This window comes from Amblyomma americanum, chromosome 10 (assembly GCF_052857255.1).
Source record: "Amblyomma americanum isolate KBUSLIRL-KWMA chromosome 10, ASM5285725v1, whole genome shotgun sequence".
NCBI classification, from domain to species: Eukaryota; Metazoa; Arthropoda; class Arachnida; order Ixodida; family Ixodidae; genus Amblyomma; species Amblyomma americanum.
The window spans coordinates 52,518,308-52,662,486 of record NC_135506.1 but is presented as its reverse complement, the minus strand read 5'-3'; the positions used below and the strand labels follow the sequence as shown (position 1 = coordinate 52,662,486).

The following is a 144,179-nucleotide window of genomic DNA, read 5'->3' as shown; positions in this document are numbered from 1 at the left end:
CACAGCGCGGGGGTCAACCCCCTCAAAAGCATTGTTTATATCTTTGTTTCCCCAGCCCTACGAATTCGCGAATATTTCAGAAAGCCGCTTTGGTTTACGAGAATGTACTGCTTGCTGTAAATATCCTGCACAGGTTGGGACGATTAATTGTTTCCAGCCATATCGCTAAACTGCGCCATCATGCTAAATATTGTGTCCATATATTGTTTCTGAATTAGTAGAATGAAGCCGCGGAAGTCCCGAAAGGAAAATGTGTTAGTACGTGGCTACGACTGATTAATTAACCGTGCGTGACACAGTAGTCAGAATCAGCAACGCGATACTTACTGTGATATGGTTCGTTTCACAGCTTACACATATAGAGCTGGGACTGCAGTGTACAAATCGATTCGCGTTTAACGAGATTCAGTAACCCAGGTACCGTCCACCTTCCCCAAGTTCATGCGAAGGCTTCGCTGGTTCGTCCACCGAATTAATTACCTTGAGCGACGAGCGGCGCCGTGAAGCTGTCGCTGCCGAAAGGGTTGCTCGCCACGCAGGTGTAGTTTCCGACGTCTTCGGGACGCATATTGGCAATGCGCAGCGTTGCGCCGCCACTGAACTGTGCGAACACGGACACGCGATCACTCCTCACCACTTCTTCGCCGTCCTTCAACCAAAGCATGCGAAGAGGGCCCGGCGCCGCATTTCTGACCACGCAGCTGACCAGTATCTGTTCGCCCAGGGTGACTTCCGGCGGAAATGAAAATTCCCTGAGCTTTGGCAACGCTGGAGAGGAGAGCGCGCCGAAAGGGGAAAAGAAAACGGGCATAAAACGTAATGAGCTATAGACCGGTAATGGAGAGATAAGTGGGGAAAAGAAGAAGATTACGTCGCGCTTACCATCTTGTTTCGCCGTCGACTGGTGTGGTAGGATGAGTGCCAATGGCAACAAAAGCGCCAAGTTCATCATCTCGCGGAGTACACTGTGATCGCGCAGGTAGTTCCAGCAGATGCTCGCCCTGGCTCTCATCGTAGTGCCAACCTGCCCAGGGCGGAATTCGAGACCGAACTGACCCGCGCAAGGCGGAAATATGGGGAAGACACGAAACTGAGCCGATAGTTGGACAACTAGCGACACCTATCGACAGGTTTGAGAACCGCAGTCCCTTCTTGGCACTCTCGGCGGTCACCGTATTAAGCTGCCCGCCGTTGCGAGGTTGTTTCAAATCAGCAGCAGTGCAACGTGCTGTGCGATGCCGCACTATGCTTCACAAATCGGTTAAGGAATCGAGAGATACTGCAGGAGTTACTGCCCTAGTGTAGTTACCAATTTAACTTTCGCGATTGTAGCTAATTGCGTACAACTCGCGGTAAAAGAAAAGACAACGTCTCTAAGATGAGCAAGTTGTTCCTGCCCTCATTATGTATTTAATGCAAATTAAATCTGCCAGCCGGAATCCACTCCTACTTAAGACATTCACTTCATCGAGCATATGTTCTCTATAGTCCAACAATCCGTCTACTGTAGTTTGTCCTTCATGCTTTGGAATGCTTATTTCAAGCGCGGAACATATGAGCGTTAAACTCTCGTGGGAGAGGAAGCATCAAAGGGACTGCTACGACTGCTTCGCGAAATTTAATCATCATCATCAGCCTGACTACGCCCACTGCAGGGCAAATTTAAGGCCTCTCTCATGTGTCTCGAAGTCATGCAGAGAACGACGGATGAAAGCCAGTGCATCCTACGGACGGATAATATAATAATGACGCAAAAATCAAGATCTCCAAGGGAGCACCCGCGCCTCCATCTTGAAAAAGTCAGCACTACACCGAAAGTACTTCAGGTAGTTTGTAATCTCGCATGGAAAAAGACCAAAGTCACACACAATACGCGCCATTTCTACGGCACGGAAGGCACTGAACGCAGTTTTCTAGAGTGAGCGTGTCGATCAATCAGCACGCTTCACACCGGTCATTATTTGGTACGCGTATCTTTCAGTGTTCCAAGAGTAAACGCGGACTATAGTTTCGTTTTTTAAGCGGCATCGTGCAGAAGGTCTGGTGTCACTTTTTCTGTAAACTTTTTTTATGCGTGGAAAACCAATGCTGCTATCATCAAAGCGGAACAAAAATGTTGCTGTTGCAAAGGTACTGTACCGTACCAGTCGCTCATAATCGAACAGTTCGTTGACAAAACAAAAAGTGGCCCGATGCAATCATTCCGGAAGAATATTGAGACCTGGTACTTTGCCGAGGTACTGGCACTAAGACGCAGTCTATGCCAAAATTCTTCGCGAGGCAAAGGTTCTCCAGGCAGCACGCATAAAAGGCAGATTTCAATGCGCTACTTCACATCAGGCAAAAAAAAAAAACACGCTTGCATTTGAAGCCTGCCGTAGTGAGCAACCTACGTGCGTTCACTTATTGAGAAGGTACACTGAATGAAATTCAAGTACTGTCAGAAAAAAAAAGAAAACTTCTCCATTCACTATTTGACCTCTTATCCAGCAACAGCGCCTTTTTTTTTTCATTTATGCATGTAGAAATTGGCCAGAAAATGGCGACGCTGACGCCCTGAGCTGGGCATAGCGTGGCTAATGCCGTGACGTGTAATATTCGCATGCCATTGCTTGACTGCTTTAGGTTTTTGAATCCTTGCACTTGACATCCGTACGACTGTTTCCCGCGGAATTTTTTAAAAATAAAACTTGTACCATTTTTATGGGCGTGTGATTTGAATGATTATTCTTGTTATCAGGAAGTCATGGCGTCAGCTTTGTCAAGTTGTTTAGGTTTCTCTTTTCCGCGTGGTGATACTATGTCGTCACAATTCCGTCACCGAGTCTTAGGAAAGCGCAATAAATACAAATGACCTAGTCATAAAAATGCGCCATAGCTTGCCTAATTGCGTAAGATGCATTGAAAATTGACTAAATGTACTCCACTTGAAGCAAACTCGCAGGAGTAGATCTCGAAAGATGTTAACAGGTATGGCCGGAGGTTCGCGAAGCCAAAGCAAAGGAGTAGATGTTGAAAGAGGGTAGCGACGGTGTTTTTCGTCACTCATCAATCGGCAAGCATTTGGCAATGCACGCAAAAAAAAACACACAAAAACAAACAAACGGATGTTTGTCACTTTGCCGAACAAAGATGCACCTTCCTGTCTTAAACGAAATCATTGCAGATGCCGACTGCTCAGAGTACAGTTAAACGAATCAAGCTGAAGGGCTCACCGGAGACGGTCAGGTCTACTGTAACTCTCTCTGACGTTGCTCCGTAACTTGCAACGCAGGTGTAGTTGCCCACGTCCTCCGGGCGGACGTCTCTGATGCTCAGAGTGACGCTGCTCTCAGACGAACTCAGGAGTGACACCCGACGATTGGCGGCCAGGTCTTCACCGTCTTGTCTCGTCCATGTCATCCGGAGTCCCTCACTGTGCCATTTAGCCCGGGGCACGAAGCAACTGGCGATCGCATCGTCGCCCAATGCCAGGTTCGGCGGGAACCCGAGGCTCTTGGGTTTCGGTGGGTGAGCTGTTCCAACAGAGGCTGCAGCCAAACCCAAAGTAAGCTCAAGACTGTCGTATACGATTTGTGGTAACGCTGAATATTACGTACCTTCCGATGACGCTGCCGGAGGCGGTAGAATCCAGCAAATCAAAATACTCGTCATCCAGGACAAGAAAGGATTAGCCAATACATTCTTTGACGACGGCATTTCCTTAATCGGATCACACACGCGACGGTTCAGTGGCAAATGTCTGATGTGGGCTTCCGTTCGACAGTCTCGGTGCAAGAGCCGCAGGTCCGAGAGAGGAGGGTGGATTGAATCTTCCGAGGCCGATGGCAGGTGTACGCCGCTGCGGACAAGTAGCGCCATACCGTGGCAGATTGCCGTACCAGTGCTTGGGCGGAAAATTCGCGCCGAGCTCAAATGGATTCATGGACGGCTGTCGAGTGAGTCGCGTAGCCTACTTCCTTCACATAAGTACTCATCCAGAGGTGGCTGAATCATACTATTTAGTAGTTAGAGCTGTGCACATCAATAGTTTGCGAAATCAGAACGGCTCGTATAGGTTTGCCCCTGTATATTAACTTCGATCGGCCAAGAATATTGCGAGGGCATTTCGTCGCCTGTAGACCCCCAGTCGTTGTTCACGCTGTTCTTTTTCGGTGACCGTCTGTAGGCACGATGTGCGTGAGTCTTTTGCGCCCTCCTCCGGCGTCATTTCATTTCTTACATTGCCCCCGCCCACGCGTTGGGTTGCGAAAGGTGCCTCGTTCGCACGGAATGGCGATGTCGTCACTCATACGTCACTCATTGGTCGTGTGGATCGTTCTTATTCGTTACATTAACTGAGTTGAATGGCTTCTTGTCATGTGGCATGGGTCCGTGCGGCCCATTAAACTCCACACATATGTCCTTTCAGTTCATTCTCAGTTCTGGCAGCGTGAAAAAAAGCCGAACGCCGCGATGGCGCCCTTCACAGTCTTCACATCATGAGTGAGGGATGAAACCGAAATAGAGACGCAATCGCAGGTGGCACAAAACAGGCGCAAGAGGCCACAACAGGAGTTGCGCCTTCCACTGCATCAGCGTGCCGCTTCAGTGCACTTGCGGACGGACTTGCCAAGTACAGTCGTAGGCAGTGTGAGCGGGAACAAAGAATGAGCGTCATAATTATGTGTGACAAGCACCGTTTTCTGTTTTCTAACTAGTTTCTCTCTTCGCGTGTAATATTCCAAATTCATTGTCAGGTTTAGCGGACAAATAAATTTAAACTTAACAAATTTGTGCAAAGAGTTTGCTCGCTCACATACTGTTCACAACTGTACAGTCGTCGAAGGCAACTGACGAAGGAATCGTCAGGTGATGCCCTTGCTCTCTTCAAACTATTGCCTATTTCTTACTTAAATCCTTAGCGATACGCGTCGGTGATGCGTTTTCACTTCTGCTACGGATCTTTTTCGTACTGTATACGTCTGCGTTTGGCGGTCTTATATTTATTGGCGTAGAACTTTGTCATCCTACAACACAGTGCGAAACCACAGGGGCATGAAGAGGACACACAGTGTGTGTCATAATAATTGCAGCCATGTAATTTGTGTCAACACTGTTATACCGGTTACCACGACCAAAGCAGGCGCAGGACAATCTAGACCACTGACGTGCGTTTTTGAAACTCTCCTACGCAAGTACAAGTTCGCGAAGAGCAAGGAAATGTGTTTCCACCTTTCCCATGGTCACCGAACCCTTAGGAAATTAACGGATGCGAGAGATTTGTTCATACTGGTTTACGAAAGGCAGTGGTCTGGGCCATACCTGAGACTGCGAGGTGTGCAGAGAAGCGATAATTTCCGGCCGAGTTTCGGGCCATGCAGCTGTAGTTGCCGTTGTCCTCAGCGGATACCTCCACGATGGTGAGCGTTGACACCGGACCTCCCTTGGGGGACGTCACAGTGAGGCCCGCCGTCGGCACAATGGGACGACCGTCTTTCAGCCACGATAGTTCAAACGGACCGGCGCTGCCCTTCTTGACTACGCAAATGACAGCCACCGTATCGCCGGGTGAGAGGTTGGCGGGAAATTTGAACTCTTTTATCTCCGGAGGGTCTGGAAGGACAATCGTCGGCGATTATCAGAGATTAAGCGAAAACCGCGTACGATAATGCATTCCAAGGGTGTAACCTTTGCCGTAACTTCAATCCTAACGAATGTTAAAGCACCCCACCACCCAGCTTTTTGATGACTCAAACAATCAATTTCAATGTGCGGCTGGTCTGCTTTCCACAGCCACATAGTTAGCGTGCAGTTAGAGTGGGGTTAGTTTTTTTTTAACGAGAGATGTTTGCTCAAGGTAGAATAAATTCGTTTTGAGGAAGCCTGCCTAGCTATCTGCACGGATGGCGTCATTGGCGTCCGCTTAGACGGCAAATTTAGAATGCAGGAAAAAAAAAGTATCCGTACCTGGAGAGCGACTGTGACCCTTTGTTGACGCAGCGATGAGATAAGAGACGACAAAACACGTCAGAACTGCACAGCGGATCATCTTGATAGGCCGTTACCAATCACAGGACTTGCGTCTCCGAGCCTGGACTTCTCACAGGCAACGAAACGGGCGAGGGCGGACTCAGTTTAACGCAACACGAAAACGAAACGGTTTGTGGACAAGCGGCGCCAGCTGTCGGCGACTGAATAAGGCACAATTGGCGGGAAGTACAAAAACCAGCAGCGACGAGGTCGGTGAGGAAATATGCGAATAGTTCCCTTCTTGCGGCGTTGTCTACAGCATCCGCTAAATAGGCGCCGTCGCCATGAATGAGCCATGTTTGGAGGAGCACAATATCCGCGGGAATATCCACTGGTGTAGTGATGCGATAGCACAGAAGACCTGAAGCCGTGTTACCACAGGGCTCTTTGAGCTCAGTCAACGCTGACATATTTACCAAGATTATAAGTGTATAAAAGAACGGCATAAGAGATCAATATATATTTAGTAACAGCACGCCTACAGAGCAATGACACATAGGCCATCGCTTTGGAGAACTACGATGCGAGGGAGTTCACGACATAGCCTCGTGCCTGCCTGCAGCGAGGAATTAGGTACTAAATCAGTTGTCGAGAAAACACAGTGCATGACACAGGGAGGCGTACGCGGTCGCTGTCCGAAGTGTTGTCAACTGCGCAGCTGTGGCTGCTCACGTCTTCTGGCTGAAGACTAGCGACTCCCCAGCGTATAGCGCTCGGGGTGCCCAGAGGACACGGAAACCCGGCGATTGCGTTCCCTAGTACCACCATACCTTTGCCGCGTCATTACAACCCCACTCTGCCTACCTGATAACAAGGGAGGACGATTTCGTCGCCCAAGCCGATTTGTGGCGGGAAGATACTCCGGAAGTACTGGCAGGACTTAAAAACATTGCGCCATGTAAGAGGGATCTGTGGGTTGATAGATTATCAAGGTTCCACTGAACTTTCGGCGTTCGGCTTGCTGACGAGTTTATAGGTTTGATCGCGGCGGCCACAGTACAATGGTGGCGTAGTGTATGTCGCTGAGGTACTGAGATTTCGGTGCGCCTTAAAGGACTTTAGGTAATCGAATTCAACCCGGTTCCCTCGTATACGGTGTGTATCACAAACATGCTTGAGTATAGAAAGTCCAATTAACGACCCGACCATTTTAATAAGCCCTTGGCGGGAGACCGAAGCTTGTCGGCTTCGCAGAGAATACAGCAGATGGTGACGCTGTAGCAAAGAACAGCCAATATCAGGTATATGGAATCGCAATCATGACGGAGTTCATGCACTAGCATAACTTGTGAAGCTGCTGAAGGCGACGCAGTGGAGGTACCAAAGAATCGCGGCGCGCGTTGACGGTGGCTGCAAGACCACTTACTGGCGGACGCTAACTGTGCAACCGCGCGAGTCTATGGCGCGTGCGGTAACAGTGATGTAAAACGCTCTTATGCGACATACGTGTCGAATAATGCAACGAAATCGTGCCTTCGCAGCAAACACCGGCATTCGAGCTCATTAAGTAAGCGCAACGCGATTTTCCCACGAAAACCGATGTGGCAGTGTTGTGAATATACATAGCGTGGAAAAAAATGGCTAAATGATCCCTTGGGCGACTGAAAGAAAACTAGAGGGGGGTGCAAGAAATCTTTTTCCATAAGAAGTGAACCCCGCAATGTTTCACGTATTGTTCGCGCTGTTCTATTAGCGCCAGCATACCTTTCACAGCGAGGTAGGCAGATAATTCGTCGCTCCCAGCTGCATTCCGAGCGACGCAGGTGTAGTTTCCGCTGTCTTCGGCCGCTATACCCACAATACTGAGCGCAGACAGCGGTCCGCCCTTGTGGGAAGCCACCGTTAGACTCGCCGTGGGTTGGACAGGCAGGCCATCCTTCCGCCAAGACAGTTCGAAGGGACCCGAGCTTCCTTTTTCCACCACACAGTTCACGGCGACCGTGTCTCCGGGGGAAACGTTGGCGGGAAATTTGAAATCCTTGATCCTCGGCAACACTGGAAGCATCCATCGTCACTGTTGTTGGAGAGCTTTGCAACGGCAGAGGGCTCGCACTAGTCGTGGATTCGTTATCATTATCAGTCGCTGTGGAATAGAGGCCTCTCCAATATCCGATACGCTCTGCTCTTCGGCAGCAACGGCCGGTTTATGCGAGCACAATTCTTAATCTCATCTCCTCACCTGAGCGTCAGCCGCCTCCAACTGTATCTCCCTTTCTTTGGTGCCCATTCTGTTACCCTAACAGACCACCGTCTATATGTTCACCGCATTAAGTACTCTCACCAGTTCCATACCTTTGATATCAGGTGGGCATGCTATCATTACCTCGCGCCTGTTCTCTAGCCCGTACCGGTGTCTCCCCGCACCCTTTAAAGTTGCACTCACAATATTCCTCTCCATTGCTTGTTTAGCTGGCCTTAGTCTTGTTTCAAGTTATTAATTAGCCTTAAGCTTTCGGCCTCATAACTGAATTGCATATTACCATGTAATAAACGAGGGGATCGCACATAAGACCACGTCCCGAACAAGATACCTATGAACTGCAAAATTTATAAAATAAATTGTGACCCGCTGCCTTCCTTGCTGGAATCTGGACATTGTGAAAATACTACCTGGACATTGCGAAAATGCTTTAACAGAAGTAGACTGAACGCTGAAGGCACATGACATGCGCGCTAGATACCTGCTATATAACTAATTCCTTCTAGCATTCTCGCTAACTAAGTTTCACGTTGCACTATCGGAAAATAAATCGCGCCGTTCCTTTTTGCGGCATAAAGACGCTTCGACTAATCCTTTAAATTTGCCAATATTGCGGCGAATCTACTACATGCCTGAACAGAATGATCGCTGTCGAACAAATAAAATGACAAGTATACCTGCAGGGTGCACAGACGACTTCACCGACGCAACGATGAGGAAACTGAAGACCACTGTGCAGTGGATCATGATGAAAATCGCTCGAGACAGTTTCTTTTTTTCCCCGGAAGAAGCAGCGCGGTGCCTAGTTGAACAACGGGGACGGCAAATGCGTCGCCTGGATGTCGGGAAACACAGCAGCTGAACGACTCCAAACAATGGACAACTAGCGCCGCCTGGTGGCCTTAGGCAAAACGATGGAAGCGGGGGCGCGAAAACTGAAAACAGGCGGCTCCATTGAGCGCCTCATACCTGTATTGTCGGTAATGGCCACACAAAGTTCCGGAATTGCCAGTGAGGGCCAAGTTATTCACGTGAGACATCATGTGTTCTGGGCTTCAAAACAGTCATTGTTGTCGGCAGCTTTGAATAGTTTCCCGGTCCAATCCCAGCGAGACGTAATGTCCCTTCAAAAAACATATTGCATCGAGATCGATGGAAAGTAGCCAATCAGCATGGGTTTCCCATTGACAAATATGCGTATTCCAAGCCCGCTTTCGTACCAAAGGTTGCGACCATTCTTCGTATTTTACCCCGCATCATCGACCCACAGAGACGCGCCAGGCTCACTTCATAAGCGGGCGCGTGTTGGCACGGTTCGTGTTAAAAACCAGCGCGAAGTATCAAATGGCTGCTTATTTTCTTGTCAGAGACTAAAATGGTTTTCATCTTCTACAACGATACCTTAGTTCTTTAAAACGAGTCGTTGTGGCTCAATGTGAGAGCTTTCAAGGCAAATAGCGCTTCAATCGCTATGTCATTTAGTTCGCCCTGATACCGCTTTGTTGAAAAGAGATTGCGCCAGCCTGCCTCCAATCAAAATTGTATGACCAAAGAATCTGTGTGCTCTCAGGTGCTGCAAGACTGAATTATAAACTATATCTAAAAATCACATTATATACTCTTAAGCTTTTTGTGCAGTTGTTTTTCTTTTCTTCCGAATTTGAAGCACTTGCCATTTTAGAAATACGCATAGAATATGCGGTAGTTCCAGGCGGACAGAAGTTACCTCGCACGACCAGCGGCGCCGTGAAGCTGTCTGTGCCAAAGGAGTTGCTCGCCACGCAGGTGTAGTTTCCGACGTCTTCGGGACGCAGGCGTGCAATCAGCAGCGCTGCGGTACCTTTGAACTGCGTGGACACGGAGACACGGTCGCTGTTGACGATTTCCATGCCGTCTTTGAGCCACGCCATACGATGCGGGCCCGTCGCGGTATTTCTGAGCACGCAGCTGGCCAATATCTGCTCGCCCAGGGTGACTTCCGGCGGAAATGAAAACTCCCTGAGTTTCGGTAGCGCTGCGGGAGAACGGTTATAAGAAACTGACGCTGGCATCGAACTTCGCTTATCGGTGGTAAGTGAGCCGGGAAAGGAAAAAAGAAAAAAAAGATGTCGGCTTACCATCGTCTCTCGCTGTAGATTCCTCAGGTAAAAGGAGCGCCAAAGGTAACAGCCAGGCGAGATTCCTAACCGCAGAGAGCACGTTCATACGGGCGCGGGATCTCCCTCCAGTACGCATCGCAACCCCCATCGTTCTGCTCTCGATTTGCAGAGCCTCCTCCGGGTGCAAAAGCCGGGCCAGTGCTGTGGCATGTTGCAAGTTGCGCGTCCGCGCCATAAGTGTCGCCACGGTCGGAACGATTGCAGCGATCCTGGTATCTGGCAGCAAACGCGGCTGGAGTCAATGACACAACGCGTCTGCGCCGCCAGTGCCGCCGCGGGCAACGCTGCAGCGCAGTGGCAGCAGACGACAGCGACCGGCGCAAGCATAGCGAGCAAAGTTTTGAGCAATTTATGTTTTTACCGCCAACTCCCAGGCACCGCCACCGTCGCATTTCAAAATCGTCCCCATTGGCTCTACGGGAATGTCACACCCTTGGCCGGGCCGCGAGGAAAATCAGCCGAGAGCCGGACAACTAGCGCCACCTGGAGAGGCGATTCGGAAGCAGAGCCATGGTGGCGTCCTCTATTAACCTTTATCAATAGTTTGGAGGGTAACTTCTCTTGTTAGACGACGCGACGACGGACAGAGACATTGTAGGTTGCATAGTGAAACGTTTCGCCAATAAAAATGGTTGAAAGCAATGACAAATTTAGTTTTGTTCGTGAATGAATGTTGGACGCCCATTCTCATCTGGTTCGGGAGTACAAAAAGAAGGGACGACATCAAAAAGGAAATAGCCGGGGTGAACACAATATTGCTCTCTCCATCGAGCCTGAATGTGTTGTCCCGTATGTCGAACCGCTGTACTTGACAGTCAAACGTGGTAGGAAGAATAATCAGTGAGGGAGTGAACTTCAGATGGAGCAACGGTCGCAGTTCAGAGTTTCTCATTTGAAGACATACACCAACACTTGTAAACTGTGGAGAATGTCACTCCAGCTATTTGCACTGATAGCGGATAGCCCTGAAAAGTCGCGGATGTGTCAGTTCTAACCATGTAGGAGTGCTTAGCAAGACACTCGCTGTCACTATTATCTTTTTATTATTATTATTATTTATAGATCATTCCCTTGTTCGCACAGTAGTATATGCCCAGCTTTCTAGGACATTATCAGCTAACGCCATCTGTGGGCCGCCATTAGCGGACATCGCGTAGCTTAAGGAGGATTTGTTTGCTTGTAATTGTTAGAAAAATAGAGTGCGTTGAAATGCTACGTGAACGCGTTGATTGTGATGGCGTCCTCTTCCTACTCGCTACCTAAAAACAGATCCTACGCTGACGCAATTAGTTCCGACGGCCGTAAAAAATAAGCGGGGGTCTGCAGAACATTCGAAATTCCCGCATTTATTTCGCATGTTCAGTGTCACGCAGCACGCCTCAGTAGCCGCGCTAACTAAAAGCGTTTCTGTAGATATTCTGACCGAGGTTAGAACACTTTTGTTTCCTGTTGCAAACTCTTTCACAGCGCTCGCCGTCATATACACGCTTCATATACTGGCCGACAGGCGCTTGCAACAGTTCTGTGTTCACATAGTCATGTACTGCAAGTCCTTTTTTCTTTTTTTACAACTATTTGCTTTACACGTAAGTTATGAAAAGGAGGCCGTTGCGCTACTACATCGCTAGGGGACACTTGTTACTCAGCGCGGGTTCTCTGAAAGAAAAGTTTGAAACGTGGCGTGCCTTCGCCAGATTTCAATAGATATGAGTCATCTAGATGTTGCGTGAGGTAAAAATGTGTACAGAACAGAAAACAAGCATGCTAATACCACGTCCGCGGCTGTGTGAGTATATGTGCGCGGGCTCCGCAGTGAGCAACTGTGCAGAGGGCACCGTCACATGTTTCCGCGCGAACCGAGCGTGTTCATCAAAAACAAAATCAGATGGATGTGCATATTTGGAAACGCAAAATTTTCGCACACAATGGCACTATTCAGTCGCGAATTTGTGCCGTGGTGAGCGAGCCCCTTTGCCATCAGAGTTGCCAAAGTCATAACTGGCAATCTCTTCGCGCCTTCTGCTTATTCTCTCTCTCCACAGCTTTAGCAGTCCAGCTAATTTTACTCAAGAACATTAAACAAGCTTTGCATCTACGAGACAAATACGTTATGCACAAGGTCCCTATAGTAGGATACAGCTAAAAAAAAAAAACATCAGTTGTCAACACTGTGCCACGGTCCGCGGCGTCTTGTATTACTCCGCTAGCCAATCACAACAGTAAACGAAATCAGCTCTTTAATGTTTGACTTTACTAAACGAGCCAGCTATCAAAATTTTAGAACTTATAATTTTTTTCTTGTTATTTGCTTTTTGTTTAGGTAACAAGAAAAGATTTAACAACGGACTACTTTTTTTGTCGTGGAGGAATTCTGTGCACCGGTCCTGAATGTGGGCGGAGCTTCACTGCAGACTTAAGTTGTGTCCGACTATAGCTTACAGCACCTCATCTATATTCCAGTCTACTTCTCCATATTCTCCCTGTGATTATAGAGACGAACGTCAAAACACAACTTGAACGCCTCACCGGACATGACCAGAGGTACTGTGACGCTCTCCGAAGTTGCAGCGTAAGATGCAACGCAGGTGTAGTTGCCGACATCCGCTGGTCGAATGTCTCTTATGCCCAAAGTGACGCTGCTCTCGGAGGCCCTCATGAGGGACACTCGGCGATTAGCGGAGAGGTCCTGGCCATCCCCTCTCGTCCACGTCATTTGAAGACCCTCGCCAATCCAGCTGGCTCTCGGGACGAAGCAGCTTGCGATGGCATCATCGCCCAGTGCCAGGTTTGGCGGGAAACCGAGACTCTTGGGCTTCGGCGGACGAACCATTGCCGCGGATGCTGCGGGTGGCGCGGTAGGGTTGAAGAGTGCGGTAGAGGAGTATAAAGGTAGCGCTGAAACCCACGTACCTCCGGATGCCGCCGCCAAAGATGAAGTGATCAGCAACTGGGTCATCAAAGTGCCCAACTTCAACGCGAATACCACGCACACGGATGCATTCTTTGAAAGCGGCCCCATGGTTTGAAATGGGTACGACACGATGTGGTTGAAACTGGAAACGTCACAGATGGACGCCTGTTAGGCGGCCCTTTGAATCTGACAAGTGAACAGTGAAGAGAGGAGGAGAGCTTCGATGTTAATAGCGCGCTGTCAGACAGATAACGCCGTAGCGTGGCCTTCTGCGGAACTACAGCGTAGCGAAACGAATCGCGCGGAATTCAATCAGCCCCCCAGCTTTCCGCATGAGCAGACCGCGCTCTCGAAGTAAGCGCCTGTCTAGAAGAGCACACGTATTTTTCGCGGCTCTCGGAGCTTGCCAAGGGGCCGGATTTCGGCATTCATTTGAGCATATATGGCACGAGAGTTCAAATAATGTTGACCCTGAAAATCGTTATTAACGAGCACGTGTGCTGTGCAATGTCAGTGCAGGTTAAAGATCCCCAGGTGATCGAAATTATTCCTGAGCCTTCCACTGCAGCCGCCTGTTTTTTCTTTCACTCCCTCCTTTATCCCTTCCCTTACGGCGCGCTTCAGGTGTCCGCCGAGATGCGAGACAGATACTGCGCCATTTCCTTCCCCAAAAAAACAATTTTCAACCAGCAGACCATGACATATCGATACTACAGAAATGTGCAACACAAGCCACACTTTATGCAGCTGTCCGCTAATACAGAATCTTTTTTTTTTGTGCGCAATATATACACTCAAATCACTTAGCAGCTTTAAAAGACAGACCATGAAATTGAGATGTATACGCTGTGTTATACGACAAGGCTACCGTCGTCTCTGCTCCTATACCACAAAAGCAGCAAAGCTTTGATTGCTCAGTGGAGAGCGCTATACAGGCCCTTTTGTGCATCTACTTTGTCGGATATCACCGTCCTTCCTTTTTGTTTGTCTTCTTGTTTCTTATGTACCGGTTTTTCTTGTACGAGGTCCGTAACACAGCCACATTTTAACGTCGTGTGTCGTGGAAAATTGAGTAGCGAGATGTCGTGTCACTCGTCGCAAGCGTAGCTCGGAAATTTTCCGTGCGCTTAAGTGTCTGGAAGAGGCTAGAAAGAGCTCGTTGTTTCGTGCACTGTGCCACTGCGGGATGCGTGGTGGCGGTAACGTTATATTACGAAAGGGCGCGTATGCTTTGAGGAAATAGTCTTGGTAGAATCACTTTCTCGCGCATTGCAGTCCTTATTTATTTCGCAGCAATTAACATGCACTGGGATGTATCGAAAGCCTCTAGCGCGGCGTTGTGCATTCCGCGAACGTGTTCGCAGGTCGAATAATTCTACTATACCTTGTCCTGTCAATCCAGTGATCTGTACAATTGAATTCTGCGAATTATCACAGGGCAGAAGTCCACAGGAGACGATGCCTCCGAATACTGCTGTTAAAACTCGCTCCACCGCGGGACGATTATCAATATCAATTAATATCTTCGGTTCTAACAGTACGTTGAAAGAATTCAAGACAAGGGAGTCGTTTCACCGGGGGCAGACATACCTGTGACCGCAAGAAACGACGAGAACCGATCACTTCCATCGGCATTCCCGGCGACGCAGGTGTAGTTCCCGCTGTCTTCCGCGGAAACGTCCACGATGGTGAGCGTCGACACGGGGCCCCCCTTGGGTGACGTCACAGTGAGGCCTTCCTTTGGCTCAATGGGCCGGCCGTCTTTCAGCCAGGATAGTTCGAACGGGCCCGCACTGCCCTTTTTGATCACACAGTTGACAGCGACCGTATCGCCGGGCGAGAGGTTGGCGGGAAATTTAAACTCCTTTATCGTTAAACCGTCTGGAAAGACAAGTGCCTGTCATTTTTTTCGGCTCCAAGGAATCGATGAGTGAAAATGTAGCCCTGTTAAGCGTATTAGTGGCTCGCCACTTCGGTGCACCTATTGTTGCTACCAGAACTGACTACTTTGTCTTAATTGCTACAGGCACTGGACTTCGGTTATACACCATGCCCGTTTTGCACTCGCATCAACTATTCCCATGCGTTGCACACCCCGAAAACAAATGTAGTTGTGAGAACTTGCGGACTTTTGAATTTATGTCGTCACTCATTTAATTGCACGACTCGCAATCTTACAGCTCTTCAAAACCTCACTATACAAAATCTACCAGTTGGCTAAGGCAAAGGAATGGCGCCCCATACCTGAGGTACGAGTGGAGCCGCACGTTGACGCGAGCACGAAGATGTGGACAATGAGACACACGTATATTTTGCTGGTGGCCATGGTGGCCAGTTGCTGCCAAAGGTCGACAGCGCACGGCGGAACCTTCGTCCAACTGAGCACCAGAAAGAACGGAAAGCTGGCGATCGCCGGCTGCTGTTCGAAAGTCGGGCGCCCCGTGGACAAGCACCGCCATCTATCGGCGACCGAATGAATCACGAGTGGCGCTAAACACGAAAGTCGCCAAAGTCAGCCAGGCCGATCCATCGCGGCATTCTTCATTTCGTGGCAGCGCTTGAACTAGAATAAGCAATATGTAAGGCTATCGTCTGTACTATTGTGAATTTAAAGCTGTCAAACTTGTCACAGTTTCGTTGGGGGTGAAATTGCGCATAATAAAGTTCTCGTCGTCGAAATTTTCGATCTGACGCGAGGAACAAGGCACGCCAGTACTGCACAGCGTGACTTTCCCCTTTAATTTAGACCCCGGTGAGCTGGATGCGAGAGTGGCGCCATTTTACTGTCGCACAGAGTCCGGCTACAAATGGTCGACGAGCTGCGCCGTGAAGCTGTCGCTGCCGAAGCTGCTGCCTGAGGTGCAGGTGTAGTTTCTCAGTTCTTCTAACAGTAAGCCTGCGATTCGAAGCGTAGCGCTGCTCTTGCTGTGTACGGACTACTACTCTCCCGAGTCTTCCTTCCGGTACTCTGCCGTCTGTGCGGTGCAAAGCACGATGCAGTACTATACCATGGCCTTTCTGAAAACGCATGCGACAGTAATCTGGCAGTCCAAAGCGATTTGAGGACGAAACTCCCGGCACCTTTAGAAGACACCTCCGAGTCGGGCGGAGTGCGCGTCCGCGAAGAGTTAGGTGTGCGTGAAATATATAAAAATCAAAGTCGCGGCACTTATTCAGCTCTCCGATGCTCTGTATAAAGCAAAAAAATAATGCTGTCATAATGTAAATAGAGCCAAAGTGTATAACAGTACAAATGAGATATTATCGACACACTACACCGCCTACCGAATGAAATAGTAGACAGTTTTAGCTGTGCGTACGCAAGTGCTTGCGTACGCAAAGAGCTACGGCGCTGCGTGCGTTACGCTGTCCGCTCCGAAGTATAGATTTAGCTGACCGTGCCGTAGCGTCCCTCAGGCGCACGTGGCGCCATCTAGTGACAAGAAGTCAAACCACATCAACGCTCGGTTGAAGAAAATTTCATCCGTGATTACTGATAACTAGTGTGAGTGCATTGGGAGCCTTTTTTGTTCCAAGAAGAAAAACTATGCAAACCGAAGAAAATGCAAGATCTGGCTAAAAGTTAGAAAACTGCTTCGCCAGGTGTCGTTGCTACGAGGAAAACACACTGAATATAGTTAGGCCTAGGAGCTTGAAGATCGCCAAATTATCTGAAAAACAGGGGCTAGTTATCGCTTATACCGCTACGTGTGGGCAAGATTAGGCAAAATAAAAGCGAACCGCTACCATTTGAGCGAGATATTGCGTCGAAGAATCCAGCGGCGACATGTATTTATTCTGAAGCGGGCGAGCAGGGCGCCGCCATCTTGTCAAAGTTAGCGTACGCAAGCCACGCAAGCGCCGCAACGCAAACTCCGCTGGCTACCGTACGCAAGGCTACCGTACGCAAGACGCAAGGCTTGCGCTTGCGTTCTGCGCATGCGCACTACCGTCCCCGCAAACTCCTCGCGTACGCTAACTCTTTGCGTACGCACAGCTAAAACTGTCTAGTGTGCACCTCAGTTTTCAAGCAACGAAGTCAAGCGCGCAGCATACGACAGCTGCAGTACAACTGGGCCCCACATATTAGCGTTTGTCAATAATGCAAATAAAAAGTTTTTGGTTGTAAACGTTTTCTCTTAGCTCTTGTTCCTTGATAAAATTGGCGGCAAACACCCTCTCAGTGGGTCGTAGGGTGTGAATAATTTCAAGTGTCAAAATCTCAGTAACAAAAGAGGTAGAGAACGATCGCTGCTCCACACATTGCAGACGTGTTGTAGGCACCTGGAAACCACGCGTTACGTCTCGCGGGTGCGAAAACCCAAGAGCGCCAACGCCTCTACCTCGACACTCGTAATGACATGGACAAGAATTGCGGCACCATCCTTCTATCTCCTCTGCCTCTCTTTGTCGGCGCTACTTTGGTGTCCGGTCCACTGAACAAAGGAAAAAACCTCAGTGTGGCCCTTGGTTACAGTTAGCCACATCGGAGAAGAAAAAAGACCACAGGAACTGAAAAATAAACGTCGATTGGCGCCACAGCCCATCTCGTCGTTCGCGTCTGTTCGTCCGTGTTTGTCTGCGCTAGATTTTCTTGAAGCCTTAGTAGGTTCGCTTGAAAGCAGTGGAAAACGTATCCACCTTCCCAACACGGATACCACCCTCAGCAACATGACTCGCTGCTGCGATGTGCAACTATAAGAGGAGCCTGAAGGCGCTGACCAACCGCGCCACCTCCAACGCCACGTCGGCAGAACAAAAGTATTGGGCAGTGACTCCCTGATTAGGCGCACATAAGCGCCTTGCTCGGGATTACTTGCTTACGGCTTCATAGCGGTTCCAGCTGCAGGAGAGGTTAGACTAAAGTCCAGGCGGACTTCTAAAAGACTAATTTTTGTGTGACGAATGTTCTATAGCGCAAAATGCAAGGGACGACACAGCGGAGACATGCAGCGCTGGTATCTCTGTTCTTCATGGCGTCCCTGACGTTTTGCGCTGTGAAACCTGGGTCTCACGAAGCGCCCGTGACGGTGCAAGGTAGCCGGCGCGTTTTCGAATGAAAAAAAAAAACGCTCCATGTGGGCCAGGCTTTAAGCGCTTGTCATGGGTAAGCGACTTTATGCACTCTTACTCTAGCGGTTTTTGCCACTTGATCCTAGAACAAATCGCGACGAACCTGCATTTTCCATTCCACCGAATAACAATTTCGCTTCACGTCACACGTGATGCTTCATGTCACGTCATTTTCACGTCACAAAGAAACCGGGGTACCTTGAACGACGAGAGGCGCCGTGAAGCTGTCGCTACCGAAGGCGTTCCTGGCTACGCAGGTGTAGTTTCCGACGTCGTCAGGGCGCAGGTTTGCAATTCGGAGCGTCGCGCTACCCCTGAACTGTGCGGACACACCTACACGGTCACTTTTCTCGACTTCTTTGCCGTCCTTACGCCAAGCCATGTCGAGCGTCTCTGTGGCGCCCATCCTGACCACGCAGCTCACCAGTATCTGCTCACCCAAGGTGACTTCCGGCGAAAATGAAAACTTTCTGAGCTTCGGCAACGCTGCAGTAGACAGGTTCAAGAAAACGCTGTGAGCGCACTCGAACATATGGCAAGCGATCGGTGAAGAAACGATACTTGATCACGCTTACCATCTTCTTTCGCCAAAGACTGGTGCGATAGAAGGAGCGCTAGTGCAAGCCGAATCGTGAGCATGATCCTGGCCGAGACGTCCAAACAATCGCCGCTATGGGATTCGAAGTCGGCTGATCCTGCTCTCCGGCGAATCAAAGACCCAACTGGCTGGCAAACGCGCCAGCAACCCCAAGCGCGCCAGCGCTGAAATACGAGCTGGAGGCCGGACAACTAGCGACACCTGATGAGACGCGTGAACACTACATCGGAATTTGAAGATCGCGACCACTGCTGTGGCAAGGCAACTCGTTTGCTGAATTTTTGCCGCACTGTTCTTCTTAAACGGCAACACAACAGCATGCTGTGGGTTACAGGACGATGTAATAAATAATTAATAGTTGTCAGTGTTGGTGATAGCACTGTACAATGCGCGCATAAAAAAGCTGGAGAAGACACCGCATTTAGATTCAATAATTCGACTCTTGGCTAAGAATATGAACCTGCAGCTTACTGACCATGTAGGCGCTGATATATCGTTTTTTTTTTTATGGAATGCACTTGTTCATAAAAACAGGCGCGTACATAAATGAGAAAAAATATGCCTCTTACTGCTACACCGGAAGGGCATGTTTCATATCTGAGACTGCTCTCAGCGTGTCCGTTAAATCATTTACAAGGTTGATGTTGTGGGCTGCAGGCGAGGTTAGTCTTGCGTTAAAGCGGATGGCAATCGCTCCACCGAAAATCGTTTATGCTCAATGGTTAGGGCGCTCGGCTACTGGTCCGGAGTTCCCGGGTTCGAAACCGACTGCGGCGGCTGCCTTTTTATGGAGGCAAAACGCTAAGGCGCCCGTGTGCTGTGCGCTGTCAGTGCACGTTAAAGATCCCCTGGGGTCGAATTTATTCCGGAGCCCTCCACTACGGCACCTCTCTCTCTCTTCTTTCACTCCCTCTATCCCTTCTTTTACGGCGCGGTTCAGGTGTCCGCCGATATATGAGACAAATACTACGCCATTTCCTTTCCCCATAAACCAATTATTATTATTATTATTCATGGCTATAACCTTTCTGGTACAGCAGTATGTAAAACGAACTCCGCCGTAAGCGTTGAGAGAAAAATGCAGAGGAAAGGAAAGGCGGTGTGGTTAACCGAAGAAAGTTCCGGTTGGTTGGTTGCTCCGTAATGGTAAAAAACGAAGAGGACATGTAAAGTAGATCGAGAAATCTAAGGTTGAATCTTGGATCACGTACGGAAATGGCGGACGCGACAAGCGTTCAACGCTGTCGGAACCTGTCGCCCAGTTTAAGGCCGGGATAGCGATCCACTTGTCGGGGATTCTTATCCCCTTGTGTTGATGGTCATTCACGTCCTTACGGCATCGTGCACTACAACGTACTCCTGGCTTCGTCTTTATTTATCGAAGTTCCCGCACTATACAGACCGGAAGTGCAGCTCGGAAATTATGCGAAGAGAAAGCAAAGTCGTTCGATCGCGCTGCTGACCACGTTAGAGAGCGCTTGTTGCCGAGGAGCATTCTGGGCATCGTGTACGTGCGAACGCTTACACCTCAGAAATCCCTCACGAAGTTAAGCCTCGACGACGTTACGTTTTGTAGGGGATTGGCTTCGTTTCCTTCAGCGCGCAGGTGCTCTATATTTCGTGGGCATTGCTCGATAGTATTTATGCACTTTTTCGTTTCTTACATATCCTTACCGGCGTGATGGACGTGTTGCCCACCAACCTCCACCTCTCCGTATACCACCGCAAAAGGGGAATTTCAAGGACCCCGCGGTGTCCCTCCGTAAGGCTCCTACCTGTCACTGCCAGGTGAGCAGTGAAGCGATCGCTTCCAGCCGTGTTCCGGGCTACGCAGGTGTAGTTCCCGCTGTCCCTCGCGGATACGTCCATAATGGTGAGCGTCGACACGGGGTCTCCTTTTGTTGAGGCCACCCTTAGACTCTCCGTCGGTTTTAAGGGCAGGTCGTCTCTGAGCCATGCGAGGTCGATAAGTCCTGCGCTGCCTTTCTTTGCGACGCAGGTGACCGCCACCGTATCGCCCGGCGACGGGTTGGCGGGAAATTTGAATTCGCTTATTTTTGGAGGTTCTGGAAGGGGAAATGCTTGCCGTTATTCGTGGTGCCAGAGTAAGCTGCGTGAGACAACGTGATTCTCACCTTTAGTGTTACGGCAACATATTTTGCCATCAGAGTAGGCAACATAGTTAAGTTCCATTGTTTAGAAGATCTAGGGGGGCGTCATCTCAACAGCTAAGTGGTGCCCCTTATTTCATGGTCAAGTTGCTTTCAGCAGGACTATTTATAAGCGTTGAAATTTTCTTTCAGCATATTCAATAGAGAACAACATAGCTTGCATGCAAGCCTCCAGTGGTGAGCTAATAAGAGGGCTATAGTCGGTCCGTGCTTTCATGCGGTTTACTTTTCCGGTGGTGCTGTTGTACACCTTATGTGCCGAGAGCCACACTTATCCTAGAGGGGGCCATGCAGCCTAGATATTTCTGTAACGTCTCCACGAAAATAATGTTCGGAAAGAAAGCCATACCTGAAGTGTGGACGTAACCCTCTGTCGATGCGGTGATAAATATTTCGACAGTGCAGCATATCAGTACTGCGAGGCCGAACATGTTCGTAGGCTCTCAAAACGAAGCGCATGCACCACTCGAAGCCTATAAAGCAATTGAGGCTGACTTCAAGCGCGGCGATTTAATATCCGAGCGCTCGACAACGGGGCAGGCCGTGGACAAGTAGCGCCACCCGTCGGCGACCGGATAAATCACATGCGGCGCGAAAGACGAAGTTCACCTACGGCAAGGTTGCGGCGGAAATGTAACCGCGGATTTCTCGTTACACCACTGTGTGTCCGTCACAGTAGGGATGCTAACGGAGCACACGCCGCTAACGGACTGCGTTAATGTTATAAGTTGGCAAGACTGCCTCATCCGAACTTTTACATGTGTGGCCTCGCAGTGACTATGACGAAGGTCACAGTTTTTTTTCTTTCTTGTCATTCTTTGGTTACGGCACATTGTGCCATTTGAGCTAAACAACGGCGAGCATTTACAAAGGGCTTATCTCTGGCCGTCTAGTAATTTGTTAGCAATGGAGTGAAAGCTGCATTTTCCTTAGCCAATTAGGAACCTTATTAGCGGACGTTTCGGTGAGTTAGTATGGTGTATGATCAGTCGAAAGTATTGAGACCCTATGCTAGGAAAATCACGTTTGCCGAAGTGAATGGCGCGAGCTCATCACAAAGCGTCCCAAGCTTCGATATGTGCTTTGGCCGTCATGCCATCAATTTTCATTCGACGTGGTATCCGCTGCGGAATAGACACGACGTCACAGATGCAACGTTCCCTCAGCTAGTTTACTGGACCATGCGTGCAAATGCCGATGCGAAGAAACACGACGACATTAATTCGATCCGCGATCAGCCATGCACGACAAATGGCGAACGTTCCCGCTCATCGTCCGAATAAAATGTGTTGCCGGTTCGTATCGGTAATTGATGCGGCGACTTAAGGAATGCGCTTCGCCGCGGTGCCTCCGCAAGCACGGAGAGTTATCACAGCCAGGCGTTACCGTTTACGACGAGCGGAGCCGTGAAGGTGTCGGAGCCGACGGAGTTCCTCGCCACGCAGGTGTAGTTGCCGACGTCTTCCGGCCGAAGACTGGCGATCACGAGAGTCGAGCTGCCCTTGGAGTGCGCCGACGTTGAGACGCGCTCGCTTTGCAGGACCGGTCGACCGTCTTTCCTCCAGGAGATGGAGTAGGACTCTCCAGTGGACGAGCCCTTCTTGATGGCGCACACGACGATCACCTCTTCACTCAACGCAATTTCCGGCGGAAAGGAGAAGCTCCGGATGGTGGGCGGTGCTGGAACCATGCCACGAGCGAAGAAATCTTGAATCTCCTGCTTAAGAGTACTCACCAGCGGAACAGCCGAAGTTATAGAAGCTTACCGTTTACTGCGAGAGTGGTATGCGTAATGGAAACGAGAAATATAACTAGAAGCCAGTTGTGGCTGGTGGTGTCACAAGCCATGGTGCAGTAGAGCGCGCGGCTTCTGGTCCGCAGCTCAAAAATGACGGGTGCGCCGCAGATGGCCAATATCGAGGCGGCCCAGAGAAAGTCGTGCTCGGTTCGGCGGACAACTATCGCCATCTCGTGGCCAGCGTGAAAGTCACTCGACGACATCGGTTTCGACGGGTCAGGGCGGGATTAACAAAGCCACGAAAGACGCTGACACTGCTACGGTTTAGACAACACGGCGTCGCACGCACCCTTAAGGAAGCAGTCAAAGAGAACAGTGACCGAATGAGATTGAGGATATCATGTTAGAAAACGCGCAAAGCTTTGCGCGATCATTATGTCTTCTATGCAGTTTATATCTTTCACGCATCAATGGGTAGTTGAGGCGTCTATCTTGTCGTACGTCGCAAAACAAAATTATCCAAGTCTAACGCTGACTCTGGCAACGATGTCCAAAGTACCACGCAAAAAAAAAAAAATCGCGAGAGGTATATCACTTGGCCGTTTAACTGTGAACTGCAAGTCCATCGGATGGAAGTTATTTTACACGAAGCGAATGTGACTACCACTACTAAGCGTGTACTAGTCATTTAAGTTCATTCTATACACAATGCGGTCAAAGCGCAGGCTCAAGCCGGGAACAAAAATAAGAAGCTTAAGGAAGACTGCAAATGATGTCAAACGCGCGAATGATTGGCTGCGTTATATTACGCTATCGATCGGGCACCGAATATTCGCCACGCACCCTTCGCAGTGTAAGGAAACTCCAGTGTCTTTCACTCTCCTAGATGGAAGAAATCATGGTACGTCATACGAGTTCACCGCATCGAAAAGGACATCATCGCATTGGTTTTTTTGCTTTGTAAGTTCCTTTTAAGTGTAGGTTCGAAGCGTCAGTTCCTGTGTGAGAAGGTACTGATATACTTCGTTTCAAATCTGATCGGTAGCGAGCGCCGACTAACACAAATGCGCGAAAATCATCGCATGCCGGGGTGGGGGTCGTGTTGCAATGGGTTCAGTGGGTTCGGGATTCAGTGGGTTCGAAAGCTCTGCAAACATACACAAGCGCAACAGGTAGAGAATTCTCAGCAGTTCTTAGGAATGATGCAACCTTTCCACCACATTTTTCACATTTCTTGAAACCGAAGAAATGCAGTCTCGAGAAAATAGCGCAAAATCAGCGCACTGAACAAGGGAAGGAATAGAGAAACACAGGGCGGGCAATATAGGTTGGCGTATCCGTAAAAGTACAAGGCTTTAGAGCAATCCTTCTACCCCCACGTTTGGAACATCGACGACCTGTAATTTTAACGCGGCTTCACCTGAAATCAGTAGCGGCAACTCCAGCTTGTCCACGCCAGCAGCGTTCGTAGCTGAGCAAGTGTAGTTGCCGATGTCCTCTACTCGGACGCCGTCGATGCTCAGTGCAGTGCTGGTTGCCCTGGTAGCGACCGAAATGTGGTCGGAATTCCGTACAGGCTTCCCTCCTTTGTGCCACGATAAGGAATACGGTCCCACCGACCCCTTTTTCACGAAACACGTCGCTACAGTTTCTTCACCCAGCGAGAGTTCGGTCGGAAATCCGGAGCTCTGTAGCCTCGGGGCTCCTGGAATATGGTGGCTCCAGTTACTTCGGCTGAATGAATTGCATCCGCTGGTAGCATGCCGCGGTTATAATATTTCTTAAATGCGCCTCATAATCGCATAATTCCCAATTTGTCACGATTTTCAGGGTCTTCCGTTGGCTGTATACAAGGGTGAGGGAGGGAATGTGGCCTTTCCAAAACTACCTCGGCAAAGGTGATCACTAAAGTTTCGGAACACAAACTGAACAAAATAAACTCAGGACTAACGAAATAATGAATACCGTCAAAGTAGGATAAATGGAACACAAGAAGTCAATTTCACGCTAGAAGGCGCATTATCAAACAGACTAATTGCGGAACAAATTTCTCAAGAAGTCAGGAGTAACAAAAATGAGTTCGCAGTGCTCACCTTGCATTTGAAGTGCGCCAGAAAACGATGTGATTAGCATAAAGATAGCGGCGTTTACACTTGCGCGGAGCGACATTTTGCTTAGCTGCAGGACGGAACTCACGAGCAGCAGCAGATGTTCGAGAACGCAACACTGGAGTGGCTGCCAGAAGCGGTGCGCAGCCACCCGCGGAGGAGGATCTTCGGCGCTGTCTAGAAAGGCGGACGACTAACGGCATCTGGTGGCGCTGACGGGGATCGTGTTTGTGGGCTCGCATTTCGATGGAGGCGAAACGCGGAAGGCGCTGTGCGATGTCAGTGCGCGTTAAAGATCTTCAGGTGGTCGAAATTATTCCGGAGACCTCCACTACGGCACCTCTTTCTTCCTTTCTTCTTTCACGCCCTCCATTATTCCTTCCCCTTAAGGCGCGGTTCAGGTGTCCGCCGAGATGTGAGACAATTACTGAGCCATTTCCTTTCCTCGAAAAACCAATTCACAATTTTTTCACCGACCCCCTCCGTATTCGCTGCTGGTTTTCCTATCCGGTAGCTTCTGCCAAAAATGTGCGACACTAAATAATCCGAAACTACGAAAGTTTAGGATCGACCGAAACAAATAATTTTGAGTCAGTTTGTTAATGAGAACGAATTTGGATGTGAGAAAAGATTTTTCTTCCAGCTCGTGGAAGTCTCGTTAAAGTTCTCACAGTTTCTTATGTTCCTTAACATTTATTATCCGGTACTGGAAATATATGCTTTCCAATGATGTCTTTCAACGCAAACCTTAAAGTGTCAGATGTGTTGCGATACAGTATACCTAGCACTCTTTGCACTGAATATATTTAATACGTCCACCTCTCGCCCATTGTATTTCACTTATGTAGTATATAAACAACCATGCATTCAGCCGCTTCCACGTTCATATCTGAGAGTATGAAACTGGCAAAGCCTTCAGGGGCGGCCCTTTCCTGCAACGCACCTTTGAAGTTCTAAAGCAGTGACAAAGAAGGACCGGTTCGACTGAATGTAGTTGCAAACGTCGTTGCTATTGCTGCGATCAAATATATTCGAATCAAGTATAGCGTTTGCAGTGCAGCGATCGGTAAATATATAGAGACCAGCTCTTGATACGGATATAAAACAGCTTCAATAAAACTTGAGCTGCACACAGTGCTGTCCCCTGTTTAGTTTGGGACAATGCGATTTTGGAGAACTGGCTGGAAGAAGCAGCAACCGCATATGTCTTTTCACAAAATGGACCGGCCAATCGCTAGTCGGGAAAGTTTACGCTGTGCGCAAAGAAGGTGCGTTGGTCGGAGTCGGAGTAACTAGCTCCCAAACGGACCTTGCAAGGTCGTCAGTGGCTTCAGTTAGGAAAGGCGCTCGAAATCACAAGGGACTTTAAATTCGGCATCGCAAAAGTCGTCGTATGAATATAATTACGGCGCGTAATAAGCGTGACAAGAGCATGATCGACGTAACGTTGAAGGCCTTTCATAGTGGCCGACCACAGTTCTGCACCGTGGCTGTAAGTACAAAGATCTGTTTAACGAGCAGACCCTTATATGCAAACGCATCAAAAATTCATCAATCCGTCATGCCGAAAGCACTGCTTGCAGGTATTGCGTTTACCGCGCCGCGCCAGTTTAAACAAACGATTCTACAATGCACGATGATGCAAAACAAGAGGGTGGGGTGGAAGGATAGGAGGTCGTTGGATTGGTGACCGCTGTTGGCTGTACGAACATCCTGAAGGAATTACTTCAGCGGGGCTGCTGTCATGTCCTGTCCCGAAACGGAACGACCGAAAAGCGCTAACCAGTCTCCATTCCTACCTGTGACCGCAAGGAACGCGGAGAAACTGTCGCTGCCGGCCGCGTTATGGGCAACGCAGGTGTAGTTCCCACTGTCCGCCGCCGACACGTCCACGATGGTGAGCGTGGAGAGTGGGCCACCCTTGTGTGACGTCACAGAAAGCCTGGGCGATTCGTGTGCCACGGGACGGCCGTCCTTCTTCCAGAACAGTTCGAAGGGACCCACGCTTCCCTTTGCTATAATGCAGCCCACGTGGGCGGTATCCCCAGGGGATAGGCTGGCGGGAAATTTGAATTGCAGTATCTTGGGGAGGTCTGGAAGGTGACAGATCACGATATTGCTTGTTTGTGCATATTCAGGAATACTCTCATACAGCCACAAGGGGCTGCAGAACCGTGCATTCGACTCTAATTTTCAATGTCAGTCGGCTCCTCAAACTTAGCTTTACGAAAAGAAACACAGTCAAGGGTGCAGCTCACGTTTTTGAGAAATTTGGATTTTATGTGTTACTTGCTGCCCTTTCTCTAAAAGCTTCAACGAATCGTTTCTTCAGAGCAGCAACACATGCAATAAGCTGTCTGCCTCGCGGTTAGGGAAGGTAGTCGGCATGTGGGAACATCCACTAACTGAGAACGATTACGAGGAATGAGGGACGTTTCGCATATTAAGGCGCGACTTAATGTGTCATGGACTCTCTTACTGTAACATCACAACACGTGCGGGTACAAAGAATGAAGATTTTGTAATGCTAGGAAGCGACGCTACAACACAGAAATTTCGTGCATATTAAGGAAACGTATAAGGCAGAACAGCCCTACCTGAAGAAAGAGTCGCACTTGCAGCCAAGGCAACAATCAACTGCCCAAGAACACAAGTCCTCATGATTCCGGAGGTTGACAACTTTCTGCAAAGGCTATGTGTTCACTGAGAGCGAACGTTCCAGCGCCGTCAGCTTACTGGATGTGGAGGAAAAAGCAACCCGATGGACAGCTAGCGCCTCCTGTCTGCGTACCTCGCAACCACAACTGGCGCGAAACAGTCGAACGAAGAGGAGCCGCACGTCGGCGAGTTCTACGCCGACACCGACCAGAGGACCTCCTTCACGACCATCGTACGCGATGCATCGGCACCTGTACTGTGAGAGGAAGTTTACAGCTCGTCGGTTGACCCGCAGCGACAGTTAAAAACCAGCTGCACATAGGATGAGTGCTCTAATACCCCTGTTACACGGGCGTTTTCAACGGCAGTTCAGTTGATTCTCAGTTGAACTGAACGGCAGTTAGCGGTGTTACACGGCAGTGCTAACTGCCGTTGAAATCTCAACGGCAGTTGAGTTCGACTGAGATCGGGGACCCCAGTTGAACGGCCAACTGACAAGATGGCGACCTAGGGACCGAAAAACTTGCCCTCTTACTGGATTGTCTTGGCTCAGTGTGCTTCGAACCCGCAAATTTCTACCGCAAAACAAAAACTACACAAAAATAATTGTCACTATAGTAAACAATATATACACTACGATCATTTACAACAAGAAAAAAAATGCACACAGTGCTTTTTTCTTATTTAAACTTCGCTCTAGACGCGAGGTCATGTGGTTAGAGTGCTAACTGAACTGAACGCGAAGTGCTCGTGTAACAGCTGGCGATTCCAGTTGAGTTCAACGGCAGTTGAAATCCTCAACTGGCGGTTAACTGAACTGTCGTTGAAAACGCCCGTGTAACACGGGTATTATTGTTGCACCAATGCGCCCACATGGGACAACGAGGTAGTTGTACCGCGAGTCCTGCAGGCTAATCGTGGAAGTTACATTGACCTTTCATGTTTCCCAACTTTCTTGAGACAGACACGTCATGTCACACGAACGAAGCAAGTTTTTTTTTTCTTTCTGTATCTACTCATCGGTGCTTATAGGTTCGCGCAGCAATCCTTTCCACCGGATTATCACTTCTTGCTGCACGTAGCGTGCGCTGTGAGCGCGACACTCGCCGAAGGCAATCGTGCAACTGGCGTTGCGTACGGCTTCCGACAGTCGGAACAACGTTAACTTCGAACAGCGGACGAGAGATGCAAGCATCGCCCTCCGAGAAACAGGGATGTGTAAATGACGGTGGTAGTAGTAAGTGGCAAGTGGTTTTATTAAAATAATAAAAAATGAAGGAAGAGGTTTTTGCTAGCCCTGGCATCTGCCATCGCTACGGAAACACATGAGCTGGGGCAGCGGAAATAAAGCATTGCAGGCAGAATGGAGAAGTGAAATGAAAGAGGTGAGGGGAGAGGGAGAAATGAAAGGGGGAAGAGGTACACCAAAACCAAGGCGCGTAGGCAATGTAATTTTTTTTTTAATGTGTTCGGGTAGTCAATGTAAATTTTTTTTAATGTGCTGTGCTTATCAGTGAGATTATAATACTTAGATTAATCTATCGCTTTAAGAAAATTACTTATAAAGCAGCAGAAAAAACAACCATGCCGCCGGTGGGACCGAACCCAACCACGACCTCGCGTCCGGTGCTCTGCCAACTGAGCTACGGCGACGGCTGTGTGTGTGTGTGTGTATATATATATATATATATATATATATATATATATATATATATATATATATATATATATATATATATATATATATATATATATATATATATATATATATATATGGGTTGCACGCTAAGTCCATAAAAAAGATAGAAAGCCACACGCTCACAACACTGTACACTACAGCTGGAGTAGGGTGTCCAGCTGAACGCGGGTATCCAAGCAGGTGGAGTTGGCACTGACTTGCGCGATCACGTGATGAGAGGTAAGCCTTGCGAGTCGCTCAGACCGTCGCATTTTCACCGGTCCTTTCCAGGGTTTCGCAAACCAAAAGGTTTATAAAGATACTAAGATTAATTTCAGTCTAACAGAAAGTGTGTTAGGAGCTGTTAGGCTATAAACCTATAATCTATCGCCGGCCTTGCTATTCGGCACCCAATAGCTTTTAAAGTGAAGTAACACAGGAAGCCCGTGGCGACGCTAGGAGTGCTAGCGTGATCTACTGTCGCGGCATAATGATGGGTGGAACGCTATTTTTTTTGTCAGGTTCTCTTTATCGCGAATTGTTTGCAATCAGCGGCCCATATCGTTAGCTCAGCCGTCACGACAAGACAGCCAAACGAGCGGCGTGACTGTAGCGTGAATTTTTGATGCATAGTTCGTGAAAAAACTCGGTCACTTTGTCTTTCCTCTTTTGTTGCGCTGTAGTTTCTTCGTGGACGACTTCTATCCTCTTACGGTGTATACCGAAGACTCTCCCGTCGCTGCTTTTATAAATGCGTCACGGATGACGTGAGTAGCTCGTTCAGGGGGCGGGGAATGCAAACCGCAATGTCGGGTCCGATTCGGGTAAAAAAAAAAAAACTCGCCTAAATACACCTGGAAAGTAGCGAATACACGGCTTGTACGAATAGGCTTTTAGTTCGACCGGAAACCGTGTGAACAGCCCGCGGGTGCTTACATCTCCTCCTAGCGTCGTATTTTCACCGCTGCAGTTGAAGCAAGAGGCGTTGTACAGGGTCAGATTAGCAGCGGTCTCCACAATTAGGTAGTGCTGTGCAGATCATCGTTTATAGACTAGATTGTTCAGGAGAAGGTTCCTTAAAAATATCAGCGCATGTTTCGCACGAATAAGAGGGGACAGCGTTGGGACAGCGTTCCTACTCCGCGTTGGTTCACTCTACGCAGCTGTGAAAAGAAGTCGGTGTTTAAGTATCGTTGAAAGGTATAGAATTATAGAGAGAGCGCGCTCACGCGTATCCCTTATCATTATCACCAGGAGTAGCATGTGGCACATTACATAGCGTAGGGTGTCTACACGGTATCTACATATGGTGCCTACAGTGCTTAAGGTTTCATAAAGCAAGTAATGTTTTGGACACTCATTCAGCCAAAGGCTGCCGGTTTGAGAATAACGAGTAATGCAGCTCCAAGCCGCGAGCGTTCGGTCAACTTTGCACACTGATTTGATATCCTCGCACGTAGCTTTCGAGCCTTCCGCCCGTCAGCAAAGCTCGCTCAGAGCAGACGTCTGTACTTTTTCGTAGCACAATATTAGAGAAATTTGCCATAGCAGATACATGCTATACTGTAGCGTTCACGCAGGTCGGCCGGATTGCCGGACGCCTCGTGCGCATGCGCACATAACTCGCCCCTGCCGCTATGTAGGGGGCGTCCGGTAACGCGTTGTACGTAGATGGTAGCACATCTTCAGTGTGGTAAATCTCTCTATCTCGACTCAGACGCGACACTTGGGAGGCCCTCCTGCATCTGACAGGTACTGCTGCGGCCGGGACGGGAAAAGGAAATAAAAATAACAGTCTCTGCTCGCTCTGCCTTAATGGAGATCTATAGTTGAACTTGAACTAATGGCCAAGGGTGAACTTTTAACTCCTTGAGCAAAGTTGTCATTTCGCCTTGCGGAGTTAGGTAGTTCTTGTTCCTGTAAATTCAATGGCCAATAGCGACACGCTTCACACATTTGTAGTGAGAACGACATATTTCCGCCCATATTAACTTTGAACTCAAATGAAATCAATACCTAAACGTGTCAGCGCAAGCCGCCCAACTACAGTGTACGTCGAAGGCGTCGACTGCTTGCAGTAGTTGGACGTTTTTAAGACCACCATTACTAAAACTTCAAAAACCAAAGCGATTAAAGGCGCCAGAGTAAGTGCATGCAATCAAACGCAGCGACCGACAGCGATGTTACCGTTAATGATGAGCGCAGCTGTCACGCTGTCGCTCCCGAAGTCGTTGCTGGCAACGCAGGTGTAGTTGGCCACGTCCTCCGCGCGGAGGCTGAAGATGCGCAGCGCCGCGCTGCTCTTCGAGCGAGCTGCGATGGAGACGCGTTCAGTCTCTTCCAGCTCCTTCCCATCCTTATGCCAGGCGATATGGTACGGTCCCGCCGTGCCCTTCTTCACGAAACAGCCGACCAGTATGTCCTCACCCAGCGCAACTTCCGAAGGGAAGACTAGCTCTCGGAGCTTGGGTGGACCTGTGGATGTGTAAAGGCGGGCGTACGCAAATTCGACCCGATTTACTTTAACCGTAGTTCGGTGGCGGTGAACTTACCGACGTCGACAGCCCGGCACAGTTCAGCAAGGAGAAACGTGAAGCATATCCGCAGGGGATTCATGTTGCTGGTAAAATTTCTTCCCTTCCTCTCGCTGGAGCAGCGACTCTTCATGTGTGACAAAACCTCAGGCTAGCTGCATGCTTGCACTAGTCAAAGGCCACAGTCAAAAGAGGCAAGTGGTCGTGCTTTGGAAGACTGAATGATGGCGCGCGAAGCGGTACGCGCGACGCGTTTAGGGCAGTCTAGAGCGCTCGGACAACTAGCGTCGCGTGGTGGCGTTGTCGTGAACTATGTCCCCGGTTCTTTGTCCCCGGCGCCAGTTTCAAGTAGAACCGCGCGCGCGCCTTTCTTTGGAGGGCATGAACTTAACGAACCCATAAGCACTTGAAATTGAAATTACGAAGAAATTACGTAAGACTCGTAGCACGAACTATGGACATTCACGTATTTAAGAGAGGGTACGTGGATTTAATTGCTGCCACTCCTCAGACTTTGCCGGTGTTCGAGCGCTGTGGGTCATGGGATCTTAAGGTGGTAGACAAAACGCTTGCTGATCGTTCTGTTCTTTTTTTTTTCTTGTGAGGACGAGTTCTAGCTGTAGCAGTTTCGTTTTATTTTTTTATGCCGGGCGCGAGTAGCAACGTGGATGTTTTTTTTTTTTCTGCTCTGCAGTTGCCGTCGCGGAATCTCATTTTCCATTGTATTCTAGAAACAAAATGAAACCATAGCTGTTTACCTGTGACAAACAGGGGCAGCGTCAGAGAGTCACTTCCTTCAGAGTTCTTCACGACGCATGTGTAGTTCGCAACGTCTTCGACCCGAATCCCATCGATGGCCAGGGACGTGCTGGTTGCTTTCTGAAAAGTCTTAACCCGATCGGTGTCTTCTACTTGTGCGCGATCCTTAAACCACCTCATGGTGTAGGGTCCTTGTGAGTTCTTTCTCACGAAGCATGTTGCCATAGTGTCTTCACCCAATGAGACTTCGCTGGGAAAGCCTGACGTCTGAAGCTTCGGCGCGCCTGAAACGCACGAATTGCCGTCAGACTGATGTAAGCCTTGCTATACGCATCCAGAAAGTGCGAGAAAGGCACGCGATACATCTATATGGGCCGTTTAGAAGGATATTTTAACGATGAAAATGAGATGGACTATACGAGGTATCACTAAGTGTGCGCTTGCTCCGTTGTGCTGCTATGCTCAGATTGCAGGATGCGGATTGGGCGATGAGCACTAATGGAGGTATGAAGATAATGCGCTCGCGTATTCAGTCAGAAACCGGCCTCAGCAAGCGTTTTACAGGAGCGCTATAGCACATAATACATGGAGGAATGAAAAACCTCACTGGATCTATAGGCACGTTCCCGTGCAACGGATGATGCAACCTCTCTAGGGGCGCTTGACCTTTCACATAACAGTGCATAGCTGTCCTGGGTACCGCGTTAAGGCCGTTTCACATGATGCGATTGTTGCCGCAGCGCAGTGCGATTTCTGCCGCTGTGCGACAGAAATGCGCGTCGTTCTCGTCGCAGGGCCACTGCGACAGACTTTCAACAAGTTGGTCGCATTGTCGCAGCGTCGGTGCGGTCGCAGCGATGGCCACAGTAGTCAGCCAATAGGAGTTCAGCGACATGACAGGAAAATCTCGAAAACGTCTTATTGAACTTAATAATACATCACAGCTCAATATTATTGCCCATTATTACGAAATCAACGCCTGCCACGATGTTTGACATTTACTGCAGCCGAAGAATTTTCGTCCACTGAAAGGCCCCACCGAAGCTAGGGTGCCGACGGCACCGACAGAAATCGTTGGCATGTGAAACGGCGGCTGCGATTACCGTTGCAACGGCAGTGCGACCGGGCCGTAATTTTTCGTTCCCGTCGCACCATGTGAAACAGGCTTTAAACGACTTAGCACGAAACGAAACAATAGGAGGAGCATTTCAATCGAGGCGGAGTTCTTACCTCGGCTTTGGGCGCCTGCCATCGAAAACGACATAAGCAGTGCTGCAAAGACGGCGACCGCTCTCATCTTGATCACAGATTCTCCCATCACATGCGCACGTACATTCAACACCACCGACAGGAGCGGCTCGCTGTAACTTCACCGGTACGATTGGTACGCCGCTCAAGGAGAGAAGGGGACACTAGCAGCATTTACTGGGGGTGGACAAGTGGCGACATCTAGCGGCGATTCCGCAAACTGTGGCATTCGAAATTTTTCGCGCCTGGACGCTTGGTGTGAGCGCCGGTTTTGGGAGAGCAAATTGCCACCAGCCAAGTTAATGATGTGGCCGACTGCTGTGAGCCATGTCGATAGCGCGTGTCGCGCACTAGTGGTGCAGATAGAGCGAAAACAACAATAAAACATGCGCTGTTGCAGTTTTTTTGCCACTATATTGACGCCAGTAGTAATTGAGAGCGGCTTCAAAGCGCTGCTGTAGGCGCTTCTAATGACTGCGCACCGCGTCCAAATGAGCCGTGGTTTTGCTGCAGGTGTTCTGTGTAAATTCTTGGCACGAAAAGAAATATCGATGAAAATATGATGGTTGGTTTGCGTAGTTAGGCCAAACGCGAATTAGGTGCGCTAACAGTTCGGTGTCCCCTTCGGTTGCGGTGTTCAGATCCAGTGTTCAGGGATGGCAGTTGCTCGGATAGCGATGATGGGTTAATGTCCATATATGCGAAACCTATCATTCTCTCCATGAATTCATAGATCCCTGAGAGTCTGCACCACACCTGGCGCAGTGGTGCAGCGGCCAAGCGATGCCCCACTGCCCATCTATGGCAGGTGCTGTAGTGGATCGCACTTGGGTTGGGTTGCGATCCAGGTTGCTCACCCCGAGCAGCCTCTCACGATTAATTGAGCTGACTCCTGCCACAAAACAGGCTTCAGACAAACAAACACACAACGGCTAAATACGGGGAATGGCCACTATAAGTGCCAGCGCACAAAAAAGATACATTAAACGCGGCCTGTGTGAGCATGGATGAATGTTAGGGGCATCCCCTTTGAAACGGGGTGGCGGCAGGTGCCACCATACTCAGTATTTCGCTTTCTTTGTTTTCCGCGTACAAATAATGGAGTAATACTTTAGTAATGCGCCATCTGATATTTCTGCTTGACTCCCACATTCAGCGCTCTTTAATGAGGCACAATTTATCTTCAAGGTAGGTTGCGAAAACAATAGCAATTTGATTCAGGATGCGCAGAGAACCAGTAATTTTGAGCTCTTTTCCGAACAGTATCGAGGCTTAGAGCTAGTAATGTTGTACGCCACCAGAATATTTTCTATTCGCTAATATGTATCCATGTCCGAACGCATCAAGGAAAGCAGAGTGATTTCGGCCACTTGCACATGAACTTTAAAATGTGTTTTACGGAGTGGCGTTCACAAGCGGGAAGTACAATGCCGCCCCATAATTTCATACTCGGCATTAAACGTTATAATTGCAGCGTGAGCAGGCACACTTCACCGTGGAGTTTGTGTCAAACAGACAGTTTACAGACAGGAACGACAGATGTCACAGAAGCGACAACGAGTCGATGCATACAGTATATACCGAGAATAGCACCGCCCGGTACCTTCGCTCAGTCTCAGAGACATGTGCTGGCCGCAGATGCATCACTGGCTGATTCAAGGGACTACCGGAAGCGAAAGCAACTAGCCGTTCTTAAGTTACCGCTAATGATGAGCGGGGCCGTGACGCTGTCGCTTCCGAAGCCGTTGCTGGCGGCACAGGTGTAGTTCCCGACGTCCTCGGGACGAAGGCTGGTGATCCGGAGCGTAGCACTGCCTTCGGATCGGGCGGTAATGGATACGCGTTCTGTATCCTGGAGATGGTCGCCGTCTTTCTGCCAGCCGACGCGGTAGGGCCCCACGGTCCCTTTCCTCACGACGCATCCGATGATGACCTCTTCGCCGAGAGACACCTCCGAGGGAAAGGCGAATTCGCGAAGCCTGGGCGGACCTAACAAAGTTCGAGCGCATCGTAAAGACAGTCGTATATTGAGAAGAAGCGCGTCAGAAGTTGCGTCCAGAGTTCCTTACCAGTGCCGACGGCAGAGCATGCTGCTAGAAGGAGCAAGAACGCGTGGCTGGAAGCCGCATGTCGCTTGACCATCTTTCTTACCCCAGAGCCGTGAGATGTATTCAGACGCACAGGCATTAACGAACTCTTATTCTTTCTTTACAGTCTGCACGGAAGCACAAGACACGAGCGAACACTTCGGGACAAATGTCGGAGGCGTACTGAGCGACCAGAGCGGCGTCTGCACACCCAACACCAGCGGGTACTCGATGCTTCCTTCACAACGAGCGAGCTGAAAGGCGGACAACTCGTGACACCTGGCGGAAATAAGGTGAACTATTTCGCTGTTCGCATCAAATCCTTTGGCGCGCCTTTCGCGAGGACTTTGAGAGACGTGGCGGTGTGTCCTCGTACGTTTCGCTGGTACCCAGCGATAATGCACACATTTTCAAGCTGTCTCTTTCTTGAGGCTCTCAGACATTACTCAGCGGAGCCCAGGCTTCCTCACACCCGGTGCTACTGCACCCGAGCACATGAGACGTGAAATCCGGTGTGCATATAATACGACGCTGTTGTTCTTCGCTAAGCACTCCGCTCGCTATCGAAATGCAGCGTCCAGTGGAAAAAAAAAAAGAAAGGTTAGGGGAAGATTACTTAAGCACAGTGCTTTTTGCAAATCGCTCGTTTTAGGCCAGGTGCTTAATATTTGAGAATCTCGAATAACGAATTGAACGTCCTCCTATTCCATTGAAGAAGGAAACCAGCGCAAAAGACGAAGACACAGGAACAGGAACAATCATGTACCGACTCGCCCAGCTCTCCACTCTACTAAATCACGTCCTCCTATTCGATTTGTTGAACGAATCAAATCGTGCGTGTTCAAAATTACTTCAGTGAATCGAATATGTTCGCATGTCTTCGAATCCTTTTCGAATAACTGGCATGAATTTCGAGTCAGGCCTCCTGTATTTTTCTTCGACAAATGTTCTAAAAAATAGCGCCCATATCGAAGTCGCGTACAATTTTTTCTCCATTCGAAGCTTGCGTTTCCGCTCAGTGTGTTCACGTTGCGTCTTATGTTATCACGCCATGCACAGAAAAACTATTAGCGTTCCTTTCAGTCGACAGTGTATTTTCAAATTTCAAAACACGTGTTTCGAGTTCACAGTCGTATGGTTTCAAAACATTCCGTACTTCTCGCACTTCCCTTCAGCGAAGAAGTGGCGGCAATAGTATAGTTCTCTATTCCTGAGCATTATAGCGTAAGCTCTCTCGCACTCCGCCCCCTGCCGCCATAACTGCACCCGCTCCCAAGCGTTAGATGCGCTCGGGCATAGATAGGACAATCGGCTTAAATCATATGCGTTATGAAGCGCCAATTCGTCGAAGTTCTCACGGCTGCACTGTGTGGAGGTAACGTGCTGGAAGAGACTGTCAGTACTAGAGGGGCGGTCCCATTTGCACCATGCATTTGCCGTCCAAAAATCTGTGGCCGTGCGGTTTTCCTTTGTCAAATTTCTCGCTTGGTGGGAGCCAACCGCCCCCTCCTCTCGTCCGTAAATCTCTGTGTTACGAGCTATACGCTGAATGTTTAGTACCTTCGGGTAATGGCGGTCTGAACCAGCAGCTAGCGCTTATTTGCCGCCAGCGTGAAAGCACACAGTTAAGCCGCTTGTGACTTGTCAGTCTGGGGAATTCTCCTAATGTGGAATTAGCACGGGCAGTATGTAAAAAGACGAGAAAGATATGGTTTTGTTATCATGCCTCGTGAAGTGACTCACCGCCAGAGCGCAAGGTTGCCAGACACACAATGAAAATACCGCCAACGGCGAGGAGTCGGCGGGCATGTTTTGTGCCAGCCGAACAACCTTCCCACACCCCTGTCTCTTCCACTGCATGATCAAAGGCGTGGCGTTTTTGACACGCGATGCGCGCCCGCGGCTCGCCGCTGTGAATACCTCTTACCCTGAGTGGCTATGTTTACGAAAGCCTGACTCGGATAATAGTTGTATTTCCTTTTTCACAAGTCGCAAATCAGTGCAGATGAGTACATCTGTCGAGCACTTCCGAAAAGAAACAGTGCGTCATAGTTCGCTTTTTTCTATCCTGGCCGAGGAAGCGACAGCTGCGCCATGCCCTTCAACATTATAGCAGCGCACAGTCCAAGGTGCGCATGGGCCCGCCCCAGGTTGATCACGTAGAAGATACTAGCGCGTAAATGGTTTTCAGTGGGACAAGCAGAGCCCAAGTGGACGCCTTCAGCCCAAAAATGCCCCTCTGAATATACACATATCGCAATAAACTACTTCCATAGGCTCGCAGTGCGAAAAGGACGCCGCAAGACGCTTGGCAAGATAAGAGCTGCGTTTAGGCCGGAATCATCTCGATCGGCTTCCCAGAATTGGGAAGCCAGTCGCAAAACACTTACATGCTTTGCAGTATACTGAAACGAGTCATTGTCGGTGTGTACAGTACCGGCTTCATACACACACTGTGGGTACCCACATTCCTACGTGTGTGAAGACGCATACCTGTCACCACGAGCTGCGCCGAAGACTCGTCGCTCCCTGCTGCACTGAGGGCCGTGCAGGTGTAATTTCCGTTGTGTTCCACCGACACATCGGCGAGGGTCAGCGTCGACACGGAGCCTCCCTGGTGCGACATTACGGAGATGCTAGGCAGAGTGATGTCGAGGGGACGACCGTCTTTCGACCAGGACAGCCGGAAGCGGCCTGCGCTTCCCTTCCTAACGACGCAGCTCACGACCGCCGTATCTCCCGCCAGGAGGTTCGCCGGGAAACGGAACTCTCGGACACTGGGGACCTCTGGAAGCGGAGGTCGTTCGCACTATCAGGTCACCACACTCGCTGTCGTTTCCCTTAAGTGTCAAAACCCGCCGCCATTCCTTTTTTTGCCTCCTGCCGAGGGCACGAAAAGAGATGTCGAGTTTCAAACGTGCGCTGTAATCTAGATCTGCGATTGCTCGACCTGTAGCGGGCTACGTTCCTAAACGATACCGTCCGCGTTCCTCTGCCATGAAGTGCACCATAGACGTATATACAATGGTCGGATACAACTCAAGTCTTCAGTGAAGCTCCGCCCACATTCAGGAACGCCGAGCGTAATTCTTCCGCCACAAAAAGTAGACCGCTGTTAAAACTTTCTTGTTACCTTCACAAGAAGCTAATCACGAGACGAAACTGTAATCTCAAGAATTTTAATGCCCCTGGCTTGTTTTATACAATCAAACATTAAAAAGCTGGTTTTGTTCATTACTGTAATTAGTCATCGGAGCAATACAGGACGCCGCGGACCGTGGCTAGTGTTACTAAGTGCTGCTTCAATTAGGTTGTATCCAACTATAATAATACCAAAAGTAGAGGCTCTCCAAGAGTCTCCAAAGGAACTTTGTAAAGTTCCATCGGGTCACTTGCGCGCGCCGCGTGATCGCTTTCTTTGCTCCGTCATTTTACGTCTGTCAGCTATGAACATAATGGAGCCGTATATATCAAAACAGATTTCGACATCTTACAGGGAGAAATGAGCCGTTTTAACTCATCGTTGCAGCGTTCATACCTGAAGTCGCCGAAGAGCGTGCTGCCACCGCCGCCAGAAGGGCTGCCAGAACGGTCCACACGCGTACCTCCGTTGAATCAACAGCAAACATGTCAGCGCTTCTTTGCTGACGGCTGAGCGCGCTGTTCAGGTCGGTGTGGACGGCACTATACAATTGCGACGCTCCCGCTGCAGCCGTACCTCTTCATAGTCTGACGTAGGGGAAGCGTGAGCATCGCGTCGGGAACGTTGGCCGAGAACTGGGTGGGTGGCGCCACCTATGAATGCCAAGGAGAAGTAGGAACAAGCGCGGGAAACGTGGGCAAACCGAAGAAGCGGACCGAAGACGACTGACGAAGACGTCGGCATACTATATGTGAGCCTGGAAAACAAAAAAGCTTATCGGTGTCAACGTCTTAGTGAGCGTTCTGTTTTCTTCTCAAACGACGGAAGAAGGTTGAAGAATATGTCGCTGGCAGAGCAACTTGGGCAACGCGTCGTAAGGCAATTCCCCCGAGAGGCGACAAGTCAGGAAAGTGTCGCCTGTTTCAGTATTTTCTGAAAATATCTTAAACTTTTTGAAGCTGAGAGAACTCGAAACACGGGAGCAGCATAAAAAGCTGGTAACAACATTGCAGCAACGGTTAGGCAATCTAAGGATATGCAGTAATGAGTTGTTGAGCAAGTGCAGAACCCTAGTATGTAAATTGCACCGACGAACAGATTCGCTGCAACACGCGTGAGTCCAAGATCTAGTGATAGGTGTCACATCAGCAGCAGCCAGCTTCAGGGCAGGTCAAAAGTCTCTTCCTACCGTTCAAGTTCGCCATGTCATATGCCGCCAACGGCCACTGAGAGCTCAGCATGTCTCCTAAGCTAATAATGCTACGTGATTGCACTCACTCTGGTAATAATTCAAAAGAAGAGTGTTCAGCACCCGATCTTTCGGACGAATGTGTGCCCTCTATATCGTCAGTGGTGACTTTTAAGTTTTATTCTATTTCTGGCTTATTTCTTCTGTATGCTCCCTCTTTATATATGCTTCTTTTTACCTATTTTTGCACTCCCAGTATAATTTTTTATTTGTTTAATATGTTCGCTAAAAGTAAATTTATTTGGAATGGGGAGCTCGGGGACCTCCTTCTGCGCTGTAATACGGTATTGTGCGTTTTTATCGTGAAGACTTTAAAAAGTTTCCCCGCCTCAACCGCTGGCTCATTTGCGATGAAACTGCACACAGAGCTTGCGTATTAAGGTAACTTTTGTATCGTAGCAAGTTTGACAACGGTACTGACTTAGTTGAGCCGTGTATGATGCGAAAACGTAATCGTCTACGTAGAGATCAGCGAACCAAAACCCGCAGACGACGTTTTTTCGCTGAATGGCGCCAGTGGCGCCATCTGTTTTCGGCAGTGGAAAGCATCGCACAATACTGTATGTATCTCTCACCTATGATCGCGCAGATAAACGCTATTGTTATAACTAGCACTCACCGCGATGGCTCAGTTGCCGTCACATTCCGTTGTTGAGCACGTGGTCGCGCGATCGAATGCTGACCGCGCTGATCGCGTTTTAATCGAGGCGAAATGCGAGACACCGCTGCACTGCGGGAGGTGGACATCTGTCCGGATCCCTCCACTACGGCGCCCCTTTCTCTCGGGTTCCTCTTAACCCCTCAGTTTCTTTCCCTCACAGTGCTGCCCAGGCGTCCATACGGAGCGCGACAATTACTGCATCTTTCCTAATAAAACATCTGCGTTTGCTAACGACTCTGATGAGTGACTTAGAGCCGGTTCCATAACGATCTGTTCCGTGCATAATGCACGGACGCTGGAGGACTGTGTTATCTTGTTTGCGGGATGCTCGTCGTATCGGTGTTTTCTGGCACTATTGTACAAAGTTTTACATAGAGAAAAAAACAGACACACGCGCCACGGGCGACATGAAACGGCTGGTACCACAACGGGTGCAAGGACAGCAACCGCTGCGAATCCCATCAATTCGGAAAACAGGCAAAAACTTAATCTCTCTACCCGACCGCGGCGGCTGCGTTTTTATGGAGGCAAAACGCTAAGGCGCCGGTGTGCTGTGCAATGTCAGTGCACGTTAAAGATCCCCACGCGGTCGAAATTATTCCGGAGCCCTCCACTACGGCACCTCATTCTTCCTTTCTTCTTTCACTCCCTCCTTTATCCCTTCCCTTACGGCGCGGTTCAGGTGTCCAACGATATATGAGACAGATACTGCGCCAGTTGCTTTCCCCCAAAACCAATTATAATTATATATTCTGGTGCGGAACAATCCATTCACAGAGTGACATGAAATTCCGGTGGTTACCTGAAATACCGAGCGATGCAGTAACCGAAGATTCCGCACCAGTGGAGTCCGCCGCCGTGCAGGTGTAGTTCGCGCTGTCTTCGAGGCCCAACCGCCGAACGGTCAGTGTCGCCACGCGCTCCGTTAGCACTGCGGTCACCAGTCGTTCATTTCCGGTTCCGGCTAAGCGTTGACCATCCTTGAGCCACGTGAAGTAGAACGGAGCTGTCCCGCTTTTCACGACACATCTGAATATGGCGTCTTCGCCTGGCGTGGGGTCGTTGGGGAACGTCACCAGCTGGAGTACGAGGCGTCCTGGCGCGAAATTCGAACTGGGATTAGGGGTCTGGTCTTAAGAAAACACGCCAAGGAAAAGAAAATTCTCCACACGGCGTAAAGTAGATCATGTATCACCTTTTCCTCCCCTTCAGACAGCTTAGCAGACGCCCTTCTCCCCCTTTTTCTCTTTGTAAGCATGATTTTAAGAATGATTTTAAGAATGATTTCTAAACAAACGTAACGTAACCTGTATTTAGAGATGCAGTCATTCGTTTGGTATATTAACATGCAGACAAATTCGTGCACAAATTTTGTGTGCTCTGCTGTGTATATCTCCGATTGTGCGCTCATGAACTGACCTCTCGACAAATAGCGCTAACACGGCGCAGACAAGAATTACTGCCAAAAACTTTTCATTTTGACATGTCTGTATTATGAGCTCATACATTTCAAATGCGCATGACCTTTTGGACATTTTTAGGAACCACTGTTTAATGCCGCTAGTCTAAATCTGACGGGCGCAGGGGCGTCTTATTTCGAAGTTGCCCACGACATGGTTGGTAGATGTTACTAGTGACGCTAGCAAGTAATTATGCAGACTTACCCACGTCCACCTCTTTAGCACTGGCGAAACCAACAATTAAGATTGCGGTGAACAGACGCCAGGGAACGTCCATTGTAGCCACACACCGAAAGGACTCCGCTCGGATGACGTAGACGAGCACAGGATAGCTTCCGAGCACGGCTTTGCACTTCGATTGCGGCCAGCCCATTGGCACGCAGCGGCGAGGAACAGTCCGAAACGAAGCAAAGCGGGGCTGTCAGTGGACAACTAGCGCCGCCTCTCGGCATCACGCGGAACGTCGAATTCAAGCGAAGGCGGTAGACAGGGCGCGCTGTTTGATGAGTAAACCTGCTGGTGTCACCGATGAAGACTATAGTTAGTACCAGCCAACATTTCCAGAAATCGCTGCAAACAGGTATCCGCCCACTCCTGTTCCACCACAACAATAAAAAGCAAAAAGAGAAAAAAAAACGCTAGAGTCATTTTTCGCAGCTTTAGCGTAGTTTCGAGACTTCTTTTGTTCGACCGGCATCTTTCGATTTGCCGCCGCGGTGGCTGAGTGGTTAATGCGCTCGGCTGCTGGCCCGAAAGACGCGAGCTCGATCCCTGCCGCGGCGGTCGAATTTCGGTGGAGGCGAAATTCTAGAGACCCGTGTGCTGTGCGATGTCAGTGCACGTTAAAGAACCCCAGGCGGTCCATATTTCCGGGGCCCTTCACTACGGCGTCTCTCATAGCCTGAGTCGCTTTGGGACGTTAAACCCCCATAAACCAAACCATCTTTCGATGTGCTCTTCTTTGGCAATCAAACGCACGCCCGCTCAGATACATACACATGCGAAATCCTTAAGTTGAGGGAGGTTACTTTCTTTGCATGCATCCAGCATGGAAATCTGCTGTAGCAGTAATATTACGATTGCTCACAGGCCAAAAATGCCCATTTTTCATCCCTCCAGAGTCCAGACTATATTGCGTCCTACCCTAATGCATGAAATATGACCAGCTTGGCATAAAATGCACTGTTCTCTCCACACCAGAAGCCTTTCCCTGGAAACTGAAAGCACGACATAAACGAATAATAAAAAAACCTCCCAGAATTTCTGATCCCGTCCACGTAGATATGACAGCGACATGATCAACGCGGCCCCTCGCGCAGACTGTGATAGCGGTCACCTCAAAGCCAGCATGGTGTAGCACCACTTGGATTTTACGACCGCAGAGCAGAACGCATTGCCGAGAGCACCTATTTGTTTGTTCGCACAGATAAATTTTCATAAACCAAGAGGGAAGCGCACATGTTTTCGTTTTCAGCATGCTACACGAAGACGCTGATGCCATCCATATCGGAGAAGGTCCCCCAAGCATCGTTATTAAAAAGATTATCAGACAACCATCGCGGATCGCGGAGCAAGCGACTGTGTGACGGCACTATAGGGCAGTGGCGCGATCGAATCACGACCGACGGCAGAAATGAGTGTATTACGGCCACCAAACGCTGTCGTGGTGCCAGATTATGGTACAGCGTACAGGGTGCGCTTTACGATACAGCTGTACCATACGCTGTATCAAGGAAGACTGTACCAGGGTACAGGGAAGACTGAGAAGCCAATATACCTCGTTCTCTGCAGCTGTACTTATCCTGTGCACAGCTGAAGCTGTGCGGACAGTGTACTATCAGGACCAAATTCTCTAGGGCCCGTGAGCGGCAGGCGAAGTCAGTAACTTTTGTTATAAGCCGGTATCTTGAGGCCAGTCTTATGGAGGCTAAATGTTTTAACCTCTTATGTCCGTTGGCCAATTGAGGTGATAGTTGCAAGTGGTACCTATGCGGCCAGATCGCTTTTGGCGCGTCTTGGAGATATCTGTACCCGGATGATACATCGTGAAATCGGACCACGCCCCATTCACGGGTAGCGCTGTAAAATGTGCGGCTACGACTCCAGGCGCGAGCGGTTACCTGACACCTGGAGCACCGCGGTGCGTCGATCCGATCCGTGTGCGTTGGAGGCGACGCAGGTGTAGTTGCTGCCCGCGTCCTCGTACCCGATGTCCCTGAGCGCGAGGATGGCCATCACGTCCGACTGCCGGTGGACGCTCACACGACCCCCTCTTCCGTCTTCGGACACCGCAGAGCCGTCGCCCTTCAGCCACACAATGTCGTGCGGACCCCGACTTCCGCGCCTCAGGGCGCACATGAGGACCGTGGAGTCGCCCAGGGACAGGTCTTCTTGGGCGGCGAACGGTCGAATTCTAGGGGGCAGCCCTGAAAGCCACGGCGTCATAGAAGATGGGGTTCAGAGAGTGGACATAGCACCGACTGGGGCTCGCCTTGATGTGATCCGATATTTCACTCAACAAAGAGAGAAATGACAGGGTATGCAGTCGCACTCAGTATGACTTGCAACGCGGAAGCTGTGGTCGGAGCTTGCTTCACGAAGCGACTAAGGTGATGTGCGTGGTTGTTAGGATTCGTGCTTCTATAGGTAGCAGAAGATAGGGTTTTTCTTCAGTGTGTATCACGACACGTGTAACTACTGTAAAGCACAAAGCGCACTATTGTCGCCGGCGCTGAGTTCGAAGCCATGCTCAGCACGGCTGTGTACTTGCCTCGCGAGACACGCTGATTCTGTTTAGTCTCTTACAACTCTGTGGGTACCTGGATCTGTGGTTTCTGGTATTTGTGCAAAAGTGCCCGCAAGATCCTTACACGTTCAGTGGGTTACAACACATGCTTTAAACGCAATAGATGCCCACTGAGCGCGTGGATTCTAGCCGTTGTTTATGAATGTGTATGGCTGCTTTTGAGTTCTTAACGCTTCATGTCAAACAGCAAAACTGGGTTTTGAAGGCGCCTTTATAAGGTACGGCACGTTCCGAGTAATAAACCTGTTGGACCGCGTGTAGTTGCTAAGTGTTGTTTATTAATGTACATACATCCGAATCAGTTATTTGCATTTACTACTCTGTCTAGTAATAAAAAAAGGTTGTTAGGAGTTTAATTTGCAATGTTACTATCTTACCGGCAGTGTGAATGACACCAGAATAAACAGTTATTGTCCTAACTTCTCCCAATGTTTTTCTGCCGCTAAGCGGATATAGATATTAGGAGAACTCGTCCGAGCGCCGTGGAATATTTGTTGCGCTCCGTCAGGATTCGTTGTGGCGCATGCCAAAAGTCACCCGTGAAACCGGAATCCCGTCAGGAGGACTTATTGACTTCGCAAGTGGGTCCCGAATACGATTTACAGCCGTTGTTTGAGCTCAGTAGGAAACAACTATACTTTTCGGATTTAAATGTAGGAAGACTGTAAAGACGCAACTCTTTCATTATCACTAGGCCAAGGCCAACCTTCACATAATGGCAGCAAAAACAAATCGAGGAGAGTTGTCACGAAACCGAGTCAGCTGTAATAAAATGATGCACTGCTTTTTTTCTTCTCATTGTTCGCATAACAATCGCGTGCGTAGAAATTTTCGCCCCCTGTAGGGTTAACGGCAGCACAACCGATGGCCAAGGCTTCCTTACCTCGGCTCCAAGTCGAAGACAGCAACGCAGCGGCAACCGCGAGGCGCATCGCCGGTCCCCAGAGGAGCGTCATTGTTTCTTCCGCGACGATTACGGAGTGAACAATGGGCTCCTCCGTCGCCGCCACTCAAACGCCGTCGCGGAAGGAGACAAGAGCATCTCGAGATTCGCTGTCTACGAAAAGAGCTGCCGAACAAGGAGCGCGATAGCGTCTCGAGAGGCACGTCGAAGGGCGCCTGTCTTCGTGTCGGACTGCGATGGAGTAACGTAGCGCCATATACTAGACGCGGTGAGAAACAACGTCGTCCGTGCGCGCATAGGAGAAAACCGTTGCATCCCTGTAAATCATGTCATAGGCGTGGCCGTATCTTGGCTTGTAGTTCCGAAGGTCCAGTGGTCAAGGAACTTCTACGATCTGCATTCGTCGTCCTGGAGCCCTCCAGAAACTCGGCAGTGAGAATGTTCCGGAGGCTTTTGGGTGTAGGCGTGAAACATGCATCATGCCCGCAGTGGAGTGCCGCTGTTGAGCAGGAGGGTTTACCGTGGAATCTCGGCAAGCCGAGCTAGTCCGAACCGATGCCTTTTACGGCGCATCCAGAACGTCCACACAACATTCAAACGACACGTCTGCCGCAATGCTTAGGGCAATACGATGTTGTTTTGCAGCGCCACCGGGCATCTGGCATGCATTCATAAACCACTAATGATCTTTTCGTTTTAAGTGATATCAGCGCAGAGAAAAACATTGACACAGAAGAAGCTTGAAAGGACGCCTTATGTGTCTCCCACACCTCGCTGATGCTAACAAAGGAAAGTGCAAGTAAATTACAGACGTTTCATTCATTCATTCATTCATTCATTCATTCATTCATTCATTCATTCATTCATTCATTCATTCATTCATTCATTCATTCATTCATTCAGAACAATGGCCGCGGCCCTCATGTTAGCATCGGAAACGTCTAATGTCATACAACGCTTCTACCGGCTTCCCTCATAATTTCCTTAAAGCTGGGCGCCAGCAATGCTTTTGTATGAGTCGATTTGTCGCGCATTGCGCTTGTCTAATTTGAAAAAAGGCGCGTTTGTGGCTTGGAACGAGGAAAACATGGTAAAAAAAGTGACATTTTTTTTTTCATGGCCGTATCTAAAAAAGCCGCATGCAATTCGTGTCGATCATGTAGGACCAAAGATTGAATATTCTCTGGTCTGCTAGAATGTAAGTGACGCTTTCGGTCTCAAGCGGCATCACCCTTCGAAAGGCTACGAAAACACCGGTCTACAGTCGCACCTCTGATGGCCGGAGGCCATTTGGCCGCACATTGCCGCAAATGCAAAATAAAAACAGCAGGCGGTAATGAAGAAAAATGTGTTCCACTCTTTAGCCACACCAGAGTGCTGAGGCGGCTTCATAGGCAGGGTGGCAGGGAAATATTTGAGGCATTTTGCATTGACAAGGCAGAGGACAAGTGCGTGAGCACACCCTCAGTATCCCTCACAAAAAAGGAGATAATCTATCTGTTGAAAAACTTGCGCATCAATTTGGTTTAAATCTTTATTCCTTGTTTTGACAACCTGCTTCTTGATAAAGTGGAGGTGGGCGGGGGCACAGTCTCCTGAGCATGCGCCGAAAGCAAGTGTTAAAATCTGTTACGTGTGCATTAAACGTCAGTTGAAGTCTAGCGTGCTGTCTCGTCTGTTCCTTTTGCCTCTGTCCTTGTGCTTTCCACGCTAGTTGCAATGTCGCAGTCACTAACGAATACACACCAACTAGCCCAACTGTCTTCCATGATCACCCTTCGAACTATTACTAGCGATTGAATAATACAGGGCGATTTGAAACTCGGACGAAGGAAGAGAGACGAGGAAGTCCTAGTTTCAAATCGCGCTTTATTAAGTTCCTCCCTGGTAAAGGTCATTAGGTAGAAGGCGCTTAGAGTAAAGACCTTAGGTTAAAAACCTTTAGAGTGAAGGCCTTCATAATAAATGTCTTCCGGGTAAAGGCCTTTAGGTAGAAGGCCTTTAGTGTAAAGGCCTTTAGGTTAAACGATGCTTTCACATTCATACCACGTAGGGAACTTAAGTGCCCACCGTAAAATGGTTCTACTGCATGATATTCAGCGCATAGCCATGCCGTGCTAGACCGTCTTCTTTTTGTGTTTCCGTGCGCCTCATCGGGCCTTTCTGCGCGTGTTTACGAGCTCGCCACCCTTCTGAGCTGCGGAATTATGTGCGTGCGCTTCACTGGCAATGCCCACCGCAGCGCCGAGCCAATGATGTGGTCGCAGCCGCTGAAATGGGCCTCCCGTGGGGAACCTGTGGGTAAGCCGAATCTTACACGGTTCCCATGTATGCACTACAAGGGCCAACCGAGCCCACGTTTTCAGATCCAGCCCACATCGGGCCCTTGTGAGACTCTTGAGGGAGCATGCAGCGTAAAAACTGGCGCAATGCAGAAAAAAAAACAACTTCAGCAAACTTGGGCCTGCCCGCGCAAAACTGCTGCTGGTTCTACAACCGCCGTGGCGGGGTTGAGAAGGGGACATGCCTGCATTAGCTGTTAATTTAGCTCTGTATTAAATAACGCTACTCATATTAACTGGGTGTCTTTACAAACGCTCGGAATTCGCAGATTTCAATGCGACTATAGATCAACCGTCACTGCACGTCTTATCAGACGTCATGAGTTACACTTTTCGTCCACTTTTCTTGTCATACATCAGGGATCTATCGTTTCATGTATTCACAAACATTTGCCTGTACGCTGACCATTGTGTTCTCTAAAATAGAGTTACCGCTAGGTCATAACCTTCTAAACACGCCTTTCTTGAACTTCTGTAAGGGACATGCTAGTAAATGAGCACTAACTTCCTTAAACTGTTTGCGTGTTGTTCTCCAGGTGCACATGGATCGCAAATCAACCGAAACAACCCAAGTCCCCCCGATGACAGTACCTGCCATAGAAGGGCGGCTGCGTTTTTATGGAGGCGAAACACAAGAGGCGCCCGTGTGCTGTGCGATGTCAGTGCACTTTAAAGATCCCCAGGTGGTCGAAATTATTCCGGAGCCCTCCAATACGGCACCTTTTTCTTCCTTTCTTCTTTCACTCCCTCCTTTATCCCTTCCCTTACGGCGCGGTTGGGGTGTCCGCCGATATTTGAGACAGATACTGTGCCATTTACTTTCCCCAAGAACCAATTATTATTATTATTATTATTACTGCTACTATAGAAGGGCAGCGGCACATCGCTTGACCGCTGCACCACTGCACCAGGAGTGCTAGAAAGACACCCAGGGATCCATGAATGTAGAGAGTGATCAATTCTGCACATATGTACATTAACCACTTATCGCTGCTATCCGAACAACTGCCATCCATGAACACTGGACCTGAACACCGAAACCGAGGTGAAAACCGAAATGGTAGCGCAGCCAATTCGCATTTGGCCTAACTACGCAAATTGACCCTAATTTTTTTCTTGTGCTCTACAGCTACAGCTTCATACGGTGCAGCAGTGTTCGAAAATAATAATAATAATAATTGGTTTTTGGGGAAAGGAAATGGCGCAGTATCTGTCTCATATCATTGGACACCTGAACCGTGCCGTAAGGGAAGGGATAAAGGAGGGAGTGAAAGAAGAAAGGAAGAATAGAGAGGTGCCGTAGTGGAGGGCTCCGGAATAATTTCGACCACCTGGGGATCTTTAACGTGCACTGACATAATAATAATAATAATAATAATAATAATAATAATAATAATTGGTTTTTGGTGGAAAGGAAATGGTGCAGTATCTGTCTCATATATCGTTGGACACCTGAACCGCGCCGTAAGGGAAGGGATAAAGGAGGGAGTGAAAGAAGAAAGGAAGAATAGAGAGGTGCCGTAGTGGAGGGCTCCGGAATAATTTCGACCACCTGCGGATCTTTAACGTGCACTGACATCGCACAGCACACGGGCGCCTTAGCGTTTTTCCTCCATAAAAACGCAGCCGCCGCGGTCGGGTTCGAACCCGGGAACTCCGGATCAGTAGTCGAGCGCCCTAACCACTGAGCCACCGCGGCGGGGCCGCACTGACATCGCACAAAATATTGTTTTTCTGGTGGCCTAAACATCTTATAAAGTCATCCCTCCCTGAAACAAAAAAGGTGTCTCAGCTCCTCTTCGTTCACGCTCATGCTAGATGGGCCTGCTCCAAGAAGCTGATTGGGATGACGTTCGACCTGGTTAAGAGACTTACGCAACCGACACAAGTGCATAGAACGCGTAACTGCGCCCGCCTTATTAGCGGAAGCCGCATTTAAGCTGGGATTCTCATATGGACTAATCCATTTGCGGACAGTGGATATCCGAAGACCGGCCTAATGCCATTTCCGAGGCACCAGAGACCGCTTTCTGGCTGCTATAGGCGCATCCAGCTTGTCTTAAGCGGGCGGTAATGTCCTGAGCTGGAACTTGCTGGAGGTGAACGGAGCTACAACGACGTGATGTCGTCCTCGTCCCTCCTTGACCTCACAGCGGCCAACCTGGACTGCCATGCCAACGGCAGCACACTGCTGCCTCCCATCGCCGTTGAGGATGTCCTAAGAACTCGTCAACCGTCTGGTGAGGTACTTTAGGCTTTACGGGTAATGTATATGCGTAACACAATTTTCGAATACTGGTTAGTAGATCGGTTTCATTGAGGAAGGAAAGCTGAGGAGAGGCTATCCGAGCTGCACGCCAAGGTGTGCCGGAGGTCACGCGCTTTCGCAAGGACTACTGGGAGTCTTTGGCCGACGACGTAGCCATTGGTAACGCTGGGCGCAGCGGCGTCGTCTGCTACACTGTATGCTGCCATAAAAGCGTTCACCCTAGAGGTCGTTAACATAAAGTTTTTAGCCTGAAGGCATTTACCTTGAAGGCCTTCACCCAGGTGAAGGCCTGCGAGGTGTACACACCTGGCAGGTTGCCCACTACCCGGTAGGCCGCATGCCACAAAACAGGCTTCAGGGATGTAGTACTTACATGCGTCCGAAATCGAAAATGCGCCTGTTAGTGCTACCGCACTATAAATACGGGTTAAAGACATGCTAGTCGAAATCAAGAAGTAATGGATGTAATGCGAACGCAAGATAACCGATGCTGGTTAAGGGTAATGGGCTAGGTTCCAAGAGGCACGCTTCATACCTGGTATATACGAGAATGAGCAGCGGGATTGAATCAGGTGAATGTACGGGTGTAGCACGTTTGTGCGATGGTGTAATGTCTTCACAACCTCATCACTTGCTCTTTGCAGAGTACTGACAGAGGGCGTTTGCTCACACAATTGGTGGTCCTGATGATAAAATGTTCTTTCTGCGAAAGTTCCTGATCCGTTGATGGTTTCGTGAAAGCGTCTCGTTAGCGTTTATGCGTAAATGTTTTTGAAAGGTTGAAAAAAAATTTGTAAACTCAGTACAAATAGTCATCAAGGATTGAATTAAGTCTCATTATGATCTGGTCCAGAAAGTCAGTTGCTACTTAATTTAAACATAAGATACATGTTTCTAAGGATCAGAGCACAAGTTGACCACTAACAGATGCCACGTAGAAAGAAACCTCCCAGACTTGTGTCCGCTTCCGGGGTGAAGAAGCGACAGAAAAAGTTGTGCAGCATCCCCCCGCCCACCCCCTTTTTCTACTGTCCTCGCTGATTGATATGATCAATCGCCCGGGGATGATGTCAGCACATCTTCGGTACGAAGAGACCGTTTTCCTCAGAAATTGTCCTCTATGCATCGATGCAAACCAAACGGTTTGCCTTGCTCTATCGCAAAGCGGCGTCAGCCGCTGCGTGTCCCGCGGAAGTAGCCGCGTCCGCCGGGGAACTTTCGTTTTGCGCGCTGACCTCGACAGCGGCAGCTCCTGACGCCGCTCCAAGAACGCCGTACGCGCACCGCGTCGACCGACGTCGCCGTAATGAGGCCGCAAGACAATAGGACGAGTGCCGAGCAGTGTCAAATAGCTGTCTTCGGTGGCTGCTTCCCTCGTGCAATCCGATGCTTGTGCTTTGCGGAGAGAGGGTCGAGGTTTCGATGGCCGAGAGGAGGAGTGCTTTCGACGCTTGTGACCAGGCCGCGAGAGTTTCGTACTTTCAGTGCGAAAGCACTATTCCCGGATGGGTAAACCCTTTGAAAAATTTCGTTAGACAGTCTATAGACAGTCCAGAGACTTCTGTCCATAAAGTCTATAGACTCTCTTTAGACAAAAACTATAGAACTGCCTATTGGCAATACAAATCCTATAGACCGTCTGTAGACGATCTATAGATTTAGGGCCATACACTTTTAGTAGACTTTTCTCTATAGACAGTCTATAGACTATGAATAGACGAAAAGAGAATACTATAGGAAGGCGATAGAGTCTATAAGAAGTCTATAGACTGTGTATAGACGATTTTTGTAAGGGAACGCCGAGCAAGATCTTGCGATGTTTGTGGGTTTGTGCCAAGTGAAATGAATAAATCAAATAAATATCCCTGACTGGGATTCGAACCTGCGGCGGCGCGAACAGATCAGCTTCGCTGGCCACTGCACGAGAGCACTAGGTATAGGCTATCGATGCAGCCGATCACGCTTCGTGTCAAGCTGCAACATACTCTCGCGCTGTGCTTTACACATCGTCTTCTTCCCCAACTAATACTATACTACCAAACCAATATTCGCTGCATGCGTTGGCGTGGACAACGCTGTGGCAGGAACACGGCACTAGAGCAATACTCCTTGGCGTTGGCAACACTGCCGCAGTAACCCGGCACTGCAGCATAGGCCGCTGGCGTACATTGGGTAAATTGGCAAGGACTATGAAAAAGTTGAAGACGCATATAACTTGCACCCTGGCTCAGTGGACAATAATAATAATAATAATTGGTTTTTTTGGGGAAAGGAAATGGCGCAGCATCTGTCTCATATATCTTTGGACACCTGAACCGCGCCGTAAGGGAAGGGATAAAGGAGGGAGTGAAAGAAGAGAGCACACCTCAATCGCGCATTCAGGTCCGTGGCGGTGGTGTCCGTCTGCAAAAAACTGCCCTTTCGGACAGCATTTCGTGCTTAGCAATGCTAAACCGCCGGCCATTTTTTCTCATCAGATAAGCTCTGGCGCTTTCGTTTCGCTGCTCGTGTCTCCGCGTCATATTAGTCTGCTTGGAAAGTGTCTCCCTCGATTGGTCTTGCATCCAAAAACACATTCTTCGCGCCGCGTACCGCAGCGCTGTTGTAAAAAAAAAAGGCTCCTGAACGTTTCGTATTTCTGGGTGCGTGATTAGACATCGATCGATGTATTGCATCACCACAGCCCACTTATCATATAAGCGCGCACTATGCCAGTCCTACACGCATCGTGTTACCTTTTAGATGAAACATTCATAAGATCACCCACCCTTCGCTCCACCTGGCCTTTATGTCGCACGTCCACTTGAAAAGCACCCACAGCTGCCTGAGGGAAAACGCAGTTGTATTTACTAAACTCTAAACAGAAGTAAAAATGGGGTAAGCCATCCGCTAGCGCACTGTATTTTATAAAAGGGAGTATACGCGAGAAGCCAGTTTACTCCCCTACATGCGGGTGTTCGTGTTTAGAGAGCAGGCACCTAGGGCGCTGTCTAGTGCTGCGCTGTAGGTAACTACGCTGCCAAGATACTAAGCTGTTGGCGTCACTGCTCAGTCCGGACAAAGCATCTTTGCAGCTGTTATTAAACGTCAGAACTACTCGTATACACAATGTGACGGGCCTTCTTTTGAATTTTCATACGAAGTATTCGATCATGCTCTAGCGCTTGAATTAAATTTAATTGAGCCGAAATTTTATTCCGCAACAAATGCTGCGCGAAGTCAAGGCAACAAGCTGTGAGTAGCTTGATGAGCCCACGGATATTCAAAATATGACGCGTACGCTCCAGCGGCGGCGTCGCAACTGTGAACAGCTCTTTTAGAAGAGCGTCAGGCGATCAAAATGCAAATACGTCAAACCTTGGCTCGGTATGTCAAAGCATGTAAAGTCACAAGAGTAACAGGCAATATAAAGCGTGAAGCTCTCATCCTGATGCTTGGCTGTCGTTATCAATACGCTCCGCGCACGAGGGAGGATAGTGCGAATGCTCCCGCACAAACACATTCGCTAAAATTTGCTAGAAATGGACCTCACATGCCGACGATATAGCATCCGTGGAAGTGAAAGGCTTTCGACTTAAACTGCTCACCACCGCGCTCCAGGCTAAAACAAAACCATCACAAGCGAATATGTCGCGACGCTTGTTTTGCGAACAACTGCTGGCGCCCTTCACGGACTTGTCCATTGGCTGCCATCGCCCTGACTTGCTGTAGCAGGCACATGTAAAGCCATGTAAGCGTGTGCCTTCCGAGTACCTGATATTACGAGGAGCGCTGTCATGCTGTGCTCTCCGTGGGCGTTGCTGGCGACGCAGGTGTAGTTGCCGACGTCCCCCGGCTGGATGTTCCTGAGCGCCAGTATGGACATGACGTCCGACGGCTGACTGACGCTGATGCGTCGCTCTTGCGGGAGCAGCGCCCTGTCCTTTCGCCACGTGAGCGTGTGGGGACCAACGCTGCCCCTCTTGACGGCACACGTCACAGCGGCAGAGTCGCCCAGAGAAAGGTCCGGGGAGAAGCTGAAAGGCCTTATCCGGGGCGGCTCTGGAACGCAGGGGGGAACCAGATGGGAATCGTGTGTACCTATCACGACTTGCATAGCCTTTCCAAGACAGCCCCCGCACCCCCCCCCCCCCTTTAAAATAAACAAAAATAACTTTCAGAAAATAAGTATGCACTTGCAAGGGTGGTCGAACGGGCTAGTTGGTAATTCATCTTTGGAAAAAAGGATACACAAAAGATTTGTGGCTAGTTGGTGGCGTTATTGTGCAAAGCAAGTGGAACCGAAAGACGGGCACAAGCAGGTGACAAGCAGAGCGGAAACTTGACGCCTACAACTTCGGACTTCTCGCATCTGTTTAGACGTAGGCGTACAGAAACATCGTACAAGCAACGGGTTTTGCTGTCCTGACTTAGAAACGCAGGACCGACATGCACGTGGTGTGAGATACTGTGTGTGCGCGTGGATTATGCACGTTATCATTCAGTTATTATCATTCTCCCCCCAGAGTGGAGTGCGAGGTACTATCGAGCGCAAAACTGGTATGCATAACACGCTTACACGAACCTCCAAATTTTCACGGTTTTCGATGAGCGGCAGCGCGATGGACTGAAAGGAGGAAACTGGTATGCATACAGGCACGAAAAGGTCTCCCTGTCGTCTGTCTGGACACAAGACTCGGTCGTGACTTGCGGAGCAATGCGCTTTAGTCAAAGCTCGCTTGATACACACCAATTTCGCTCACAGCAGTGCATTCGTGGGCTAACCAATCTGAAATCATTAAAGACCGCCTCTTCCTATTAGCGGGATTTTTCGTTGCATTTCCGAAGCGATTTTCATGTTTTATACTGCGTGCTGCCCAATTTCTAAGCAATCAATAACTGCAATATCACCTGTACCGCACACACAGATATGCCCTTTAATCAGATGTCACATTACAAGCCCCACAAATCACATTCCTCTTGCCATTTAAACTTTCTCTACCAGTATAGTACACAGTGTCCCATTTTCTCCAAGACTGTGTAATAAGCACGTGTGGTTATTTCTTGCCAACAGTCGACGTTTTCATTGCTGTGTCCAAGCCTTCTTGTTTTGAAACTGAGCTTTAATTGTGGCTAACTGTACAGTTTGAACATTTTCTTTCGTCCGACATAAAAAAAACGACATTTATTCTGTACTTATTCTTGTAATTGTTAGGGCAAACCTCCTTATTTGTATTTCGCGCTTTAGATCTGTGGTCTTTGTTCCTTCCTTTTTCTTCCTCCACAACTCCACTCTTCACACGACCTACCTCACTTACTCTGTAGTGACGCCCGCCCTGCACGGATCTCGTAAAGCACGAATAAACGCGTCATTGGGATGCAAGCGAGGAAGGAAACCGTAATGCAATCTCGTTGCGTCCTTACCTTGACACTGTGATGGCACTGCGACTTGTGAAGAAGCGATGACAAGTGCCGGTATTAGGCTCCGCAGTATCCCCATCGTCCAGCTTGTCACATGCGTCAGAACTTCAGGTCGCGAACACTACTCCCCCTCTGTCACACTCCGACGAGCACCGCTACCTGGGGCATCCTCGGCATTGGCAGCGCGCAAATGTGAAACTGTCAGCACAGGAGAGCCAAAAGAGAGGTGAAACAAAGTTCGCGCCCTCGCCCGGACAGCTGGCGCCATCTAGGGAGACTGCGAGACACCAGCAGCATGGCTTCGTTGCAGACGCCCCAAATGCGTGCGCGCGCCTTGTTGGGTCATTTTCAAAAGCACAGAAACGAAGGATGCGAGGTCGTTGCCACAAAGGACACAATAGCGGCGATGTTTTAACCATTATTACAAGATTTCGAACCGGTGTAAACCTGTATGGAACTACGAGACTTCGTTCAGGCTCAGCTTCTGCCGCATCATGCGAGCGTTCCAATTGATAGATAGGGATTGGGTGGCGGATCGCTTAGTGGTGAGTTTTGACTTTATTGCATTGTCATAATGACGTCATATTGAAGCCTCATTCCTGCATTCGAGCTGGTTAATTTCTTGCGGCCGACGAGTGCACCAATTTGCAGCACTGTGGTTTGGCGAAGGTATCTTCATACTCGAGATACTGATCCATCTTGCGCACTGCACAAATGATGCTTATTATTTTTTGTTTCCCTCTCTTTTTTCTCATTTTTTTCAGGATCCCGACACAGACCTGTCCTCCTCCAGAGCCCTCCACTGTAGCCGTCTGGAGCCGGCAAAGCAAAGGCGGAGACGGCCTCGACACAACATCGAATAAACCGAACTCCTCAGAGTAGTGATTTGCTTGCAGTGTTGCCAGTAATCGTTTATTTTTTCCGTGGGCAGCAAAACGTACTGGTCTGAACGGTATTTTATGTTTGTTTATTCCTTCCCGCCGCGTTATGCACAATAGCCTAGCACGCAGTTATCACATGTCCAACATTCTGGGACAAAAAATTTTGAATATTGGAAAAGTGTAAAATGCAGGTATGGAAATATTGAAGGTAATGGTCCATTCTTCCGATGTGCACCAAAATCTTTCTTTTAAAGTTTTTCCATCGCTCGCACCCAACACTTAATACTGCCATAAAAAACATATGGAGAACTGCTTTGACAATAACAAAAACGTTAATAGCAAAAAACTACAAGACTGCCGACGGGAGATGTGCGGATATATTGATTGTTATAGTGAAATCTTACAATATACGAAAAAAATGCGCTCATAAACTTCTTCAGTTAACAAATGATTTTGTCCAGAATTGTTGGGTATAAGACCTAACCTCGTGTGGCATGCGCTAGGCGATTGACCGCAACCTCATGACTATTAACAGAAGGCATTGTTTGGTGGGCCTCCAGTAAGGAGCATTTCCCGCCTCGTTCTTGAGTTGAATCCGAACACATTGAATGTGGCGTAGGGCTAATGAGTCCCACATGTTCGGATAAGAGGCGGCGGATGCGTATTTGTTTGCCACATTGAAGTGTTCATTAGCGTATCAGTGACGAATATAACGCATAGCGAATGCGCTGCTGGCTCACACCAGAAGACAAAAGAAAAGTAACCAGTAGAAAGACGTCCGTACGGTTACGTCCATGGCCATTACATTCCTGCAAGTGCAGAAGTAAATGGGAAGAAAGTTGGCATCAACCCAGAACTTTATTAAAGGGTGGATTAAATAGGCGAAAATGAAAGTAGTAAACAATTGAGAAACAACTGCGATGCTCCATCAGTTACACTATGGTTTTAATGCACGGAAGTGCTGACCGCAGTCACAGCGCGTGGTTTTATAGAGCCAGTGGTAAAAGCAAACCATCTTTACCAACTATTTGATGCCATGTGCAGTATAAAAAAATCAGTGCAGCTTGAGCACGACGGATAATCTCGTGCAACAGCAGATCACGCAAAAAAGCGATACACTCTTGCAGAAGTTCGCCGCCCTTCGTCGCATCCGCCACTGAACACGCGCTGTCATTGGTGGGTTCCTCCGATAAACTGCGGTGCGCTGACCAATGAACGGAAGGCAGAGCGCCGCTGCGCGCCATCTTTGATTGCGAATACACATTTCTCGCGTTCCTTTCGCAAAACCTTGGTTGCCGCTGGCCATGTGTGGGCTGCTGGGCGAAAGAGGCGCGGTAATTCAGTGTCATTTCCACGCATCTCTTCCGCATACCATAACCACCGCAACCTTAATAACAGTGTGGCATCATTGGAGGTTCGTGCTCCAACAGCAAGAACTGAAATGGCTCAGGGTAAATAATATATTCCGCGCTTGGCCGAACACTGCATCAGGACCCGATTGGCTGTCACCGCAGTGGACTCTACAGCTGAAGCAAAATATTGCCCGAGTGCACAAAACACTTCGGGCGTGCACGTGTAGCACGTCGCGTGATGGACCGGCACGACAGGTTATCACGATTGACAATGCTTCGATAACTAAGCTCTGCATTAGGTAGCCTGAGCAACAGTGCCAGCAAACTGTGTGGGATAGTAGAGGTCAACATCAAAATCGCTAGCCGGGACAAAACACGTCAAATGGCGACGACGGTACCATTTAGAAGACATCGGCAGTCATATAAATGACTCTCCGGTGGTGTAATTCGTCAACACTCCTAGTATAATAAAGATGCTACTCGCTGTCAAGGTACTCATGAGTCCATGACATGGAAGTAAAACACCTCGCGGTGTACTCACGAGCATCGATCGCCGCACTCGAAGTGCACATTAGCGGAGCTACATGGTGGTGCTTGCGAAGCCATTGAGTGTGCTCCATTTGATTCGCACGTGACTTACCGAAGACCAGGAGTGGAACGGTGACGTCTTGCGAACCTTCCGCACTCCGAACGGTGCACGTGTAGTTGCCGACGTCATCGGGTTGGAGGTTCCGGATGCTCAACATGGTTCCCCCACTTCCCGAAGTTGTGTGCACTTCGATGCGGTCATCGGAGACGAGTTCGCGGCCGTCTTTAGTCCAGGACAGCGTCAGCTTTTGGCTGTTCCTAACGCCAGCCTTCACAAAGCAGCTGGCGATGGCCAGGTCGCCTAAACCTAGGCTCGGTGGAAAACCGAGGCTCTGGGGCTTCGGCACTGAGGCCGCGTCGAAGGGTGCTGGAAGTAAAACAATAATTTATTACAACCAGAATTTTTCTTTTTGCCGCAATAAGAGAGGCATAGGAATCAATTTTTTTGTTTTTGTTCGTGCCTGTTTATTTCCGAGTGTGTGTAATACATTAGTGGGCATGAATAATCGAGTGCAGTTCAACTGAACTCGGTAATAATGTTGAAATAAATTTTGGCTTCAGTTTCAGCAGCTATTAGATGGAAAGTAGGTTTTTGATCACGTGAGGCGTACGACGACTGCTATATCATCGTTATTCGTTTATGCGCTGTAGTTATGGCTCCCGGAACAGGCTAGCGAAGCAGTTGGAGTGAATTAGAACGACGAATCAGCCATTGTATTACACTCTTCGTATACCTCAGGGGATCTGAAACCCACTAGTTTCATCCCAGCCACCTTACGGCGTGTGAAATTGCGGTGACATGGATTAAGAAACCAAATTATCAACTATTCACCGGGCGTAGGCAAATTTCATATCTACTAATGTTTTTCGACCCGCCGCGGTGGCTCAGTGGTTAGGGCGCTCGACTACTGATCCGGAGTTCCCGGGTTCGAACCCGACCGCGGCGGCTGCGTTTTTATGGAGGAAAAACGCTAAGGCGCCCGTGTGCTGTGCGATGTCAGTGCACGTTAAAGATCCCCAGGTGGTCGAAATTATTCCGGAGCCCTCCACTACGGCACCTCTTTCTTATCTCAGTCCCTCCTTATCTCTTCCCTTCCCTTACGGCGCGGTTCGGGTGTCCAACGATATATGAGACAGATACTGCGCCATTTCCTTTCCCCCAAAACCAATTATTATTAATGTTTTTCGCATCCCTTCAATTGAAGAGCGCACACACTCACACAAAAATATTGTTCTCTCGGCCCCTTTCGTCCTCTCTAGCACACTTCTTTAAAATTCAAATTATTTATCCATCTATCCTATTCTTGGACAACAGTTTTCCGCCAATAAGCGGAATAAGACGTGCTTTGCAAAAGTACAATGTAACGCCACTGAACCCCGCAGGGGTGCTTACCTTGAGCAGCGCTTGGTGGCATGACGGAAGCCAAGAAGAGCAGTTGAAGCGGCAAAGTGACGCAGGTGCGGAAAACGTCCACCATGACGTGAAGTCCGGCTTTCTTCCGTTACCAAATGGCCAAGACGACGGTAACAGAAAATCCTCCCCAAACACGCAGGTAATTCCCTGGTACGCGCACGAGAAAACTCTGCAGCGGCGACGTTTGCCGTCTGTGCGATGCGCGCTGCTGCGAGCTAACAAGCCCGAACGCGTCAGGCTCTCCGGAGAGCGCATGCTTCTCGTCTGCGCCGTTCGTTTCTCGCGCGCCCGGACCACTGGCGCCATCTGGTGGATGGGATCCGAACTCTGGTGGCCTCCTTTTCTTGTCGCGCAACAAAAGCTGTGGCTCAGTGGTTAGAGCGCTCGGCTACTGATCCGGAGTTCCCTGGTTCGAACCCGACCGCGACGGCTGCGTTTTTATGGAGGCAAAATGATAAGGCGCCCGTGTGCTGTGCGATGTCAGTGCACGTTCAATATACCCAGGTGGTCGAAATTATTCCGGAGCCCTCCACTACGGCACCTCTTTCTTCCTTTCTTCTCTCACTCCCTCCTTTATCCCTTCCCTTTAGGCGCGGTTCACGTGTCCAACGATATATGAGACAGATACTGCGCTATTTCCTCCCCCCCAACCAAGTATTTATTTATTTATTTATTTATTTATTTAACAAAAGCGGGTTCATCAAGCTGTTCCAGCGGCAGCAGAAACCAAAAAAGAACTGCACTGATTTACTCGTTCCTTCTTCGGAGCGGTCTTTGCTGCATATGGTACTGACCCGTAAAATAACATTTAAATATGTCACTGCGTTAAAGGAAATCCGCATTCCATTTCGAAGGCGACATCGTGGCGCGAAAAGTCTCATGATTCCGTTCTCCTAACCACGCTGTTCTCAACAGTACAGTCTCAACACTTCCGGTTCAGCGGTGCCACATGGCGGCAAATAAGAAAAAAAATATGAGAACGGCTGTGACCGTAATTACCAGTGCCAACTACCGTCCCCAATGGATGCGGGTGTTTTGACCGTAAAGACATGGATAGCGGATAAGGACATTTTTGTATCCTGGAGTGTCAGTTGGCTTTTATGCAGATAGCCGGAGATCGTTGAACACGTATTTTTAGATTGTTTGGTTGGTTTTCTTTTTTGACGTTTTACAGCGTGTCAGAAATAAAGGTTTCTCTTTAGATCCCCGTACACATTTCGGTATTTGCCAGTGGAGGACGATGATGGCGTTCAGTATGATGTGCTAATGCCATTAAGTGTGTACATGGCATGCGGAAACCCCGAATGGCGATTCATCATGCTGATATTGGCATGAGAGGCAATTGGCGCGCATTTTAATGCTTCTGTTCGCCAGATAATAGGGGTCTGAAAACCCAGTCATGTGTGCCTGAATATATAAGTGTTCTGGGGAAAGTGGCAGATTAGACTAACTTTCAGCGGTACAGTTACCTCTAAACCAGTTCATTATTCTGATTAGACCAGTGTATGTTTTGTTCTAAAAAAGAAAGTAATAAAATAATTTTGAGCACAATGGACCAGCCCTTTGATTTTTAACATCTGAGACGACGGTTCGAGGTCCGCTACTAAAATCCTTTTATCGTTTATTTTTTTGCACCGGATACTAACAGCACGCAAATCATTTACCGTCTCCCCTCCCCGGGTGTGTGTTACCATTTACGTTGCATTTTATGAAGCTTTCAAGTCGACATCGCCGAGTAATAATGCTGCACGAGTGAGCCGGGATGGGAAACAGGAAGTTAGAATAGACTCGACCGTTCGAAGGACGGAATTTACGCGCGGAAGTGCTAGCTAACGAAGGAACGGACATCATTTTCCTCCTTTAGGTTCCTGCTTTGGTGCAGAGCGCTGCTGAATTATGAAATGAGCCAGCCGAACCAGGAATTTTTCGCGGCCACTGTAGTTCGAAGGCGGCGTCGTCTACTTAAACGTGGGCGCCCACTGTTATATCCAAACATGGACAGTGAATACGTATAGAGGAGGAAGAAGTAAAGGTCGGCTTGATTATAGAGGTCACCTTTTGGTTAACGTGTATACAAGCTGTCCCATGAAACACGCGGCAAGAAGGTCAAAGAAAGCGGCGCGCGTCGCTGGAACAAAGTTCAAACACGGCTGTTGCGATTTGCTTTTCCCAAGCTGCGTCCTTACGCCAATAACCAGTACTAAATAAGCACTAAATTAGCCTATTAAAGCTAATTGAGCGCTTTTCCAGAATAAAACATTTCATTCTGAAATCTGGTCAGGATGCGGGGTTGTTTCCATCCAACAGCATCAGATGATATTCGGCGACTACTGTAGCCGACCGCGGCGGCTGCGTTTTTATGGAGGAAAAAAGCTAAGGCGCTCGTGTGCTGTGCGATGTCAGTGACGTTAAAGATCCCCAGGTGGTCGAAATTATTCCGGAGCCCTCCACTACGGCACCTCCTTCTTCCTTTCCTCTTTCACTCCCTCCTTTATCCCTTCCCTTACGGCGCGGTTCAGGTGTCCAACGATATATGAGACAGATACTGCGCCATTTCCTTTCCCCAAAAAACCAATTACTGTTATTACTATAACGCTAAGGCGCCCGTGTGCTGTGCGATGTCAGTGCACGTTAAAGATCCCCAGGTGGTCGATATTATTCCGGAGCACTCCACTACGGCACCTATTCTTCCTTTCTTCTTTCACTCCCTCCTATATCCCTTCCCTTACGGCGCGGTTCAGGTGTCCAAAGATATATGAGACAGATACTGCGCCATTATCCTTTCCCCAAAAACCAATTATTTATTATTATTATTATTATTATTATTATTATTATTATTATTATTATTATTACTATAGCCGAGCTTGATGTATGGTTTGTAAAACTTCGAATAACAAGGCAACAAAAACGCAAAGCTAATCACAGCTTGTGTATCTTGATCGGTGGAGTGGTCATTGCCGCCCAAATTTAAGCCGCTGCAATGGAAGCTTTATACCCATGGAACTTCTCATTCTGGGTGAAAAGACGCTAACAAGGGAGTGTCAAGATTGCATTTGAGACCGTCGCATTCTCCCGACACAAAAGGTGTTCACACGATACTCAACTATAGTCCAAACATCTCCATAACTTGCAAGACAGCTCGGGCGTGGTTGGAAATAGAGCCGCTTACAAAGTATGGCACCGCTCATGTACTACCGCCAACCCCCCAGCAACAGCTTGACCGCCGAGTACGCGACAGCGGTAAAGATCTGGCCGAGTACGCCACCCTTTGCAGCAACTCACTAAGACGCGGAATTCCAGCGCAAGCCTGTGTTTGCGATCGAAACACGAGTTCAGCAAAGCATCTGAAGAAAAACATGTATGTTTGATGTCGATGTGCAGCCTTTTCGGAAGCCTGGTAACAGCGTTTCCCCGAACATGACTATTCCTCTGCTTGGCTTTAATACTGAACGCGTGTTCCAAGCTCGTTTTTAATAGTGCAGAGGTACATTTCTTCCCGCAAGATGCACACACAGAAAGATAGCTTTAGAGGATTATTTTTGCAACAGTTCTACGAAGAGCGGATAAGACACTGTAATCCTACCGATACTTCGTGGGCGCGGTAAACCAAGGACAAAAAACAGTGGGTGAGCGCTGTAGAGAGAGAGTTTCATGATTAAATAGTCAACTTTCAATAGTTATGTTATCACGGGCCGCCCCTGTATGCATATTCCATTCTGTTCATGAATAAGATGCGTGGCTTCCAGGCAGGCGGCCAGTATCCCATTTCAGCTCGGTACACAAAAGGTGTGCCAGCGAAGCACGTTTTTTCTTATTTTTGTTTACTTATCCTGTTTTAATAGAAAACTGCCTTGCGCATGGCAGGGGCTACCCATAAATGGGCTGTTTACAGCAGGGGTAAGGCGCGTTGGGAGCACCTGGAAGGCAGGATATTATGCCAGGGTTGTGCACGTCAACGCTCACCATGGAGGACCAGTGGCACGGTGGTTTCGACGCGCCCATCTGGGCCGTCGGCTACGCAGCTGTAGTTGCCGATGTCGTCGACCAGCACGTCCCTGATCGCGAGGGTGAGGCTGTTTTGCGACGGTTTCATGACGATCATCCGATCCGTGGATGTCGGCAGCGGACGTCCGTCCTTGAGCCAGGCCAGGGTCGCCGTCTGTCCTGGCGAAGTCTTCCTGAGCAGGCACGTCGCGACGGCCTCGTCGCCCGGGCGCAGATACGTTGAGAAGCCGAGACTCTCCGGCCTCGGGGGACCTGCGCGCAAAAAGGGGCATTTCCAAGCCTACCGCAACCTTTTTGTTCAGTATTTAAGGTACCCCTCATAGACGTCCCTATTACCGGTCGGTAAGTTGTGGTCAGATTTTCGTCGCAACTTATTTTTTAATTTACATTTGAAGCAGTTGCTTAAAAATAAATAAAATTGAGAAACATGTTTATGGAAAAGGCCCTAAAATTGCATTGGTTGAACGCTGGGGAAAAAAAAAGCACTCATCCGGATGCTAAATGCATTTCCAGCAACAAGGACGCCTTCTGGTGCATTGGTCCTGAACTAAATTATAATGTCTTGAAATATAAAACAACCGCGACGCCCTCTGTCCTGAATTGTACACAAAATTGGAACCACGAGGGCCGGGGGGGGGGGGGGGGGGGAGGTCTGGTAACAATGCCGCCGATTTCGCAAAGACCGAATTTTTTAGGCCACCGTTGCGTCTTCGGAATAGGGGAAAAGGCAACGAGAGGAGGAGGTTCCGCCACTCTTCAGTCAGCAATAAATAAGAAGAAATAAGGAGGCAGAGTCGGGTTTTGTTGTAATTGCCAGTATGTTGACTTAGTGTGCATGTAGTATATGTAGGAACAGAGTTAGCTGTGGCGGTGCAAATCTTGGGCCCGTTTGGTTAGATTTCATGAATTAGAGCTGGCCAGAAGAAATAAGAGATTGGCGGTGTACTACACTGCTGCTAGCTATGGTTGGCAGCGGCTCGTGTATTACTGCAGTTGTGGCGAGACAAGTTACGTATCTGGCCCGTTGTGCTTGAAATGTGAAGTGGGCGCCTGTGCGCGTACATTGACGGCGCCTCATGGTGTGAGACTGATGGGACCAGTACTAACTACACACGACACAGACTAAGCTCGCGAAGCCCTGCATAACCTTGGTGTTACCGAACTGTTCACTTTTATGTTTCGCCAGCGCTTGGGTATTTTCCATCGAAGAGTCTTTGAACACTGGAAGAAGGTAGAGCTGTGACATCACCACGGTGGTAGCAACGCGACCCAGCCCTCATTCCATGACAGCGCTCACCACACGTCATTGCATCCGGTCACGTGACTGTAGCGGCAGCCTTCGCCACGGGACACGCCTTGATAACATTCTTACCGGCCAACCGGTCTGCGGGAACATTTTCGATTACAAAACACTGCAACGCCAGTATCACGTACCCCGCAGTAAGCCGCCTCTGCAGCTAACGCTGAAAAAACGATGACGCTTGGGGCGATACGTACGTGATTCTTGCACTCTGTGCGATGTGAATTAACGTTATTATGATTTAGTAGCAATGAAGAACAAGTTAGAATAGACGGTACTTACCAACGAGAGACTGCGTCACTACCTGAATCCAGAACGCTAGGTTGATGGCCCACAGGAGCCCCGTCGAAGGCCTCATTGAATGCAGGTAGGTGTACACGGCGCCGACCTGCTTCCACCACCGGGAATGAACCACGACCGCGTTTGATGACGATGCCGGGCACCCGCGTCGCACTGTTTTCAGCGACTGCCGGACTCGCTTCCGCGGCAAACGCGGGCAAAATTACTCGGCTGTGGTTCCGCTTTCCGTGGTATAGGGAGCGCAGACAGCTCGCGCCGCCCTCCGGACGGATGGGTAACTCGATCAAGGCTGGTCGCCCGGGAGCACTTTAGCCCGATGCCGGTGGCGTAAGAACACATCCTATGGGACTGTGAGGAAAATCCACCTCCAAAAGACATTCTACCGGCTCCATCCCGGGAGGTCTGGCTAAGGCTTCTGAGGGAGCCGGACAAGAACACGCAAGCAAAGCTTGCGGACTCGATGGACAAGGTCGTCCTCCGTTAGGGGCCATTAATCCCACCCCCTCGATCTTTTAGATAATAAAGTTTCTCCAATCCAATCACCCGGGCTGGACTGAGAAAATAAGGAACGTTTTCTTTTTACACCTCGGTTGACGTGACGCCTTTCGGTTCCTGTGTTTGTTTTTGACTTTTGCATCGAAGCATGAAACAGTCATGACTCACGACTGACGTCAGGATGTGAGGAGCTTTATATCACTCCTCATGATGGTGTCATGACGTGAAAATTACCCATCTTTGTTTCTGAAGGTCAACTGAAGGTAAACGGAAGGTCATTTCCGAAGATCAGCCTAGATATTTTCTCCAGAAATGATTGTTTCACCTGGCTAGATGAAGCAAAGAAGTTCTGTAAAAAGAAAACGCTTCGCGTGCGTATATAGAAAAACATAGCGATAGAATTGATCGGAAGAACCGCATAGACCTCAGTATTTTTCACGCAAGCATATCTTCCCTGCCGCAATGGCTTTGGCTCTGGGCTGCTGATCATTAGTTCGCGGTTTCGATCTCGGCCACTGCGGCCGCATTTAGGTGGAGACGAAATACAAAAAACACAAGTGTACATTGTGATGTCAGCGCATGGTAAAGAACCATTGATTAATCCGGAGAACAGTAGGCTGTCCCTGATAGCCCATGTATCGCGTAGGGACGTTAAAGGAACACTTAGGACAAATCGAAGTTTCATCATCATCGTCATCAGCCTGACTACACCCACTGCATCGCAAAAGCCTCTCCCACGTCTCTTTCCAATTAACCCTCTGTTTTTGCCAGCCGCGCTCACCCTATGCCTGCAAACTTCTTAAAGGGACAGTGAGGAGAACTCTATCAAAGTTTTTTGTTAGAAAAATCTGGTAGTTCGGCATTTCATGGCTTTGCTGCCGTTTGTCCGGGAGCGAAAGATGCATTTATTTCAAAGAAATTTTGATTCGAAGTTGAAAAAGGTTTTCCCGCCGCTCCAATTCTAACTCCGGGCACTCATATGACATCACGGCGTTTTCTTATGACGTCATAGGACGGAGTGGCGTGAAACATGACGTAAACGCAGACTCCGTGATTTCTGGCGTCTAGCGGTGCGGTCTAGCAGCTGCCGAAATGAAAGCTACCGCCACCGCACGTTGAACGCATCTATCGGGGGTGGCTACCGTCGCTTCGTTTACGTTTGCACCGGCGTCTTGCCAGCGTTACGATGTATCTCGTTCACGAACCCGACGACGTAGTTCTCGCAAAAACTCCGGCCTGCATTTCAGCGACCTCAGCCCCACAGAGCGTGCGATGCTTTTGAGGGAGCACGGTGAGGTTAGGCGCCGGCGGGTTGTTTCCTCTTCCTCAGAGAGCAGCCGTTGCGAATAAATATCATAACCCCAGCGCGAGGACACGGTCGGCGCGTCGCGCCCATCGGAGGCTGGCCGGGGCTTTGGGGCCAACGGATTGTGATTCCTTGAACCGCGCGGCTGCACGGTGTAGCAGGCGGCGTCGAGGTTTCCCACGGTTGCAAGGGCCAGGTTATTTATTTATTTTTTTGGCACAAAAAATGGATGGGTGCTCAAGGGCGCTCGCGTTTAAAGTTGGTGGCTTGAAAGTAAAAGCGACGCACGACGCTTCAACGGGTTCCCCGCGTGTCCGGAGGTATGGGGACCACTGGATCGGGCTCTCTCGCCCACTTGCACGTACCTTCAGATGTGTACTGTGAACGGATTAAATTAGCTTGACAGCTCGAAGAGAACAGCTCCGCCAACTGCCGAAGCTATTGAATGGAGCCGCAAACAAACGAGTTGGAGGAGTGCGGAGTAACGGTCTCTGCAGGCACCAAATATCTTTTCTTAACTGCCTTCTATCTTGTCTCCCGCCCCTAATAAACTATTTTGGTTAAGTAGCTTGAAGTTGACTAGCACAGCTGGGAGCGTTCGCCCGGTGAGCGTACGAAGACACAAGTGCGCTTTATACTACTAACTGCCTTGTATGATCACCGACCATCGTGCCATCATAGTTTTTCATCGACCGTGGCGATCACCTGACCAGCCTTAACAGGCTCCTTCAAAGGTTAACTAGCACTTGAAGCGGCACTTGGAGTTCCAGTGCTGTTCGGCGCTTGTAAATCGAGGCGCGTCAAAAACAAAACCACAGGGCACGCAAAGCTCATAGACTCGGAGCGCCATAACAAATCGAAACTCTCCTGGCCGCCTGTGGCGCCGCCAAGCATCGTTTTTCTTTGCTTCCAACATTCAGGTTGTCTTTTGTCTATCTTCCTTGTGTGATAAAAATGCACTATCGGTTTCAAAACAAAACAAATATTGAACCGCGCAACCTTCCTTTGTCAGCCTCAGAGATTCATGGCTCCATGTAGGAAGGCAAATTCCTCCAATGTGGCATCTCTTGTCCTATGGCGTCACCACGCTTGTACTTGCGAGATTGGCCTGTGGCGGTGATACCTGTATTTTGGTTCTTGCTATTTTCTATCTTACAAGAGCTTTGCTTTCAGTAAGAGTGGCGTTTTTGTGATCAGGAGCTGGTATTCTATCGATACAAGCCGACTTCAATTTCTCCTCAGTGTCCCTTTAATCTCACCCGCCCACCTAACCTTCTGCTGCCCCTGCTACCCTTGCCCTCTCTCCGAATCCACTCCGTTACCCTTAATGATCATCGGTTATCTTGCCTGGGCATTACATGCCCTGCCAAGTCCATTTCTTCCGAAAATGAAGCTTTCGGAAACTGTAAAAAATCACAAAACGAAATGAAAGTATCGCCATCATCGGCCGGTTTCAATACTAAAATCGTGCGTCGACTCCGGTCGTTGGTCTGCGATCCCAGGTGGCACGCTACGCTGCCATTAACTTGGAGACGTTGACGACCCGTCCTTTTCAGTATGGACTTCATATGAGCTTGAATCTGCTGGTGGGACGATTTTTACGCGGTAGCGTTTACAGCTCGTTCGGACGAAAAGCCGACGGCGTAGTGGGCACCGCGTGTTGGAAATAATTGGGGGCAGAGTAAAATAAAAAAATTATCGTGGTAATTGTGGTTTTAGTGATTGATGGTTGACTGGTGTCTGGTAGGCGATAACGAGTTAATGAAACCGCTGTAATTCATTGATTAATTAAAGAAATAGAAAAATTAAAAAGTTGGAGAAAAGGGGGTTGAAAGGTGTCAAAATGCTCAGAATGAAAAAGCCAACGCTTTATGATGCTAATTAAGAAACTTAGAGTGTGTAATTGAGCAATAAATAAATTGAAACAATTGCAAAAAAAAAAGGGAAAAAATGCGTTCAAAGGTGTCAAAAACTGCTCAGAAGGGAAACCTAATATTCGCTGATGCTAAGTATCGGTGTATATCGTCGTCCTAATAATTAATCTTGTAAGAAAAGATTCTAAAGAGTCACATCAGCATCACATGACGCACCAAACGGCGTACGTTATTACATAAACTCATAGGCGCAGCGTCGGAGTACTCCAACTTTTTTAATCCACTTTTCTCGGCGGGAAATGAGGCTCTTGCTGCTTAACGAAGGCCCACAAGGCAAAAAAAGGCAGAGAATCAATTTATACTAATAAAAATAATTAGATAGTTTTTCCTCACGGTCCATTTAAACCTCAAAATTTACAGTTTACAAGTTTAACACATCTCACTCAAAGCGTCACTGATATATGGCAGACGTGACGAAAATATATGGGTACATGTTACGAAACTGATCAAAAGGCACATGTATGCCTGCAGCGTGAATGAAAATGGTCAGTTCGTACAAAAGAACGAGTTTCTGTTAGTGCCATTCTGAAGCTGAAAATGTTTCGTGGGCATTATTCGCCCAGAGAAAGCCTATTTAGAATAAATGAAAAGCGTGCTTTTCACTCATTCTCATGAAGTAATCATTGGTTTCATGCGGCTATGGCGTTCCCTTTCGCCCTGCAGATATATATACCTGAACAACAAACAGCAGACACTTCTGAATAGTTTCAAGAAACATTTCATTTCTCCTTTGAAACGCGTGTCTTAGAAGGAAATTGTGGCGTACCCCAAGTGAAAAAATCTGTATAGTGGGAATAACCTCATACAAGCTTTGTGAAACAAATGTCATTTATAATCATAGTTGACATTTGTATGACCAAGCTTGTATGAATTCCATCATACAGATTTTTCCCCTAGAGATATATGCTACTTTCTTCTAAGACGCGCGTTTCTATGGTTTTGAACAGCGTAAAATATCTGCATAATAATTGAATGACATTTTTATGACAAACCTGTATAAGGTTATTACATCATAAAACTTTTCACTAGAGACTGCCGGCTTTTGTCCAAGTTCCCCGCGATACTTCTCGAATAAAGGGGACTACGAGAGCTACGCATTGCTCCTAATTTTTTGTTTTGTTTTCAATTCTAGCACTGTACAGGACAAGCCACATGTTTCTTTCTTTATTCGCGGGTAAGCAAGTGTAGAATTGTTACTTTTAGCACGTTATTACAAATCTTAAGCACAAAACGTCCCTGTGGAGTCTCCAAGCTCAGGACCACTCACTCACACGAACATAACCGCGTACTACAAAACGCACAGAAGAATGCTTCCACCTTCCCATAAAACCCTCAATATGGCCGACGCCATCGCCTGGCGCTAGCTCCAAACTCTCAGGTACCCTGTCATTTTCATGAACACCTTTTCTTCCCCACCCAATACTCCAAATGCTGTCTGCACTGCAACAATCCAAACCCAGCACTATATCACTCTGTCTGGGAGCGACGGAGCCCACAAAGAAAGCAAACACTATCTCCCACCCTGGGAGGCTGCCTTTGTCAGACTCGGACCCGAGCGACCAACAATCTCTGCTCGAGCGGGCGCGCCGGATCGCGACAACCATCGGGGTCCTGGACCGAGTATTCCGCCCATCCAAGGACGACTATAACTAACCGTAAATATATGTTTTGAAACCACCACCACCACGCGCACGTGACAGCTTTCGGAATGAGAATGTCTGTCTGCATGTCGCTCTCTATAGCTAAGCATAACGACGAACGCCCAGGAACGATCTCTTCCAACCTTTTGTGACATACCACAGAAAAGAAAAAATGTCTGACTTTAAACAATCATACGCCCATAAGCGGAAACCTGCGTTCGGTGGCAGAGAACGTATGTGTCCCTCGGGCGGCGCCGGAACCATTTTAGTTTTTATTGGAAGGAACACAGTGCCTTCTTCACCCCACCCCCACTGCTTGCGCTCTTTATTATCTATCCTCCAAGAGTTGTCCACACAGAGGAAGGAAACACAGCAGAGGCCTTGCTCACACAACAAACTGGGACAAAAGTGTGGGAGAAATCACGTTGTTTTTCTAGATTAGGAGGTCAGCTTGTCCGGGCAGCTTAGCAAAGGCGTCATAGTTGCTATTTGTGCCCAGACGGCAGCAGCGGCCCACGGCGTACCATGAGCGATGCAGCGTAGGCGTACTTTCGCTAACTGCTCGAACTTGCGTCGTTCACGCATATCCCAAGGCGGAATTCAGCGCAAAGCTTTCGTTGTCGTCACTTACCTGAACTTTGTGCATTGCGTGCACAGATGTCAACGCGCCTGGCGACAATGATCGCATTGGCATTTCGTCAAATTGCGACACTGCTCGGCGCCGTCGGGAGACTTGCGCTGTTCTCTAGAGTGGCATTCGCACTGCTCGTTCAGCAATGATTTTAATGCGTAATCATTACTTGGATCACGCGCGGAGTTAACAGAAAGTGTGTACACTTAGCCGAGCTTACCGGAGTTACTACCGAGTAGCCGAGTAACTCGGATAGGTTCGGCTAAGTGTCCACACTTTCTGTTAACGCCGCGCGGGATCCAAGTAATGATTACGCATTAAAATCACTTACCCTCGGCACTGTGACCACCAAATTTTGGCTACATCGTGCCAAATTACATGCGCATTCGAAGAGTAGTTAGGCAAAGCAACCCCTCCAGTGCACGTAACTCGCCAAAGTAGGCAAATTTCTCGAGCCACAGCGCCGAAGGTAATCGCATTTTCGAAATTCTAAAAACTCGTATGGCGGTTACTAAAGGTCGCCTACAAATTTCTAATTGCAACCAAGTGCTTAACTCCAATAGAGAAAAAGTTAATGATTGGAAATTAGTTCACCACGCTTACCAGTTAGGAGGATTCACCGGTTTTCTGGTGTCCGCCAACCCTGAATACCATGACGCGAAAGGTATATTTTTTCCTCAAAAATCGTATTTTTGAAAATTGCTTAGTCTTCCCTGAAACACCCGGTATATGAGCATTAAGCCACGGGGCTCCGAATGGTGTGCGGTTTGGTGGCCAACGAGAAGTTACACAAACTCAAAAACCCCAAATGCATCAACGGAAGCAGCAGTAGTACATAATGCTTTCGCATTCATAGCACGTAAGCAGACTTAAGTCCACCCCCCCCCCCCCCCCCCCCCCCTGTAGTTTTTAATCGCACTCTATACTGTATTCGCTGTGATGGAAAATGGTACGTCTTCAAATGTATTTCCCTTCATCGCTGCAGAAACGTGCTGCGTTGGGTATCAAAACACAAGGGATTTTTCTTATCTAAGTTTACTGAAGAGTGATTTTATTGATCTTATATACTGAACAACTTTAGCTATCAAGAAACTTGAGAATTTTTATTGTTCCGGAAGGCTGCCTACCTCGAGAAGTGGAAAAAAATTCCTCACTGTTGGACTCTTAACGAGTGCCCGAGGAACAGCAGTCGGTAGCAGGAAGGCATGAGTGCGGATTCAACTCTAGTCCTCAGACGTTCCCACCTACAGGAACTATCAGGAATCATACAGATGCCATTTGCGTTGATTACCTTGGACAGATGTTTACAGATGCACACGGGTATAAATGCAAATCAGTTTGATATGATGCATGTGACAAAACTCGCACGTGTGCATTCGTGCGCATGGTCTCACATGGAATTAACCGATGCGACTGTTTTGAGGTGTTAAGAACCGTATTCTTGACATTTATTACATGATAGGGATTTCATCTTTTTTTTGTTTGGTAGCCGATATGTATTACAGATCGCCTTCCGTCATTTCATCCCTTGACATCTTTAATTGCGATCGTTTCTCAATTACATCGAGTCGAAATTCGTTAACTTGCACGTTGGTCCCTATGGGAGAAACCATAACGAACCATGGATTGCATGCACTTGTTTCAGAATTGTCTTTTAATCGTTTCTGAAATTCTCAGGTAGCTGAGGCATGAACACCAGTTCTTTTTTTAAGCTCATAAGAGCTTAAGCTTAAACGAGTCGCAGCTCCTATGAGTTTTTGAAAACAAAGAGTGTTCTGTAGTTCTGTCAAGGAGTCGCACGTCGTCTTCAGGGAACAGATCTCAGCCAAGATGTTGCTCGCAGGAGTCCATGCTAGGTTGACTCCAGTAGCAAGCTCTTGCTTTTACGATATCAGTCAAGGCTATCAGTCAAGGCAACCTCTTCTGTAGTAGAACCTTGTTCATGCTGAAAAAGGGAATAGCAAGATCAGATGGTGATGTCATTCATGGTTGCTTAAGAACACGAAGCATGCAACGCGCATTCCAATAACCTGCTTTGTTTTATATTAGAAAGCAGGCGATAAGACAAAAGTGACAAATCGCATAACACAGCCGCCGCGCCGGTTCAGTGGTTATGGTGCTCGGCTGCTGACCCGAAAGATGCGAGTTCGATCCTGGCCGCGGCGTTCGAATTTCGGTAAAGGCGAAATTCGAGAGGCCCGTTTACTGTGCGATATGTCAGTGCACGCTAAAGAACCGCAGGTGGTCGAAATTTCCGGAGCCCTTCACTACAGCGTCCCCCGTAGCTTGAGTCACTCCGGGACGTTAAACCGCATGAAAGGAAAGAAAAAGGAATTGTGCGTGTTGAGCCTGTTTGTTCCTCTTGGGGCTCCTGTAATTGTTCTCTTGAAGCGGCAGCTGCTAATTAGTATGGCGGAGAATTTCCGCAGATAATTCTTTGTTGAGAAGTGCTTTTGAGTGTTTCGATACAAAAGCAAGGAAATGCTCATGCAGGCTCTGGGCCTCCTGTTGCCTACGTCGCATTTTGTGTTGCCATATTCCGGTATTTTGAACGATAGTTATTATCATTTAGGAAGTTTTTAATGATCTGAGAGGTTTCAAACATTCATTGCCGTGACATGTACTTGCAGGCGCTTTGCCTGTCCTATAATTATACCTTGCTGACACCATCTCGGATGATGGCTCGTGAAAATTAAGTATTGTCATTGGGCTGCGGCTGTCCTGTAGATTGTGGCTGCAACCTGCGATTTTCAAAATGAACAGCAGTCTATATCTCAGTTATCATCTGGTGTGCACCTGCTTTTTTCGTCTGCAAAGGTTTCCTGTACCCGCCCTTCTTTCTTCCTATCTTGGGGCAACCTTATCACGTGCAGCATGCTTTTCCGCTCCGTTTTCTCATTCACTGGGGCGTACTTCAAAGAGACAATAGGGACACGATCAATGTAACGAGAAATGCAAAACCAATCCTGCAGATTGAGATTGGTCCCATCAGATCCTATGACCGCCTGGACATTTTCTTTCTTACTGTGACGAAAATTGGCCCGGTTTCCCTCGTTTCATGCCACCTGTCGCGTACTCCTGGCCTGGACAAAATATGCATAAAGTTTCCGTTGTCACTTCACTCACTTCACTACCCTTCCCGCTCCACTACCCACCCTTTCCTCATCGTCCTCCGTCCGAGTGAAGATCCAGCATAACACCTGCCAGTCCTGACCGTAGTTGTCCGAACGGAGGCAAGTCCTCCTGTCGAAGCAATGGCTAGCAGACTGTAAGCTTCCCTTTAACCTATGTTCATTTCATGTTCGCAAGAACCGCACCTTCCTGCTCCCTTTATACTGTTTGTGAAGTTGCGAAGGAGGCTTTCTGATCCGATCGCAATTCAGTTAACTGAACGCCTGATAAATACTGTGAAAGCGCAAGAAAATAAACGAACCTTTTGTAAGCCTTACTCTGCACGGGCGTAGCGGCTCTTGCTGTTTGAATTTGGGCAGGAAGCGTTTGAAGTTATCGAATAAGCTGCCTGTGTAAGCATATTTTGCGTAATCTCAGCCATCTAGCTCTGCAAAGCATCCAAGCTCTGAGGCAAAACCGCTCCTCTCGCATTCAGGAGCCATGTTGGGAGCAGAGGATAAGGCGGGTGCTTGCTTAAGACGTTTATTTTTGTACGTCCAGTTCGCTTTGTTCTGGAATGCATACTGTCAGCCAAGCGCATCCTTGAAATCGCTGCCCATCCGATCATTCAGTCCGATTTGTTCTTGACTAGAAATTTTCATTTCCAGTAGCCGCAAAAGTGTCTCTTCAGGTTTAACAGTATGTATTGCAGAAGTTTCAAACGACCTGCTTTCGGTTTCTGCTTCATGTTAGATAAGCTGCACTCAATCCCGACATATTTTAATGCCTCAACGGAGCCAAATAAGAATGATTGGTCAGTTTTCCTCTATGTAATACACGCGGCAGTGCCACGCAGTATGAGGAATACTTCATTAGACTGCATTAGTGACCCTTCTAAGCGTTGTACTAAGTCGAGGTGGTTTAGTGGGCCAAATAGTAACTTCACTGCACCTTGATAATAGCATCAACAGTCATCTAAAAAAGAAGGCCGCCACCATCTGGAAGACGTTGAAGTAGCGAGCGTTAGCTGTTTGGTTTACTAGATGAAGAAAGCGAAGAAGAACCTACCACTCGTCTCTAGAAAGGGAATGTAATACCCTTTGAAACGAGTTGGATTGCCACCATGCTCGGCTACGCGTGTACGCACGCCGCCTAGCGGAATGATTGCCGCCTAACGCCATCTATCAGATAAATTACGATGCACGTCTACCGAATGTCGGGTGGCACCCATTCAAGATACGTCCCAAACGGAGTTTGCTTCGTTTGGAGGGTCAAAGTTGGCCTAGCATTTGGCTTGCGGTGAGATATGGTAACGCTTCAATTAGTAACTGCATGTATGCATAGCTTACCGGTTATTTATTTGTGGTTTTATTTCTATACCACAACCCATAGCGTTTTATTTTCCACCCAAATTCGGTATACAACTGTCCCCGGATGGGGGTCCCGTTGTTGTCGTAGTATGTATAGCAGACTGAAAGTAAACACGCATATCGTTCCCATAACGGGACAGTTTTCACACCCGTTTTAAGATATTTTTTGGTGAGGCGGAGGAAGAGATGAGAGGGCACAACCAATTTTATTGGCCGCCATCTTGAATTCAGGAAACCGAAACTATGCCGCCATTTCGTCCCCTAACGTCATACTCACATAGTACACCTCTATCCACCATATTGGGCCGTGACGTCGTCATTGGCACGCGGCAGGGGGTATATTGGATCGTGACGTCATCATTGGCACGTGGCAGGGGGTTGTTTCTACAATGCTATTCTAGATGACGCTACAAGTCTCAATGCGAGATGCGCTGTTTTCGATTTGCAGCAACAGATGGCGCTTTCATCTCGGGGTGCTAGGAGAACTAACGAAATTTCTAAACGCGGTAAGTAGTTGCTGCCACAGATGGCGCTATGATCAAGGGCTGTAGCAGACCCCACGAAATCTCGAAATGTGATGAGTAAGAGCTCACGCTCTTAAAACAGTAACATATTCTATAACCACGGCACTATTTGTCCTGGGCATGGGAACAGCATCAGACATACTTTGCGCAACTTTTCAGTGTACACAGCATTGCTACGGGGCTAACCTGAAGCATTTCTCTCGCAAGACGAGCGAGCAGCGCTCTAGCGGATTCACGCTCACTCAAGGTACCGGCGTTGATGTCGACACTGTTATTGATAAGTGATGTTGACGGCGTCGCTGATGCCATGAGCTTGAGGGACATGGAATGCCTGTAGCGTTGACTCCTGCCGTAGGAACCGTGGCTATCATCGGCCTGATGCGCAGTACTTGCCGTGTCACTATTAGAAGGGGCAGGCATGTCGATTCGGACGCTTAGCTCAATCTGGGAAAACAAAGCACACAGGATTAGTGAGCCGCGTCGCCGTGCTGACCCAACATGCACTGAACCCACACTTCAGTGAAAATAGAGACTGAAGACAAGATCAAGTTTACTGATTTCGATTCATTACTAACTACAAAGAGGTTTTTTTTTTCAATCTATAATGAGGAAAAAAAGACGCCGCCACTGTCTGGAAGACGCTGAAGTAACGAGCGTTAGTTAGCTGTTCGGTTTACTAGAATCGATCTCAATGAGTTGCGTTAACACGTTTTGGCGGGCTAGTTGGTTAAGCATCTTGAATAAACAGCGCGAACAAAGACGAGCACAAAAGACAAGAAAGCGAACGACACGGCGCTGACTAACAACTGAGGGTTTATTGCTGATCACACAAGTATAAATACATAGATGTCGGCAATGAGGGAAAGGTTTACAAAGTGCAAAACAACCAAAAACAAAACATAAATGTGACAACAGCAACATAAGCACGCTAGAAATCAGCAGAGATTATCAACCCCCAGGAGTGACAGCTCTTTTTGCAGAAGTGTTAGCGAAGGGGTACTTATACATGCATTTCCCTGCTTGTATATGTTTTATGCCTCGATAATTTCCCTCGCAGTTTTTTCCCGATTTTTGGCAATGACCTTGGTTTCATGATATAGTGGTACGCACTGTTTTTTCTCTTTCTTTGCCCATTCACAATCCCGGCAATGAATGCCGAGATGACCTGAAACTACTTTTGACACCTTATAGCTGTGTTCGCTCAGCCTTTTATTTATGCAACGTCCCGTCTGTCCAACGTACTGCCCTCCACAGGGCAGAGGGATGTTATAAACAACCCCCTTATCACAAGGGACGAAGCGTGACTGGTGCTTAGTTGCGCACTTCGCCACTTTTCCTTTGAACTCATTAACAGATCGGCACAAACCGGCTAGACGATCAGGCGCGGAAAACACAACATCGACACCTGCTTTTTTCCCCACTTTTTTCAGGGAGTGTGAAATTCCATGTAGATATGGAATCACAGCGACACGTTTGCGGTTGTTGTCCGATCCCTGGCCGTCTCGTGTAGCTGGTTCTGACTTGCTCTTCTTTAGGACCGACTCAGCTACTGACGTGATAAGTTCTAGTGGGTACCCTGCCGAAAGCAATCTTTTTACCTTGCTATCTCCAAACGTCTGGCGTGAATGTCTTGATAGATGGTGGAAAATGAAAGAAAAATAGCTGTGCCTGCACCACAACTCTGCAGGAAATGTTGCAGGCACCAAAACTTTCGGGTAGCTTACCATGAATAGGACAGAAGTGGGAAGAGAGCGTTTGGACACATGAATAGAATACGCATAATTAGGATGTGGCCCGTTGCTTCAAGACAGTCTACGCGGAAGCGAAAGCCTGTGCACCTGATACGACTAAGCCACGTACGGCTTCTTGAGCGGGCGAGTACAAATCCATTCGTGCTCATTGTTTTAGTCTAAGGATATCAAAACATCTAACGCCTGCGATTAGCAGTAGGACGTCTACTATGGCGTGAGAAAGGGATAGTAATAAAATGAAGTACGTTCAATGTCAAGCAATATAGTCCGCTACAAAGTGAAAATTATTCATTACCTTACCTGCATTGTTCTCTTGTGCATAATCCTGAAGGGAATCTGTAAAGGCCGGCCTTTCAAATAGAACTTCCAGTACAGAAGCAAGAACACTGCACCTAGAGGTAGAAAGACGAGATTGAGCACTGCGAGGTTTATCGCTCTATCCAATGGCTCCTCTGATAGAGCCCTGCAAGGGTCGCAATTATGGGCCCGAGCCTGAGGAAACTCTACCCTACCCGGCGCGGCACAGTTTTCCAAATGTGCGGGTCCGGCTCATTCCCGAAACAACACGAAAGCTATAATCGTACTACAGAAACGCAAATGTCCTTGTTACTATCAATTTCAGTGTAAAAAAAGAAGTGCTTCTCTTCAGAACAGACGCGTAAAATCCCTAGTCTCTGGTTTTGGTTTGGCTGTCGCATCTTAGACAATAAGTTTAGAAAGCTTTTGTAGAATTAAGCAGCAAAACGGAATTTAAAAAAATGGCAGTGGCTTAACTTGGCTAACCCTGGAATTCAACGAAAAGCAAGCACGCTTGCTAAGCGTCTGAGGCTCGTCCATGGCAGCTCTGTTACACGCTCGCGACAGCCGTTCTATACAGACCCGCACGACCACGTGGCTATGACGTGTATCATCTGGTCTTACGACACTCCCATCGGATGTCATCACGTGGCTTCACATCACCCCATCTGTTGTTCTTAAGGTCAAATGTCAACCCAGAGATCAACCAATGTCAAAGGTCAACTAAAGGTCGTGGGTCGAGAATTCGACAATATAACTGCACCACATATGGTCATACACGGCTAACGTGGTTGGGTTGAAGGTCGTTCAAGGTCATTCGGTAGCCTACGCGACGATTGATTTACCTACTATCGCAGTGAAGCTTTTCACTCCAAACTGTGTTGCATTCAGAGACCGCGGCAAGTCCTCACACCACTGCTTGCCCAATGGCGCAGCGGTTAAGCGATGCGACATTGCACTGGCGGGTGGGGCTTGTGAGTCTCAGATTTCTGTTCCCAAATAGTGCGAGAATAAATAACTACCGCAGAGAATCGCTCCCGTCGTCCAGTTTGCGCGCGGCAAATATTTTGTGCAAAGTATGGAGTTTGAAACGGCACATTGTTTTACTCAGAACAAAACAAACAAACGCGCTGGAGAGAGTGAAGCTGTGATAGGTGCACAGTCGATCACCATAAGGGCTAACTTTGTTCATTTCTGACACCAATATTAACTGATGTGCGAAGGGATATGCACTCACCTATTACTTGACTTCCCAGAACCACGCCTTCAGCAATCCAGATGTTCCTGTCGGCTCCCAGCGCGCGCTGTTCGAGCGCGTATTCAAAAAGCGGGGCCGTGTTCAGTCCCCACAGAAGGAGCGAATGAATAGCTGCAGTGCGCGGGTGTCCTTGCTCGTAAACATTGAGAAATCCGAAGATGAAGGCTGCGCTCACAGCGACGGTGTGCGCGGCGTCTTCAGCAAGGGGCACCTGTTCCGCGGTGTAAATTATCCTCTTCATTGTCCCGACGTATATAATCAAGATCATAGCGTTGAGAACTGGAGAAAAAGTAGGTAGAAAAGAGAAGAAGTTGTTAGTTGATAAAGTTCATTTAACTGCTCCGTGCGCTACACGCTCACAAGAGTCGTAACAACGTCTGAAGCTTGAGCTGCATTATTAGGCACGACACTAATGGCAGTGCCAATGGGGGCTTAGTCTTAGTTTTTTTATATATGGGGACGCTGCAGCCCTTACAAACATTTCTTTAGGCTGGGTATAGAATCTCAATAGACTTCTGTCTATAAAGTCTATAGGCTCTCTACAGACAAACCCTAGAGAACAGTCTATAGGCAATACAAATCCTACAATCTATAGACAATTATAGATCTATGGCCATATATTTTTAGTAGACTTTTGTTTATATGCAATCTGTAGACTATGAATAAACAGAAATAAATATCTATAGGAAGACAATATAGTCTATAAGACGTCTATAGACTGTCTATAAACTGTCTATATTGACCATTTTTATAAGAGTGTGCTCCATTTTTTGCACACAACTGCACAAAATTCTTCTCCAGCACTAAGTGCGGAACCGTGACGTGAAAACAGCGTTGCTGGTATTACTTTTGTGATCTGTTTGAACTTAAGACACTTAAAAACAGGTGTCACTAAATTGTCATCATTCAAACTCTGAAAAAGTGTCCATTCGATCAGAAGTAGTTCTTATGATTGGCGTGCTTCTCGCTCAACAAAGATACCACTTTGTACAGAAATGCAGTTTAACCTTAGTTAAACTATGTTTTTATTTATTGTTTATTTTCGCATACTCTAGCCTCGCACGAGGATGAGGATAATATAAACGAAACTTCATTTTACACTCTTTTCAAGGGCGAATACCTGAGCGACTGCTTAACGCCTTGAGAGACTGAGAAAAATGTCAAATTCGTGTCCCCAGAGCTAGGCCCCTGAACAAAAATAAAAGACAACCATCATTTACAGGGAAAGTTTTGTCTACGTTTACCACAAGAAGGTCTATAGAGCTAAACCAGGATGTAAGATATTTCTTGACAATCAACAGTCATGCGGCGTTCAAATGTCTCCATGTGGAACTAAGTCCGAGTCTGTTGTACCAAGTGTTTCAGCGAACACTTTCAAAAATTTTCAAAAGTAGGCTTTTTGGGGTAAAATATGTCCTTTGCGGCATAGTATTACAAGCGTTGACAGACACCAGAAAACCGGTGAATCGTATTAAGTAGTAAGTTATTTAACTAATTTTTAATCATTAAATTTTTACCTAGTAGGGTTAGGCACCTAGTTGCAATTAGAGATTTGTAGCCGGTCCTTACTGATAGCCTTTCGTGTTGTTTAGAATTTCGAAAACGCTATTACCCCTGGCGCTGTGGCTCGACAAAATTTGCCTTTTTCGACTATTTACGTGCACTGGAGGGGTTGCTTTGCCTGCGTGCTTTTCACATGCGCATGTATTTTCGCACGATGCAGCCAAACTTTGCAGAGCCATAGCGGCGACGGTAATCGCGTTTTCAAAATTGTAGAAACTGATATGGCTATTACTAATGACCGGCTACAAATCTGTAATTGCAACGAGTTGCCTATCTTTAATAGTTAAAAAGTTAGTTATCAGAAATTTGTTAACCAGCTCACTACGTAAGACAATTAACCGGCTTTCCGGCGTCCGCCAACACTGGCAATACTATGCCGCAATTAGAAGCCATATTTTTACCCCAAAACATATTTTTAAAAATTTTTGAAACTCCCGGAAGCACCTGGTGTTTATTCGCAGTGTCTAGAGAACCGGCTCTCTCCACCGTTACCGAGCTGGCATTCAAGCGCCGTACGGCGTAGCGTGTATCATGATTTTTGGCTTTGACAGACGTCTTTGAGGTCCAGCTTCTGCTTCTTTCAACGATCAGGTTGGTCAGTCATCAGCATATTGATTTTATGTCCCACCACGTAGCCTTGCGAAAGGAAAATGCTTTGAGCCTTGTAGTACTAGTCGCAGTTCCTGTTCTCGTGCTTCGTGCTTGCAAATTGCCGTAGCAATGGATAAATGACGCAGCCATTTGACGTGCAGTAGATAAATAAGCTTCACGAAAAAATTTAAGGAAACGCTTAAGCTCCGCCTTAAGGGTACGACACGACAGCTTTAACGGTTGTTCACTGCTCTCTTAATTGTACTCATTTGTAACTACACACTCATTAGCATACATCAGCAGGCACACTAGAACGCGTGATACACCACAAGGCACACAAGGTCTCACTTTGACAAAGTCTAATAAACGAACTCAAAGGTCGTGGGTTTGGTTTCTAACTAATTACCCTAATGTTCTTTTCAGCGGAATTAATTTTCTTCCCATTCTTATATGCCATAATGACATCTCAGCCATGCTACGACCTCATAATTACAATATAACTGATGCTTTAATCAATTTCCTTCAACAGCTCAACGTGTGACGTCAGGACCCTTTCGACCAATAGTGATTTTCTCGACGTGCCGGCGGCACGTCGGCGGAAGCAGGGCGGAGGTAGGATAGAAGCTGAGGGGTGGAAAGAGTTCGGGTCTGGTGTCGCCTCCAGAGGATTTGTTGGCAGTGGGATAGGCGGGGGTGGGGAGGGGGGTAGAGTCGACGGGCGAGGTGGGCGTGTTGTGTGAGTTCTGAGAACGTGTGTGCCCGCTTCCTCGAGAAATCCCGGCGGGGATTTCTCGCCATATGTCCGGAAAATAAGTCCTCGGGCTATGTTATCGGTGGCCTCATTTCATTTCCGCTATTGCCAGAGTGAGCCGGTACCCACACGAGCTCATTACGCCTATCGGAATTTGGTGTGCGCATTCTCAATATCTGCCTCGCGGGAGGGGGGGGGGGAGTTGGACGCGTCCGCGGGCGATGTTAAGAATGGCTGTTTTGTAATCGATAACTATATAAGCCGCATTTGTTTGGGTGATGACTAATGCTATAGAAGCTTCCTCTGCTTCTTCCGGGGTACACGGGGGGGGGGGGGGGTCTATAAAGTGGGTTAGGGGAGGGGCTGGATGGTGAGCCACACGGCTACTGAACGGTACGGACCATACGCGGCGTCCACCCAGCGCACATCCTCTGAAGTGCCGTATTCTTTATGGAGAGCTTTGGCTTGCGTGACTCGGCGGGATTGACGGTATGGTGGGCGGACGTTCTTTGGAAGGGGTTTGAGGATATACGCGGCGTGCGTGACACGAGGGCGAGAGCAGCCTGTGCGGGTGTGCGAATTCCCAGAGAGTTCAGTATATGCCGTCCGAAACCTCTCTAAGAAGCTGGATGACGGAGTAAGTGGACTGTTTTAGTGCTTTCAAGGTACGCTTGTTTTTCGCCGTGTCCTGGAAATACAGGCCAAGAATGCGGAAGATAGGTGTTTGCGGTATGGGAATGTCATGCTGATAAATCGTGATGGGGACGGTAGGGACGCGTTGCGGCCGGATTATGAGGAGTGTTGACTTCGTGGGTGAGCGTTCAAGGCCAATGCTTGCCGCTTGGGTAGCTATAGCTGTGGCTGCTTCCTGAAGGGTCGATCCTATGTGGCTCTCCGAGCCGTATGTGGCCAAACTGTTATATCATCTGCGTAAAGTGCCGTTGAGAGCGTTGGCCAAGGGATTGAAGCCGAGGTTGAAGAGGAAGGGTGATAACACTGTCCCTCGCTGGGTGCCAATGTTACAAAGGGTAAATGAGGGGGTATGTATATTATCTATATGCGGGGAGGTGGGGCGGCCGCTTAGGAAGGCCCGGATAGAGTTATTGGTCTTAGGCTATAACTGCAGCTCTTGGATGCCCTGCAGAATAGCGCTGTGCGTAACTTCGTCAAATGCTTTGGTGAGGTCTACTGCCAGGATTGCTCTGGTGTGATGTAACATGTCAGTGAGGACAACGTGTGAAATCTGTAGCAGGGCGTCCTGTGCTGAGGGATGGGCTTGAAATCATGCGATGCTATGGGGATATAGTCCGTGGAATTCCATGTGTTACGTGAGACGAGTTATGCTACTTGAGGCGCATCGCATCTTTTTTTTTCGGTATGGGCTCGTTTTGCGCGCAGAATTCAACGCTCGATATCTCGAACCCCATTGCTGTCAAAAGCGACACCATGAAAATGAGATGGCGCAAATCTCAAAGCCGTGAGCTACTTTTTCGGAGGTGGCCCAGGTGAAATTTTTGGAAATGACCCGGGTCAATCTTGGGGTTTGCCATCGTGTCGAACATGGTCAATTATCGTTGGACATTGATTTTGTTCCAAACTGGCCAAGGTAAATTTCGGGTGTCGCCCAGGCCAGAATTTTTGGAAAGGACCAGGGCCAAATTTGGAGGTCGCCGTAGTGTTTGGCACGGTCAGTTATGGCTGGACATCGATTTTGGTCCAAATCAGCCAAGGTCAAATTTCAGGTGTGGCCAGGGACTAAAATCGGGCCTCTTGGTGTCAGCGTTGCTATGGCAACGAGCTATGCACAAGCAAGATGCACAAGCAAGATTCTTCCTCGGCTCTGACGATCGTATGTGTATTTTGCGCTAATAATGTGCCCTAAAACCAGAATGCCTATTTACAAATTTCAGAACGTAAATCGTCTACAATCTGGGATCCCTCTGATTCACCATATTGTCGCCTAGTACTGACGGTAGCCCGCCAGTCATTAAGTCGGCGAAGAGGGGAAGAATCTATTATTGGGATGGCTCTTGCCAACTATAAAGTGAATGACTAGGCGGCGGCGTTAGCAACGAGAGGGCTTGGCGGGCGTCGAACAGAATCCTGCCGCTCTCGGCCGAGTCAAAGCAACTAGTACAAGAATCTGGGACAATGTGGAAGCAGCCGTGTCTGGCTGCGATCATTCGAGATCATTCTGGTCTGATGATGACGAGAAGCACTCACAACTTCGAAGAAGGTTGCGTATTTGAACTTGCCTACTCCGGTGCAGGGCTGCATTGATGTCGTAGATGGACGAGTTCTCTTGGATAAGGGAGTCTTCTGCGGAACGGTTGAAGAGAGAGAGAGAGAGAATTTCGACGTCGTATAGTTTGTCTAAGAAAGCAATCGCCGTGCATCTGTTCAGGTAGCGGTACTCTTTGCTGCAATTGTCACGAGTAGTTCGCCCTGTCTGCTCCAGAAGCAGGTATTACCTCTTGCGATGCGTAGTCCTCGATTTAAAAGCGACTCCTTGTGCCCCTCAATGCCATGGCTTCGGTGCTCTCTGCTTCCGTGGCACATACGGTGGATATAAGGGTTGAGCGGGGTGGAACGCTCACTTGTTCATCCAGGACACTCATACCAATGTGACGCTTCTGGATTGTCCCCGAAGGAGTGGCTTCATCCCTCGAAAGTGGGATGAGCTTGGACCGAAGGTCGATGATCGCCTGATGTTCATTCAGAAATTCCGTGCCCAATATTACGTCGCGAGAACATTGGTGCAGCACAACGAAGGTCGCAGGATAGGTATGTCCGTTCGCGGTCACTCGTGCTGTTCATCGTCTCCATGGCGTAGTAAGGTGTCCTCCGGTAGTGCGGATTTGTGGACCATCCCAAGCTTTTGTGTTTGTCCTCAGGGACACGGCGAATGTTCCATTCGTCACCGAATAATCGGCTTCTGCATCGACTAGAGCAGTGACTTTCCGGCCGTCGAGAGCCATCTCGAAGTTGGATCTCCTGGCTCTTGCGTTGCACGACGTCCTTGGCGTCGGGTCCCGGCTTCGTAGGATATAGGAATCATGGGTAGGGCGTGTAGTCGGGGCTGTTCTGTTTGGCGGCGTCATTTTGAAGTCAAGTCGCGTCGAGGTCGAGGATGTCCGCGGTGTGGGCGTATTGGGGGCGACGTCGCCATAGAAGCCGCGCAAATGACGGGGACGGAGATCTCGGTAGGTGGCTCCGCGTGTGAGAGAAAGGGAAGGATGGAGGGAAAGGCAGTTAGGTTAACTAGGCTCCACGTGTAGTCGGCGTGACGCAAGTCTACATCTATCTACCGTGGTCGCTGGCCGGTTTGCGGCCACGGAGCATCGCAGTCGAAACCCCGGGAGCCCATTTTTCTGTATGTTCAGTGCGGAAGAGTGTGGCCTGGCTCACCACAGCGGAAGCATAGAGGGCGGCATTGATCGGGGGTCCTCCAGAGGTCTGGTTTTATTAGCGGAGGTTGCTGATAACTGGGCAGGCGGGTGGGTGACTGGGGGTCGTTAGGGTGGCGCATATATGACCCCAGGCACTGGCTGGCGGGACACTTTCAACGGCTACGTATGGTTGAGGAGTAAGTCTTGGCTTCAAGTTCTTGGGTCAGAGTCGTCGCGAGGAAGACCCAACGCCAGTTGATCTTCTTCACGGATGATGTCAGTGAGAGAAGCCACGTGGGGCTGCTTTGACGATGCGGAGTCTGGGAAGTTCTTCGCGAACGACTGCCCCTCTAATCCCTCACAAGTTCTCGCTGCTTGGAAGCGTCGTCTGCGGATGGATCACAAAGACTTGGGCTGGGTGGTTGTGTTGGCGGGCTCGGGCTTCAAGGGTCTTTTTTTATGGTAAACGCTTCCTGAATAAATTCGTCAGTAGTTCTTAGAGGGTTCCGTACGAGGCCGACAAACATATGCTCCAATTGACGCCTCGCATCAATAGCCTTACATTCTTTTCCTCCGTCACCTCAAGGTTCGCGCTCTGGAAGAGGTGTTTCATTTCCTCAGCGTACACTGTGACGGACTCATTGGACTGTTGGATGCGTGAGTCCAGCAGTAGCTGTGGCCTTGCCTTCCGTACTACACTCGTGAGTCTTCACTAGCTCCTCTTGAATAGATCTCACGCGGCCAGGGATGTTTCATGGTTTTCATACTACGTTTAAGCAGAGCATTCGAGGGCAAGGAAAACATATCGCAGCTTCATGTCATTCTCCCACGTGTTGAATGTTGCCACGTTTTTGCATTGGTCGAGCCAGTCTTCAGGGTCTTCACCAGCGATGTCATTAAAGGTTTAGGGTACCCGGGGCTGCTGCAGAATGACTGGGATCGATGCTGCTGGTGGGGTCATGGTCGACGTCGGTGCTTCTTTCCGCTGCCGGGTGCGCTCCGGCAGGGTCGCGAACTCAGGTAGCTTCTCTTGCAGATGTCTGTTGGCTCGATGGACGGGTGACAGGTCCTACGGTGGGAGACCAAGGGGGCTGGCGTCATGTCTTGCAGGGGGTGTCCGGCACATGGACTGCTGCCCCGCTTCTCCACCAGATGTCAAGCAGTGTTGACGGGAGTCTGGCAGTCAGGAATACAGCGATGAAGTCTTTCATAAATCATATAAGCATAAAATGTCTGTAAATATGCTTGTGCCAGCGCTATCGTCCTCGTTGCTTGTATCCGCCAGGCCGACCTTACCTGCCGGAACCGCCGCTAATGCCAACCAGCTTTCCATGGTTAAGACGCAAGGTCGGTAAGCTTAGATCTACTTTTCTTTATGAATTTCATCCATGCTCTGTACAATGGGTCTCTGCGCCTTAAGAAACGTGGAAGAACATCTCATGATGTAAATTTAGCTGAAAACTAGCACGTGAAAAAGTGTTGAAAATATAAGTTCGAACATTCCTAGGTGAAACACTAGAAACGTAGAAGCCATTAGCGCTTTAGCGTTAAGGAGTCCATGTCGCAGAGAAGCCGGCGTCGGCATCGTTGGCCATGAGAAAAAATCTGCTAAAAATTCTTAGAGAAGCAACCTAGGTGAGACATCTAGGTGTCAAGTGTGCCGCTTAGGTAACGTGACTTTGTGGCGTCATCACAATTTGCCCACCGGAATTTGAGCAAGATGACCGCCGTGGCAAAAGCCAGGTAAATTAAGGATTGGTTGGAGAGGTTTCTAGTGAAGAGTAATTTTGGTCACACAAGCACCACCGATGGCAGGAGCCACTGGCGCATTGCACGGTGGCGCATTGCTTAGTTGCTGCGACACTGCGCCAGGAGTGGTATGAGGACCCTCAGGATCTGTGAATGTGAAGTAGAGAATGATCAATTCCGCATATGGGTCTTAACCCATTAAGGTTATGGCGTCATACCCTTAACACGGAGCTAACGTATCCTTTCCAAGCGTGGGTGTTCGTGTTCATAATCAAGAAATCTAAGTAAATAGTCCTCTGGCTAGCGTTGCTAGTTATGTCCGTGCTCTGTCTGCATATCCAGAGCATGTAACAACCATAAAATATCAGCTTGATTTATTAGTTTATTTCATGTATCACGGAGTTCTTTTTACCTTTCTTGTTTGTAAAATCAGAGTACATTTTATTACTGACTTCCCTCTCATGTTTCATGCTTCCTGTATGCACTATCTGCGCCCCCAAAAATGTTGCAAGCATTTCAAAGTCGCTCAGTGGTTTAGTCCCTTTTTAACATCAGACGTTTCTACATTCTCTTTTCTTTGCAGTGTTCTGGGTGACCTATTTCTTTGGCCTCGTTTTCAGTTATGTGGGCAGCTTTTTACTAAAATTTACAGAGCTGCTCTTCATGCTTCTGCTGCGCGCGCGTGTTTAATTTAGGCGAATGCTTGCTAAAAGCACATTTGTTATATTGTGGCTGCAGGAACGTGCAAGTAGTCAGACGCTGAAGACAAAATATAAAAAAAAATGGCGCAGAGAACACTTACAAAAAATGAATAATGTCCACAACCTCGTTGACCTTGCGAGGAACACCATGGCGACAATCCGCGCCGTAATGGTGGTAAATCTCCATAACGTTTGAAGGATGAAGCCAATCCAGGAAAACGACTTGCCCTGAGAAAGGTAGAGCTGCAAGTCTCGGTCGTAGGAAGGGACAGCCGTGGCGAGAAAGACTAGTGACGTCAACGCTGAGGGTACTGCAGGCAAGAGAATGTTTAGAAAATTGTCATTTCTTTTTTCCTTATATCAACGTGCTACATGACGAAATACCATCGCAACGAAATAAGGAAATAATGCGGCGCAAAACTGCGCCCAAACGGCTAAGCATAAACTTACCTTCCTGGTTTGTATATCAATGGGATCGGTTTATTGTTTAAGCAGCAGAGCGCATAAAATAGTAAAAAAAAACTTGTGCATAATCAGCGTGGGTTGTCTATGTCTATTTAGTTATTTTCAAATACAGCATGCAGTTAACATGCCCAAGCAGGTTAGATCAGTATAAAAATATTGAATACATAGAAAAATAAAAGAAAAATACATGATATAATACCTTATTGGTATCTAGAATGAAAAAGCAAAGCACAGCGCAGCACATCACACTTCAGTTAGTGGGAAATAAAAAGTCTATTGGATCATAGGGCATTCCAATTCAATCATGGAAAAAAGGGAAATATACACGTTTGTTCTTGCAAATACAGGTTGTATGTTATGGCAATTTTAAGGACAGAAGGATCCCGGGGAGTCTTTAGAGAGGTAATCTTCAGGTTTATAGGCGACTTGGAAGAAACATGGACGTTTAGAAAGGCAAGCCCGACTAGCCTTCTCCTTTCAAGGCGAAATGTGGTTTAAGGTGGGTCGGGCCGCGAATACTGATCACAAATGAAACGAAAGGCAATGCATACCATTTCTTCAACTGCATTAATGTCGGTCTAGGCACGCGAGACCCAAGCCGCACACGCATATTCCATTGTAGGTTTGTCACAAGAATTCTACGCCTCGGCTGCAGTCAGTGCTCTGTCGTATCCGTAAAGACCGAACAAGAAGAAATTGAAAACACCGTTACTTTACCTGAAAATAGCACCAATATGACAAATGCTAATAAGACCACCAGAAATGCGATGATGAGGATGAAAAGGAAAGGCGGGGATCAACGACAGCTGACATTAATGGAATTTACTAGGCACTACAGTTCATATATAGTATAACTATCGGCGATCCAAGGGTAGGTGGTCTTCAGCGACTCACAGGCTGCATTAAAATCCCTCGACAGCCCAAGATCTGCAGCGGGTGAAGACGAGCTTGGTTCACGAAACGCTTAAAAATATTCTCCAATGCATCAAGGGTGCAGCATTTAGCAGTCTTGTAATGGATACCTGGGTATTGCCTTATCCAAGAAAACACTGAGGCATGCGATATCGTTGTTGTTGCTGTTCACTGTTGCTGCTCTCCAGTGACCTGGTAATTATTTATGTGTCTTTCTATTATGGATGCTATCTATGGGATATCGTTATTACGCAGCTCATAGTTTCGCTTTCATTTCTTGGATTTTATACAGTTGACTGCGATTAGGACATATCATTGCTTACAGTATATCCTAATTTGATATCATTAAGTAATATCATTAATTATGCTTTATTTTTATATTTTATGTTAGCATTTTGGCGTGTCCGTTGTATTATTTGTCTTGCGGATTGTCTGCGTTTCTACCTGTATTTTATTATTGAGCGTTATGTCGCCAGTTCAGTATTTTCCTTTCATCATGTGTAAATGGGTAGCCGGCGCCACACTCAGCCACCAACAACTCCTTTTATTTCCATACCAATAAAGAAAGAGAGGTTCCATATTTGGACTGTTAGAACGGTCAGAGCCGGAGAAAAGAGGATTTCTCGAGAAGGGCAGCAGGGCCTGCCCTGGCAACAAAGATACACTCTAAAGCGAAAAGAAGTAATAAGGGAATAAGCTAGCTGTCCTCTAGCGCACTCTCTATTGCACCCTCTGTCCTCTAGTGTGCAGTAGAAGAGTTTACTCCCTTTTTACTCCCATATAGACGTATTTGTGTTTGGAATGCACGGCTGTCTACGGTGTACTGTGAAGGGGGAGAGGTCCACGGAGGGGAGGGATGCGAATATGCATATACACAACATGAATGCACCTGAGCATAAGCTCTTCACGAGATCAGGATGGACCTCACAGGTGAGGTAAACACAAGTGATGTGGTTGAAAATATTGTTAGTCCTTGACGGCTATTGGTTCTCAGGTTGGAATGGGTAAAACAGCAAATGCAGCATATTATTATGCAATTATCAACACTGTACTAGACAGTGCACTATACAACAGTATGCATAACAATATGGAAATCGTGTATTCTATGGCTGTAAAGATGCTTTAGGAAGTTTTGCACTAAATAAACACATTTAAGTGATGTAACCATTATTGGGTGCAAGTTCCGAGTTGTAATGCGCTGAAAATGCGGGTCTAATTGCTAAGAATAGCTTACCCCGCGGGGCAAGGGCGCGTAGGCTTGTTTGACTGAACCTCATGTTTTTTTGTTTTATGTTGAATTCCAATGGCAGATCGAGAGCGCTCCGCCGGATCACAAACGGAGCGCGTAGTTCAGGCGGAGATCACTCCCTCCCATTTTGCCAATGGAATGCATGCGCTCCCGCGGGGGCACTTCAGCGCAAGAATAGCTCCAAGTTCAGGCAACATGGCGGCGCCCTTCGAAGCGCGGCCTCTCGCTTCACCAGCGATTCGTCCTTGCCGCCACTCTGTCTCTCGCGTTCACGGCAAACAAAAGGCGCACGAAGCTATCGCTTTGTGTAATGATGCCCGCACCACAAAATTCTAGTGATGAAACGCGCCAAATTTTCACATTGCTTCCTTATTTACAGAGCTGCTAGGCTTAGAGAGTACGAGTCATCTGACGTCAGAAAGCGCGGGAGGTTCAAACAAGTCAACGATTTTGGTCTAAAAAGCGGTCACAAAGAATTGACCGCGATGGAATTGACATCCTGTTAAGAATTTTTTTTTGTTTTAACTCCAACTCAAGGAAGAAGTGCTCGAAACGATGCCGAAAGCGGGCGAAAACGTGGTCATGGCCATCGACATAAAGGGGCCTTTCACAACGTGAGCCACGTGGCCATCATGGAGGGCCTGAACAACGCCAACTGCGGAAAGAGAACCCACGACTACGTCAGGGACTTTCTCAGCAACAGAACGGCAACGGTAGGGCTAGGCGAGCTAAGAAGCGACGTCTTCCACACCCCGTGTAAAGGCACACCTCAAGGCTCGGTCATCTCGCCCGTCCTCTTCAACGTGGCAATGATTGGACTAGCAAACAAACTACAGAAGATCAAGGGAATTCAGCACGCGATGTACGCCGACGACATCACGGTCTTGACCACCCGGGGATCCCTAGGCGAAAAACAAGAAAGGCTGCAAGAAGCTGCCACCTGCGTGGAAAATTACACAAAGGAAAGAGGACTGCGGTGCTCGACAGAGAAATCGGAGCTCCTCAGAATCGGCAGACATCCCACCCAAGCAACCCTGGAAGTCACCCTCGAGGGTCAACTCATACCCGAAAAGAACATGATAAGAATCTTGGGCATGTGGCTACAAGGCAGCCGCAAATGCAGTCACACCATTAGCCTGCTAAGCAAAGCGGCAGAGCAGGTGGGCCGCATGATCAACCGCGTCTCTCAAAAGAGATACGGCATGAGAGAGGAAGACACCCTCACGCTAGTAAACAGCCTCATAGTCAGCCGAGTTACGTACTCCCTGCCGTACCACGCAACCACCAAGGCGGAAAGAGAACAAGCCGACAAAATCCTGAGGAAGGCTTACAAGACGGCTCTCCACTTACCCAGAAACACGTCAACCGAGAAACTGCTACAATTAGGCATCAGCAACACTTTCGACGAACTCGCGGAAGCGCTGCTGGGAGCACAAAAAGTCAGACTAAGAGGCACTCCTGCGGGACGGGCGCTCCTGAAAAGGCTGGGTCTGGACACTCGCGGACTGACAGACAGATACGCGGAGATGCCGGACCACCTTAGAGAAACCTTTAACGTTAAGCCCATACCGAGAAATATGGACCCTAACCTTCACGCAAACCGACGCAAGGCTAGGGCGGAGTACGTAGAGAAAACGCTAGCCTCGGAAGAAAACACAGTATACACGGACGCTGCCGTCTACCCGTGCGGGTCAGAACACACAGCCGCACTGGTAGTCGTAGACAGCAAAGGAAGAATGCTAACGAGCGCCGCAGCAAAAGTCGCGGGCTCAGCGGAGGCCGAGGAAATTGCCGTCGCGCTGGCGGCAGCAGAAGGCTACAGAACCGGTCGCCCACTCAACATACTAACAGATTCGAAAGAAACGTGCAAAAACTATACAAAGGGCAGAGTCAGCAAAACGGCCCTTAGGATACTCGGCGAGGTAGCCCCTGCAGGGTTGGAAAAACTCAGACATAATTTCATTTGGATCCCAGACCACGCGGGAATAGAGGGGAACGAAAGCGCAGACAGCTTAGCTCGAGGGGAAGCAATCCGAGCCGGGCAGTCACACGCCCCGGGTCTTCACCATCAAGCCTGCGAGGGGGGATACACAGAACTTTTAAACCTATGCAAAGGCGTCCGGATTAGATACCCGCCACCACACAAAGCTCTGACAAAGGAGCAGGCCACTGCTTGGCGCAGATTGCAAACGAACTCCTTCCCCAATTTATATATACTAAGCAAAATGTACCCGTCGCAATACAGGGACACCTGTCCGTGGTGCGGAGCCATACCCACACTCTACCACATCACATGGGAATGCGAACGTAACGAGGCATTTCACAAACACAAACACCCGAGTGCGGAGCAATGGGAGAGCCGTCTCACCAGCAGCGAGCTCACGGCCCAGAGGGCCTTTATAGAGCACGCGACCGGTGCAGCACGACTCAGTGGAGCCTTGGAATAGGGGCCCACCCTTGCTGAAAGAAGGCTCTAGTCGCCGGCGCAAGCACGAAGACGACGGAGCCTTCGATCCGCGAATCCCTTTAAAAATCTATAAATGTTTTCGCTCACTCACTCACTCGTTCTTGAAGCGATTACAGCAGCACCGGAAGCGATTACAGCGGCACGTTCGGGACGTAAAAAAACGAAAACATTCGCAACAACGCCTTCGCGGAGCACGCCGTCGTGAATGGCCACAAAATTCACTGTGACAAGGCAAGGATCATCGCAACCGAAAAAGTAGCAGCATCAGACTTCATCTGGAATCCCTAATCATACAAACTACGTCACACACGTTAAACCGGAACGGCGGTAATCTAAACCCGATATACGCACGCTCCTTGCGCCAATTATTCAACCCTTGTATGGTGATGAATTCATTGTGAACAAGGCTTCCGTGTGGAAGCCGAAACGTCAAGAACGAACCTTTTTTCACTGGTCGGCGTATCTTATTTTTCAAATGTACGCTCCCGGCCAGATGGAATTCCGTCACACGCTCAACTTCATCCCTAGCGCGTGCTGGGGAAACTTCGGCCTCTTCGGCATTGCCCTAGTGCCGGCCGCGTGGGTCGCTACAAAATCATATGTTTGTGTCAGCAAGTGTCGTTCCTTTGTTTCTCTCAGAGCAAAGCCCGCCGTGGACGGCGTGCACTCGGCAGCGCACTACCTACGACTTATTACAGCCGCAGTCGATGGAAAAAAAATTGAAAACGGCCTTTTAAGGGAAGGAAATGGCGCAGTATTTGTCTCACATCTCGGCGGACACCTGAACCGCGCCGTAAGGGAAGGGATAAAGGAGGGAGTGAAAGAAGAAAGGAAAAAAGAGGTGCCGTAGTGGAGGGCTCCCGAATAGTTTCGACCACCTGGGGATCTTTAACTTGCACTGACATCGCACAGCACACGGGCGCCTTTTGCGTTTCGCCTCCATCGAAGCACGGCCGCTGCGGCCGGGTTCGAACCCGGGAACTCCAGCTCTTTAGTCGAGCGCCCTAACCACTGAGCCACCGCGGCGGGTAAACTGACAGTCTACTTATTGCAGTTATTACAGTCACGCACCGTTAATACTACTCCCGTTTAAAGGGACGACTCGAATTATGGACAGTTTTTCTGGGAGCAAACTTTTACAATGTATTTATGCCTAATAAATATGGAAACACGTTGTCCGGGCAGGACAGGGTGAAAATGTGCGCGCCCATTGAGACCCGTGCGTCTTGTCAATATGGATAGTGTTGAGAACAAAATCCCGAGGCCCTCTATCCGATGTTCTGCCTCTTATATTTCGAGTGCAGACCACTTGCGATATGCACTGAGAATGTGAAAATGCCGTATACAGTAATGACCTTTTTGTGTTTGTGTGGCTTCATGCTTTACAGTGGCAAGGTTCCCAGTGGACGCGCCTTACAATTTGCCGCATTGTACGAGTGGCTGCGAAAAAAAATCTCTCCATGCGCAACGTTAAAAACCACATGCAGCAGCTTTCACCCGATTGAGTACCGTGTTCTTGAGATGTGAACAGTCGTCGTAGGAGATACTTCATCGCACCAAGAGGCAACATCACGCGTTTCATGGACCGCTATAGTCAATTCAAAAATGCTTCAACCTATACCATAAGATTTTAAAGATAATGGCGAGCAGAATAATGCACCTCGAACTTATAAGAGTGCCCGTTTTCCACTTCACGGTCCGCCACTATGCAAAGGAGCAGTCCGTTATAATAAACCGTTTTGCTAAATATTCCTTTTTTGTTTTTATTTATGATTCGTTATTACAGACAAGTTTATTACAGACAGGCACTTTTGTTCGGGAGTCGATTTCTCCATATTAACGAGGCACGACCGTATTTGCCCCAATTACAACCACACACTATATAGGAAAGCGACCTAACACGCTTCGGGTTTTTTAAGAACAAAGGTCAATATGATTACTTTCCATTTATGTTTGAATTTTACTCCAGAAATTGTTCATAGGTCCATCACAAAGACGCACCTTTCAAGATTTGATTTTTATATCTTGTAGTCCAATCTTAAAGCCTTTGAACGTATGGTAGTCGTTGTATTTTAACTCACTTGGCCGCGAAAAGAAATCGTGTGAACGCATGTTCCTTGTAGCTTTTAAAAAAAAAGCTCATCTTTTTCAACCGTTGTCAAATGCAGTAATGCCGGCTTAAGTATTTAGTCAGCTGTCATACTGCAGGGTCGTCGAACGCCACCGACGTAAACTAAGACAACGGGATTTTCATCTTCGTAAGAGTGACAAGCTGAGTCGGTTTGCGCATATCAAACTGTGCAGCGAACAAAGCGCAATACCTGGCGACAGAAGACAAACCTGAAGCGCATGCGCGTTTGTCTCGCCTCTAGTCTGGTGTTTCGGGCTGCTCAGTGTGCTTTGGAACTTAATTGTACGCTTTCATAGCTGGTCAGACTTACAGAAGCGTATACGTCACTAAAGATGAGGTGTCTGATTAGCTTGCTGGTTGTTAGTGGAATATGCACTCATTTATTCCACGTTTCTGGCAACGCACTGCCACCAAAAGTTTAGTGCGGGTACCTTTTTTGCTCTTTCCAACACTTGGAGAGAACCTACGTTTAATATTCCTTCAGTAAATGTGTACAGACTGAACAGTATATGTGAACAAGTTTGTGCGTCCAAGATGCAAGCGAGGCCTCATACGGAAAGTCGCAGTCGCTGGATGAAGTTATCACGGATCTCTTGTTTACTTACTGGCTCAATACTGTTAGAAAAACTATGCGTCCTTTGTTTTAGAAGACATGTCCTGTTGGGAGATATTGTACCCACCGTTCCAAACGGTCCACTCCTGATGTTCTAAAAGAACGTAGATCTGCAACACCGCTTGTGGCGCTGACTTTAAGAAGGATGTGTAAAGCCCCAAGAGGCACGCGTCACTTGTGCACTGACGCCACTCGAGAAAGTCCTCCTGGATCCCCGATTTCTTTGCCTTGCGCCCGGCCCGGTAAGTACGCCAGTGCCTTGAGAGAGGAGAAATAGACAAATATTAAAAATCCCATTGAATGAAAGCCTTACGTCATGTTAGTAGACCAAGAAGTTCAAGCCAAAAACCCTTCGAGCTTTTACGGCGGGATGAGATTTCGAAAATGGTTTTGGAAAGCTGGCTGCAGAGTAATTGTAATAAAATCGATGGCTATGAAATTTGCTGGCAATATCACAAAATAGGTGCAGCTTTACTTATTGCTCAAAACTAGGTTAAAATATTGTTTGATCTATATTTAGTTCTTTACTAATGTACCTTTTTCTTAAAATCTACAAAATTCTTGGTACTGGAAACTTTTACGAAACCAGAATCGTATATTGTACCCAGTTGGAACCAAAATTGTGCGCTGTGAACAAAAATTTATTATTTTTTCTTATTTCTCGGCGAAATAAAATTGCGAACAGCGATTGTTTCTTTTCTAGCCCTACAAATGCAGAAAGAGTTAGGCTGTTGAATTTGGATTGGTTTGGCTTGGTTTCTGGGGGTTTAACGTCCCAAAGCGACTCAGGCTGAGAGACGCCGTAGTGAAGGGCTCCGGAAATTTCAACCACCTCGGGTTCTTCAACGTGCACTGATATCGCACAGTACACCGGCATCTAGAATTTCGCCTCCATCGAAATTCGACCGCCGCGGCCAGGAGCGAACCCGCGTCTTCCGGGCCAGCAGCCGAGCGCCTTTACCAGTCAGCCACCGCGGCGTCTCATGAATTTGGAACGAGTAATGTAAAATTCATTCCTTTAAATATATTGAACCTTGTTTGCTTGCGCGTTGTAGTTCCTGAGAAAGAGATACATAAGACCGGAAAAATGCTGTTTTGAGAAAAATTCAAATAAATCCTTCCGAAACTCCCACCTTTCCGCTCGATGTGACCACAAAAAATGACGAAAGGCGTTTTGGAAGTCATAAACGCCAATGTGTACTATGTTTTCTGAAAGCCAATCAAATGTTGTGTCCGAAAAATTCAAATAAATCCTTCCGAAACTCTTATCTTTCCGCTCGATGTGACCACAAAAATGATGAAAGGCGTTTTGGAAGTCATAAACGCCAATGTGTACTATGTTTTCTGAAAGCCAATCAAATGTTGTGTCCGAAAAATTCAAATAAATCCTTCCGAAACTCTTATCTTTCCGCTCGATGTGACCACAAAAATGATGAAAGGCGTTTTGGAAGTCATAAACGCCAATGTGTACTATGTTTTCTGAAAGCCAATCAAATGTTGTGTCCGAAAAATTCAAATAAATCCTTCCGAAACTCTTATCTTTCCGCTCGATGTGACCACAAAAATGATGAAAGGCGTTTTGGAAGTCATAAACGCCAATGTGTACTATGTTTTCTGAAAGCCAATCAAATGTTGTGTCCGAAAAATTCAAATAAATCCTTCCGAAACTCTTATCTTTCCGCTCGATGTGACCACAAAAATGATGAAAGGCGTTTTGGAAGTCATAAACGCCAATGTGTACTATGTTTTCTGAAAGCCAATCAAATGTTGTGTCCGAAAAATTCAAATAAATCCTTCCGAAACTCTTATCTTTCCGCTTGATGTGACCACAAAAATGATGAAAGGCGTTTTGGAAGTCATAAACACCAATGTGTATATGTTTTCTGAAAGCTAATCAAATGTTGTGTCATGACATTGCCAAAATTAATGAATTTTTTAATGCAAGTAAAATCTCCAAAAACTCCCACCTTTTGCCTAGGTGCAACCATGGAAAAAATAAATAAAAATAGGTGGAGCTGAAAGTTCTTGTACCCGTTTCCTGCGGACAGGTCTTGCGCACGCTCATGAGGCAAGAAAGGCTTTCGCCTTAAAACGACGGTGCACTTTACATCGCTAATAAAAGTAATGCAGGGGTAAGCAGGGTTCAGGGGTTAGGGCGCTCGGCTACTGATCCGCAGTTCCCGGGATCGAACCCCACCGCGGCGGCTGCGTTTCGATGGAGGCGAAACGCTATGGCGCCCATGTGCTGTTCGATGTCAGTGTGCGTCAAAAGTCTTCAGGTGATCAAAATTATTCCGAGGCCCTACACTACCGCACCTCTTTCTTCTGTCACTCCCTCCTTTATCCCTTCCCGTAAGGCGCGATTCAGGTGTCCAACGATATATTTGAGACAGACACAGCGCCATTTCCTTTCCCCCTAAAAAAATTTTTACCCAGCAGTGCTAGCGCACCTACTTCGCATTTGATTAACTACCCAAATTGGCTGTATTGTTGACAATAAGAATAAATAAAATAAAAACTAATATAAAAGGATCAGAAGAAATAAAAATAAAACCAACTCAATTTCAAATAAAAAAATAAATAAAAAAATGAAAATGGACTGAGAAAGAGAGGCATGGAAAAGACTCGCATTTCAACTCTTAAGCAGACAGTTGAATTGACTTGGCAGATACTGCGTCATTTCCTTTTCCCAAAAACCAATTTTCAATTTTTCTGTTTGGAATCTTCGGCGGGCGCTCGAAGCGAGCGGACGTGTTTTTTAGCTCTCTGCTCCTTCGGACGCTGGGCCTAAGGCTTCGCGGCGCTGCGGGGTTTCCCCATGGAGGCCACAGACAGCGTGAACGAGCGAAGGCCTGTGTTCGGCGGTGACAGTGAGCAACGCAGGGCAGGCCACTCACGATCACGGAGACGAACGCCATCCAGAGCAAGGTCGTCCAGCCCCATTCGGCGAATGCAGGCTGAGATCACTGATCTGCGGGACACGGTGAGGTGCCTGACGGCGGCGCTGAACACCACCTCGGAGAACCTCGAGTCCGTCATCGGTACCTTGGACGTGTCGCCGGCGAACCCACGCGTTCTAGCCTTGAGGGGCGCCATGGCGCTCGCTCACCAGCAGACACAGAACTCCATGGCGGCTCCCACTCGGCATTTCTGGCCACCCCTGCGCTTCCTGTCGCCATTGCTGCACCTGGGGAACCGGCTGTGATGCCCTCTCCCCCTGATGCTGCTGCTGCGGGCTCACCCCGGACACTTGCAGCCGAGGAGAGCATGTGCACCCCAATGGACGAGTCTGCGCTCCGGAAACGGCGACGCTCAACGGGGTCCGAGGAAGAGAGGGACTCGGAAATCAAAAGGGATACCGCGGTGGCCAAGCGGGAAGCTCGAAGGCCCCCACCGTCACTGTTCCCTCTCCCTCCACACTCGAAGGAGCAGGGCCTTCCCAGCACGAGCCCCATGGAGCCCACCTCCAGCCTGCTGCTGATGCTGCTGCTGATGCTGCTGCTGTTGCTGCTGGTGGTGGTGGTGGTGAAAACATTTATTACGGATGAATAGGAGGTATGTTTGGATCAGCCCGTAAGGGACCGATCCGTACAAGCACTAGGTGGAGGTCCCTAGTATGGGACCCCAGTGGCGGTTGCCGCCGCCCGGGCGCGCCCGACTAAGGCTTGTTGGGCCTGTAAGTCGTGGCAGCCGAGCAGGGTCGCCTCCCAGTCCTCCCGGGTTGGGTTGGGGATGGGGGGAATAGCGGGGTTGGAGGGGCAGGCCCAAACCATGTGATAGGTGTCAGAGGACACTGCACTACAGTGTGGGCAGCTGCCACTAAAGGAGGGGTCAAAATGTTTTAGCCCTGCCGGGCACAGCAATGTATTGGTGAGAAGGCGGAGAAGGAGCCGCTCATCCGCCTTCTTCAGGCCTTTACATGGACTAGGGTAAAGCTGCTGGGGCGACGGTATCCGGAAGAAAACCGCGTGCGACGTCACCAAATCCCGCCGCACGAGATCAGGCTGCGGCTGGGGCTTCGTCTGCTGGCAGCGAGCGCGCCCAACTCCGCGGCGCGCCGCAGACAGCGGCGACGCTGATGCTGGGGCCAGAAGGGTCCCGTGGCGCACCATCACTACCAAGGCGCAGCGGCGTCGGAGAGCTGCCCTGGAGCGAGCCGCGGCTGCCGTGGAGGTCCCGTCCAGCCTGGTGGGCACGGTGCTGTTTCGGCTGGCGAACCGGGGCACCGCCTTCACCAGGGAACAAGGCTGGGAGTTGGCCGACGAGATCGGATCCCGCCCGGGCGTCCTTGCCGTCCGGGTAAACAGGCGGCGGAATGTGGTGGCAGTGGACGCGGGGAGCAGCGATGCTCTTCAGGCCCTGCTAGCCACGGCCGTCATCCGCGGCGTGCCGGTCTGCGCCAAGGAGCCTCCTCCTCGGAACCAAAGCTCCGGCCTAGTCTTCGGCGTGGACGGCCGCAGGACGGCGGAGGAGCTGCTAGCGGCGGCGGAGTCAACGGTGCCGATGGTGTCGGCGTCTCTGTCGGGCAACACACTCGCTCTCCGTTTTGCGGCGCCGACACCCCCGGCGTTCATCACCATATTCAAGCGCAGGCTCGCGGTCCGCCCCTGCCGTCCCCGACCGCTCCAGTGTGCCAAGTGCGCCAGCCTGGGGCATGCCACTGAGGTGTGTCGCGCTCCTGCCCGATGCACGCGCTGCGGTGGGCCGCACGAGCCTGGTACCATGCGCGAGCATGCCCCGGTGCATTAGCTGCGGGGGGCGGCACGCAGCCATTGACCCAGCGTGCTCGCACTGGCAGCGAGAGCGTCACGTGGCCACTTTAATGACCACATCCATGGCCCCGATGTCCAGGCGGGTTGTCCGAGCGGTTGTCCAGGCTGAAACAGCGGCCCCAGCCCAGCAACATCAGTAGACGCCGCGCGCGCTTTCTTATGCGCAGGCCGTCAGGGGAACACCACAGCAGCAGCAGCCACCGAAGCAACGACAGCGCCGGCAGTGGCAGCGGCGATCCGGTTGCCCGGCGTCCCGTACAGGGCGGCCCGAGCCTGCGGCCGCTTCTCATGGTCAGCCCTCTGACGCACGAGACGCGGAGATCGCGCGCCTAAAGCTGGTGTGGCGCACCTTCAGCGCACTTTTCCCGGAGGGCACCGATGGACACCGGGCTTGCTTAGAAGCAGCGGGTGCTCCCGCACCGATGGCTGTTCGCCGGACTCCCTCCCGCATACCATCCATCCTGCAGTGGAACGTGCGCTCACTTGCGGCGCGGTATGCTGAAATGCTAGTTCGCATCGCACAGGATTCGCCGGAAGTTATCGCGCTGCAGGAGACCTACGTACGTTCACATGACTGGGAGCCCCAGATGCGGCTACCTGGCTACATTGGCTACCACTCAGCCACCACGTGCGAGGAACCCACCTGTGCTGCAGTGTCCTGTTGTGTCACATCTCATCGCCCCGGGCAATCAAGGTGCGCGATATACGTGCGGCAGGACGCCCAGCACACCCTCGTCGGCTCGGCGGCGGCGACATCTGACGCCCAGGAGTGCGTGGTGGTGACAGTGCGCGTCGGTGTTGTTGACACGTCGGTGGCCAGTGTTTATGTGCGTCTAGCTGTCGCGTAAACGGGCTTGACGTCCCGTCTGTTCTCCGTCAGGTAGTTACACGCAGTGACCGAACGCTCCGCGAGTTCTACCTTGAACGATTAATAACTGGACGCCCCACTTCAGTTGTAGCCAACACAGTGCTGTGCGCGTGTGATTTAATTCCTCTAAAATGAACTAATCACGCCCACAACCCGGACACATTTCTTATTGTGTAAATAGTTTGTACATATTACTTCTCCCCCTGTCCTCTCTTCCTGTTCCCTCACCTCTTTCATTTCATTTCTCCATTCTGCCTGCTATCCTTTATTTCCGCTGCCCCAGCTCAGGTGGTTCAGTATCGATGGCAGATGCCGGGGCTAGCAAAAATCTTTTCCTTCCTTTTTACTATTATTTTAATAAATAAAACCACTACCACCAATTTTTCTGCTTGGGAAAGGAAATGGTGCTGTACCTGTCTCACATATCGGCCGACACCTGAACCGCGTCGTAATGAAAGCCATTGTGAATAAATTACAGGATTGCAGACTTAAGTGCAATCCTGTAATTTTTTCACAGTTGTAGTTGCTGGTCGTTTGTTGTTTTTGTATTTCGCGATCAATTTGTGCTGCTTGCCCGAATCTTCTCCTACGAGCGGAAAATGAAAATTGGTTTTGAGGAAAGGAAGCGACGCAGTAACTGTCTGACATATGTTTATGGACACTCGAACCGTGCCGTAAGGGAAGGCATAAAGGAGGGACTGAGAGAAGAAAAGAAGAAAGATGCCGTAGTGGAGACCTCGGGAATAATTTCGACCGCCTGGCGATCTTTAACGTGCACTGGCATCGCACAGGAAACGTAATAGTAATAATTGGTTTATGTGGAAAGGAAATGGCGCAGTATCTCTCATATATGAGGTGGACACATGAACCGCGCCGTAAGGGAAGGGATAAAGGAGGGACTGAAAGAAGAAAGGAAGGAAAAGGTGACGAAGCGGTGGGCTCCGGAATAATTTCGACCACCTGGGGATATATAACGTGCTGTGGCATCGCTCAGCACACGGGCGCCCTAGCGTTTTGGTGGTGGTGGTAGTGGTTTTATTAAAAATAATAGTAAAAAGGAAGGAAATGATTTTTGCTAGCCCCGGCATCTGCCATCGATAGTGAAGCACCTGAGCTGGGGCAGATGAAATAAAGGAATGCAGGCATAATGGAGAAATGAAATGAAAGAGGTGGGGCAGATGAAATAAAGGAATGCAGGCAGAATGGAGAAATGAAATGAAAGAGGTGAGGGGACAGGAAGAGAGGATAGAGGGAGAAGTAATATGTATAGTGTTTTGCCTCCATAAAAATATTGGCGGTGGTTTAGCTCTGGTTAAACCTGGGGTGACGCGATAGCTTGAGATGGCTGAGCGGAACTTGGTCACGTGACCAACCACGTGACAAGCCACGTGAGCAGCCACGGCAGCTGTTCCGCACCACGTGACCAACCGCGTGACAGTGTGGCGGCGGCACCACGCTCAAGGCTCAAAATGCTACCGTAATGTAGCTCTCGCTACAAAACGCAGCCGCCGTGGTCGGGTTCGAACCCGGGAACTCCGGATCAGTAGCCGAGCGCTCTAACCACTGAGCCACCGCGGCGGGTAGGAGCATAGATGCCAATTTTTTTTGTGTCCTGCTTTCGTCTTTGGTATGGTGTGCAGCTCCTCAGCATACATAAATCACTACTCGGAATTCACTCTCGCGAGGTTGGCAGTTGAAGATTGAGATGGAATTCTCTCATGCTGTTCCGGCGTGTGTTTCGACAAGTTAATGGTGGCCATAACGCCAACTTGGAAGTTCAGGTCGTGTGAGACTTGGAAAAAAAAAAAGCTGTGATGCGATCTCTGCCTTTCCCGGCCAACAGCTGAAACGATAAAAATTAAGAAGCGGCTGTAATATCGCGCATTTTTTGTTTGAAACCGCGTGACCTGAACTGACCTTGACGCTATGGACATCGTTTGGCGGCCGAAGTCGAAACTGAATCATGGTGAGATAAAAAAAAATTCACATGAATTGAAGCATTATTTGCCGGTTGTAGGCGGACTCCTTGTTAATTGAAAATTGGTTTGGGGGAAAGAAAATGGCGCAGTAACTGTCTCACATACCGCAGTGGACACCTGGACCGCGCCGTAAGGGAAGGGAAAGAGGAAGGAGTAAAAGAAGAAAGGAAGAAAGAGGTGCTGTAGTGGAGGGCCTCGGTATAATTTCGACCACCTGGGGATCTTATCGAAATTATTCCGGGGCCCTCCACTGCGGCACCTCTTTCTTCCTTTCATATTTCACTACCTCCTTTATCCCTTCCCTTACGGCGCGGTTCAGTTGTCCAACAATACATGAGACAGATACTGCGCCATTTCATTCCCCAAAAATGAATAATAATAATAATAATAATAATAATAATAATAATAATAATAATAATAATAATAATAATAATAATAATAATAATAATAATAATAATTGTCATCATTATTATTGTTGTTATTATTATTATTATCTTTAACGTGCACTGACATCGCACAGCACACGGGCGCCTTAGCGTTTCGCCTTCATCGAAACGCGGCCGCCGCAGTTGTGTTCGAGCCCGGGGACTCCGGCTCAGTAGACGAGCACCATAACCACTGAGCCGCTGCGGCGGGCATACGAGCCGAAGACTTTAGAGTTTCGGTGTCTTTTGAAGTTTAGCGAAAAGCTTGTTGCCTCAGTCAACTATCAACAATAACGATGAAGGGTGTACTTATCTTTCAGTGGCTTTAGCGTTGTGCAGATGATCTCAAGGTCTCTGTATCGAACCCGGCCATGGCGGTTGTCTTTCTATGGAGGCGATATTTAAAAAAAACGACCGTCTAGTGTGCGATGTCATCGCGCGTTAAAGAACCCTGAGTGGTTCCACATAACTGCAGCGTAAAAAATTACGAGCACAAAAAAGGGGAGAAACACATACGACACGGACAAAAGCTGCACTCACAACTGATTTTATTTCGCCAGGAATGGGAAATATAAAGGTTCCGCCGCGGATGCGCGCGCAGCAAGTACACGTACCTCGATCACAAAAACCAAAAACCAAAAAACCAAAAAAACAAAAACCAAATCCAAAAAACTAAAAACAAAACTTTATCACACCGTGAAACCCATCTTATCGCCTGGCAGAGAAAGGTCACATTCCGCTTTATACAGATGAACAGAAGTATCGCTTACGCAAAAAACGCCCTTTTTCTTTATATGGTAAGCTAAACCCGGAGTGGTTTTGATTAGGACGTAATTTTCCACTTTGGAATTCCTAATTGGCCGTAGGTAACTTTCCCACGTTAAGTTCAAGAATTATTTTCTTCTGCTTACCTATATGGAATACCAAGCAGAGTACTCAAGAAGAAGGTGCGGGGATCATATCCGTCGATAAGGAACCACATGCCGCTGTGCAAGTTCACCAGCAGGGTGGGCCCAAAAGATAAACTCATCGTTACAAAAGCGTACTCCGACTGCTCCTTTCGCCAGTATTTTATTGCTGTGTAGATATCTGTGGCATAAAAAGACACAAAAACGAAAAGACACGCTCCAGTCACGATATCTTAACGAGGTCTGGCACATATCATATTCCTTTTCAAACTTAGAACCCTATTTCCTCACGCGTCCCCGTTAGTCTTGGCATTATCTGCGGGTAGCGAAAGCTGGAGAGCAGTAGTAGTAGTAAGTGGTTTTTATTAAAATAATAATAAAAAGGCAGGAAAAGATTTTTGCTAGCCCCGGACTCTGCCATCGATACTGAAGCACCTGAGATGGGGCAACGGAAATAATAGATAGAAGGCAGAATGGAGAAATGAAATGAAAGTGGTGAGAAAACAGGAAGAGAAGATAGGGGGAGAGGTCATATACAAAAACTATTTACACAATAAAAAAATATGTCCAGGTTGTGCGCGTGATTAATGGAGAGCAGCTGCACACGAGGAATTTGAGAGATCGGCGTTGGAAATTGGAAACTGGTCGTCCGTGTGCTGTGCGATGTCAGTGCACGTTAAAGATCCCCAGGTGGTCGAAATTATTCCGGAGCCCTCCACTGCGGCACCTCTTTCTTCTTTCACTCCCTCCTTTATCCCTTCCCTTACGGCGCGGTTGAGGTGTCCAACGATACGGGAGACAGATACTGCGCCACTTCCTTCCCTAAAAACTAATTAAGAAATAATAATAATAATAATAATAATAATAATAATAATAATAATAATAATAATTGGTTTTTGAGGAAAGGAAACGGCGCAGTACCTGTCTCTGTCTCGTGTATCGTTGGACACCTGAGCCGTGCCGTAAGGGAAGGGATAAATGAGGGAGTGAAAGAAGAAAGGAAGAAAGTGGTGCCGTAGTGGAGGGCTCCGGAATAATTTCGACCACCTGGGTAACTTTAACGTGCACTGACATCGACAGCACACCGGAAATTGGTTTTTGGGGAAAGGAAATGGCGCACAATCTGTTTCACATATCTCGGTGGACACCCGAACCGCGCCGTAAGGAAAGGAAGGTAGGAGTGAAAGAAGAAAGGAAGAAAGAGGGACCATAATTTCACATGTTGATTTCAGTGTGCCGCACGTATATCGCGCACCTTGATTTCCCAGGGCGATGAGATGTGACACAACAGGGCACTGCGGCACAGGTGGGTTCTTCGCACGTGGTGCCTGAGTGGTAGCCAATGTGGCCAGGTAGCCGCATCTGGGGCTCCCCGTCATGTGAACGTACGTACGTCTCCTGCAGCGCGATAACTTCCGGCGAATCCTGTAAGATGCGAACTAGTATTTCGGCATACCGCGCCGCAAGTGAGCGCACGTTCCACTGCAGAATGGATGGTATGCGGGAGGGAGTCTTGCGGCTAGCCATCATGCTGGCTTATCTGTGCGGGAGCACCCGCTGCTTCTAAGCAGGCCCGGTGTCCATCGGTGCCCTCCGGGAAAAGTGCGATGAGGGCGCGCAACGCCAGCTTTAGGCGCGCGATCTCCGCGTCCCGTGCGTCAGGGGGCTGGCCATGAGGAGCGGCCGCAGGCTCGGGCCGCGCTGTAACGGGACGCCGGGCAACCGGATCGCCGCTGCCTTTGCTTCGGTGACTGCTGCTGCTGGGGTGTTCCCCCTGAAGGCCTGCGCATAAGAAAGCGCGCGCGGCGTCTGCTGATGTTGCTGGGCTGGGGCCGCTGTCTCAGCCTGGACGACGGCTCGGACAACCCGCCTTGACATCGGGGCCATGGATGTGGCCATTAAAGTGGCCACGTGACGCTCTCGCTGCCAGTGCGGGCACGCTGGGTCAATGGCTGCGTGCCGCCCCCCCGCGGTATATGCACCGTGGCTTGCTCGCGCAGGTACCAGGCTCGGCGGCGGCGACATCTGACGCCCAGGACTGCGTGGTGGTGACAGCGCGCGTCGGTGGTGTTGACACGTCTGTGTCCAGTGTTTATGTGCGTCCAGCTGTCGCATGGAACGCGCTGTTTTCGTGCTGTGTCTTCGGGCTGTGCCCCGCGCCAAATCATCTGTGGTGATTTTAACGGCCACCATAGTGCGTGGGGCAGTGCGCGCCACTCCCCGCGTGGAGACGACCTGCACGACGCAGCAACGCAGCTGGGACTCGCCCTTTTGAACACCGGCGAGCCCACCTTTCGACGACGGGGAGCAACCGGCTCCTCCATCGACGTTGCCTTCGCATCCAGAGGCATCGAGGCGACATGGCGCCGATCACCATCTCTCTGGGGCTCGAATCATTACTCCATCCTAATCGAACCCACTGCGTTGGAGGCGCGCCCCAAACGTGCCTACTCCATTAGCAACTGGAGTGCGTTCAGGCGGGCGGTCGACGGGGCGGCGGCCACTGGCGCAGATTTCTTTTCAAGTCTAGTCCGAAGCGCTCTCGCAGCCACCCAACGAGCAGAGGTAAGGGCAGGGCAGCCCACACCTGATATGAAGCTGCTCAATCTGCGCGAGAAGAGAGATCGCGCAGAGCGACGGGCGCGACGGACTGACAGAGCCGCCGACTGGACTGTCTACAACCGCTTGGACGCGGCAGCGCGCCGCCACCAAGCTATACCGCCGGCAGTGGGCTTCACTATGCCAAAGATGGAGGAAGATGTCAGCTCGCGGAGGCTGTTTGACACCCTGCGGCGCATCACCGAACCACAGGCAAACCGTCAACCGCTGGCCGCCCTCGCAATCTCCAGCGGGCTCAGCTTTGTAGAATTGGCAGAGCGGTTTGCCGATCGATTCGCGCCGCCCAGCCCCGCAAACGCCGCTAACATAGCTGCTCCTGAGAGCCCCAGAAGCGACGCCAGTCCCTCGCCCGTCGCCGCGGAAGGTCCATGTGATGCACTGTTCACCGCGGCGGAACTGAACAATGCGCTGCAGCGCTGCCACCGCCGCTCGGCGCCCGGACCGGACGGGGTGACATACCAGATGCTGCGAAACATGGATGCGCAGCAACGACAGATCCTCCTGCAGCAGATCAACTTGGTGTGGGAACGCGGGGAGCTACCGGAGGATTGACGAACCGCGGTTGTTTGTCGCATCCGAAAGGCAGGGCGCTCACCTACGGAGCTGAGCGGATACCGACCAGTGGCATTACCATCGGCGGCAGGTAAGCTCATGGAGCATATGGCGTTGCAGCGTCTGAACGAGCGGGCTGCGGAGGCCGATTTGTTTGACGAGCGGCAGACGGGTTTCCGTGGGATGCGGTGCACGGCTGATTACATATCGGACGTTGTTACAGCGCTGGAGCATGCCAGTGCGGCAGGCCAGGTTGCGCTGCTGCTACTACTGGACGTCTCGGGCGGTTTTGACAACTTTCACCGCGCACCAATCCTCGCGGTGCTTGAGGGGGCTGGTGTGAGCGGGCGCCTTTTGCGATACGTTCATGGCTTCCTGAGCGGGCGCACCATGCGCGTACCAGTAGGGGGTAAGCTCTCCAAGCCTCGCCCGGTGGACATGGGCGTGCCGCAGGGCTCTGTCCTATCACCATTTCTGTTTAATGTAGCCATGTCGGTGGTGCCGGCCTCCCTCCCCACGAGCGGCCGACACCATGTGTACATGTCCATATATGCAGACGACATAGCTCTGTGGTGCCGGGAACCACCGAGCGAGGCGTTCCGCGTGCGGGAGTGCCTTCAGGGAGCCCTGACCGCAATCGATGCCAGCTTGCGCGGACTTGGTCTGTCGCTGAGCGCGGACAAATCGGTGGCCATGGCCTGCGTTTCGCGCTCGCGCGCGCACCTTGCTCCACTGTCACTGTACGGGACTCCGATTCCTTGGCGTACATCGGTGCGGTACCTTGGCCTGGACATCGACTGGCGCCTTTCCTTCCGCCCCGCGGCGACCACGGCCTGTCTGCAGATGAAGAGGATCACCGCCGCCGTGCACAAGCTCACTGCTCGAGGCCAGGGCATCTCCCAGCAAGCCGCGCTGCGTATATATAATGCCGCAGCTTTGGGGGCGGTGCTCTATGCGCTGCCGCTCGTCACGGTGCGCAAGCCGTGCTGGAAGAAACTCGAGCTTCAGCACCGCAAGTCCCTGCGCGTGTGCCTAGGCCTGCCCAAAAACTCGCAGTGCGCCGCAACGTTGGCCGAGGCAGGAGCGTGGCCACTTGAGCTCCAAGCAGCGCGCAGGGCATTGAATCACATCGACCGGCTTCACCGCACACCGGACGGCGGCTCGCTGCTGCATCGTATGCGCTCGCACCCGCGCTCACGAATGGGCGCGGCGCTGCTCGAGTAACAGCAATTGACACGTGGCCCACCCCCCTACGGCTCCTGCGCGCACTGGCCTGCTGCCTCGGAGGTACAGCGAGAGATCGTCGGCATTGCGGGAAAGCGGAGCACACCCCTCTGTGCTGTGCAGCAGCTGGCCAGAGCTGTCATACACAAGGAGCTCCAGGACCATCTCCTCGTGTACACCGACGGCTCAGTGGCCCGCGACCGCTGCTCCCTTGCTGCGGCGGCCACCATCCCCGCCCTGCGACTGCACAGCCAGCAACACGCAGCCTTCCTGGGCTCCTCCACCACGGCGGAGTTGATGGGGATCCGGCTCGGGCTGGTCCTGCTGCTCACCCTCGGCCCTCCGCCGCCCAGGAGTGCTCGGCTGTGCGACTCCCGCGCCGCCCTCAGCCGCCTGCAATCTAACGGCCGCGGTACCCCACTAGTGCGGGAAATTCGCTCGCGCATCGAGCGCCTCCCGCAGAAAGGTGGTGCCGTGCGTGCACAGTGGGTGCCCGGTCACTGCGGCATCGCCGGCAACGAAGAAGCTGACGACCTCGCGACCGCTGCACACCAACTACCTGCCAGCGATATGCCCCTTGAGCTGGTGGACGTGCGTGCCGCCATCCACGACCATCTCCGAAAGCAGCACCCCAACCCACGCATCGCGGGAGGTGAGCGCATCGACAGTGTCACCGGCTGTCGCGTACTTACACGGTCACAACGTGCTATGATCCTCCGCGGGCGCATTGGCTGCGTGTGGCCCGGGGAACGACGTGTGCGTCACGGAATCGCGACGAGTGATGTGTGTGACAGATGCGGTGCAGTGGAAACACTAGAACACCTGCTCCTTCACTGTGCCGCGTTCGTCGATGCTCGTCGCGATATGCTCGCGACCTATAGGGCGCAGGGCATACTACCAGACTCCATCAAGACGCTAATGTGGCCGCAGCCTCTGTGCATTCCTCGAACACACGGGCTTGACGTCCCGTCAGTTCTCCGTCAGGTATTTACACGCAGTGACCGAACGCTCCGCGAGTTCTACCTTGAACGATTAATAACTGGACGCCCCACTCCAGTTGTAACCAACACAGTGTTGTGCGTGTGTGTGATTTAATTCCTCTAAAATGAACTAATCACGCGCACAACCTGGACACATTTCTTATTCTGTAAACAATTTGTACATATTACTTCTCCCCCTATCCTCTCTTCCTGTCTCCTCACCTCTTTCATTTCATTTCTCCATTCTGCCTGCTGTCCTTTATTTCCGCTGCCCCAGCTCAGGTGCTTCAGTGTCGATGGCAGATGCCGGGACTAGCAAAAAACTTTTCCTTCCTTTTTACTATTATTTTTAATAAAACCACTACCACTACTATTTCAGTGTGCGAAGTCAGTGCACGTTTGAGAACCCCACGTGACAGATATTTCTGGAAACCTTCGCTAAGGCGTCCCAATAGCCTAAGTCTCTTTGGGACGTTAAAGCTTTACTAACCATAAACCAATAATAATAATTGTTTTTTTTGGGGGAAAGGAAATGGCGCAGTACCCATATCATATATCGGCGGACTCCTGAACCGCGCCCTAAGAGAACTGATAAAGGAGGGAGTGAAAGAAGAAAAGAGGAAAGAGGTGCCGTAGTGCCTCAGGGCTCCGGAGTAATTTCGACCATCTGGGGATCTTTAACGTGCACTGACATCGCACAGCAGACGGGCGTCTTAGCGTTTTGCCTCCATAAAAACGCAGCCGCCGCGGTCCGGTTCGAACCCGGGTACTCAGTTTCAGTAGCCGAGCGCTCTAACCACTAAACCACCGCGGCGGGTTAACCATAAACCAAACATTTCGATTTCGGTACAAGTTCTAACCCAGAAAGTGTCTTCAGCACTGGCACGAAAATAATGATGCGGTTACATAGTGGGCCGTTTTATGACTGTTATGCCGGAGGTGCGATTACTAAAACAAGCAGTATATGTTGTTGAACATCAGCGAGCTATGGTGCGAATATTTAAGACGCACGAATAACGAGCAAGATGGCCTTTTCAGACAAGAAAGTGACACGGAAAAACAGAGCTTGTGAAAATAAGAAAGCACTTTACCTTTGCTTTCTATGTTTCAGTGATTTTGTTCATTATAACACACACAAATAAAACTGCCCATCAAAGTGACCTTGGAAGAGCGAGTACACGATAAGATAAAAAAACGGAAAATCGTGCTAGAACGTACCGGACCCGGCGCATACAATGGGCAACAGCCCAAAGAGCAGGGGGCTGTAGGTTTGCCATATGTTGATCTTGTTGGGACTTTCCCTTGAAGTTGAGGATGTGGGATTGTCAGCGGCTATCAACTATCAAGAATAAAGAAAAACAAAATGCATTAGCAAACAACCACTGCCCTAGACTCGCCTCTATCTTCCTCCATCCCTCAGAAGCATCATTACTACCCACGAGAGTAGCGCGCGACACGTTTCAAGTAACTGATTGCTTGCAGTAACTATTATTTCGTCGATATTTCTAATGTACTGATTGGTTTCGTAACCGTGAACATTCTTAATAAACCACATATACTATATAATTGCAAAATCATTATATGATAATGTCGTGTCAGCAAAAAGTGTCCGCAAATTCTGTCCGCGCGATTGTGCCATTCTGTGGAGGTCAATGTGCAAACGTTTGATTGTGTTAGGTAGTGCGTGAGTAGATCTTGAAATAGAAAAACTTTCGTTTATGAACTTTAAATTGTTAATTAAACTGAGTGAATGAAAATAAATGCTGTGCTTGAACCAGGTTTTGTGTGATTGATTCAGGGAAAAACGATATAAATGCGTGAGAAGGCTTACTTAGTATGAATAAAATAAATAAAGAATAAAATAAAAACATCAAAAGTAACCAATGTAACAAATAATAAATAAATATACAAATATGATAAAAATAAGTCATATATAAACAAAACTACAAAAATCAACATAAAATAAAAAGCAAAAATAATAAACAAGCATCCAAGTATTAAAAATGATATTAAATAAATAGAACTTCGAAAGATTTCAAATAATAAAAATAAAAAATGAAAAATTGAGTGAGAAAGAGGAAAAGGAAAGGCTTTCTCATTTCCGCTTAAGCAGACTTAAGTGCAATACTGTAACTTTTGTTACGTAGTCGATCACTAGTATTTTGTTACTTTTGTTCCAAAACCAAGCTGTATCCGCGGATATAATTTCGAGGAACCGAATTCGGCGCCCGGCACTGTTGCTAGCATGGAAGATTCCTGCGTGATAGAGTGAACACGGTCGACCTGTGGACAAGCTTCTCAAGCAAAGATTTCCGACCACGCAAGGCCCAGCGGCTTCCATTTTTTTTCTAGCAAAGAGTTTGGCAATACGCATTTGCCATGGCGACTGAAAAAAATATCATGTTTTATGAACAGCGAAGCCTGGTGCTTTGAGTAATTATGAGCTGTTGCGCAAGGTATTCGTGCGTTAATTCACCGCCCTTTCTTCCAACGCGTACACAGATAGAGTCTTTGGGTGGGCTGTTGATGTGCATACGCGGAAACGTGTAAGAAATACCGGCGAAAACGAAGAAAATAGCTGTATTTTTTGGGTGGGGGGCTGAAAAATGACAACGTTTGTAAAGCAGCAGGCAACAGATTAGGAAAGTGTCTCGCTCATTACAATCCATGTACAGTAGATTCATTAATTCCAACTTCAAAACAAGAAATTTTTTACCAATTAACAGGTGTGTACTTTGACGGGATGCAAGATGAAATGTGATTTGCTTTAGAGATATCTGTGCATACAAATAGCATTTCGAGCCATTTTATCTAAGCAAACATAGCTATAAGCATTAGTACAGCATAAAATTAGGCTTTTTTAAGCGAAATTTATTGCCCCAGGGCATCAATGATGGGTGAAGATGTGATGAATGATGTAGTGGCGATTAAATGAATGGAAAAAGGCTAGCTGATTTGATGAAGTCCAGTAGAGAACGATGGTACGGTCCCTGCGTCCAGGCAATGTATGAAGCGGGTTGCTTGGTGAAAGACCTGCTGCCATGAGGTGCCGGATCTTTGTAGGCTTGAGAGCTGGGCAGTCCCACAGTAAGTGATTAATGTCGGCCTCAAAGTCCTCGTGTTTACATATCGGACACCCTGGCCGAGGAAACAATTATCGGTACTGAGGCCAGGATTACGGTTAAAGACATTCATTTGTCTATACAAGCAGCATACTCTAACTAGTGGCGTAGTTTTGAAATATTATCACTATCACACTGCCCCTGCATTAGCGTAAAACCAAGTTCATTTGGACATCAAGCGACTGGAGAAGATGACCCGATTGTGAGAAAGTTTCATTATGATATGGCTCCTAAATACTCAGCCGAAAATCGTCGTGAGTCACAGGAAACAAAATTCTGGAAAAAAATTAGGAAATGGTCATGAGCTTCCACTTGAAATCTGCGCGGCAACGACAATTTCTCTCCATTCTTTCAGTGCACACACTGTCGAAGCAGGACTGCACCGAAATGGTACGGGCATCTTCGGCCTGTTTCACGGTGCGACGCGGTCGCTCTGTACCCGTTCACAAGTGGCGGTAAATCACGTTAGAGCGTGCGCGGCTCTCATTGGCCCTCTGCCGCACCCCTCTATGGCGGCAGCTCGGCGTCGGCGAGTGTGTGGCGAAATTGGGCTCGCCGGTCGCAAATGGTCGCCTCGCCGCCGCCGCCGCCACCGAATCTCCAAGAAACACGCACCGTGTTCCTTTCAAGTTCCTAGAAGAAAAGAAAGGATAAAAAATATAAGTGGAGTTACACGGCACAGAGCTTTTTGATTGCTGGCTTAAGGCGATCTAAGGTAAAATAATCAGGAACCGACGATGGAAAGTGGGAAATTTTCGGGGGGAAAGCAAGTGTCAGCAAATAAAAATAAGGGCACGAAAAGAGATGGGCATCCTCACGAGGGCGAGCCCTCATGAGGGCGTCCTCACCCTCATCTCATGAGGATTTCACTCGGTGAGGGTGAGGGAGGATGGGTGCTTGAAAAGTCGCGAGGGCGAGGGTGAGAGAGTGAAGACAACGTGAGGTGAGGGCGAGGGAGGAATGACATGATGATGTGAGGGCGAGGGAGGGAAGATATGTTCAGGTGAGGGAGGGCGAGATGCACTGTATGAGGGAGATGGTGGTGGCCCGAACCGCACTCCGGGCTAACCTTTTTCGTCCGTGTAGAGCGTTATGAATTACCATTTTAAAGTGCTGGTTCTTTGGGTGAAAGTTCTTGGGGAAGACGTAGTTTATGCTGTATGGAGGTACACGAGGCGAACATGAAAGGCAGGGAGCCGCACTCCTGCTCCGCCACCACAATATACTACACCGCCGACAATGCTATGCCGAAAAAAGCGCTCTTGTAGATAAAAATCCCTACTTTTAAAAATTGTGTAAAGTCTTAGTTAAAACACGATGTATAGTGCGCTCACAAGGGGGCACTGGCCGGCCTGGTGCGGGTGGCCGCCTGTCCAACGGGAACCGTAGCACCGCATTCAACATTTTCATTATCATCCCCGAGTCTGTGAGATGATCCGAGTGTAGAGTAAAACATATACAAATTATACCTAGTGAAGCTGTTGAATTTTCAAGTTCTAAGCCTTGTTTCCCGGAACGAAGTCCGATTTCAGCTCAGTGAAGTTTCAAAGAACTGGCTGCAGTGCAAAAACTGCTTCGACGAAATTCCGCTGTCAAATTAAAACCTGTTGGCGACGTTGGTGTGTTATTTTTTCATTCACACTGTGAGTAGTTAAGTTCAGTCATATCTAATGTCTATTTTCGCTGGAATTGCATTATAGGAAAGAGGTGCAGCAATGTGGTGGGCAAAGCCAGCCACTGTTGCCTTACTACGGAAATCAAGCAGCAGCTTAGCCACCTTGGCATGAATCATCGCTCGCTCTGTCTTGAATTGTACGATGTGCTAAAAAAGAAAAGATTGTACTGCTCTCCAAATAGCAGGAACACCACTTGGTTTATTTCTGTACCTTGTGAGACGTGTGACCACGTAATCGCTTTGCCTGATTTTAGGAACCAAATTTCCTGCAGGCATTGTAGGGAATTGACACTGTGTTTGTATAATGCGTAGACGTGGAATAAAAAAAAATGGCGCTGGTTTAGCTCTGGTTAAACCTGCAGTGACGCGATAGCTACAGCTGGCCTAGTGGAACTTGCTCAGTTGAATTGCAAAGCCAGTGTTTCGCCGCTTCGTTTCGCTGGGCGTTCTTTCTTCATCTTCGTCCCACTTGACACGGCGTATGCGCACAGCTGTGGCAGCTCGGTTTCGCCGGCGCGCCGCGCCGCCGGCAGCAGCAGCTGCTCCGCACCACGTACCAACCACGTGGCTGGTTACGTGACCAAGGGTGGCCACGCTGAAGGCTCGAAGAGATGGCGTATTGTAGCTATCGACGGTTTAGCTTGGGGTTAACCACGTGTTACTGTGCTCTAGCACCATTAGCCCTGGTTTTGCGGGGTTTATCTTGACTTTCTATTCTTTTGCTTGACCTCAACTGGCTTACTTTGGTCGATATATCGTGATGTCAGTTTGCGTGATATATCATAATTTCAGACTTGTACTGTGGTTGGATTGGTCATTCTCTCCAATCTGAGATCCCTAGGAGTCCTCCTTCCACTCCTGGCGGAGTGCTTGAAGGTTGCTTCACTTCTGCCACCGGTTGGCCCGGTATTGCACTGCCTCCGTCTGTCTGTCGTTGCCGGGAAGAAAGAATTTGCCTGAGTCTTTATACCGCGCGTCTTTTCTATCCTGACTTTCTATCCCATCTTTGAACTCTCCTACTATCAGCACGTGGTAGCGATCGTGGCTCGGCTTGAGCCAGTGGGCAGGCCTGTGCACTTTCATTTTCTTTCTTCCTTGCAACAACAGACAGACAACAGACCTGGCGCAGAGGTGCAGCGGTTAAGCTACGCGCCACGGCCTCAGATGGCAGCTGCTGTCATCGGTGGGGCTTGTGAGACCCATGTTGTGCCTGAGGAATCTCTCGCGACTAATATCATTAATTGAACTGCCGCGATAGGCAGATGGCTCACAATCAGGTGGGTAGCTTGTGACGATGTCACGTGACCAAGGTGGCCCACGTGCTAGAAGCAGGCTTCGGGCAGGCAGACAACCGCTTTTCGGCGGAGTGGAAGCGCTAGGACACTGAAACGGCAACCACAGGAATCGGTCACTCCAGACTCGGGAAGTTAGCGATTACTATTATTCAGCCCAAATGCTGCATTTTAGCGACCCGTTTGATTTTCAAGTGGCCTGAATAATGTTTTGTTTTAAGCGACAACATAAGAGCCTCACTGAAGCGGACAGCCGGCATCGAACTGGGGGAAAACACTAAAGGAATAAAAATCTTCATAGCTGGGGGAGCAGGATCCGAACCCACGGCGGCGCTAAAAAACCAGTTCCGCTGGCAGCTGTTTCAGACCACTACGCCATCGCCACAGATTTTCTTGCTTTAAGCATGGTATTTATTACATTTAAAATATATTATATTTACATTAACTAAGTTATTTGCAAAGCATTTAGGAAATGCCGAGAAACTCATCGCAAAATAGACAGAGCAAAAAAGCACTAGACGCGAGGTAAGGCTGAGCACACCACCAAGAGGGACTGCCACTCCGGTTTAAAGTAGGTCGGTTCATACACTTCCCTCAGACGAACAGGCAGTTGGGAGAAATCTTAACATACTGCCTGTACGAACTGCCAAGCTCTCAAGCTGTCTTGCAATCTGGTCGTTTTCTTAACATACTCGCGTTCACGCCGGTTAAACAGCCAGTCTCTCAAGCTGCAGTTTGTAAATGTGGTCTTTATTATCTTCCATCCGTGCGCGTGGAAGCGTCGTCAGACGAGCAAGCAGCAAACCGCACGAAATGGAGGTAGATTGGAAGCAGTGAAATTAAGAAGACTCAGTGCTATCGCAATGTGATCTGGTAATGGTAATTAAACGACTTACAAACTTTCCTTGTTCTGAGTCTATTCTGTTCTTGGCACTTATTGTAATTGTCGTGGTAAGTGCTACTGCATTGTTTTCTAAGTATTCTTCGTGTACATTACTTTTTGTGCACACACAACAACGCGCTGGCTCATTTGAGCAGTGCATATAGATAACAATGAAATGTTATAAGTGCAGAGTGCATGTATGCATGTAGTGCGTGACAAAATTAACGGCCGATTTTGGGGCTCAGCTCGTAACTGTCTCGGTTTTGTTTCACCTATTAGCTCAAACAACACACACACGTACAACAATATAAGCATTTAACCCCTCATCCAATAGTGCCTTGAGGGCTTTACTTTTATGTTTATTACAGTAATATCGCCAGAAGTTCCCGACTACAAAAAATAACTCGAGTTTCAAAACGACTGCTAATTAGGGTGAGGTTGAGGGAGGGCCGACGATGTGAGGGCAAGGGCGGGGGAGGGCCAGAAAATTTTTGGAAGTGAGGATGAGGGTGAGGGAGGATTGGACAACTTTTCAAAATGAGGGCGTGGGAGGAAAACTGAAAATGAGGGCGTTAGCCCATCTCTGGGCACGAAAATCCCTAGAAAAATGATATGAGTTTAAATTGAGGTGTAATGGGATCTGTTAGATTGAACTTAACCTCCTGATAAAAAATTGACTGGGAATTGCGGTTTTCTATTGAGTAGCCATTGCAAATTGGCCACCCCGATAAAATTAAAACACAATACAGAGCGGCGACTGAGATTGACTTTAGTTCGCACGATGCTTTCTATGGAGCGGAAATTGAATGCCAACGTTAACATAAGTTATAAAATTATTTTTATGGGTTAAAATATATTGAAATAACTTGTCGGACGTATATTCTAACCTCTCTTAAACATCATGCATACATTCCAAAGCTACGCCTTTGAGCTTCCACTAAACCAGAAACTTATGCGCTAGTTTCACTGAAACACTCTTAATGCGAAAGCACGGCAACAAAACACGATGTCCAGAAAAAGTGGCGTCACAAAACCCACGTGACTGGGCAAAGAAAAAAATAAAATGTATTCCGAAGCACAGGTGGTGGAAACAGCGAAACTGAACCAGGACAAGACAAAGAGGCACACATACAACCCCGCTGGACTTACACCTGATCAAATGCTCATTATGAACCAACTAGCCCAGCAATTTGCCGTATTGAACTACAGTTGTATTATTCCGAAGATGCGAAGAATAGAACTCAGGGCTTTCATACAGCGAGGCGAGAACGGAACACATTGGCCACAAAAACGCTTTTTGTTTTAAACATAGTACTTATTACGGTACATATTACATAGCACGGTGATCGAGGCAAAAAAGAAACGGTCAGCTGGAGACAGGAAAAAAGGCGTAGCAATATAAAGTTAGATATCCGTTACAAAAGTGGTGTATAGAAAGTCTGTATAATTCTTATAGACTCTATTGCCTTCCTATAAATATTTCTTGCTGTCTATTCACAGTCCTTAGACTGTCTATAGACAAAAGACTACTAAAAGTGTGGCCATAAATCTATAGATTGTAAATAGACTGTCCATCGGATTTTTATTGCCTATAGATTGTTGCGTAGGGTTTGTCTCTAGAGTGTCTATACCGTCTAAAGAATTTTTTTAATGGGATCAATAAGCTGCAGGCGACAGGGTTGCGCCCGCATACATGCTATCGGCCTTTTGCCATTATTTTCATATTGTAGCGATAGTTACATTACGGTAGCATTTCGAGCCTTCAGCGTGGCGGTGGCGGCGCCTACACGCTATGTCTGCGCTGCCACGTGGTTGGTCACGTGGTGCGGAGCAGCTGCCGGCAGCGCGGCGCCGTGGCTGATCATGTGATTCGTCACATGGTTGGTCACGTGACCACGTTCCACTCGGCCAGCTGTAGCTATATATGGAGTTACTCCAGGTTTAACCAGAGCTAAACCACCGGCAATTTTTGTTAACCTGTGGTTCTTGTCTCCCTCAGCATGAAACCATACCTAAACTGAAGCTTCTGAAAGACATCCTTTCAAAGACATCAATTGCCTTTTACCAAGCGTCAAGTTAAAGCCTGTGGGGAAGCAACAATACGAGAAGTGTCGTCGGCCCAAATTGCTTCTTAATTCGGTATACAGGTGTATCATACCAAAAACCAAAACCTGTTTAGGAGCACCCGTACTCTTCAGCACTTACGTAGCCGAGGAGCATTCTTCCGGAAATGCCCCCGCAGGAGCATTTGCAACATGCAGGTAATGTTGAGTAGCGACATCACGGTTTCCCGAGCATCCGCAGGGACTCCCGCAGGGGGATGATGGTGAGCAGGGCGTCACCACGGACCCGAGCACCCGCGCTTAGCCGTGCGTGGTATCGCCGTGTCGGGGAAAATGGGATCCTGGTGGTTGAGCCGATGCCGAGCGTTTGAATTTTGAAGGTCCCTCCGCGGAGGCAACACACCACTTTGGCCCCAGCTTCCTGTAGACGGCACCTCCGGCTGGTCGGTGACCATAGGGTCAAAGTGTTCCATAATAGCCGGGCGTAACATCGTGTTTGCGAAAATCTCAGGAGCACGAGTTCTTTCTCCTTCCCGAGCGCCTTAGCAGGTGGAGGGAATCGGCGATCGCTATCTTTATAGTAATTTAGAATTTATCTACATCTGTTGAGGAGTTGGCCCTCATCCTGATTCATAGAGTCTGCGAGAGGTACCCGTGAGATGAGTGCTCGGGCAGCCACATTCGCTGCCTCATTTCCCCCTGCTGACCAGGAGTCCAGACAATATGTTTTGTCGGAGGATCTGATTTCCTCATGCTCCAGCGCAATATTTTTGCCAGCCCGGCTTGCAGAAAGAATGCCCGCTGGTTGTGACCTAGTCGGCCTCGTAGTTACGGCACACCATCCGCGAGTCCGTAATGATATGTTTGTAAGAAAGGTTGGAAGCAGCCAGAGCAATGGCCACTTCCTCCTCCTGTCCTGGGGCAGTAGCCCTGAAAGCGAGCCTGTCGGTGTTGGTTAACTATTGCAGCCGTGTACCGCCCCCCTGCGGTTTGAGGCAGCAATCTCCACGAAGTATACGCGGTCTCTTCCGCCATAATATCGCTCGAGAGCACGCGTCCGCGCCGCTCTTCGGCCCTCATGTTCTTCTCTGATCATTTTCGTGCGGAGAGGATGGACTAATGCGCCGTGGCGCAAAGTTCAGCTACCTGCACCCTCTCCTGTATGTGCATACGCCATGTGGTATATGTAGCCTGCCAAGTAGTGCCTGACCAGTGCTTGTTTCGTCTAATCGTGTGTACTGATTTGTGAGGTGAGCTTCCTTGAGTTTCTGGAAAGTGTTGACTACTCCTAGTGTCGTAAGGCGGGTGTTCGAGCTATAGGAAGGTCAAGTGCTTTCTTTGAAAGTTTTCGTATGATGACGTCTATCTTGTCGTTTTCGTGTTTGCGCAGGTGGATGTAGGGTAGCGAGTAGAGTATTCGACTGATGACGAAAGCATGTGTCAATCGCAAGGCATCTTTGCTCCGTAGTCCCCCCTTCTTGCTGGAGACGCGGCGCACCATACAGCCCGCCAGGTTTCCAATGTTGCGGAGTTTGTCCAGTGTTGTATCTAACCACAGTGGCTCATGAATGTATAATCCTAGAATTAGTATTTCCGGTGCCGCTTCGGCGGCGCGAACGGCAGGGTCCTTTCGGCGACGGCGGCGCGCACATTTGGATTCTGGCGTCGGCGGCGCTGAGCCTCTGCTCAGGCTGCTCGTTTAGCAGCAGCGACAGACGAAGCATTTCCGCTGGTTGCGTCGCTCATTCTTCAGAAAGAACCGGCTCAGACTATTCTCTGTTGTATTATATGAGTGGATGGTTCATACTATGAAGACAACGCTGTGAGTGGCGTGGCCGAAGCGGACAATTTATCGCGTGCAGCACCTTTCACAGCACCCCCCGCCAACGGAGCGGAGCGAGGCGCGACAGCGAGGAGGCAGCGCATGGGTGCGCATAGGCGCATGCCGCCGCCGACCGAGGTCCCCTCCCCTAGCCACCCTACCTCAGCGCACGGCACGCACCACTCTGTCGCCATCTATGAGCGAATAGCGGTACTCTCGTTCGCTCGATTACACCGACGGCGACGCGGCTCAACCTGCGAGATGCCGCTTAAGAGCTGCGCTCTAAAACAGAGAACACCAGTATATGTTCCTCTCTGCGCGACGAGTCCCTCCGCGTAGAGCAGCGCGCGCACGCTATCGCCGGAGCTTAGGCAAACCCAGTCCCGCACGACGGCTCCAGATCATCAGAACCGGTGTTCGAGTCCTACAACGCTATCCTTGAATACCACCGGCTCAACCGACACGCGTACTCCCACCACACAGGCACGTGACGTGGAATCGAAGAGGCGGTAGCACGGAAACAGCTTCAAACAAACGCCTACCTCCATCGCAGCCTCCCCAGCTGATTGCAAAGGCCATTGGAGCCCTGTGCTCAGGGCCTTGCCCCGCACAGGGGCCAATAAATATTTGCACTACTGCCACTATTCATTCCCTCCTTAAGCCATTCCCTACAATGGCGTGACTGAGGCTTCCACCGAGAGTTGTTGTTTTCACCTCAGTTAACATGGAACATACCACGCTGGGGGAGTGCCCAAGGTACGGTGGTAAATGTCAAGGAAGTACGTACGCGGGGAAAAAAAGGCGTGAGGCGGCGAAGTAGAATAATGGAATGACAAAAACTAGAAAAAAAGTGTTGAAAAATCAAATAAATTTAACAAATTTGGAGTACCAGGAATAAAATAAAATGCACTTTGTGGACATGCGGCATAAATTTGTATAATGTTAACGGGGTGCCCGACCGGTTGCAATAATGTAATCGTGAAGGTAGCCGCAAACGCTACTTAACGAGAATCCCTTGGCTCTCGCACCGAACGAGAGAACTGCAAGAGACAGAGGGAGACCTAATCTCGAAAGAGGGACCTCCAAATACTGCTTTCTCTGAAATGCAAACCACCTGGCAAGAAAGAAGGAAATGCTCTATTGTTTCAACTTCCCCCCATGAGTCTCAAAGGTTTGTCGTGGCGAAACCATACCTGCATAAGTACAAATTTAGTGAGGGATTCTGGCTGAGATAAATTGAGATAAACTGGATGAGATAGGTTAGAACCGTTTGAAACGGGAAGTCTTTAACAGAATGATGCTAGGGACGGGATAAATTACAGGGGCACTGAGAGCTGACCTTGCCAATAAACCAGCCACCTCGTTAAAATAGACACACGAATGCCTGCAGGTACCCGTACAAAGCGGACCTCACACACTGTGCGCGGAATAAAAAAAACCTAAGGGAACGATTCAATAAACATATTCCAGATGTTTGGAGAGAGTCTAAAACTTAAAGGCAGCATGCAAGAATAAGAACCCGTGCTACATGCCTCGGATTTTTGAGAAGAGGCAAAGCAATAGCCAAAAATTCTGCAAAGAATTTAGGAGTACAATCAGGGATACGAACGGAATAACTTCAAGCCAGATACTGCGAATATATCCCAATCGCCGCCTTCTCACAGCTCCAGAAGGCGTCAGTGGAGTGAACAGTATGGTGAGGAAAGTTCTGGAGGTATACAGCAAGCAGACCATTTAGGATATTTGCGGGCATATGTTTCGCATGAGACGAAAAAATATGGTCGTAATAAAAGACAGGGTCAGCCTGCATATCAGCAACTCGTTGCAAGGAGATCAGATCAACTTGAAGTGGGGCTAACAGGTTCTGCGTGAACCTAGCTAACTTGCGAGCTGATAACGGGGCCAATGATTGGAGAAAAAGAGGTGTGGTTGGGATAGAGAAATGGGAGTATTAACACCGGGAGCCGGGTCAAATGACCCGAAGAAAGTACGCACCGTGAGAAGTTGTAAGTGGGAATAGAGATCGGGGATACGCGCTTCCAGATAAAGGACAGGGTCTGAAACAGTTTTTGGGAGCCCGAGCTGAGCAGCAGGACGCGCCTTTCCAGTAAGGCTAAGGGTTGCAGCTTGTAGTTTGCGCTACCAGACAACAGGACGCAACCAAATTCCAGAATCTGTCCCTTATAGCGACTTATAGAGCAACAGCAACTTGTCGCGACGCATACCGATGTTTTGATTGCCTACTCGTGTCAACCAGCCTGAAGAGCACGTTCTATAGTCCAAACTTTGGTCATAAGTAACGCCTAAGTATTTGACCGACTCCACCTGCGGAATTGGGGTGGAGCGATAGACTAGCGAGATGTACAGAGGTGTGTCTGGCGGAAATACGAGCATGCCACAGTTGATGACATAAGGTGATAAATTAATTTGGTCCAACCAGTCTTCAAGAGCATTCAGGTACGCCTGCGAAAACTGGTAAAAGCATGAATATCCTTTGCTGAGGCGAAAAAAGCTGTATCATCCACATATACCAAAACTGTAATTTTAGGATAAATGGGGATGTCCCGAACCAGTATGTTAAAAAGCAAGGGTGAGAGAACAGATTCTTGCGGCACACCTCTTGATTGGACATAGGTATTGACATAGGCACACCTCTTGATTAGACAGAAAGATCCGCCTTAAATGACTGATCTACTTCAAACTACTTCGCTTTTCTTTTCATCGAAAATATTTTTTTCGTCTACCATACAGTCGCAAGAGGGGAGGCTTGAAAGCACGCCGCTATATGTTGTTTTTGTTCTTGCTTTTGAGATGCAAGCATTAAGGAGGTCAATTTAAAGACATCCGCATCATTATTAACTTCCGCCTGTGAATATTTGATTTATTACACACGAAAAAGAGGAGAATTTAAGGAGACCTTCCGCACCATAATCCGCCTCTCAAAGCTTGTTCCCAAGGAAAGCCTGAAGTCTGCACACTTGAAATGAGCGGGCTGTAGCAATGGTGTGCAAATAGCGGATGGTGTGGGGTCTTCGGTGGCAGAGGGCATTACAGCTCGTGTGCGAACAGCCCAGACGTTTTAGAGAGAGAAAAAAAATTAAGGACGATTACGATACTCCCTAATGCGAAATTTGAGCGCGGCTCTGTAAATGTTTTGATTTTAGGATATATTAAGGTAAAAAATTTGATAGATACGTGGATGTATGTACGTCCGGCCAAATGTCTAACTGGCGCGATTTTTGCATCCCTAATTGCACCTCATAAAAGGCTTCTCTCGGCTAAACCGCTGGCATTTGACGCGTGTCGCGGAATTTTGCGGTCCATTTTTTTATATTATGCTTGAGTTGAGTGCTTGCCTAATTGGACAAAATTATTAGGGTTGTGCAGCTACCAAAAGCTAAAACATACGGCACACGCAGTAATGGTTCTGGTTCATCTCGCTTTCTTCTCTGCGTTAACTACTTCTCCTCGTATGCTAGAGAAGTGGTTTACCCAGATTAACCGCGATTGCGCCACCAGAACCGTTGCTACGTATACCCCTTCTTTTGACTCTTCGTAGCCGCAGACGATGAAGATTAGTAATAATTTTGATTCAATCAGGAAATTAGCGAGCAGCGGTGCTTTCGTCTGCTCGGTGCAACCGGTCTCAAAGGGAGCGCGCTCGAGCTCTGCTCACCTCCCCTCGCTTCTCTCACACTCGATTGCACCGACGGCGACGTCATTGTACCATTCTTATTATCATTACTTATTCTTATTATTATTCTTGTACCGTTGTTGTACCATTCTTAAACCCTAGAAAACCACCAACCTCCCCAAGGAGCTACAGGCCCATAGTCCTTACAAGCTGTCTCCCAAAATCTTTTGAAAGTGTCCTGAACTTAAGATTAACTTTTGTCCTTGAATCCCGCGAACTTCTTGACATCCATCAATGTGGTTTTAGAAAGGCATGCTCGACAACTGACCATCTGGTTCGCCTTGAAAATACTGTTCGGGAATATTTTATACACATGTCATTTTTGACCTAGAGAAGACATATGACAACATGGAGATACACAAGGTTCTTCGAGACCTCAAGCAGAGCTTGACATCCGTGGCGAGATGTTCAATTGCCTGAATGATTTCTAGTCCAATCGTTCTTTTCATACACGCCTAGGCTGAACCCTCTCAATGAACTTCATTCAGGAAAATGGAGTACCACAGGGGTGTATTTTAAGCAAAACACTCTTTGTTTTAAAAATGAACTCCACTGCCAAAATAATCCCGCAGACCATAATGTATTCAGTCTACACTGACGATCTTCATATAGCCTGCACATCCTCAAACGCTGCAATATGCGAGAGACAAAGTCAGTTGACAGTAAACAAACTAATGACATGGGCAGCTGGGAATGAATTTATTTTTTCACGGAGAAAATAGTGGATGTTCACTCCTTGTTCAAACAAGGCCTAAAAGCCGACCCCACCTCACACCTAAACGGAGCCAAATCAACTGCAAAAATAAACGTAATTTTTAGGCATTAAATTTGACAAAAAACTCGCATTTATACCTTACATAAATGCTTTAGAAAAGAGGGCCTCACGGTTCCTGAACATACTCAAAATACTATCACGAAAGCACTGGGAATCCGATAGAACATGTTTTTTTACAAATCGGCTGCTCTGTAGTACGCCCCACCTTAGATTATGGATATGTAGTGTATGAGTCAGCAAGACCATCCTGCCTTACACAGCTGGATGCGGTACAAATGCTTAGGTTTGCGTCTCTCAACTGGTGCATAAAAAACATCCCCCGTCAAAAGTATTTACGTCGAAACTAACGAACCACCCCTCAAGATAGGAGAACAATGCTTATGTGCCCATAGGTACTGAAAGTTAAACACCTCTCCCACTCCATAGGTGCAAAGTGCCCTTCCAAGACTCTCTTCGATAACACGCCCCAGTCGATAAGACCTCCGCTGTTACGCTTCGAAGATAAACGCCAAGAGGTACGATTGTAGATACCCTCCTGCCTGAAATTGCCCCAAGACACAATCCACTGCCGTCGTGGTACAGCTTATCCTCTGTGTGTGACTTCACACTAACACACCCTCACCGAGGACGAATGCCACAGGAACACACACTACAGGTATACATTGCTCTTAAAGAAAAAATGCAAGCTATACAGAATTTTACAGAGATGGCTCAAAATCGAGAAAATATGTCGGCAGTGCAGCAATACAAGCAAAATCAGAAACATACTAAGACTGCCGATTGTGCATCAGTGTTCACAACTAAATGCTGCGCTGTGTGTGTAGCTGCGGGCAGAATGATGAATTAGAATATTGAAACAGCATAATATACACTGATACGCTGAAACTATTCCGTGCACTCCATTCTAGAAATGCAGTTGAACGCCTAGTCGGAAGCATATTCCACTAGTCGGAACTATTCCAGGCACTCCAGCATCTCTAACCTACTAAAGAAAGCAGATCTACACAGCCCAGCTCAGCGTAGAGTGGTATCAAGACTGAAGTTCTTGTACCTACTTTATCACGGACACGTCAACATAAAAAAGAAACATATCTTCAGGAACCATTCTACCACTCCTCAAGGACTAACAATACGAAAGCACTTCGTCAACCCATAAGCCACATTAATGTTCACAAATATTCCTTGTTTCCTTCAGCTATTCATTACTGGAATAAACTACCATCCACTGTTGTGAACTGCAGCACAGTAGAATCTTTCTTACAACATGTTAGTCACCTTGATCCAACATTCTCACCGTGATGCTTCTGTAATGATGAAACTGTATTGTGTATTTATTTGTGCATATACCTGTCTTCCTTGTTGAATTTGCCATTGTAATTTTTTGTGCCTTGTATCCACTCCTGCATGGTCCCGAAAAGGGCCTGCAGTATTCGCAAATAAATAAAAAAATAATGCACATCATAGGAAATATTGACGGTGGTTTAGCTCTGGTTAAACCTGGAGTGACGTAATAGCTACAGCTGGCCGGGTGGAACTTGCTCTTTTGAATTGCAAAGTCAGTCTTTCGCCTCTCCATTTCGCTGGGCGTTCCTTCATCATCGTCCCACTTCACACGGCGCATGCGCACAGCTGTGGCAGCTCGGTTTCGCGCAGCTGCTCCGCACCACGTGACAGCGTGGCGGCGCAGCCACAGGGTGGCGGCGCCGCCACGCTGAAGGCTCGAAATGCTACAGTAATGTAGCTATCGCTACAAAAATTACAACACAAGGTCGCATGATATGATTATGTTGAGTGCCGAGCCACTTCTGGATAGGGGGAAATGAGAGAGTAGACTCACGTGCTTCATGAGCGTACAACAGTGAAATAAAAAAAGTGAACATGCCCCATAGAGACTGCATGAAGTTAATACACACCAAGTTGAAGGGTAAATGGTAAGCGGCTTCTGAAAACAAATTAAATATGAGGCTATATTTGTGAGGCCCATCTTGGGAGAATGGAAATCATGCAGGCATTAAACGTTTCATATAGTAACCTTATGTTGTATTCGCATTGGACACACACACACCTGACACAATTTTCTGTTGACAAAACAACACCAAACTCTATATGAAAAACGTGCAGATGAACTCACAGTAAACCACGTCTTGTTCCAGTGCACAACTTAAAACACCGAGAAAAAATATTTGCTCCATTTTGCAGTCAACACATTCCTTTACCTCCAATGCTGCTCTTGGGCGAAGGTGCACTTATTTACTTATCACATGTTTTGAAGTTTGTAAAAAGAGGAAATGCTTTAAACGAACTATAGATTGGATAAACCATCGTTACAACAAACGCTTTTTTAACCACACCTAAGCTACTCTCTCATTCCTGAGAAAAAAGCTGCAGTCTTTATTTGGTTTGTTGGGAGCTTCTAGATCTCTGCTCAGCAAAGGATGGTCGCTGAGGTTACACAGCCTTATTTCAAGCTTTTAATATTAGCCATTTCTAAGATTTTTGTTCTTTGTCATCACTATAGGTAGTACAAAGTAATTTTAAGCCTCAACATAACCGTTGGGTTTAAACATTATTGTAAACTTCAGCACAAAGCAATTTTTCTCTATCTTGATCTTGACGCAATGTGTCCTTAAATGCTTATGCGTCACTAAAATCAACAAAACACAATTTTCAGAAATGCGGCAGCACTTAAAAAACCGCACAGGTTATGGATAAGTCTTTTAAAAAGCTAATGGGTTGCCAACGAAATGAATACCCTGAAGAGCTAGTTTTAAATCAGATGTCAACTCACAGGTTGCACACCGTACGATTAAAAAAAACGGTAGCATTAGCAGTACGTTTGCGCGAGACTCCAGGCTTACCTCCATGTCTGTCACGGCCGTTAGAACAGCCCGCTTTTGCTACGCGCTTGAATCTTGCTAGTAGCGGATCCCAGCTTTACGGATGTGTAACGGACAGTACTGACTGTGGCACGGCTCAGCACACCTTTCAGGTTCCACAACCTGACAAGCACTGCGGTTGGAGATAAAGTTCCCGGCCAGTGCCACTGAGTATAACTGGCTTCTGGAGCCAGGCAGCCCGCACGCAGAGAAACCACGCTCTGCAAGGCTGAGGTCGAGCTACTCAGTCCGGCCGATCATCCGGGCTACCGCTATCAGGAGGCGCCGCTGTGATAATGGACAGCTCGCCGCGCTCACGGCGACAATTCAAATAGACACAAGTAGGCCTTTCTCACGTTGGGAACGGTCGCCCACAGACGCAAGGCGAGAAGTCGCTCCTGTGAGCACGTACCGCAGAGCAACGCGCGCCCAGCCGACGCGTCCTTGGAACTCCTGGGAGCTAGCGAGCCAACATAATAAATCTAGACTGTGCCCAGAAGCCAACCTCTAAGATCCTGCTCTGGATATAGGCATTGGCTTCTAAGCCGTGATTGCGGATCGCTCTCAAAAACTGTCAATTTTGAGATCGTGACGTCAAAATGACGACACCGAGCGATGCCGACCGCGGAATCGGCCAATGCGGAGCAAGGTTGCGGTGGCTAGTAGCAGGGCTCCGCCCCGAAACCACTATTCGCACTATAAGGGACCGTAGACTAACGTTTTGCTGTAAAAACGCAGTGAATAAAAACGAGTAATTTTTTATTTTGCTAAGAAACTGTATTTCAAACTCAACAACACCAAGCTAAACAAGCAGTGTTTTCAGCTTTGAAATTAAGTTTGCTGTTCAGTTACTTTTGTTGCCGCTAAGGTGTGCTGTCAGCTGTAAATCGTGAACATGTTAGTCTAAAAATAAACAAAAACGCACTGAAGAAAACAAGTAATGTTTTATTTTGGTAATAAACTGTGTTGTAAAGTCAATAACAGGAAGGAAAATTAGAAGCGTTCTCATTTTTTCAAATAATTTTGCTGTAGGGTAACTTCTTCCGCCATGAAGGCGCGCTGGCAGTGGTATCGCGTGAACATGGCAGCCTGCAAGAAAACAGCTGATTCCACGGCTAGTTCCCGATTTTTTGCGTGTCGTCTAAAATCAAGGTACTTTACGGATGTCTTAAGTGCGCAGAAAAATCTGATTGAAGGCAGTGAATGCCACGGGCCGGCCGACATCAACTTACAAGCAGCAGTCGGTTCGAAAATCGACGAAGACAACTTTAGTCTGTGTTCTCGGTCGGCGCCTATTGATGACCGAGTGACGTGTGGTTCTGTTTATTTTCTTTAGAAAATACCAGAAAACTGAATCATCACATAGAAGCAACTGCCGACAGACGGGAGCAGACAGGTGCAGCTGCTGATAGCTTGCAATCTCGGTGCGGGAAATGAGAGCCGACACGGTCTGCCTTTGTGGCAGCAATCACTCTTCTGCCTCGTGACCAAGTGATGCCGCCCACATCGGGATAAGCACTTGATGTTCCTTTGTATTTTTGTAGCTCCGTTAGGTTGACGTTCAGCTGTTGTGGTGTTTCTTTTTTTTTTCCTATGCAAGATGCAGCAATTGTGATGTTTATGCTCCACTTAGTTTGTTTAGAGAGAAAGGAAGCACTTGATTTGACAACTTCGCTATTGTCACCGAGGAGAGAACGAGCTTGTTCCATTAACGTTATTTGCTGATTTTGTAGTAGATCCAGGGCCAACCAGGAAACAAGTAGTTTGCTTGTATGGCTTGTGTAGAGGCTAATTGCAACTGGGCAGAAAGGTGAGCAAGTTTGTTCATGTTCGTTGGTACACAGCGCTTGAACTGCATATAATCCAGGGCAGTGAGCTAGGTAGGACAGGGCAGTGATGTGTAATATGTTATTATATTTTGCTCAGCAGGCGGAGTGATGTTGGTATAACTGGGTTTGGTGAGGGACCCTGTATACAGGCCGCTCCAGTTAGAAAGAGAACAGCCAATTGAAAATGACTAGGATATTAAATACCGAGACGAAAAGTAGCTTGAAAGCAGTTGCACTTATCACACATATTGTGCGATAGCATAAGGAGCTTGTCTGGCCACTCGGCATTGTCACCGTCTCGTGTCATCATGGACAAGAATTCATAGCCCTGTGTTATGCAAACCAAGCTAGGTGTCAGTTATGGGGCAATAACCTAGTGCTCAAAATTTCCCATAATGGAGCTGTTTGTATGTTCTTGAGCTGTAGATCATTTCCAGTAACGGTGTTGCATGATTTGTGATTGTAAACTAATTTCTACTCATACACCATCTCCTTGGTGATTTGTCTGTGATGTTTACACATCTTTGTCTATCAGTGAAGGTGTTCTAGTCATTCAGCAGTCATTGTAGCCACTGCACCTTACAATATTTATTATGCATTGTTGTACAGCGGTCTCCTTGCAGTAGGTACAGCTTTTAGCACAGAGTGAAACCCCTAGCCACATACCATTAAGCTAAAAGCTTAGCTTTGGTATTTACACATCTTATATGTGCCAAAATGTTTTCTAGTCCTGAAAATGCATTATGTACACTGTACTATGCCGTATTTATTGTATAGGTAGCCTCTGTATGAAAGAAAACATGCACTTTGAACATGCACATGAACTTTGAGCTTTGGTATTTACACATCTTATACGTGCCAAAATGTTTTCTAGTCCTGGAAATGCATTATGTACACTGTACTACGCCATATTTATTGTATAGGTAGTTTCTGTATGAAAGAAAACATGCACTTTGTACTCAATTTTTCAAAATTTTTTTTTCTTAACTGCACTCAGAAATGCCATATGGTAATTGTACATCAAGGTAAAGTATGCTTGTATGTACACTGCCTTTTCTGCAATAGAAACACTTGTGCCAAATGCTATGCTTAAAAAATAAACACGCTTACTGAATGTATGATGCAATAAAAACAACTTTGGAGTATCTTTAGATTCCAACAAGCATCACAAATATTTCATGCCTTATTCCAGCACTACACGTTTGGTTCATGCCTGTTCGTCACACAGGTAATAACCACAGGCACTCCACCAAGCTGGAAGGAGATAGCAGAGAAGGGGCAGGTGGGCTGACATAAGCATTGACAAAAGAAAGTTCAAAATGATCCTTTTCAGAAATTGGGGCGAGCTGCTCAACACCTTTTCCGCCTTCAGGAAGAGACTGTGCAACACGCTGCTGTGGGACTGGGAGGTATACTGGCAAACACACTGAAAATGAAGTGGCAGCCAGTGGGGGCACTTGTTTGTCACTGCTGGCTTCTGGCTGCACACAGGTTGGCCAAGGGCACAACCACATCACACAGTTGCTCACACACTTGAAGATGTGTGTTGTGCACTGATACAAGGCAATGACAGTGGCAACAGGGGAACAGTGGCTGATATGACTCCCCCGCTAGCATGGTGAGTCGTCTCTGGATGCTAGTCCCATCGCAACTGTCGCTGCACCATCTCTCGGTACGCCTGCCTCTGGAGATGGGTCGTCCTAGAGAGGCCAAAAGTACAGCACCGCATTGCTCTTCCCAGGAGGCAGGTGAGAAGGGATCCTGTCTCTACCAGGTAACCACAATTTAGAGGTGGCCCATTGTTATCTGGGTCAGTGGCAGTTTCTCCTGCACCCTCTGCTGATATGGGCGCATCCAAACAGAGGCTGTGAAGTGCAGCACGTGCGGTGATGATGCGCACTGTCCACTTCCACTGGCAGTGGTGCATCCGGTGCCCTTGAATGCACCGGAAGCAGCTCTTCGGCACACCAATACAGCGCTCAGCCACAAATTGTGTGAAAGCACGTGGCGTGTTGTACAGGCCTTCTGCTGAGTCAGGTCTTTGATGCCACGCAACTGGTGCAGGCAGCCATGGCTCCAGAGGGTAGACATAGTCTCCTGCGTAACAAAAAATGACGCAGCTAAGCATGTCCTTTCTCAGTGTTCGCAACAGCCTTACAGGGCACTCTGCTGTACAGTAGAAGACTCATGCCAAGTAGTCCACATCCAGTATTTGCTGAATATGACATTTAAGAGCATTCAGACACGTAGGATTGAGATGTATAAGTGAGCACTGCTGTAAGGTCAGTCTTTTACCACCATATTCATATAAATGATGCGCTACGATTGCCTACAAAACACAAGCGCTGTCGGGTGAATTTTGCTTTGGTTTCTTCAACAGGAAAGGCTATGCATTTCAACAGTGTAATATGTGTCCGGTGCTTCTGCTGCAATTATAATTAACAAAAGGGTGGCGATACACTGTACCGTACTGTAACGTGTCTGCATTGGTGTAACTGGCCAGACTGATTCTTGTAGCTTTAGCAGGAGCTCAATATATGTGACTGAGGTCGCCCGACGGTTGACACTGCTCTTTCACTGCTTACCCAGAAAAAAAAAAAACCGTCGTCCAGCTGGGCCGTCCTCCGCCTTGGAGTGCCGGCAGACGAACGCGTCGCGGAAGGATCCGGGTCAGCTTGAGTCCACGGCCAGGATGCGCATGTTCGCGCCACAGATCTGAGGAAAAACACGCAGCCCGTACTCACTCTCGCTGCCGAGGCCCGCACTTGTAGCTGAACTCATGCGGTCAAAAACAGCGGCCGAGGTATACTCAATATCACGTTCGCAGCGTAGAACCGCTTGCGGCTCGTTCGCAGCACTGCCCCCAGACTCCTTGGTAGGGATGAGTGCCCAATCGACACACCCGACGACGCCGGGGATGCTGCCGCGGCGAACGTTTAGGCAAAGGAAGCCCTCCTTCGCCGCCGCCTTCTCCTCGGGTCTCCCCGGAAAGCGAACACACCCCTTCTGTGACCGAACGTTGACATTGGTCTCCGCTGCCCGCCGCAAAGGCTTGTTCACAGTCGATTGGGCTGCGCCGACGTTTTCTTCATTTCCAACGGCGCCTTGAAACCCACCGGAGGCGAAGAAGCGCAGCGCGCACAGCACCTGTCGCTTAACTGACAGCGCACTCACCCGCGCACCTCCCAGTTCAACGGCGAGTTCGTCGCACAGCCACTGCGCAGTCTCCTTCTTAAGTCGAAGCGTCGAAATAACTCGTCCCGCGCGTCGAAGTCGTCTTCATGCACCCCCCGACACCGTTGCTCGCGCGATCACCCGCGTATACGACGATGTAAACAGCCACCATTTTCTGTCTCAAACGCTTTGAGACTACATTTCACAGTCTCAAAAAATCTTCTCAATCTGCCCGCATAATTAGGTGGCCAACCTCAACACTTCTGGGCCATCTACGACGTCAGTCAGTGACCCAAAAAAGCAAAATGGCCGCCACCCACGGCCGACCAATAGGAGAGGGGCAAATGAGACACTATTTGAGACAGTTTCGATTGAGAGCGATCCGTAATACCGTCCCTATTACGAGCTTACCACATGTAACCAAACTTCTTCTGGGCATCGTTGAGCAAATCCATTCCCTCTAGCCCTCTTGCAAGAAAGGCCGGTGGTGGGTGGTGCAACAGCATAATTGTTAATAAAGCGGGATCAATTTTTAACGTAAGCGTAGAATCTTGGTATTTCTGGTGCAGATTTATTCTTGAAAACATTGCGAAAGACTGCACAGAAAAAGGGGCGGGCAACAGGGGCGCTGAGGTCCCTTGACAGACAAGAAGGTCAGTTAATAGTCAGCACACATGTTGCTTGTCTCTCGCTTGCACTAATTTTTTGTTCGCGCCGTTTTCAAGAATGCGCTCAACGGCTCGAACGCCACGCATTCTTGTTCGCAAAGCCATCTCATGCTCTAAAATACATTCCAGTTGGTCATATTAATAAAATGGCCCTATGGTATTGGAAAAGTCTCATCGAATGATTTTTAACGACAGAGGTTTTTTTTCGGCAAAGAGGCGGGGGGGGGGGGCAGTGTGAAAAATTTAAGTAATTATGGGCTTCCGCGCACCCGTACACTCTTACTAAGGTCTGTTGCATATTTTTCGTGTTGATAAATACATCAACGAAAGATGCTTCCCTTCGGTACGGAAGCTGACGCCATGGTCGCAGTTTCGCGCATTGCGGGAGAGGCCATTGTCGTGCGCGTCCGTCGGGGCAGCCGCGCGCACGGTCGGGACGAGCATTGTGTGAGCTAGTTTGTATTTTTGCTCTTGGATTCATTAGATGAACTGAAGTGTCAAAATGACAGCTCGACACTTTAGTTACGCGTGACCACTTCTGTTCATCATGGGGCCTGAGCTGAGTCGGGGCCGTTGCTGAGAACACTAGGCCTCAGTTAGCTTGGTAGAGTTGGGAGACGCCGGAGATCGTGTTGAGTGGAACAATGAAGGAGCAGCCATTGTTCGCGTTCCCTTTACGAGTGTAGCCGCGCACGGGAATCAACGGGTATCTCATGCCGCGTCGCACCCTTTTGTCCCAAGTCCGCGCTAACCTTACGGTGTGTCTTTGACGGCTTAAGCGTGGTCAGCAGTGGAGTTCGGAGGCGAGTTCGCACGCTAACTCCTAGCATGACAAGTTGCTGCTCGTTAGCATGCTGTGGCGGGCTCCGAAACACGTCCCGTGCGTTCAGCCGATTGGTCTTTTTTTTTAATGAGCAACATTCCCCAGCTGGGGAGCTGCGGACCACAGGCCGTACAAAAGCAGCTGGGCGGCAGTGTTGTATGTTTTTTACAGCTCCTGCAGATGTTTAAAATAAATTATGCTGTCGTCTTCGCTGCCCCCGGCTCTATTTATTTGTTGCAATCAATTGATTCGAGAGCTGCGGACCTGAATAAACCGGGCTTTCCAATGGCCTCACACAACCAGCAACTGGTTGACAGCGGTGATATTGTGTATGAAAAATCGTGGTCCCTCTGCGAGTAAGCCTTCTGCTTTTTCATGGATTCGTCGGGCTTCACTTAATAATAATAATTGGTTTTTTGGGGAAAGGAAATGGCGCAGTATCTGTCTCATATATCGTTGGCGTAAGGGAAGGAATAAAGGAGGGAGTGAAAGAAGGAAGGAAGAGGTGCCGTAGTGGAGGGCTCCGGAATAATTTCGACCACCTGGGGATCTTTAACGTGCGCTGACATTGCACAGCACACGGGAGCCTTAGTGTTCTTCCTCCATAAAAACGCAGCCGCCGCGGTCGGGTTCAAACCCGGGAACTCCGGATCAGTAGTCGAGCGCCCTAACCACTGAGCCACCGCGGCGGGTAAGGCAGAGAAACGGCGATCATAGATTTCATCTTATTTATTTGTATCTATAGAGTGGCTCATTAATTACAATCTAAAAGTTAACACTGGTCCGCACATGTATTCATGCTTTTTTACGAGACAGGGCAGCGCGGCGCAATGACAAAAAGAAATAAATTCTACATTTTTAAATGAATACTCAACCGCAAGCACGCAGCGCATCACACAACTGTTGAAGAAAAAAAAACAGTAAAAGACAGGTGAGCATTTAAAAAATAACACATGTTCAGTCAGTTACAACCGCAGCCTATAGCGCTGGAAGCGGCACTATAGTGTGTGGGGGTGTAACGTCCCTTGGGGTAAAGCTGTCAATGTGGTCGTTCAGGTTAGCGAATACTATCGGCGGTTTGTTACTCTTTTGGCGCGAGCTAAACCATGGACGAAGAGGAGGAGGGTGTGGTGAGAGGTTTGATTTAGGCTTCCAATTTTTGTAAGCGGGTGCTGAGTTGGTGTATTTCTGTTTGATGTTAAGTTACTTGCGTGTTATTAGTGGGTGGGGCTTGGGAAGCGACACCTGACTGGCTTTGGCTTTCCTCTGTGGTCCTGAACTGAGTCGTGGTGGAGCTCTGGCTGGGGCCGGGTTTGTAGCTGCCGGTCAGCTGGGCCTTGGGCTTAGGCGAGGCCTTGGGCGGGACCTGGGGTTTCGGCTTGACCCCCCCCCCCTGACGTAGGGGAGAAGGCATGCGTCCCCATGAGAGCTCGAATTCACCTTCTGAGCTGAACCATAGAGGACGGCTGGGTGAGGTGACGAGCATCTTGGCTTGGGGACGGCTTTGGCATACTTGGTGTGGCTGCGGTTACTTGATGTGTGTGGTGGGATGTGTCGGGCGTTTTGCTTTGGAGACCAATTTCTCCAACTTCCACCTCGATGTACGACATATGGATTCCCTTCAAAGCGGGGTGGAGCTCCACCATGCCAGGATGCCCGGAACCACCCGCACGGTGGTGCCGACCTTCAACACGAAACACGTCCCCAGCTCAGTGGTATTCCAGGGCGGTGAACTGGCCTGTTATCCCATCAAGCCAGCTGGCAAATGTGTAAGGTATGCCAACAGCGCGGCCACCGTTGGGACATGTGCCCCGCCACGGACGTTTTAATCTGCCACATCTCCGGAACTATCAACGCCCAGGTCAGTCGCCCTTGTTCTCCCACGTGCACTACTGCACCTGTTCTCGCGCTTTCCCGCTCATTCCTTCCTTACGGTGCAGGTGCGGTCTCCACCAAAAAGGCATATCCGCCGCACTGGCTCAATGCTTACGTCGCTCGGCTAATGAGTCGCAGGACCCGGGTTCAATCGGCTGCGCTGCTGCGTTTGCATGGAGACTCAGACGCATAATGAGCTCATGTGCTATGCGATGTCAGTGCGTTTTAAAGGCCCCTGGTGGCCCAAACTATTCCGGAGCCATGCTTAATGGAACCTCTTCCTTCCTTTCTTTATTTCTTTCTTGTTTCGTTCCATCCTTCATCCCTTCCATAATGGAGTGGTTGAAATAGTAATCGTTGTTTTTTTTTTTAAAGGAAATGGCGCAGTATCTGTCTCATATATCTTTGGACACCTGAACCGCGCCGTAAGGGAAGGGATAAAGGAGGGAGTGAAAGAAGAAAGGAAGAATAGGTGCCGTAGTGGAGGGCTCCGGCCTAATTTCGACCACCTGGGGATCTTTAACGTGCACTGACATCGCACAGCACACGGGCGCCTTAGCGTTTTTCCTCCATAAAAACGCAGCCGCCGCGGTCGGGTTCGAACCCGGGAACTCCGGATCAGTAGTCGAGCGCCCTAACCACTGAGCCACCGCGAAAAATTGAAAATTTGTTTTTGGGGAAAGGAAATGGCGTAGTATCTGTCACATCTCGCCGGACACCAGCTCTGACAACCCTCGAGCAAAAACCTACCGGTCCGCGACCGCGGTGGTGGTGGTGAAAAGCCTTTATTTAATGAAAGAGGTGAGGCTCTATAAAGAGCCCCGCAATGGGTGGAGTCCTTATTCCGGGACACCATTGGTCGAAGCCGCCAGCTTAGCCCTCTTGACCAAAGCCATTTGGGACTGAAGGTCCGAACAGCCAAGCAGGGCCGCCTCCCATTCCTCTCTGGTAGGGCTGCGGGGGGGAGCTGAGTTGCGCTGGCAAGCCCAAACCATGTGGTAGGTGTCAGCCACCTCCCCACAGTGTTTGCACCTGCCACTGAACGCGGGATCGAAGTGTTTTTTGCTATGAGTAGCGACAACGAATCTGTCAGGGGCTTTACCAGCCACCATGATGGCTCCGCTCTATAAATCAGGCACTCCTTACCGCCTAGAGATCTGGCAATGGAATTGCCGAAGCTTCAGGAGAAAACAAAGCCTCTTGAAACAACACATCAATGTCACCCCCATTCGACCCAATATAATCTGCCTGCAAGAGGTAGGAGCCGACCCGGCGCCGACTCTCCCAGGATATTACGCAGTCCACAACGCGAGCTCGCCAAAAGTTGCCACCCTTGTTTCTAAGGACATCACGGTGGTAGAGCACTCCTTGAGAGAACAGGAGATCAACTACAACATGATCGATGTCATTCCCAAGAGGAGGGGCCGCAAGAGCACCTTCGTTCTGAACATCGGCACCCCCCATCCTCCCAGCACAATCTCGTACACGGGAGGCCCAAATGAGAGGCTGGGCGCCCCCATCACCACTGCCGAAGTTTACGCCGCGGCTCGATCTGCCACAAGCAACACGGCAGCTGGCGCGGACAAGATCACAAATGGGATGATTCGAAACCTGGGCAAGTCGCTGATCGAGGTCCTCACTACCTACATAAATGACACCCTATGGGAGGCGGGAGAACTCCCTGCAGAGTGGAAACACTCCGAAATCGTGACTATCCCAAAACCAGGCAAATCACCAAGCCTGGAAGCATTACGACCCATCTCTCTCACCTCTTGCCTGGGCAAACTATACAAGCGCGTTATCCAGACCCGCCTCCAAAACTACATAGAGGACAACAACCTCTTTCCACCCATTATGATCGGATTCAGGAAAGGTCTTTCTACGCAAGACGCTTTCCTCCTTCTCAAGGAAGAAGTACTCAGTAACATCCCGAGAGGTGGCGAGCACATAATTATGGCACTTGATCTGAAAGGCGCTTTTGACAACGTTTCTCTCGACGCCATCTTGAAAGAGCTCAACGCCCTCGATTGCGGACCCAAGACCTTCAACTACATCAAAGCTACATCAACTACATCAAAAACGATTCTACAAACGCGGTGGCGGTCGTCTTGGACACCAATTTCAAGGAAATCGCCAGCTCCTCCCTACGAAACTGCTCTCCCACAGTAGCAGAAACTGCTGCAATTGCCCTCGCCATCCAGCACGACGATGCCACGGGAAATGAGTTAAAATTATTACCGACTCCCAGTCCGCGTGTCGCCTCTTCCTCTCTGGCAGACTTCCACACTCCGTCGCTCCCATTCTGACTACCCCACAAGTTCAAAATTCCACATGCAAGCACCAACTAACTTGGACTCCTGGGCACGAGGGGCTCGAGGGAAATGAGGCCGCGGACAGTCTAGCTCGAGGATATACCAACCGAGCGACTAACCTCCCCGACCTCACCCCTCTCCCCTCTACGTACGGCGAGCGCCTCCTCTTTCTCCGAACACAAAGACAAGTCTATCCCCCACCACACCGTAAGCTAACGGCGGCAGAGGCGAGGGAATGGCGACAACTACAGACGAACACATTTCCTAACCTACACAAGTACCACATCATCTTCCCCGACAGATATGACAGAATCTGCCCCTGGTGTGGCGGAATTCCAACAACATATATAACATGGGGCTGCTCCGGTCCCAAGCCCCCCGAACTAGACAAACATCACTCCGAGGAACAGTGGGAGTCTGCCCCGCTCAGCTCTGACTTGGCGACGCAGCGAAAGCTGATATCCTAGGCAAGAGCAACTGCGGTGGATATTGAGGTCCTGAAATAAGGACTCCACCCAAAATCTGTATTTTCGCCTCTCTATCCTACCTTTTTGGAATAAATGTTTTCTACTACTACTACTCGCCGGACACCTGAGCTGCGCCGTAAGGGAAAGGATAAAGGAATGATTGAAAGAAAGGAAGAGGTGCTGTAGTAGAGTTTTCCGGAATAATTTCGACCACCTGGGGATCTCTAACGTGCACTGACATCGCACAGCACACGGGCGCCTTTTGCGTTTTGCCTCCATTCAAACGCGGCCGCCGCGGTCGGGTTCGAACTCGGGTGCTCCGGGTCAGTAGCCGAGCGCCCTAGCCACTTGGCCACCGTGGCGGACTGGGCATGCTGCCTTATCCCGCATCCTGTGGGCCTGCCCTATCACCCCCTTCCCCCTAATCACTACCGATGAGGAGTGGGAGACCGCGAGGCCAGCTTGGAGCCGGGCCTTTCTTCTTTCACTCCCCTCTTTATCCCTTCCCTTACGGCGCGGTTCAGGTGTGCGCCGATATGTGAGACAGATACTGCGCCATTTCATTTCCCCAAAAAAACATTTTTAATTTTTTTAAAGCGAAAGCTTACTGGCCGCGAACATGCGATTTCGCCGTGGCGGTACTCCGAGGAGGCACATGACGTCACAACGAGCGCCTAGCCGCGGAGCCGAACCGGCCTGGCGGGGCCGACGGCGGCTGGCGCACTCGGCGCGAAATAGAGACATGCTCCAAGTCGCCGCCAGTGCGGTCACAGTGCGCCGAAGCCGCCGAACGCGCGGCGGTGAAGCGAGTTGGAGTATAGAGGGTCTCCCTTTGGCCGACGTGACGTCGTTGTGCAGCGCGCGCGCGCGCGTTACGCCGGAGTATAAACGCGCCTTAAAAGAGCCTGCGCTTAACCGCTAACCAACGTATTCGGTGGCGGCATCTATGGGAGCCACTGAAACTCCCCGCACACTCAGTGAATAAAAAAAAAAAACCTGTGCCCAGACTCGGAATCGAACCGGGCTTTGGCGTTTGAGGCGGAGACGCTACCACTCGACCACGACGGCTCAAGCTTTAACCATGAATAAAGGCGCATCTAGTGAATGCACTCTTCTGATGCAGAAGTCGCCGCGCTTTCGCTACGTATATCCTGGCCGAACAGAGCTAGGCCATCAGCAAATTTTTTTCAGACTCGGCTCGTGCAGCCGTCTCAAGGGGTTGCCTGCTGCGTTATGAGGGGCTCCGTCTGTCTTTTGTGCGGTGGGAGGCACTGCCGACCAGCGATAACCTGGAGGACCAAAGGGTCCTATACAACAAGTACGCAGGGCAGCTGAAGCCGGTGGAGCCCTGGAATAAGAGCCCCACCCATAAGCCCGAACCACTCCCCGTCTTTTTAATAGAGATTTTCCTCCTTCTACTCCTCCCCGACAAAACTATTATTGTCTGTCTATCTATCGGTTCGATCCTGTTCCTGGCGCACTGACTCACTCCACGGCCCGCTTGCACGAAGCAAATAGTGTAGTTCCCAGTGTATTCTTATTAGCAGTCTAAAGCAATTAAATAGTGCAGTTCCCAATGTTTTTTTTTATTACTAGTCTAAACCTTCGCAGTGGGCACCTGATTCGCGCTTTTAGGTACGTGGCGTTCATGTCCACCTAACAAGGCTGCCGTTGTGCGCCCTAAATTACTTCTGCTAAATGCCTTGTACAAAGCTATTACAGCTTTCGATTTAAAAAATTAGCTGTGGTTCAGCTACTGCTAAAGAGCTACTGCGAAAGCTGTGGTGCATCGGGCAGCTAGACGCTGCTTGGCGTGGCGTTCCTCACACTGGATAGGCAGTGCGCCCAGCCTGCCACCCTAGCAGGTGGCAGTTTATAATGGTTGATTCCGAGAGGTTGGTAACCCAATGAAGGCTGCGGCCTACTGTTGCAGTGCCGCGTGCCTGCCACAACGCTGCCACCGCTAATGCATGCAGCCCACATCTCTCTCTCTCTCTCACCACCTTCACGTACCTCAAAGCGCGATTGAGGCGTCCGCTGTCCCAGGGAACCAGTTGTGCGCCTTCCTTTCTTCAAAATCATCAGAGTCTAGAACGTCGTCAAGGCCGACGAACGCAATGAACGCCTACGGTCTATAGCTTCAGTGCCGCGATTCTGCTACATCGTTGTGAATGCCAACGCGTGCAGCGCACATCTGTCTATACCAGAAAAGCCTAAGAAAGCTTATTCCTTCATTTTTGATTGATTGATTGATTGATTGATTGATTGAACAAGTTTAATTTCCACCAGGAAAGACATTTCTCCCCGCCCACGGCACGCAGGCCTGGGAGACGGGGAGCTGCGCGTCCGCAGTTAGAGACTGGCTGGCAGTCCTTGACTGGTAGCGACCTCTTCCGCCAGATGGATGGCGGTGCGCTGGAGCTCAGGGTCCGGGTTTCTTACTAGGGTCTCCCAGGTTTTGCTGCTATAAATATTTGGGATTGCCCAAATTCTCCCAGGGCGGGCAAAATTATTCCTCCTCTGTCATTACCGCCACATAGGTTAAATCGCGACTGAGGTGCCCGCTGTCCCAGGGAGCCAGTTAAGCGTCTTTACTTTGCTTTCAAAGAAAATTGAATTGGTTTAGAAAAATGCTTTTCAGAAAGGAGATCCGCTGCCCCAGCTCAGGTGCTTCAGTATCGACGGCAGATGCCGGGGCTAGCAAAAATCTTTTCCTTCCTTTTTACCATTATTTTCAATAAAACCACTGCCAGAAAGGAAATGGCGCTGTAACGGTCTCACATATATCGGTGGACACCCGAACCATGCCCGGCGATGTCGACGGCGCGTGGTGGAACGCCTGTGCGTCAAATTCCAGCGTACGCAAAACGCGCCGCAGCTTGCCCAGTGAAGCTTTCGCTTCAAAATTTCCCACCCTTCCTTGTTACCCTTCCACAATACCACCAGGACGGAAGAGGAGAAAATAGAACCCCAAATCCGCAAGTCCTATAAAATCGCACTCGGTCTTCCGAAATCTGCGCCAACCGATGCCATCCATGCCATGGGCGCCTTGAAAATGAAAATTGTTTTTTGGAAAGGAAATGGCGCAGTATCTGTCTCACATATCGTCGGACACCTGAACCACGCCGTAAGAGAAGGGATAAAGGAGGGAGTGAAAGAAGAAAGGAAGAAAGAGGTGCCGTAGTGGAGGGCTCCGGAATAGTTTCGACCACCTGGGGATCTTTAACGTGCACTGACATCGCACAGCACACGAGCGCCTTCGAAGCGGATAACCCTCCAAGGGCTTTCCTTTGCCCTTTAAGGGCAGCCCCCTAAGGGTTGCCTCATGCCATGTTCGGCGCATGAGGCACCCTTCTGTATTGCTTGGCAATAAATGTTTTCACCACCGCCACCTATGCGGAGCACAAGGAAGCTCCCATAACTGCTCAAGAATGCCGCCTGTGCATCAGCTGTACAGGCATCAGGGCCCTTCAGCGGCTGGGACGTCACCCCCACACAGAAAACGTTCACGCACCACGGACCAGCTACCCTTGGCCACCGGCGGAGAGTATCACTTCTTCCCAATTCCAAACAATTTGGACCCCATACACCACGGTG

The 144,179-nt window shown here is 48.8% G+C and overlaps 2 protein-coding genes across 24 annotated transcripts in view; both read right to left on the bottom strand.

Annotated features, from left to right (window-relative positions):
* Positions 1-66,178, bottom strand: part of LOC144106767 (cell adhesion molecule Dscam1-like) — a 163,831-nt gene extending 97,653 nt beyond the window's left edge. For 2 of the 21 annotated variants that reach the window (XM_077639614.1, XM_077639615.1), the window contains exons 1-2: positions 22,891-23,107; positions 22,511-22,804 (exon numbers count right to left, since the gene is read on the bottom strand). In XM_077639614.1, coding sequence (XP_077495740.1) covers positions 22,511-22,804; positions 22,891-23,092 — 496 coding nt within the window. In that variant the 5' untranslated portion in view covers positions 23,093-23,107. Of the gene's footprint in view, positions 1-3,215; positions 3,531-3,599; positions 3,744-5,304; positions 5,596-5,949; positions 6,064-7,716; positions 8,008-8,889; positions 9,041-20,728; positions 21,020-21,473; positions 21,611-22,510; positions 22,805-22,890; positions 23,108-32,598; positions 32,884-33,829; positions 33,954-41,788; positions 42,083-42,650; positions 42,816-44,566; positions 44,873-46,135; positions 46,333-54,520; positions 54,809-56,170; positions 56,362-59,040; positions 59,356-60,381; positions 60,623-64,365; positions 64,660-65,989 lie in introns of those variants that run through there. The other 19 variants (XM_077639628.1, XM_077639647.1, XM_077639618.1 and 16 more) reach the window with 19 other exon arrangements.
* Positions 66,179-73,533: 7,355 nt separating this feature from the next.
* LOC144106376 (XK-related protein 4-like) lies at positions 73,534-129,847 on the bottom strand. 3 transcript variants are annotated; one of them, XM_077639155.1, is made up of 10 exons: positions 129,417-129,844; positions 114,970-114,987; positions 112,451-112,571; positions 105,861-106,038; positions 96,973-97,163; positions 89,170-89,379; positions 80,304-80,603; positions 79,070-79,161; positions 77,205-77,462; positions 73,539-73,958 (listed from the first exon to the last, which is right to left on the bottom strand). In XM_077639155.1, exons 1-10 carry the CDS (start codon positions 129,420-129,422, stop codon positions 73,905-73,907), a joined length of 1,428 nt encoding a protein of 475 aa, XP_077495281.1. In that variant the 5' UTR covers positions 129,423-129,844; the 3' UTR covers positions 73,539-73,904. The 3 variants fall into 3 exon arrangements, with proteins under 3 accessions (XP_077495283.1, XP_077495282.1, XP_077495281.1); XM_077639156.1 differs by lacking the exon at positions 114,970-114,987 and having other exon boundaries at positions 73,538-73,958; positions 129,417-129,847; XM_077639157.1 differs by lacking the exons at positions 105,861-106,038; positions 114,970-114,987; positions 129,417-129,844 and having other exon boundaries at positions 73,534-73,958; positions 112,451-112,573.
* Between the last annotated feature and the right edge of the window lie 14,332 nt (positions 129,848-144,179).

Excerpts from the sequence above, each read along its gene's own strand:
- LOC144106376 (XM_077639155.1), bottom strand. Across the intron at positions 97,164-105,860 it reads CTGCTTGGTATTCCATATAG|GCACTGGCGTACTTACCGGG; the intron begins GTAAGCAGAAGA and ends TCCTCTCTCAAG. Across the intron at positions 77,463-79,069 it reads TGCACAAGAGAACAATGCAG|ATTGAGCTAAGCGTCCGAAT; the intron begins GTAAGGTAATGA and ends TTGTTTTCCCAG.